At 49.5% G+C, this 140,881-nt stretch overlaps 4 protein-coding genes and 1 long non-coding RNA gene across 17 annotated transcripts in view; 2 read left to right on the top strand and 3 right to left on the bottom strand.

Moving 5' to 3' along the window:
• Positions 1-1,874, top strand: part of TCOF1 (treacle ribosome biogenesis factor 1) — a 34,827-nt gene extending 32,953 nt beyond the window's left edge. For 6 of the 7 annotated variants that reach the window (XM_057490736.1, XM_057490731.1, XM_057490733.1 and 3 more), the window contains 2 exons: positions 575-622; positions 1,453-1,874. In XM_057490736.1, coding sequence (XP_057346719.1) covers positions 575-601 — 27 coding nt within the window. In that variant the 3' untranslated portion in view covers positions 602-622; positions 1,453-1,874. The remainder of the gene's footprint in view (positions 1-574; positions 623-1,452) is intronic. The other variant, XM_036881481.2, reaches the window with a different exon arrangement.
• RPS14 (ribosomal protein S14) overlaps positions 1-45,556 on the bottom strand; it is a 51,178-nt gene extending 5,622 nt beyond the window's left edge. Inside the window, exons 1-5 of one of the 3 annotated variants that reach the window (XM_036881525.2) lie at positions 45,357-45,556; positions 42,808-42,958; positions 42,016-42,177; positions 40,899-40,975; positions 39,786-39,904 (exon numbers count right to left, since the gene is read on the bottom strand). In XM_036881525.2, coding sequence (XP_036737420.1) covers positions 39,837-39,904; positions 40,899-40,975; positions 42,016-42,177; positions 42,808-42,956 — 456 coding nt within the window. In that variant the 5' untranslated portion in view covers positions 42,957-42,958; positions 45,357-45,556 and the 3' untranslated portion in view covers positions 39,786-39,836. The other 2 variants (XM_036881524.2, XM_057490752.1) reach the window with 2 other exon arrangements.
• Positions 3,196-12,948, bottom strand: CD74 (CD74 molecule). Of its 2 annotated transcripts, XM_036881490.2 has the most exons (9): positions 12,709-12,948; positions 9,174-9,346; positions 8,893-8,972; positions 8,421-8,483; positions 6,169-6,264; positions 5,758-5,845; positions 4,581-4,772; positions 4,067-4,129; positions 3,196-3,795 (listed from the first exon to the last, which is right to left on the bottom strand). In XM_036881490.2, the coding sequence occupies exons 1-9, from the start codon at positions 12,783-12,785 to the stop codon at positions 3,788-3,790; spliced, it is 840 nt and encodes a 279-aa protein (XP_036737385.2). In that variant the 5' UTR covers positions 12,786-12,948; the 3' UTR covers positions 3,196-3,787. The 2 variants fall into 2 exon arrangements, with proteins under 2 accessions (XP_036737385.2, XP_036737386.1); XM_036881491.2 differs by lacking the exon at positions 4,581-4,772 and having other exon boundaries at positions 12,709-12,932.
• Positions 45,557-61,968: 16,412 nt separating the features above from the next.
• Positions 61,969-66,510, bottom strand: LOC118910417 (uncharacterized). The gene is made up of 3 exons (XR_005023953.2): positions 64,407-66,510; positions 62,796-63,123; positions 61,969-62,105 (listed from the first exon to the last, which is right to left on the bottom strand). It is a non-coding gene; the product is annotated as an uncharacterized LOC118910417 (long non-coding RNA).
• Positions 66,511-68,303: 1,793 nt separating this feature from the next.
• Positions 68,304-125,431, top strand: NDST1 (N-deacetylase and N-sulfotransferase 1). 4 transcript variants are annotated; one of them, XM_036881536.2, is made up of 16 exons: positions 68,306-68,544; positions 94,112-94,196; positions 96,274-97,172; positions 102,364-102,858; positions 105,734-105,821; positions 106,946-107,100; positions 108,016-108,201; positions 109,830-109,958; positions 110,700-110,882; positions 111,772-111,868; positions 113,049-113,172; positions 114,844-115,018; positions 117,050-117,220; positions 117,826-117,935; positions 119,666-119,768; positions 120,554-125,431. In XM_036881536.2, exons 3-16 carry the CDS (start codon positions 96,660-96,662, stop codon positions 120,671-120,673), a joined length of 2,649 nt encoding a protein of 882 aa, XP_036737431.2. In that variant the 5' UTR covers positions 68,306-68,544; positions 94,112-94,196; positions 96,274-96,659; the 3' UTR covers positions 120,674-125,431. The 4 variants fall into 4 exon arrangements, with proteins under 4 accessions (XP_036737433.2, XP_036737431.2, XP_036737430.2 ...); XM_036881538.2 differs by lacking the exon at positions 94,112-94,196 and having other exon boundaries at positions 68,304-68,544; positions 120,360-120,569; XM_036881535.2 differs by lacking the exon at positions 94,112-94,196.
• The last annotated feature ends 15,450 nt before the right edge of the window (positions 125,432-140,881 follow it).

Below are 140,881 nucleotides of genomic sequence, written 5' to 3'. Positions count from 1 at the left end.
TGCTGTGATTGGCCCCAGTCCCAGGGTGCAGAGGAGCGGGGGTGGCTTGTGATGCTCCGCACTAGAGGGGAGCAGGGGGTGCAGTGCCACCCGGAGGAGGGGCAGGCCTGTGCATGCAGGGGCTCTGGAAGTGCCTGCCATGACCTGTGAGGCGGATGGATGTTCCTGGGGTCGGTAGAGGTGGGACACCGGGTCTGGGGGCTGGGCACGCTGTTGCAGGCTTCCAGACAGAGGAAACATCCCCTGGGAGCGCTGCACCCCTGCCTGCTCTGTGGGTGGCAGAGACCGATGACCCGGGCAGGGGGTCTTCGGCGCCTCGCACACACGGGGTTCTCACCTGGCCAGCAGGGTCTCAGCTCTGCTCAGAGAAGCTGCGTGTCTGTCGCTACAGACTCCTCCTCTCGGGACACACAGGGCACTTGTCCCTGCCCTCAGGGATTCCCTGTGGGCGTGGTGTGTTCTAGGGGAGCCTCACATTCTCTGGAGGGAGTCATCGCATCCCTTCCTGGTTGGGAGCAGCACAGGTTGGGAGGTGCTTCAGGCACAAGAGCCTCTCACGCTTCTCTCTCCACAGAAGAAGATAGCAGAACCAGCTCTCTGAGGGGCACAAGGCCAAAGAAAGGTGGGTATGCTGTCTGGCCCAGGAACCCCTGGTGAGGGCAGTTGGGCAGCTCGCCTCTGCCATGGTCCCCAGGAGCCAGGCAGGCCTGGTGGGGGGCCCCGGGGGCGAGGGTCTCTGGAGAAAGTGGTTCTGTCCCTCAAGGTCGGTGGGGTGATGCTAGGAGCCAGAGCTGCGGAATCAGAAGGATCCAGAGCTGTAATGACAGCGGCTGACCCCGCGCACTGAGCACCCCTCCCCCCCAACCCGTCCCGCTGGGCGCAGGCACTTTGAGTGCCTCGAGGAAGAATGGGACAGTGCCTCTTTGTGGCCGAGGCTGAGGCTTGAGGTCAGATACAGCTCAGTCTCTCCCTCGCTGCTGTCCGGTTCCTTTTCCTTACGAGTTTGTGACAAGGGCATTTCCTCATGGGAAGCATGATAGTTTGCTCTGGATAAGCCATTCAGACGGATGTGTGCCTCCTGGGTGGTGGTGATGGGGTTTAAGTGCTCGACCTGGCTGGGCTGGCCCCAGCTGGCCGCCCACACACACCCCTGCCTTACCTGCCTGGGCCAGCGGGGATGAGTAAATGCAGGTAAGCAGTAAAGCACAGCCTGACTGCGCACATGCTCAGCGCTGAAAAGTATCTGCTGTGGCCACTTAAAGTGCTCCTGTCCAGCATCAGAGATGCCAGGTTCTAATTTTATTCTATTCTTTTTGGTGGAGGAATAGATCAGGAAATCTTCCCTCTTGATGTGTTTCCTTTCCTCAGGGACTTAGCCAAGTGGCAGCCAGCCCGTTGCCTCTGTCCACAATGGGCTGGAATTGAATTCTTTAACTTCCCCTCCCTTCCCAGAAGACAGCCAGCCACAGTGCAGTGCTGGCCGAGCCAGGAAGCCCTGCAGAGGCTGGTCCGTGGAGGAGGATGTGCGCCCAGCTCCTGTGGCTCCACTCACTGACCCCGCGCTGACTCGGCCCCAGCAGACGCGTAACATAGATGTGTACAGTATATATATATTTTTTTAAGTGACCTGCGCCTCCCCTCTCCAACCACCATGCCCAGAGGCCTCAGGACTTCACGCCTCTACCCTGCAGACCCAGTGAGGCCCAGCCTGTGGGTCCTTCCATACCCCTAGTCTCCAGCTGATGCTGAGACTTTGTCCTCCTTTGATCAGTTTTTCCCTGTTCTGTTGTGGGGTGGGGGGGCGGTGTTGGGTTTCTTGGTTTGTTTGTGGTTTTTTTGTAAGAACTCAGAAAATAAAAAACTTAAAGGTACAAGTTCCCAGTGCATCTGGGGCAAATGTTTTGCAATTGACTTATTCTCAGAAGGAAGTCTGGCTGACAGTTGGAGGTGAACAAACCATCACTCAGGATTTGTTCTTGACTGTGCATGTAATAACATGCTGGGATACTGCGGTGAGTGGGACAGATGATTTTCCAGAGAAACTATGAGGTGCCCTGTGTGCTGAATTGGGGTGGGGAAGACTTCCTGGAGGAGGTGGTATCTAGGCTAAGGGGGACATCAAGCATGGTTATGGTTGGTTTCCAGATGCTTGGGTAGGCCAGGCAAATACCAGAGGCAAGAAATGGAAGGGGGGCCTTCTGAGCCACCTTTGGAAAGGACCTGAGGTCAGGGCAGACCCTCTTGAAGTCCCTAGGAGAGCATAGCTGTGGCTGCACAGTAGGAGCAGGAAAACCAGTTGGGACTGAGTTGCCTTCCTGTCCTGCTAACAAAGGCTCTGTGGTGATGAAGGCAAGAAGTGGATGGACTTGAAAGAGATGTCAGGGTGACGTCTATGGGACTTGATAGTCAGCAATAAGTGTGGAGTGCCAGAGGTTGTGGACGTTTCTCTCCAAGGTGTTCAGTGTTTTGCTAGAGACAGCAAGAGGCCATGCAGGAAATGTGCAGGGCTGGAGGCCTTGGAGACCCCCGTTGGCATCCAGCTATACCCTTAACTCGGGGACCTTAGGCAAGGTCCTGGGTAGCCCCTACTGAGTGTGTCGGTCTGGAACCAAGGCCATGGAGTAGTGCTCTGGTGGGCTTCATCAGCCCACAGCAAGTCGTTAACACTTAAAATGGAGAGATTTCGCTGAACTTCTTGACTTTAGACCCCTCTTGGAAAGTCAAGAAATCTGGCACCAGGGGCTTCCACTCCTTGACGGGAACCAGCTGGGGCTGAGCAGCAGCTGCCCCTCAGGTAATGCATGAGCCCCCAGTTCCCCACAGCCCTCCTCCCTGGTGGTCCCAACACCAGGGCCTTGTGTCTGTGCCATCTGTCATCGCACTTAAACTGTCTTTAGGATAGAAATGAGAATGGGAACACAGAAAAATGGTGGTGGACCGAGAAGAGCTTGTGCTTAAAGAACTGTGGGCAAGAGCTTCTTTATTTTTGGAAGTGAAGAGTATTCCTGTGTCTTAACATGGAAACCAAGTGTGTCTGTGTCCAAAGACCACAAGCCCCACAGTGCATCTCAGCCCCATGGGCCCCTGTGTTTTGGTTCACGAGGCTGTGTCCTCCCACCTAGGCCAGATCAAAGGGCTCAGTTACCTCCGTGGGGTGAACAAACCAGATCCCAAAGAACAGGCAGGAGCCAGAAATGTTCTACTTACTACCTCTTATTCTCACAGGAGCCTTGGCCCTGAGGGCTGGTAACAAGCATGGCTGCGCACAGGGAACAGGGAGTTGGCAGAAAGGAGGGGCTCTGGGCGCAGAAGTGGGTTCTTCCTCCGGGAGTGGTGCTGGGGAGCGGGAAAGGGCAGCCCATCCCCCCAGTTAGGTGGGAAAGCTGAGGCCAAAGCTAGAAGGGGAGGCGGGGACAACAAATGTGTCCAGCCTGGGGAAGCATCATCCCTCTGCCTGCACCTTCCGCCTTGTCCATGGACCTGGTTCCATGCTGGAGACTGAAATGGGGCTTCAGCCCAGCTCTGGGCCCATTACCTAGGCCTTACATCCCTGCCGGTGGCAGAGGGCTAGGCAGCAGGGCCCTCCTGCATCATGTGTGCTGTTCTGGTGGGATTTGGTGTGTCCCAGGATGATGGAGCCAGCAGCAGTCGCGGAATGAGGTGCAGGGTGGAAGAGGCAGGGAGAGGAGGGGTGTGTGAGGGAAGGAGAGGCTGGGGCTCAGGGAGGGGCAGCAAGGAAGCAGGCCGTGCAGGGCTGGCTGCATGCTGGCACTGGCGTCTGCTGTTCTCACATGGCTGCAGAGAGAGTCAGCAGCTTAGGGCTGGGGCACCTGCTGTCCCTGCCCTTTATATCATTCTGGGGCCTCAGAGCAGTCAAGGACTCAATTCTCCACTGCCCTCTTCTCAGGTACAAGTATTTACCGTCATCTAGCACCGCCCCCTCCACCCCCCACCGCAATCCCCAAGCTGGTCTTCATCTGTGGAAGGGACGGTCCCAGGTCATGCTGTGCTGGCATCCTCCCCGCCGGGTCCCCGGGGGATTGGGCGCCCCTGCAGGGGCCCTCACCTTGGCCCAGATCCTGCTTGGCCATGCCCAGCCCGGACGGCAGGTCCTCCATCTCCAGTGGCTCTGCAAAGAAGTAGCCAGTCCCTTAGTTACCTGCAGTCCAGCCTTCCGCGCCCATTGGTGAGGGGCCTGGGGCTAGTTCCCCACCTGGACACAGGCCAAGGGCCCCGGGGAGCAGGTGCCACACGGAAGGCGGCAGTGAGGTGGGGCCAAGGGACTGAGTGAGCAAGGCCCAGGAGGGGTGAGGAAGTGGGACTCCTGGATGCATACACAGGTGGGTGGAGGTGGATGGATGGAAGTGAGAACTGGAGGATAGTGAGTAGAGGAGTGTGGATGGAAGGAGAGGGTGAAAGATGGACCAGCAGATAGGGACAGGAAGTCATAGGTGCATGGCTGAGTGGCTGCCCCCCGGGAGCTGCCACCTCAAGTGTCCTGGCCCCCTGTGTGTCAGGAGGGACCTTGCACCCTCAGCCTTCCTGATCCTTCACTCCATGGCACGGTGGCCCCTGCTTACCGCTGCAGTCATGGCGCCCACGGCTCCTGGTGTGGGGGACCTCGGTGCCGTTGGGGAAAACACACCAGCAGTAGCCGGTGCTCCCGTAGCACTGGAGCGGCATATAGTTGCCGTCCTCGTCGCATTTGGGCCTGAACATGCCAGGGTGGATGGCAGGGATGCGGCTGACCTCCTCCTGGCACTTGGTCAGTACTGAAGCGACAGGCATGGTGAAGACAGTGAGTATGTGGGCTCTGGGCCAGGGCTGCAGCCGAGCCAGAGATCTGCAAAGTTCTGCTGAGGGCCTAATGCCTTCTGCCCAAGTGGCTGTACCACTCACCCACTGCACAGTGGGAAACTGAGGCCTGGACCAACATGGTCCAAGGACAAGCAAGTGGCTGTGTGGCTAATTCATCCCAGAACTTGATTTCTTCTGACACTTCATGCCTATTAAAGTTTGTAATTGCACCTATGCTTCTGGTTTCTAGGGAGAGGCAATGGACACCTTAGTAAGTCAGAGCTGTTTCTGGGAGTATGTAAGTAGACATGGAGGTTTGTTTAAGGAATCAAACGTCAGCTGGGTTGAGGTAGCATCTGAGGTGTCTTCTGTGAATCTATGATGGAAAAATTGGAGGCCCACCGTGGGGTGGACCAGTGGCCCACTTCCAAAACTGAAGCCCAGGAGACTTGCCCAAAGATGCATGTAAATTAGCACCAGGATGAGAACCCTGCACTCTTAAAATCTTCAGAGTTGAAAATATCTGTTGTCCATGAGATGGAAGAACCCTAAGGCCCTCTTGTCAGGGAGGTCCCTTTGAGGGATGGGGACCCTAAGCCCCCAAGACCCCTCACTGGTAGGCAGTGCTGGGTGCAGAATGTCACTGACGATTCCTGGGATGTTTGGGGTGGTTTTGTTCCAGGCCCGCTTGTGCAGTGCCATGCTCCTCAAGGGAGGCCACCTCCCTAAGGGAGGCCCCTGTACCCTGTGGGCTCTCAGGACAGGAGCTGGGACGGGGGTGGGGGGCAGCCAAGCCCAGAAGGAACAGGCAAGAGAGACAGGAAGGAGAGTAGAGGGGCTGGGAGAGCCCCAGGGCTTGGTCAGGGAGCACCCTAGGCCCTAACCACTCTAGCATCCATCAGGAGAGCCCTGGAGGTGCTCCCACAATCCCTGGCTCCCTAAAGCTCCCATCCTCTGTACCTTTTGGTGGAGCCTCAGTGGGCTTCTCTGTCAGCGAGTTCTTGCTCATTTCAAACAAGAGCCACTGATGCATCCAGTTCTCAAAGATCTAATGGGGAGAGAGGCAGGGGGTCAGTCTCAATAGCCCTCTCCAACCCTGCCTGGTTTTGCTCCTGGGCACAGATGTGGGGGACCAGAGAGGGCCCCGACACCCCAGAGTTCAGCTGCAGCTTAGCTCCCCCATAGAGACCAAGGGGCTTGTTCAAGATGTTTCAACTCCAAGCCCTTTTCCGTGTTTGTAGCTTTGTAAGTGCTGATAAGCCCCCTCCAGCTTCCTGAGGATGGCTTCCCTGGCCAGCCCCTCACCCAACCTAATCCAAGCCCTGCCCTAGACATCAGGAGAGAGGGTACCGGTACAGGGAAACTGCTGACCTTCCAGTCCAGGCTCTGCATGCTGCTCTTAAGGTATTTGAGGTTCTCTGGGAAGCTCCCCTTCAGCTGCGGGTAGACCTTCAGGGGATCAGTCGCCTGCAGGACAGCAAGGCAGAAAGGAAGGTTTAAAAAGAGCTCCCTGAGCCATGGATATACAATGGGGAAATGACAGCCTCTTCAACAGCTGGTGTTGGCAAAACTGGACAGCTTCATGTAAGAGAATGAAAATGGATCACTGTCTAACCCCATACACAAAAGTAAACTCGAAATGGATCAAAGACCTGAATGTAAGTCATGAAACCATAAAACTCTTAGAAAAAAACATAGGTAAAAATCTCTTGGACATAAACGAGTGACTTTTTCATGAACATATCTCCCTGGGCAAGGGAAACAAAAGCAAAAATGAACAAGTGGGACTATATCAAGCTGAAAACCTTCTGTATAGCAAAGGACACCATCAATAGAACAAAAAGGCATCCTACAGTATGGGAGAATATATTCATAAATGACAGATCCAATAAAGCATTGACATCCAAATTATATAAAGAGCTCATGCACCTCAACAAACAAAAAGCAAATAATCCAATTAAGAAATGGGCAGAGGAGCTGAACAGACAGTTCTCCAAAGAAGAAATTCAGATGACCAATAGACACATGAAAAGATGCCCCACATTGCTAGTCATCAGAGAAATGCAAATTAGAACCACAATGAGATATCACCTCACACCAGTTAGAATGGCCACCATCCAAAAGACAAACAACAAATGTTGGCGAGGTTGTGGAGAAAGGGGAACCCTCCTACACTGCTGGTGGGAATGTAAACTAGTTCAACCATTGTGGAAAGCAATATGGAGGATCCTCAAAAAGCTTAAAATAGAAATACCATTTGACCCAGGAATTCCACTCCTAGGAATTTACCCTAAGAATGCAGCAGCCCAGTTTGAAAAAGACAGATGCACCCCTATGTTTATCACAGCACTATTTACACTAGCCAAGAAATGGAAGCAACCTAAGTGTCCATCAGTAGATGAATGGATAAAGAAGATGTGGTACATATACACAATGGAATATTATTCAGCCATGAGAGGAAAACAAATCCTACCATTTGCAACAACATGGATGGAGCTAGAGGGTATTATGCTCAGTGAAATAAGCCAGGCAGAGAAAGACAAGTACCAAATGATTTCACTCATATGTGAAGTATAAGGACAAAGATAAAACTGAAGGAACAAAACAGCAGCAGACTCACAGAACCCAAGAATGGACTAACAGTTACCAAAGGGAAAGGGACTGGGAAGGATGGGTGGGAAGGGAGGGAAAAGGGGAAAAAAGGGGCATTATGATTAGCAGACATAATGTAGGGGGGGGTGCTTGGGAAAGGCAGTGTAACAGAGAAGACAAGTAGTGACTCTCTTGCATCTTACTACGCTGATGGACAGTGACTAATGGGGTATGTAGGGGGGGTACTTGATAATAGGGGGAGTCTAGTAAACATAATGTTGCTCATGTAATTGTAGATTAATGATACCAAAACAAAAATAAATAAAGAGCTCCCTGGCTGGCAAGGTGCAATGCAGCCCATGTTCCCGTGGTCTTCCATTCTGGGGGGTAAGCCCAAGCTGCACCAAGTTAGATTCTGGAGCTCCACTGTGATAGAACCAGTGGGGAGAGGAGGTGGTGAGGGCAGTCCAGCTGAACAACTACAAGACCTCACGGCTGGGAATCAGGAGATGCAGGTTCCAGACCCAGTCCTACCAAAAATCCTGTCTAGTACTCCCTGCAGACACCTCATCTTTCAGGTCTCACCTCCTCCAGGAAGACTTCCTTGACCCTACCCCCACCCCATTAGGTTGGGTCCTCTGGCTCTCCTCACAAAGCCCCCTGCACATCCCTCATCGCCTGGTCACTCTGGGATCCCCACAGGATTGGGAGCTGGGTCTGATTGCTCCCCATTGTGGGCCCAGAGCAATGCACAATGCCTGGCACAAAGTGGACATGCAGTAACATTGGGGAAGGAAAAAATGGGTGTCTTGGCGAGTCACTTCTCGGCTTTTGGCCTCAGGTTCTCAATCTCAAATACTCAAAAAAGTGGGGAGTGGTGAGGCTAGACTACATACACTTGAGTTCCTTTGCTAATCTGGTGAGCCTGTATAGGACGTTTGCTGGGAGCCAGGCATGGTGCAGGCCTTGGAGCTCAGCCTTGCTGGAGGCCTGGATAGGCAGGTAGGGCCACCTGGCTGGTTCCCACTCACCAGGAGCAGGTGCATCACATGGTCCTGTGTCATGTTGCCATACTTGGTGGCACTCCGCATAGGCTGTGGAAGGAAGGAACGGGTTACCAGCACTGGCCTACGGACAAGGGGCCCTGGAGTAGAGCCATCTGCTGGGGTCTGGAGTCCCAGGTGTGCAACTGGCCCAACTCTGCCACCTTCAAATGTGAGAGCTTGAGCGGGTCACTTTACCTTCCTGCCTCAGCATACTTATTGGTCAAACCTGCATAGTCTTGTGGACAGAAACATTACCCATATATAATGTCAAAGGCTTGGAGAAGGGAGGGGACAGTGAGACACTCTGCGTGCTGTGTAAACTGTGGGGGGCTGGGCCCTCCCCCCTTCCTGGGAGAAATTCTTCCACTGAAGTGGGCCCTGTCCTCCCCTGTACCTTGTCACCTACCCTCCCTCCAGGCTAGATAGCACTCTCCCACCACCCTGGGGTTCTCCTTACCCCCTGGGCCACACCGTCCAGGGGCAGCGCCTGCATCAGCATGGGGGTGGCCATCCGCATCTTGCTGAAAGGTTTGGCAGCTGTGGGGGCAGGAGGGACAGCATGAGTGTGGCCCCAGCGCCCAGGGAAGAAAGTACTCGGATCCAAGACAAATCTCAGACCCAGATGAGCCTGGCATTTCAGACCACAGGGAGAGGACAATGGGCCTAGCTGGGGGCAAGGGGGGGTCTCCGAAGTGAGGGACTGTGGGCTAGGGGATGCTAGGACAGGTGGGCACATACACTTGGGGAGCTTCATGCGCAGGCTCTCCAGCTGCAGGCTCTGTGAGGTGACCGTCAGCTTGTCCAGTCGCCCCTGCTGCTGGTACAAGAAGTAGGCAGTGGTGGCCTGGCCGGCCAGGAGCAGAGCCACCAGGACAGAAAAGCCTGTGTACAGGGCCCCACGGCTGCACTTGCTGTTGGGGGAAGGGGGAGGTCAGAGGAGAGTCCACAGAGGTGTCTACCCCAAAGACCAGCTGGGAGCAGGGGAATGTGCCCCCATGTCCAACAGCCAGCCACCCCTAACCAACACGCCTTACGCACAGACAAGTGCCTGTGGACATGTAACTTGAAGACATTCCCCCAGCCCCCTACTTCCAACCACTGCCGTTCCCACAGTCCCCTCGGGAAGAAATCCTGGTGCTGCCCTGGGCATAGGCTGAGTGGGGAAGAGCCAGGGACACGTGCCTTGCCCTCTCTGGGCTTTAGCTCCACCTGTGCAATGAGGGGTTGATGAGGAGGGTCTCCCTCTGCTCCCCCCTCCTCCCCCCACCTAACTCCCACAGCAACAGAAGGGGAGGAAATGGGTCCAGGGCAGCAGGGCATGCAGCCCACCTGAGGGAGAAGTGAGGCCTTGATTATTGCAGGGATGGGTTGGGGACTGGACAAAGTCAGGCTGCAGCGGGACTAGGCACCACCCCCTCTGAAGGCGCAAGCTCTGCCCCAGACCCCATGTGTCTCTGAGCAAGTCTCTGCCAATCTCGGAGCCTGACCCATGGTACCTCAAACTTCAGCAGTTCTAGGATTTGGTGGTTTTCTTCTTGAAATAAGATCTGACTGTGACCACCGAAGTATTTCAAAAGGTAATATCCACCCAGGGGGATTTTGATGGGGGTATGGTGCATGAGTTTGTGTGACCTGGAAGAACTTTTCATGCTCTCCTGACTAGCTAGCTGCACAGGAAGGGGTGGCCAGAACTCAGACCTCAGGAGGCCCTTGCAGCTCTTGGCCTAAGATGCAGTTTTAGGGAGACATGCACACGTTACAGTCTGGAGGGTGTAAGGATCACGCCTCAGGACCGGAGAGTTCCGGTTCTTTTTCTCCCAGTTCATCCCAGGGGCAGCGCTGCTAGAACCCAACTGGAAATCGGCAGGATGAGAGGGCACCCTGCCTACTCCAGCAACCTGCGAGGGCGGTTTAGGAAACTCCCAAAGACCCTCCTGCCTAGATACTCAGGACATCACAGACACGGCTCGTTCTCATTGGCTCTCTACCTGCCAATCCTCCAAGATTTCTGGGCCGAGACCCCAGCCCAAGGGATTATTATTCTGGAAGGAGAAAGCAAGCAAAACCCTGTGTACGGAAAAAGAGGAAACCAAACATGAGGGGAAAACAAATCCCACTTCTCGGCCTTCCCAGGAGGAGCCTGGCCTTTATAGGTGGCAAAAAGTCCTCAGAAGCCTGGCTCTTGTGTCGGCTCAAGCTCTCTAGCTCATTATCCGCACGTTCACCCGCCGAAGCTCCACACCCAGCCTGGTTTCAGCTCTACCCCCACCATCCCTTCTCTGGAACACTTTCTCGCAAGCTCTAAGAAGCTAGAGGGCCGTACTGAGGATAAAATCACCCAGCCTGAACTGGAATCCTGGCTCCGCGCCTCCCTTAGCGCGGGAGGTTGGCAGAGCACTTGACCTCCCTGAGTAACTTAAGAACATCTACTCAAACCACTGTTATATAAAATAAGATCGCAAGAGTAAATCTCGTGGCTCCATACCTAGCCCATAATTAGCACTCTATAAGTAACACTGACTGCTATTCTCAGGGGAATTAATAGTGAACTTGAACATCTGATTTCCTTCCTCTTTATGCATCTTCACTGTCTGTCCCCTGGTTCTGGATGAGTGCCAACTTCATTTCCTCCTTTCCACGGCCTCCTTCTTGAATAAAAAAATAATAATTGGCCAAAGTCAGGAGCCAATCACAACCAGCAGGAGTCATGATACAAATGTTGCCAGGGAGAAATATTCAGGAAAGGGTACAAAACAGGCTCAAGTCTAGAATGGCATGAACACGCAGGGCGGGCCAGTTTTAGAAGGAGTAACTTCATTAAAAGGAAAACCAGACAACCCTCTCTATACGCTAAGCCCCCAAGGGGTCTTGCAATTCACTGGGTGGCCTGAGCTGGAGGGGTCTCCCCTCCCCTCCCTGCAAATTGTGCCTCTAGAAGCAAGCCAGATGGTAAAGTGAGCTCAAACTTTGAAATCAGCCTCGTCCTGAGTTCAGATTCAGTCTCCAAAATTCACTAGCTGTGAGAACATAGCTAAGTCACTTGTAAACATGAGCCTCACTTTTCTCTTAAGTAAAAATGGAGAAAATAAAACTGCCCATCTCATAGGGTTTACTGGGAGAATTAGGATTGAGTTTAGTACATAACTAGTATTAGTAATTAATAACTGACTAAGGACTGGCAACAGGTAAATAGTGAATAGGAACTACTATCCTGGCTACTGTCATTGTTTATTAACTGTCCAGAGAGAGGCAGCTATGTATCCAAGTCACACATGACAATAGCAAAGTGGACCGGATTCCAGCTCTCACAAGAGGGTCAGCCCTCCTAGCCATGGGATGCCCTGGATTTTCAGTCATGCTCCAGTGACCTATATCTGATTACCTGTCCTCTAGAACACAGTTCCTCATGACACCTAGAAGTGTCTCTCTCAAATCCCTGTCTGCCTGGCAACTGCTGACATCACAGCTGAAAGTCCCTGTAATTTGCAAAGTTCTTTTTTGAGATTAGGGAGAGTGGGGACATTGAGGTAGCTGCATTTTAACCCCTCTCCCCTTTTTTTTTTCAGGGAAACACATGATGAGATCACCCTGGGTCTGGAAGAAGAGATAGAGTCCTCTGGATGGCTGTGCTGGCCCCTTTGCTGCAAGGGAGAGGGGCACAGGCAGAAAGCAACACACATCAAACTTCAGCCCCTCCTAGAAATTCACCAGAGCCCCCTCGCCCTCCCATGACTCCCTTCCAACATCTCTCAATCCCTCCTGTGGTGGCTGATCTCTACTCTGCAGAGCTCTGCAACTTTAAGTCCCTGATACCAACGCAGTAACCATCCGTGGTGGTCAGGGAAAGCTGGTCCTTGATGAGCTGCTTGTATTGTTCTCTTTTAGAAACTCTTTCTCCATCTAGGATGCATAACATTTTCAAACTCTGGTGCAAGGTTTCTAACATAGGGTTCATGGCCCACCTTTATGGAAGCCTATGAAGCCCTTGATATTGTGTGACATTCTAGGGATAGTCCAGGGCTCTCTCATGATTTTCAGAAGGAAAGAGCCTGATGCAAGAAAAGTTAAAACCCCTGCCCTAGAAGGGCCTTATTTTACCCAAAGGAGAACTGAACCCCAGAGGGGGCCAGAGACTTGCTCAAAATCGCCCAGTTACTGTGAGTCAGAGCCTGACTCCCTCTCCCGTGTGACTCCTGTCTAGGCTCCCTCTGCAGCACAGGGGCCCGTCTGGTGGTCCAGGATTTGGGTGCTCTCTCCTGCTGTTCACACGTACCTCTCTGGGGCTGCAGGGCGCTGGCCCAGCATGGGCAGCTGCTCGTGGTTGGAGATGAGGTCACGCTGGTCTTCCATGGTTCTGGCCTCTGGTCTTCCCCACGCCTCCTGCTGCCGCTGCTCCTTGTGTATCTGGGACCCTGAACCCCTGGTTCTCCTCTTGAAGTTGGGGTTGAGGAGGAATCTGATTAGTCCACAGGAGGCTACTCCACCCACCTGCTAAAAGTGGAAGTGAAAGCCACAAAGCTGGAAATACCCCCCACTTGGGCAAAGCGGCCTTTAATGGAGCAGGAGGAGGGGAGGGGAGCTCCCCAGGTAGGCGGAAAGGCTAGCAAGCTTCCATTGGCTGCCGAGGGCCCTCATCACTTGTCTCTGGGCAGACCTTTGGATTCATAAGGCACTTTGGATGTTTCAAGAAACAAGCAAGTGTTCACTCCTTAGGCAGGAAATCGCTTTGAAGCAGAAAATACGTTTGTTTGTCTCCCCTTCTCACCCAGAGGAGAATGAGGGCAGAAAGGGGTGCTTACCCTCTGAGCTTAGACAAATGCCTCTCCTTCTTCCTGGCCTCAGTATGTCAACTCAAAAATGAAAGAGGAACATTGGATTCAGTGTTCCCCCTATTCTCTTCTAACCTGATCCTTGGTACTAATATTTGACACCACTTACTAAGCCTTCCTTTGTGCCAGGCATTGTGCTAATCATTTTATATGCTTTGTTTCATTTAATCCTTACAGTAACCCTTTGAGGATGTTTTATTATTTTCATTTACACTGAGGCTTTGAAAGGCTGTGTGCTTGCCCAGGTTCACACATCCGGGAAGTGCAGAGCCCATGTTTTTACCCACTCTACTCTTCTGCCTTCTGAAGCTCAGATTACATCTTCAGATTCAAGAGAGCAGGGGGGCCTCTGCAAGGAAGGGAGAAGGAGGGCCTGGGAAAGAATTACCAGAGGAGATTTAACTGTGTGGGCAAGGTTTTATTTCTTATTATCTGTAGATTGTATTGTTAATCTTTATGTCTTTTGTGTGTGTTTAAATTTGCATTAATAAATTTTTTAGAAATTTAAAGACTTTGTGGTTCTAAGATTTCAAGAGTCAGTCAGGGAAGATTAGTATATTAATTTTATGGGGAGAGAGAACAGCAGACATAGCCTTTGAAGCAGCCAGACCTGAGTTCAAATCCCAAACTGGAAATATTCTAGCTGTATGACATGAACCAGTCTCTCAACCCTTTGGAACTGGTTTTCTCTTTTGTAAAGTAAGGGCAGTAATACTAAACTTGAAGAACTGTTAGATCAAATAAGCATTTAGCACAGAGCCTGGTATAATAGCAAAAGCTCAAGAAATGAAACTGATTATTCAAATATTTACTAGTAAGATATTTTCTGGATAATCAAGACAAATGAAATCATATATGCTCATAGACTTGAGCACCAATGTTCACAGCAGCCTTATGTGTAATAGCCAAAGACTGGAAAGAACCCAAATGTCCATCAAAAGGTGATTGGATAAACAAAATGTGGTTCATCTATACAATGAAATACTACTCAGTAATTAAAAGGAGTGAATTATTGATACCCACACAACCTGAATGAATCTCAAAATAATTATGCTGTATGAAAAAAGCCAGAGCAAAATAATATACACTGTATGATTCCATTTAGGTAAAATTCTAGAAATGCAAACTAATTTACAGTGATAGAAACCAATGAGTAGTTGCCTGAGGATTGAGAGGTATGGTGCAGGAAGGGACAAAAGGAAAGGATGACAAAGGGGCACACAGAAACTTCTGGGTGTTATAGTAATGCTCATTATCTTGATTGTGTGGCTGTTTTCAAAATTCATGCATATGTCAAAGCTTACCAAATTATAATATGTAAAGATTATTATGTGTCAATTATGCCTCAACAAAGATGTCTTAAAAGATTTCTTAAAACACAAGCAACAAGATGGCCAACAGACACATGAAAAGATGCTCCACATCACTAGTTATCAGAGAAATGCAAATTAAAACCACAATGAGATACCACCTCACACCAGTAAGGATGGCTACCATCCAAAAGACAAACAACAAGTGTTGGCAAGGTTGTGGAGAAAGGGAAACCCTCCTACACTGCTGGTGGGAATGTAAATTAGTTCAACCATTGTGGAAAGCAATATGGAGGTCCCTCAAAATACTCAAAATAGACTTACCATTTGACGCAGGAATTCCACTTCTAGGAATTTACCCTAAGGATGCAGCACTCCAGTATGAAAAAGACAGATGCACCCCTATGTTTATCGCAGCACTGTTTACAGTAGCCAAGAAATGGAAGCAACCTAAGTGTCCATCAGTAGATGAATGGATAAAGAAGATGTGGTACATATACACAATGGAATGTTGTTCAGCCATAAGAAGAAAACCAGTCCTACCATTTGCAACAACATGGATGGAGCTAGAGGGTATTATGCTCAGTGAAATAAGCCAAGCGGAGAAAGACAAATACCAAATGATTTCACTCATCTATGGAGTATAAGAACAAAAGAAAAACTGAAGGAACAAAACAGCAGCAGAATCACAGAACCCAAGAAGGGACTAACAGTTACCAAAGGGAAAGAGACGGGGGAGAATGGGAGGGCAGGGAGGGATAAGGGTGGGGAAGAAGACAGGGGGTATTATAATTAGCATGTATAATGTGGGGGGTGGGGGAAAGGGGAGGGCTGTGCAACACAGAGAAGACAAGTAGTGATTCTACAACATCTTACTATGCTGATGGACAGTGACTGTAATGGGGTTTGTGGGGGGGACTTGGGGTAGGGGAGAGCCTAGTAAGCATAATGTTCTTCATGTAATTGTAGATTAATGATAACAAAATTTAAAAAAACATGAGAAAATAACCAAAAAAAAAAAACACAACAAAGAAACATACTAAGTTGTGCTTCAGAGGACACTATCAAGAGAATGAAGCCCACTAAAAAGGAGAAAATATTTACAAATTATATATCTGATAGAGGTCTAATGTCTACAATATATAAAGAGTTATTACAGCTCAATAACAAAAATACAACCCAATTTCAAGCGGGCAAAGAATATGAATAGATTTTTCTTCAGATAAGATAAGCAAATGGCCAATAAGCACATGAAAAGATGCTCCACATCATTACTCATTAAGTAAATGCAAATCAGAGCCACAATGAGGTACTACTTCATACCCACTAAATCTTTAATCTGTAGATTTGTCTATAATAAAAAAGATAGACAATAGCAAGTGTTGACAAGGATGTGGAACCCTCACATATTGTTGATAGGATTGTAAAATAGTGCAGCTGCTTTGGAAAACAATTTGGCAGTTCTTCAAAAAGTTAAGCAACAGAGTTATGTGACCCAGTATTCCACACCTAGTTATCTATCCAAGAGAAATGAAAACATACCTCTACACAAAAACTTGTACACAAATGTTCATAGCACCATTATTTATAATAGCCCAAAAATGAAAACAAGCCAAATATTCATCAGCTGATAAGTGGGTAAACACAAGTGGTATATCCATACAATGGAATATTATTTAGCCATAAGGAGTAATTAATATATCAATGAAATAGTTATTTTTTTAAGGAATGAAGTACATTCATGCCACAAAATGGATGAATTTTGAAGATATTATACTAAATGAAATAAGGCAGACACAAAAGGATATTCCATTTATATGAGATGTCTAGCATAGGCAAACCCACAGAGCAGAAAGTGGATTAGTGGTTGGAGGAAGCTGGGGGGTAAAGAAATGAAGGATGATTGCTAACGGGTATGGGATTTCCTTATAAGGTGATGAAATATTCTGGAATCAGATGATGGCAGTTACACTACTTTGTGAATACAAAAAAACACAATTATACTGTTTAAAAGCTTGAATATTATGGTACATGAATTCTAGCTTAACTTTCAAAAAAGATTTCTTGATAATGATGGCTAGAACACACATATATCTTTGCTTCCTCTCTCACTTTGCTTATGTCACTAAATGACAACGAAGTGTGTGTGTGTGTGTGTGTGTGTGTGTGTGTGTATGCTTAAGTATAATTCTATAAGGACAAAGACAACAGGAGAGAAAACAGCAGCAAAATTTGGGAAGCTGGAAAGCAAGTAGACTAGAAATCTCCCTCAGCAAGCTCCAGAAATATGAATCCTAAACCTACAGTTAGAAAAACCAAAAAGCCACCTATTTATATAGCAGAATAGGCTCAGGAATTGGGGTATTGGGCACCTGGGTGGGTGGGAGTAAATGTGGGGCTAAAAAGAGGAGGACTGGTTGGAAGTTGATTATGGAACAGTTGGATTCCCACATTTTCTCTCTCCCCAAGTACCCTCTCCCTCCCTGAGAGAAGACTAGAAGTTATCCCCAGGCACAGTGCAGGGCACACAGGCCTGGTACTGAAGCTGAGAGGCCCATCTTCTCCCCTTCCCAGTTCCCAGAATGCCAGAAATCAGGCCTTCTCCCTCCAGGTAATAAATAGGAGGATCATTCTCTAGGAAGCATGACCATTCTAGGAGAAATGACCTAAAGACTCACACTGAGGGTTCCCTAGTGAAACAACCCAGCCATGTAACCCTATAGGGAAGTCCTCAGTGGATAAGTCTTATTCATGGGTCACAGCTTCCACTGAGTTTTTTTGAGAATCAAGGACCAGAGGACATCTGAAGAAAGTCTCTAACATAAAAGAGAATGAACACAACAAATAACCAAACCCCAAAAAGCACCATGAAGGAAACAAATGGTTGTTAATAGCCTTAGGGAGATAAAGGATGATATTGACCCATGAAACAAGAATAGGATGCTATACAGGCATAAATACCATTAAAAGCACAAAAATACAGCTATTGAAGAAAGCCCTAAAGACTCCACCAAATAACTAGTAGAATTAATAAATGAATTCAGTAAAGTTGCAGGATACAAAATCAATATACAGAAATCCATTGTGTTTCTATATACAAATAACAAATTAGCAGAAAGAGAAATCAAGAAAACAATCCCATTTACAACTGCATCAAAAAGAGCACACTACCGATGCACTCATCCCACCAGCTCCTGGACTTGCCATGGGAATGAAGGAGATATCTAAGCTGGCCTGTGCATACAGTAAAACAACAAATTTGACTGGGTCTATACTGTTGGAACTCAACCAAGAATTAGGAGAAGTGCAAATTGTAGCGCTCCAAAATCTTACAACTACAGACTATTTACTGTTAAAAGAACATAAGGGATGTGAACAGTCCCCAGGAATGGGTTGTTTTAATTTGTCTGATTTCTCTCAGACTGTTCAAGTTCAGTTGGACAATATCCACCATATCATAGATAAGTTTTCACAAATGCCTAAGGTGCCTAACTGGTTTTCTTGGTTTCACTGGAGATGGCTGGTAATTACAGGTATGCTTTGGTTATGTAACTGTACTCCTATTATGTTAATGTGTGCGCAATTTAAGTAGTAGCTTAAAACCTATACATGCTGAAGTTACTCTACAAGAAGATATGTCAAAGAAATAATCAATCTTCCCAGGTTTTCTTCTGCCTGTTACTTCTATAGCTTTTCTTCTTCCTTCCTAATTACAACCCTTAAATAGAATTCGTGCCTCATATCAAATTTACCGAGTATCATAATTCTTCCAAGTGGTAAAGATACCTCAAGACAAATGCTGGGCATAGAAGCCACAGGGCATAAATATGCAAAGAAGTAAAAAGCTAACCATTTCAAACAATAAGGCTTCTCTCTCACTTACCAACTTTACATTTCCCTGTATGGCCCCGGAAGATGACTGGTTAGCCAGAGACGGGTAAGATTCCTCAAGGGAGGAACAACCTAAGACAGGCACAGTCGCAGGGGGGCCATCAGGTGAGAAATTGGGGATCAACAGAGGTGAGGCTTAGAACCTCACCCCCCCGTTCTGAGAGAAATCTTCTGCATATGTGGATGTTTTATTGCCCTTGTCTAGCTTGGATTAACACATAGTCTACAGGCACACACCTGATCATCTACATTTGCTCTCTTACAACACTAAACTATGTTTTCTACCTTTATCTTGTATCTACCTACCACTTCAGCATTTTATTAAAAATAATAATAATAAAGAGAGAAATGTGGTATCCACATATAAATCAAGTATAAAAACCAAATGAGTATTCATATTTGAACTGACTGTTTATAGTTCATAACGCATGAGCAAAACCGAAAGTTTCTGTGATGACTGCCCTTGTACTGTTTACTATGTAACTTATTCACTATGTAAGAATTTGTCCTACATGTAAGAACTTGTTTGTTATGCCTCAGAAGATTGGAGACTGACGAAAATTAGGCTTGGGGTGTATTAATGATTGTGCATTGAGCATTGACTCCCCTATACAGAATTTTATTGTCGTTAACAACCATTTGATCAATAAATATGAGAGATGCCCTCACAAAAAAAAAAAAAAAAAAAAAGGACAGACTTCCAATGGTAAAATAAATAAGTAACCGGGATGTAATGTATAGCATAAGGAATATAGTCAAGATATTGTAACAGCTTGGTAGGGTGATAGCTGGAACCTAGAATTATGTATATAAATGTTTTATCACTGTGTTGTACACTTGAAACTAATGTAATGTAATACTGTGTGTCAACTACCCTTCAATAAAAAATAATTATAAAAAAAAAAAAAGAATACAATACCTAGGGATATACCTAACCAAGGAGGTGAAAGACCTATACTTACTCTGCAAACTGTAAGACACTGAAGAAATTGAAGATGACACAAATAAATGGAAAACCATTCCATGCTCATGGATATGAAGAATGAATATTGTTAAAATGGCCATAATGCCCAAGAACTATACAGATTCAATGAAATCCCTATTTAAATACCAGTGGCATTTTCCACAGAACTAGAGCAAGTAATCCTAATATTTGTATGGAACCGCAGAAGACCTAAGCAATCTTGGGAAGGAATAACAAAGCTGGAGGTATCATGCCCCCTGATTTCAAACTTCCTAGAAAACTGTAGTAACCAAAACAGTATGATGCTGGCACCAAAATAGACACACAGATCAAAGAAACAGGATATAGAACCTAGAAATAAACCCACATTTGTAGGTCAGATAGCATATGACAAAGGAGACAAGAATATACAATGGGGAAAAGACAGTCCCTTCAATAACCGGTGATGGGAAAACTGCCCAACTACCTGCAAAAGAATGAGACTGCATCACTGCCCTACACAGCACACAAAATAAACTTGAAATGGATTTGAGACCTAAATATAAGATCTGAAACCATAAACTTCTAGAGGAAAACATAGGCGGTGAACTCTTGAACAATGACATTAGTAATTTTTTCTGGATATGTCTTCCCAGGCAAGGGAAACAAAAGCAAAAATAAACAAACGGGACCACATCAAACTAAAAGGCTCCTGTACAGCAAAGGAAACCATTAATGAAAAGGCAACCTGCTGTATGGGAGAAGATATTTGCAAATGACACACCTAATATGGGGCTAATATCCAAAATGTATAAGGAATTCATAAAACTCAAACAAAAAAAAAAACTCAAACAATCTGATTTAAAAATGGGCAGAGGTCCTAAACAGACATTTTTTTCCAAAGACATGCAGATGGCCAAGAGACAGATGAAAAGATACTTAACATTGCTAATCATCAGGGAAATGAAAATCAATACCACAATGAAATATCACCACATGCCGGTCAGAATGCTAGCATCAAAAAGACAAAAAATAACAAGTGTTGGTGAGGATGTGGAGAAAATGGAACACTTGTAAACTGCTTGTGGGATTGCAGATTGGTGCAGCCACTATGGAAAGTGGTATGGAGTTTTCTCAAACAACTAAAAATAGAAATATCATACAACCCAGTAATTCCACTTTGGGGAATTTACCCGAAGAAAACAAAAATCACTAATTCAAAAAGATATATGCACTCTTATGTTTACTGGACCATTACATACAGTAGCCAAGATAGGGAAGCAACCTAAGCATCCACCAATAGATGAATGGATAATGAAGACATGGTACATATATACAATGGAATATTACTCAGCCATAAAAAATAATGAAATCTTGCCACTTGAGACAGCATGGGTGGACCTAGAGGGTATTATGCTAAGTGAACTAAGCCAGGCAGAGAAAGACAAATACCATATGATTTCACTTACATATGAAATATAAAAAACAAAATGAATGAACAAACGAACAAAAAAACTAGAAATAGATTCATAAGCACAGAGAACAGACCAGTAGTTGCCATAGGAAAGGGAAATAAGGGAGTGGGGAAAATAGGCGAATGAGATAAAGAGTATACTTGTTATAATTTTTAAAAAATAGCTATTGAAGATTTAGAGTCTGAGGGCACATATTAAACAATCAGTAGGTGGAAGATACAAGCTCTTTGGTTTTGTTTTTAATCGCCCAGAAAGTAGACCAAAAGATAAAAAGAAAAAAATCAGAAAAGAGAATTAAAGACCAGTCCAGGAGGTCCAAAACCAAATGCCAGAGTTCCAGAAATAGAAAAATGGAGAAAATCAAGGGGAAAAATATCATCAGTGAAATAATTCACTACAGTTTCCAGATCTCAGTATAAATTTCCAAACTGAAAGGGTCCAGTCAGTACTGAGGACAGAGAATGAAAATAATTCCACTCAAGTCATATCATCGTGAAGTTTCAGAAAAATAAAGACAGAGAAGATTCCACAAATTTCCAGAAAGGAGAAAACAAAAAACAGATAAAAAGGACCAGAATTACTTTGGATTCTTAAAAGCAACCCTGGAAACCAGAAGATAATAAAGCAATGCTTTCAAAATTCTATGGGAAAATGATTTCCACTCTAGAATCTTTACTGAGCTAAATTATCATATAGGTGAGAATGCCATTAACATATTTTCAGACATTCAATATCTCAAAAACTGTCCCTACTCAGAAAGCTTCAAGAAGATATGCTCCACCAAAATGAAGGAGTCCATTAAAAATAAAGGAACGGGGAACACAGGAAAGTGAAATTCAATTCGTGAGAAGGAATGGGGATCCTCAGGATGGCAGCACAGAGAAATCCCAGAAGTAAAACAACAGATCCACATTGGACCATGCCTGAAGGCCCTGAAAGACATTTCCTCAATGAAAATTGATAGATACCTGGTATACCTGGATGTACTGAAAGACAGTTTAGATCATTTTTGGAGAGTATGAAGTTGGATTATGATTATTTCATAGAAAATTAAGCAAATAAAAATCCAAGACAACTATTAACTCTGAGGAAAACGAGTTATATAGGAAGTGAATAGTAATCCAAGTACACTTGGTAGCTCAGCTATGAATGGCATTTACACTGTCATAATATGGGAAACACTGAATATTGATCTAACCAACCATACAATAGAGGCATACAGGAAGATGGAAGGATGGGAAGAGTGACAGGACAGAGGATGAAAATAATTCCACTCAAGTCATCTTCCTTAGTGAAAAGCCAACCAACCTGATAATGTTTAAAAATGGAAAGGTCAGGAAATAATCCTAGAAGCTGCTCAGAGATATGGAGATACATACCAAAAGAATTTCAAACTAAAAATGTTTGAAAATTGTGTTGAGATAGTTAGAAAAAAATGGAAAGGCCAATCCAACCCCACATACCTATGTCCTTACAAAAATGCCCTGTGACTCGGACCACTGGCTCTGCAAGGCTCCAACACTTCTTGTTTTTCATGTCAATCTATTGTTTTAACAAGTTTTATAGCCACCATGTTTAGAGTTTAGAGACCCCTTGGTCAGATAATCAATGGACCAAGATACAAACAACGTGTGATGTGCACATAAGGAAAATCTGGTGTCTGATAGCTGCCTTTTCCTCATTATAACACTAAATTTCCCATCTCTGGGTGGAAATGTTATATGCTAATGCTACATGAGATGACATTACAACATACACATATATATGTAATCCAGCTGTGCATGTGCTAATTGAAACCCTCCCAACTCATGCTAGGTGACCTAATAACTAATGAATAAACATTTTTGCTCCTCATAGTAGGAGCCACCCTAATTCTTCTCAGGGCTTACTCTTTCTTAAGCAGCCCACCTTGGTCTGTCAAGGTGTTTCTTTCTCCATTCTCTAATAAAGTGCACAGCTTGCTTGCATACTCCTAAGTCTCAGTGTTCAATTCTTTTAATAAGCAAAGAAGACAAGGACCAAGAACCCTGTGCTAGTGTCTGCCAGATAACAGTGTGAAGAGGAAGGTAAGGAACTGCTGTTTTTCATATCAAGCCTTATACAATTATTTGATCCTTTTAATATGCAGATTTATAACTTTTGATACAAAGTTAGGCTAAATTTAAAGTGAAGAAAAAAATGTCTCAAAGACAATTCTAAACTGACTGTGATAATAAAATGGCAGTCCAAAGGCTTTTCCTTATGAAGTAACTTTAGGTCAAGGCTGACATGACCCCAGAGGTCATCCTGTCCTTGCCCCCAGTAGACTAGAGACTAATTCCAGCCTGGCAGGTGGGCACCAAGATTGAGTTTCTAAGGGTGGGCTGCCTGAGGGCTCCCTCCATCTCTCCTCACTGAGTAAGAGGTAAGTAAGAGGCCCCAGTGGTCACACAAGTCCCACTGCCTGCGGAGGAGCCCCATCCTACCCGCGCTCCCAGTATGGGAGAGGAGGTAGAGGCCAGGAAGCCTGAAAGCCTGGTGTCTGACACCCGTAAGCGACACAGGGATAAGGCAGGTTTCAGCTCCCCCACTGTTCATATGAAGAATCTGGCTCAGAGAGGGGAGAGGAACTGGCTCGAGTATACGCAGAAAGGTCACACAGAGCTGGGACTGGCCCCTGCAGTATGACATGAGTGTCAAACAAAAGCACTGGGGCAGACTTCCTGTATTTACGTTCCAGCTCCAAAATGTCAGATGGCCAGGCTGAGGAAGGGAAAATACAGGTGATTCAGGGACATCTTTTTTTCCAGAAAGCAAAGAAGTGCTCAGAGACTACTGAGGTTTGTCAGAAGGACCCAGGAACCAACCTGAAGGGGCACCTGCCATCCAAATATGGAACAACTCCAGCATCAGTTAGAATAATTTACCCTGCCTCTTTAGAAGTAACTATAGTTCAATCCCAGGTGACAAGGAAAAACTCTTCTTTATAGAATACTAGTTAATTAAAATAGAATAAAAGATAGAGTTAGAAAATCACCTTTTTGTAACCTGAGTGTAATTATTGATTCAGGCAAGGACCACCAATGGATGCCTGAACCATGAGATGAAAGGTTGAAGGAGAATAGGATATCTGCACACCAGAGTATCACCCTAAAGGTCCTTGCTGGTTGCAAAGGGAAAGGCACTTGACAGTGGTGTGGTTCTGCCATCACCAAGTGTTAGCATCACCAGGAGTGGGACACCGTGACGTCATGTGTTTGCTAATGGGGTATAATACTCAGCGTCAGCTGGGAAGTATCTTTGCTAAAAAATAATTAACCTGAATCTGCCTTTAGATCTAAATTCCAGTTTATAGCAAACACAGGAGTAGAAGAACAAGTTAAATAACACCACGAGGAAACAGACAAATCCAGGACAGTCCTCAAGACAATGACTATTATTCATCAAAGAGTCAATGTCATGAACAAAATGTGTGTGTGTGGAAAGGGTTCTATATTTAAAAATGTTAAAGAAATGTAATAACCCAATGCCATTTGTAAATCTTGACAAGATTCTGGTTTGAAAAAGAACTATAAAAGATATTTTTAAGAAGCTGAGGAAATTTGAATATAGCCTGAATATGAGATAATATTTAGGAATTATTATTGCTTTTCTTAGGTGTGATCATGGAATTTGAGTCTATACGTTTTTCTTTTTAGGAGTTGAAGGCTGACTAAAGTACTTGGAGGCAGTATGACACGATGTTTACAACTTATTTTCATATGATTCAGAAAAAAAGATAGATGATAGATAAAATTAACAATAGTTAAATCTAGATGGTAGGTACATGAATGATCGACTTTATGTATATTTGAAATTTTTCATAATAAGTGGTCAGAAAAAAATTAAAGGCAATCCAGCTTCCTCCTACACAAGAATTGGGCTAGCTGCTAAGGTAACATATTCCCATCAGTGTCACGCTGACACTTGTGGGGACCACGGGCTTTTTCACAGCTTAGGCACATATTCTGTGTTATGATTTTTGTTGAACTTTCTCAATAACTATCAGAAGTCTAGCTCCACCACTTGCTAGAAGTGTGATTTTTAGCAAATTACTTAACTCCTATGTGCCTCAGTTTCCTCACCTGTAAAATAAGCATACTAATAGAATCTACCTCGTTGAGTTATTGGGAGAATTGGATGAATTAATGCATGCATGCCTGATATAGAGACTAACTGTGCAATAAATGTTGGGTAGTTCAGTGATATAATTCTTTTTTGCAAACTTGCTAAATCTGAATTAGGGATCCTGCCTGTGTGTGTGGAGATTTGGACGTGTTCAACAGAAAGGAGCTGCAAGCATGTTTGTTCAAGCATGTTTATCCTCCCACTCTGGACCTTTCCTGGAGTCTCCTCCTGTGACATCCCCCTTGAGCTAGTCTAGGTTGAGATATCTGCCCTCCCTAGGTCTAAGCACTCCAGGCCCCAGAGGTGTGAGTTTCTGTGTTCAATAGGCTGAGCCAGGAGGTAGAGTCTCCTGGGACCTCAGTCCAACTTTTTCTTGTCCTTAGTCCCCAAGCCCCTAAAAGGGAAGAACCACCCCTGCCAGCCCTGTCCACCCCCTGACATGGCCCAGCCATCTTTTCTGCACTTGGCCTCCATGGACCCTAGTAAACTTCGGCTGTGAACACAGGGCTGGAAAGGGACTTCTTTGTGGAGAAGGAACAGGGCTGGGCTCCAGTTCTACATCTGTTATACCTGCCCCAGGTACTTACTTTACTTTTTTCATTTAGTCATCCATTCATTCAACGATTATTTACTGCACATCTGCTTTGAGCAAGGCCCCATCCTAGGTGACCAGCCTGCCCTGATGAACAAAGCAGACAGGTATTCCTGCCCTCATGGAGCTTACGCTGTAGGAAAGTACCTTGTGTGTTAGAGAGCAGCGAGTGAGATGGGAGGAAAGAAAGGTGCTGCTGGGCTGGCAGGACAGAGGCAGGTTATAGGTTATGGGGATAAACATCGAAGACAAGGTGAGATTTGAGCACAGGCTTGAAGAAGGCGAGGTAGTTTACCGAGCCCAAGTCTCGGGGAAGCGTGTTCTGGGCAGAAGAACAGCAGCAGCAGAGGTCCCTTCTTGGATGTGCCTGATATGGCTGAGGAAAAGCCAGGCAGCCAGTATGGCTGGAGAAGAGCCACTGAGGTGGAGAGTGATCAGACATGAAGTCAGAGAGGCATGGGGCCAGATTTTGCAGCCATTGTCACAATTTGGGCTTTTACTCTGAGTGAGACTGGGAGCCCTGGGAAGGCTCTACGCAGAGGAGTGCTGCTTTCCAACTGAGTTTTAAAAGGGTGGCTTGGTCTGTTATATTGCGAATCTGTACTATGGGGCAGATAATCCCCACTGCCTCATGGAACTACTAGGAAGGTCCAAGGAGAACATGGGTGGGGATATACTTTGTAACAAAAGGCTGTGAATATAGTACAGTTTCTGGGAAAAAGAGACCAGGTGCTCTGTTCCTCATCTTATTGAAGGGGCAGTTGAGCAAGGAGAGGATCTGATTTGGCCAAGGTCAGATGTTCTACAACCAATTCAGGATCTGGAACTCCTGGACTCTTCTTCCATGTGCCATGGGCAGGTTGATAAATCGCATGGCCTTTGGACATGTGATCTCAACTAGCACAGCAAACAGGACTGACTGACTTTTCTCCTATGATTATTCATCCAACAAATAGAATTTGTGCACCAGTTCTATGCCAGGTACTAGGATACAGGGGCATTTGGAAATACCTGGCGAGGGCTGAGACCCATTCTCTGGTGGGGTAGGAGTCAGCTATCTACCAGAGACCAGACTACCAATGGCTGGGGTTAAGTTTAAGGGTTAGGGCTTAAGGGTCTGTGGCTCACAGCATGAGGCTAAAGGGAGAGAGACCAATCAGGAGGCTATGACAAAAAGTCAAGCTGGAGAGGCAAGGCCTGAAGAGAGGCTGTGCTGGGAGCATGGAGGACAGAGGACAAAGTGTAAATGTTACAAGGAAAGCCCATAGGATTTGGGCCAGAGTGGATATGGAGATAGGTAGGACCAAGATGCCATCAAGCTTTCCCACTTGGTGATGCAGATGATGATGTCATTCATAGAAACAGGAAGTCCTTGCCACATTTGAGGAACAGAAAGGAGGGCAGTACATCTGAGCATAGTGAGCAGGGCAGACAGTGGTTTTGGATGTTGTTGAAGGGCAGGTCAGGCTGCATCATACAGGCCTTGCTGCTGCTTGGGTAAGATCTCACTGTGGTATTGATTTTCATTTCCCTGATGAATAGCGATGTTGAGCATCTTTTTGTCTGTCTGTTGGCTAGCTGCATGTCTTCTTGGGAAAAAATGTGTATTCAGGTCCTCTGACCATTTCTTAATTGGATTATTTGTTTTTATCTTTGTTTTTTAGTTTTATGAGTTCCTTATAGATTTTGGCTATGAACCCCTTATTGGATATGTCATTTGCAAATACCTTCTCCCATACAGCAGGTTGCCTTTTCATTTTGTTGATGGTGTCCTTTGCTGTGCATGAGCCTTTTAGTTTGATGTAGTATCACTTGTCTGTTTTTGCTTGTGTTTCCCTTGCCTGGGGATACATATCCAGAAAAAATTACTAATGCCAGTGTTCAAGAGTTCACTGCCTATGTTTTCTTCTATAAGTTTTATGGTTTCAGGTCTTATATTTAGGTCTCAAATCAATTTTAAGTTTGTTTTTGTGTACACTGTAGGGCAGTGATCCAGTTTCATTCTTTTGCAGGTAGTTGTACAGTTTTCCCATCACCAGTTATTGAAGGGACTGTCTTTTCTGCATTGTATATACTTGTCTCCTTTGTCATATGTTTACTGACCTACAAACGCGGGTCTATTTCTAGGCTCTCTAACCTGTTCCATTAATCTATATGTCTATATTTGTGCCAGTATGACACAGCTTTGAATACTGCAGCTTTGTAGTATAGTTTTAAATCCTCCTCACACATCATTTAAAAACATGAACCAGACCCAGCACCCCTCCCTGCCTGACACCTTCTGCCATCTTCCCATTGTTCTTGACCCCACTTCCCAATAAAGGAGTGAAAGAGGGAGTGTTAATTGGCCAAATACCATGGACAGGACAAGTCAGATGAGGACTGAGAAATGCCCATTGGACTTGGTCAGTAGCATCAGTAGCATGGAGGCCATGAGAGACCTAGACAAGAGCAGGTCTGCACTCTGGGTTGGGAGGTGGCTAGGAGGGAAAGAATTGGTGCCAGTGTGGTAGGAGGAGCAGAGGGGTAGAGCAGCAGCTGGAAGAGGCCACGGGGGGTGTTCAAGCAAGTCTGTCTGCAGACAGGAATGACTTTGGAGGAAAGAAGGAAGAGGACCGGCCCCCCTCAGGAAGGAAGAACAACCCCATATGAACACTCTCAACTCACAGTTAATGAAACTAGAAAATGAAGAACAAATGAGGCCCAATGTCAGTAGAAGGAGGGACATAATAAAGATTAGAGCATAAATAAGTAAAATTGAGAAGAATAAAACAATAGAGAGAATCAATGAAAGAAAGAACTGGTTCTTTGAGAAAATAAACAAAATAGACAAACCCCTAGCCAGATTTATCAAGAAAAAAAGAGAGTCTACACACATAAACAGAGAAAAAGGAAAAATCACTATGGACACCACAGAAATACAAAGAATTATGAGAAAATACTATGAAAAATTATATGGTAACAAACTGGGTAACCTAGAAGAAATGGACAACTTTCTAGAAAAATACAACCTTCCAAGGCTGACCCAGGAAGAAACAGAAAATCTGAACAGACCAATTACCAGCAACGAAATTGAACTGGTAATCAAAAACCTACCTAAGAACAAAATCTCTGGACCAGATGGTTTCACTGCTGAATTTTATCAAACATTTAGTGAAGACCTATTACCCATTCTCCTTAAACTTTTCCAAAAAGTAGAAGAGGAGGGAATACTTCCAAACTCATTCTACGAGGCCAGCATCACTCTAATTCCAAAACTATGCAAAGACTCCACACAAAAAATAAAATTACAGACCAATATCCCTGATTAACATAGATGCAAAGATACTCAACAAAATATTAGCAAACCAAATTTAAAAATATATTTTAAAAAATCATCCACCATGATCAAGTAGGATTTATTCCAGGGATGCAAGGATGGTACAACATTCAAAAATCCATCAACATTAAAGAAGATGTGGTACATATACACAATGGAATATTATTCAGCCATAAGAAGAAAACAAATCCTACCATTTGCAACAACATGGATGGAGCTAGAGGGTATTATGCTCAGTGAAATAAGCCAGGTGGAGAAAGATAAGTACCAAATTATTTCACTCACTGTGGAATATAAGAACAAAAGAAAAACTGAAGGAACAAAACAGCAGCAGAATCACAGAAACCAAGAATGGACTAACAGTTACCAAAGGGAAAGGGACTGGGGAGGATGGGTGGGAAGGGAGGGAGAAGGTGGGGAAGAAGAAAGGGGGCCTTACGATTAGCATGTATAGTGTGGGGGGGCATGGGGAGGGCTGTACAACACAGAGAAGACAAGTAGTGATTTTACAGCATCTTACTACGCTGATGGACAGTGACTAATGGGGTATGTGGGGGGGACTTGGTGAAGGGGGGAGTCTAGTAAACATAATGTTCCTCATGTAATTGTAGATTAATGATACAAAAAAAAAATCCATCAACATCATCCACCACATCAACAAAAAGAAGGACAAAAACCACATGATCATTTCCATAGATGCCAAAACAGCATTTGACAAGATTCAACATCCATTCATGATAAAAACTCTCAACAAAATGGGTATAGAGGGCAATTACCTCAACATAATAAAGGCCATATATGATAAACACACAGCCAACATCATACCTAACAGCAAGAAGCTGAAAGCCTTTCCTTTAAGACTGGGAACAAGACAAGGATGCCCACTCTCTCCACTTTTATTCAACATAGTTCTGGAGGCCCTCACCACAGCAATTAGACAACACAAAGAAATAAAGGGCATCCAGATTGGTAAGGAAGGAGTTAAACTGTCACTGTTTACAGATGACATGATATTGTACATAAAAAACCCTAAAGACTCCAATCTAAAACTACTAGATCTAGTATCTGAATTCAGCAAAGTTGCAGGATACAAAATTAATACACAGAAATCTGTTGCATTCTATTACACTAATGATGAACTAGCAGAGGGAGAAATCAGAAAAACAATTCCATTCACAATTGCATCAAAAAGAATAAAATACCTAGGAATAAACCTAACCAAGGAAGTGAAAGAGCTATACCCTGAAAACTACAAGACACTCATGAGAGAAATTAAAGAACATACCAATAAATGGAAACACATCCCATGCTCATGGATAGGAAGAATTAATATTATCAAAATGGCCATCCTGCCTAAAGCAATCTACAGATTCAATGCAATTACTATCAAAATACCAACAGCATTCTTCAATGAACTACAGGAAATCATTCTAAAATTCATATGGAACCACAAAAGACCCCTAATACCCAAAGAATCCTGAGAAGGAAGAATAAAGTTGGGGGGATTATGCTCCCCAACTTCAAGCTCTACTACAAAGCCACAGTAATCAAGACAATTTGGTACTGGCACAAGAACAGAACAATAGACCAATGGAACAGACTAGAGAGCCCAGATATAAACCCAACCATATATGGTCAATTAATATACGATAAAGGAGCCATGGACAGACAATGGGGAAATGACAGCCTCTTTAACAGCTGTGTTGGCAAAACTGGACAGCTACATGCAAGAGAATGAAACTGGATTATTGTTTAACCCCATACACAAAAGTAAACTCAAATGGATCAAAGACCTGAATGTAAGTCATGAAACCATAAAACTCTTAGAAGACAACATAGGCAAAAATTTCCTGAATATAAATATGAGCAACTTCTTCTGAACGCAACTCCTCGAGCAAGGGAAATAAAAGCAAAATTGAACACAAGGGACTACATAAAAAGATTCTGTACAGCAAAGGACAACATCAACAGAACAAAAAGGCATCCTACAGTACGGGAGAATATATTTGTAAACGACATATCCAACAAAGGGTTAACATCCTAATTATATAAAGAGCTCACACGCCTCAACACCCAAAAAGCAAATAACCCAATTAAAAAATGTGTGGAGGATATGAAGAGACAATTCTCCAAAGAAGAAATTCAGATGGCCAACAGGCACATGAAAAGATGCTCCACATCACTAATCATCAGGGAAATGCAAATTAAAACCACAATGAGATATCACCTCACACCAGTAAGAATGGCCAGCATGAAAAAGACTAATAACAACAAATGCTGGCGAAGATGCAGAGAAAGGGGAGCCCTCCTACACTGCTGGTGGGAATGCAAGCTAGTTCAACCATTGTGGAAAGCAATATGGAGGTTCCTCAAAAAACTCAAAATAGAAATACCATTTGACCTGGGAATACCAGTCCTTGGAATTTGCCCAAAGAATACAAGTTCTCAGACTCAAAAAGACATATGCACCCCTATGTTTATTGCAGCACTATTTACAATAGCCAAGATATGGAAGCAACCTAAGTGTCCATCAGTAGATGAATGGATAAAGAAGATGTGGTACATATACACAATGGAATATCATTCAGCCATAAGAAGAAAACAAATCCTACCATTTGCAACAACATGGATGGAACTAGAGGGTATTATGCTCAGTGAAATAAGCCAGGCGAAGAAAGACAAGTGCCAAATGATTTCCCTTATTTGTGCAGTATAACAATGAAGCAAATCTGAAGGAACAAAATGGCAGCAGACTCAGAGACTCCAAGAAGGAAATAGTGGTTACCAAAGGGGAGGAGTGAGGGAGGGCGGGTGGGTGGGGAGGGAGGGAGAGTGGGATGGAGGAGTATTATGTTTAGTACACATGGTGTGAGAGGTCATGGGGAGCACAGTGGAGCACAGATAAGGCACATAGTGGATCTGTGGCATCTTACTACACTGATGGACAGTGACTGCAGGGGTATGGGTGGGGACTTGATAATATGGTTCAATGTAGTAACCACATTGTTTTTTCATGTGAAACCTTCATATGAGTGTGTATCAATCATACCTTAATAAAAATTTTAACACAAAAAAAAAGAAGCAAGCAGGTAGAGGACTGATGATGCTGAGGCGGGGTCCTGCCCATCTCCAGCACAGTAAACGCCACGGTGCGTCTGCAGGAAGCTGCCCCTCCGCAGCGAGGTCACTTGATGTCCCGCCTCCTACCCAGGCAGGGTGGAGCCAGGACAAAAAGGCCTCCTTAGTGCCTCTCTTCCAAGGCAGCCAAACCAGCCCCCTGACCCCTCTCTTTTCCTGCTCCCCAGACTTCCTGCCTCAGTCTAGCAGCTCATTTCCCAAACACTGCCACCAACAGCACCATCCACTGGGTCTGAAAAATAGTGAAACTTCCCAAATTACACTAAGGTCTTAGCTCCTGACTTTCATACCCTCTTGGTGGAGCTCTCTCTCACCTGTTTGAGTATAAATTAGTCCCATGTGCTTTCTCAATTTGGTTGAGTCTCTGCTACCTACTAGCATCCCATACCTCAGTTTCCTCATCTGTAAAATGGTAATGACAGTAGTATCTACTTCCTGGTGTGATTATGAGGATTAAATAAGATGCTACAGTTACATTGTTTGGTAAGTGCATAACAAATCTGAGCTATTAACAGCATCAGCATCATCATTTTCTTAAGGCAGAGCCACTACTTGCCTCCAGGTAACCTGCACACCTTAGACAAAGCCCAATGCCTGGGAATTCTACCCTTTTCTGCACTCACCTGCTGTTCTGCAATTCTCAGTTTTCACTTTCTCACACCAGTTTTTTTTGCAAGCTTATTCATCACACAAACATGATTTTCCCAAGATCATGATTTCTTCTTGACAGAATCACTGGTTGTTTGCCCGGGTTGACCTCGCCAAATACAAAACTGGGGTGGGAGATGGTAGTTTAAGGTCTTGCCTCCTACCCTCACTGGCCTGCGTATTGGCTGCTAGACTTTTGCATTCCCAGAATTTGGAATCCCCCATCAGTGGGCTCTGTTTTGACTGCATATCCTGAACATCTACGATCAGGGTAGAATTATGTCATGACAAAGAGCCCAGACCCTGGAGCCAAACATTGCCAAGTTCAATTCTAGATTCTTCTGCTCCTTGCCATGTGTGATCTTGGCCAAAACAGTCTCCCTGTTCCGTCATCTATAAAATGAGACTGGTAACAATCTTGCCTACTTCATGGGGTTTGTGAGAATCGAGATCATGTATGTAAAACACTCAGCACAGCGCCTACATCAATAAACATTTGCCATTAGTATTCCAGAGCTATGCTGTCTAACAGGGCAGCTACTAGCTGCATGTGGCAGCCAAAGCCTTGAAACATGGCCAGTCCAAATTGAGATGTGCTCTAAGTGTAAAATACCCACTGGATTTCAAAGACTTAGCACAGAAAAGAACGTGAAATACCTTGATAATTTTTATATTGATAATTATCTTGAAATGAGAATATTTTGGATATATTGGGTTAAATGAAATATGTTACCATTAATGTCATTTTGTCATGTACTTATTAATATGACTACTAGAAAATTTGAATGCCTGTTTTGTGGCTTGTATGGCTGTTTTGTGGCTTGTATATCATATTTATTTTGGACAGTGCTATTATACTGTGTGTGTGTGTGTGTGTGTGTGTGTGTGTGTGTGTGTGTGTGTGTGTGTGTGTGTGTGTGTGTGTGTGGTGGCAGTGGTTTTTTTTCAGTGGGGTAGAGAAGAAAACAGCACATTGGGTTTTGGGGGCATTTGAATTTTAGTAGCTGTACCTGCCTTGTTATAGATGGTTTTTCAGCTGCAAGGGCTCTTTGGAGATTACTGAGATCCAATCTCCAGTCTGTAAAGATTGGGAAACTGAGGCCCATAAGAACTGGGATATGCCCAGGGCCCCAGAACTAACGGTGGCAGAACCCAAATCCGAATTTAGACACCTCCCAGTCCCAACAGACAGCTGCCTGTTGGAATGATGTCGCCACCTGGTGGTCATCTATATATGACTACTGCAAGCTCCGCAGCTGCTGGGCTCCCCTCGGAAGCTGACTCTGCTGCCATCTATTTGCCAACCATCTGCAGAGGCTGGGACAGGGAGGATCCTTCTCAACTTCCTGGCCAGTCCCACTGTGCTAAGTCCCAGCCTGCCAGGGGGTGACAGGGTAGTAGTTAAGGGCAAAATTGGTGGTTACAGAAGACAAGCACAGGTTTGAATCCTGGCTTTGCCCCGTTCTACATGCACCTAGACAGGTCACTTCTCTGGCCCTCAGTTTGTCCCCAGTTGTAAAATATGGCTAATAACAGAACTTAAGTCAAAGTGATTGAATGAGATAATATCAATAATTTGAATCAACAAACATCTACAGAGCACCACAACTTATGTACTGTTCCCGTTTGCCAGGACACAGCGCAGTGGTCTAAGAGGACTAGTCCAGTGGCTCTTAGAAGATGGTCTGAGACCACTGACATCAACACCACCTGGGAACTTTTTAGAAATGTATATCCTCAGGTCTCCACCCCAGAGCTACTGAATGTGAATCATGCTCAAGGTTGAGAACCACTGGACTTGGAGACATAGATGTACACATCAGGTGGGGTTAAGTGCTATGGGTATGGCAGGATAGATAGGTAAATAGCTTGAGAATAATGGCCAGAGGTGGCAGTGGTGGTAGGGGCTGGGGGATGCTAAATTGATGTGGTGGTCAGGGAGGGCCTATATGATAAGGGAACAAGTTCCAGAGAGATCTGAAAACAGTTATCTAGAGGAAAGGGGAAAAGGGCATGCCTTTACCCATTCAAGACACTTCCTGTATTTTTAAGACATATGTGTCCTGGAGATGTAATATACAGCATGTTAGTAACCAAGGTTAATTAAAAAAGAATTTCAAAAGACACTTCCTATAAATTGCATATACAACTTCTGCTACATCTCACTGGCCACAGCTTACTCATACGGCCACACCTAGCTATGTGGGGGAGGCTGGGAACTGTAGTCTTTATGCTGATCAACCATATATCCAGCTAAAAATTGAGACTCTTATTTACAATAGAAGATGAAGAAAAAGCATATTGGGGAAAAACTGCCTCAGCCATACCAAGCCTTTGAGGGTCTAGTTTATACCTGTATGCCTCCAAGATGGGGAGATCACTATTTCACAAAGCAATTTTATTCCCTCTGGAACAGCTCTTTTAGAGTACTCCTTCGATACTCAAGTCTATCTCTCTACAACTTCTACCTACTGGCCAAGTTATTTAACCCACCTAAGTCAATAATGCTCCCCTGAAGTCATTTCTTGGGAAAGGATTTTCCTGATCCTGCATTAGAGACTGAGAATGGCCTTGACAGCACCCTCCTGGGTGGCAGGGAGCCACATCCCCACCTAGGTTAATGAAGGCTAACTGCAAGCAGCAACAGCTGCCAAGGGTAGTGCTCCACCTCAGGCAGAATGCGGAGGAAGCCATACAGGGATGTACCTCAGCTTCAATCTTCTTGGAATCTTATTTTGTAATTTCTTCAGATTTATTTTGCAGTTCAGTAATTCTTCCGTTGACTAATCTGCCATCAAATCTATCCATGGAGTATGTAATTTTGATGATCATATGTATTTTATTTCCAATTTTCTTTGGTTCCTTTTCAAACTTTTGATTTTTACACTTTTGGCCTACTTTGTTCCACTGTGTATTTCTTTAAACATTTCATATGTAGTTATTTTATATCCTAACAATTCTATTATGATCTTAAGTCTTTGGGATATATAAATGCTGTTGTTTCTGCTCTCACTTGGGTGGCTTTTTTTCATGTTTTTTTTTTTTAGTCATATTTGGTTGAACGTAATCTCTGTGTAACCCAAGGGCCCCAGCTGTGGATGGATTTCTCCAGAAAGGATTTGCTTTTGCTTCTGCCAAAAGCCCAGGGACACTCCTACCTGGGATATTAGCCCAGGGGATTTCCGGCTTAATATGAAGGTCAAGTTCAGCTCTCTCATGTTGGGATAGCAAGAAAACCTCCTGCCACTGACTCCAGTATTTGCCTTGAGGGCTACCCCAACTTTTTTGCCTACAGTTCTCTGCTCCCTAATCCATTTCATCCTGATGCCCTTTTTCTTTCTCACTTCTGTAGCACCCTTGGGGACTTTACATCTTTTGGCCACAGAGTGACATAACCCAGTGACGCATGTCTAATTTATACAGGATCTAGAAAGGCCCTTCACGGTACCTAGTTGGCGGAACTACGGAAGATAGAAGCCCATTCATCTACTCTCTTCAGTGATTCATCAAACAAATCTTTATTGAGCCCCTACTTTTGCAGTCTGACTGGGGCAGGAGACATTAAACAAGATACACTCTCTGCCCTCTCAGAGCTCACAATTAATGGGGAAAATAGACAATTAGAATAGAGGGTGACCAGTGGTACCACAGAGGGAGGAGGGGTGGGTGCTGTAGAAATTCAGTGGAGTGCCTCACAGAGCATCCAGGAAGGTAATTTAGTGATAAAAACTGATCCAAACAGATGAGTATAAGGTGTAAGGCCTAGTGGGGGGAGAACTGACGCTTAAGAAGCCAAGCAGGGAAGGGGGACACATAAGCAAAACACTGAAGGCACGAAGAAATGGAGAAGTGAAAAGAACTAGGTTTGGCTTGGGCAGAGCAAGAGGGTTAAGGATATATGGCAAGGCCAGATAAAACACTGGAGATTCATGGAGGAAACTGGGTTCTTGACTGAAGGCAACAGGGTGAGGCAATGATAAAATGGCCAGTGACATAACCCAATTAGTTTTAGGTCTCACAGCTGCAGTGTGGTCTAGGAATAGGCAGGGGCCAGTGGGAAGACAAGGAGAGTTGTTAGAAGAGACTGTTGAAGGAGCTCAGATAAGAGAAAGGAGCCAGGAGAGAAGGGACCATCCCCAGGATCCTGGGTAGGCCTGCAGTTACAGCCAGCAGCTGCAGGCTCACCTTCCAAGGCCTGTAGTCTCAGGTGGGCAACAGCTCATCTAGTCCTGCTCTGCACACCTTGGTAGCCAATAGACTGCTATAGTCCAACCTGAGCTGCACAAATTGGCTTTCCTTGTGTAGCACCTTGCTAACAAAACCCTGTAAGAACTGCTTTCAAAGACCTGGCTGATTGTACCCCTGGTTACCAGGGAACACCAGGGCAAGCCCATCACAAGAAGTAAAAAGAATGCTCTAGCAACCATCACCATTTTTCCACCAGGATCCCTGCCAGTTGTCATATGTGCTGCTTGGCATAAGAACTGAACAGGCCTAAGAATAGTAGCAGCCTCTTTAGCAGCAGGAACTGTGCTCAATGCTTTAATCTTACTTCTTGCATTACCTTCTGAGGTAGCCATTATCACAGGAACTTTCACTAATGGCTGAGCAGTTAATTTGCCTTAAGTTACATAGTCTGATGCTCCCCCCTAAGATTTTCGTCCAGATCTGTGCACCACCTTCCTGCCTTGGAAACCAGGCTAATAGTAGGAAAGCACCCTCATTGTTTTCCTAATTTTATTTTGGAATAATTTTAAATTTACCATAAAGTTGCAGATTATGACTTTCCTGTATACCATTCACTCAGTTTTCCCTGTTAACATATTAGCATACTTGCCAAAACTAAGAAACTAACATCAGTACATTACCAACTGCACTCCAGGCTTTATTCAGATTGGACTGGTTTTTACACTAATGCCCTTTCTGGTCCAGGATCGAACACTGCATTTAGTTATGTCTCCTTAATCTCCTCTGGTCCTCTATCCCTGTTTCTCATGACTTTTGATCATCTAAGTACTGGTATTTTGTAGAATGTCCTCTGACGGGTTTTTAGAAAGCTATCAGAGGTTAAGTACTCTCCTGATCTCAAATCAAAGTACATGGTATCAACCTCAGAAATTTAGTTGAAATAGTGTTATGACAGGTTTCTCCAGAGCAGTTAGCATTTTCCCTCTTCCACTTTCTATTCTTTGGAATGTGAGTCATCAAGCCCAGCCCACACTCAAGCGAGGGGAAATTAAAATTCCACTTACTGGAAGGGGGAGTATGTATTTATATTTGGAATTCTTTTAAAGGAAAACTTGTACCTTCCTCATTTACTTACTGAAATCAATTATATCAGCATGGACTCATTCTATATTCTGGGTTGGTAAAGCAATAAGAGATTCAACAAAGTTTAACTAACACCACAGGGTAAGTAAATGGGGGCCCTGACTAACCCGGATCTCCAGTATTCCTCCAAAGGAAAAGTTGTGAAGACCGTGAACCATATATCCAGACTATGGATTATTTAGCAAAAAAAAAAAAAACACTTTAAGCACTGACACCTGCTACACAAACCCTGAAAACACTATGCTAACTTAAAGAATCTACACACAAAAGATTACATATCGTGGATTCCATTTCTATGAAATGTCCAGAATAGGCAAAACTAGACAGCAAGTAAATTAGCGGTTGTCTAGGGCAGGGAACAGTGACTGTTAATGGCTTGGGGAGGGGGAGAAAGTATTCTAAAATTGCAGTGCCTGTATAACTCTGAATATACTAAAACTTATTGGACTGTACATGTGGAATAGGTGAATTGTATGGTGCATGAATTGTAGCTCAATAAAGCTGTTATCAAAATAGAGCTCAATAGTCAGGTAGGCTTTTCCTTCTAAGCTGTGCCCTCTGGTAAGCTTTTTGTAGTGTCCTTACGTGTTATGGGGATGAGTAGCACCTTCCCATCGGGCTTAGGATTCAACAGGGTGATTAAAGTAACTTGGCTGGGTCTAGGGAGTTGACCAAAGCTGCTGCGTCACAGTAATCCACCAATACAATCCTCAGGACCAAAGGGCTCATTCCCTCTGCCCAGAACACAGCTTCTTTGCCAGTTACTGCTCAAAATCTGCCATCAGACATTTGCCCTAAAGTAACAGCATTCCTACAAACTTTACCTTCTTGTCTGTGATTTTTCCCTTTAGAATCCTTCACTTCTTTGTATTCTCAATACAGCCCAGGACACTTAAGGTCCTCTCCTCTCCACAGGGCCTGGGTAAAGCTGCTCACCCACCAGCCTTGTCTCTCCTAACCGTCCATCCATGCAGCAGTTACTATCACAGGGCCCTGCTATTTCTTGCAGAACTTGTACCATCTGGTGCCATTGGGTCCTTGGAGCTGAATGCAGGCATCCGGAAAACAAAAACCTTTTTTTAATTGCTGATGAAAATAGGGCTTGATATATATTTATGGATGACTGAATCTTTATGTACTTTATGTACTGATGTGGAACAATCTCCCAAGATCTGCCAAGTGAGAAAAATATGCAATAAAGCGCATTACCAATTTTGCACAGAAGGTGTGGGGGGCGAGTATACACCCACATGTGTTTATAAAAGGCTGAAGTCTGGAAAGCTCCTCTTCTGCTCAGGCTGTACGTGGTCAAAGTTTCCACTCCGCTCTGGCTCCTTGATTTGGTCCATGTTTGGAACTAATAACTCCACTTTCAAAATAAGGTCTTCAAGGCCTTGTTCTGTTTTAGATGACTGAGGTAACTTAACGCCACAAAGAGCAGCATGGAAAAACCCCACTTGACCACCACCATCTCACCTCTCCTTAGGTTCCTCCTCCTGGAAAGTCATTTCACAGAAGACAGGTTCACTCACCCTCTGTCCACGTCAGGGGCTGAATCAATCCCTCTGGTGTTCCTGTTCAGCAGTTTATCTACATTCTCTGAAGCAATCTATTAAATGCCTGCTGGTTTATCACTGCACCTCTGAGTCCCATGAATGCAGCTGGGAGGAAGGAGTCAAATATCCCTGAGGCACGATCCCTACATGAGAGACACAACTGGAGTCGAAATAGCTCACACAAAGACAATTTATTAACAGAAAGTAATCTGAGGACTCCTGTTCACAGACGGCGACCACGGCGACCCCCCTTCCTGCGGGTACTATCGGAGGGGATGGGGGTAACATCCTCTGTGGGGAGGAAGAAAAATCATCATTGATTAGAGCTGGATTGGAAGGAGTCCAGGCCTCCCTAGGCCAGTGGTCTAACAAATCGACACTGGGTTGCCCTGCTCCCCAAATGGGTCCTAAGGATAGGCAGAACTGCCCTATCTGCTTCCTCAACATTTCTGATGTCCTCTGAACTCCCTTTTCCGATGAGAAAAGTGAGGCTCAGCCAAGGTACACACCTTGCATTGGAAGTCAGAGGCAGGCAACATGCCCAGGTTTCTGAAACCTTGTCCACTGACTCTCAGGTGGAAAACCCCTCCAAAAAAGGGCAAGTGAGGACTATCTCCTTTCAATAGGTTGAAAAAACTCTGAAAAAAACTCGTAAAAGGGTTGGAGCTAGACCATTAAACTGAGGGATCAGTACATGTTGCCAATCTGTGCACAGAAATAACAGGGAAGGGCTAACACCTCCTTCCTAGGAGCTGCAAGGGGCCAGGAGATCACAGGCATGAAGGTACAGATGCTACACAAACGTAGACTTATTCAGACTACTGTGATTCTCAACCAAGTTCCTACTCCCTCCATTCATTTTTGGTTGTCACAGTGATTGGCATGCCCTACTCAAACTGGGCAGGCAAGGACCAAGGATACTTAAGGTCCTACAATGCAGCAGACAGGCCACACAAATTGCCAACAGTAACTTCTCTGAAAAACAGTGGAAAGGGAGGACAATTCATCTCCCATCAGTCATCAACCACTGCACCAGGAAGTGTGGGGCAGATTCAGAAATGAAAACTGTGCTGTCCCAATGCAGAAGAGAAGGTCACTGTTCACATCGAAGTGACATGAGTGTTCAGGAGAGATTTTGTCACATAGGACCTCTTGCAGCCTCCATTAAAACCCTAACTGCCTACAGTCCTCAGACCAGGCCCTGTATCCAGTGGGCACATCACATGCTTTCTGGGATTCATGCTTCAAAAGCAAACCCAAGTGCTAGCCAGAGGGGAGCACTTACCAATCCGTCCGATCTTCATTCCTGAGCGGGCAAGGGCTCTGAGGGCTGACTGGGCCCCAGGTCCAGGGGTCTTGGTCCTAGAATATGAAGTTTACCCTAAGGAAAGTCTTTAGCCAAGTCATTTGGGGTTCTAAGATCCCACAACCATCTAGTTTAGAGATCTGTAAACATTCCATGAAAGGCCAGACAGTAAATATTTTAAGAGTATCAGACGACTTAACAGTCCACTTACAGTTTTTGCTGCATGCTTTCTGGCCCATGGATCAGTTTGTAACCTGCCATGCCTGCAACCCACGTAAGGCACCATCCCTTCCTGCCACATGCTGTGATTCTACGTCTTTTTTTGGTGATCTGTCATTTATAACTGCTCCACCCACCCACCCAAGACCAAGATACTACTGTCTCTCTAGTGGACCACTTCAACAGTTATTTGGTTTGTTCCCTACATAGCAGTCATCTATAAAAAACCCCAATCTCAACAGGTCATTACTCTGGGAAGTTTTATGCTCTTCCACACTCCCTCTGACTCTAGTCCAAGTCCTTACTGCACCCTTCAAGACGGAGCAGGACCTTGCTCCTTTATCTCTCTGACCACCCCTCATGTTACTCCTTCCTGAAGATGTGCCAAGTTCAATTCCACAAGACTTTTTCCCTGTAGCTGTCTCTGGTGGGAATACTCTACCCTTGTCCTTCCTTCACTGGACCAACTCGTGGCAAATACTTAGATCTCAGTTTAAATTATACTTTAGCACTAACTCCATCTCTGACACCACACATTTGCTTTCTAGCACTTGCCAAAAATGGAATCACTTGCTCTCCTGCTCATTTTGTTTAAAGTCTGACTCTTCCACCAGCCTACGTACCACACAGGAGGATAGAAGCTACATAAACTTTTTTCCATCATTCTTTTCTAGTACCTAGAACACAGCACCTGGTATACAGTGAGTGCTCAATAAATTTGGAGAGGAGAGGCAGCAGCAGAACAGGAGCCAATTATTAAATAAGTATACATCTAAAATGTCTTGTGTAAAGTCACAAAAGAAAAACCAAGCCTTAAATCCAGGTGGTCTGGTGCCCAAGCCCGGTGACCTCCCCACCCAGCCCCTGCCTTCTGCACCTATTTCCTCCTGTGGCCCGGAGTTTGATGTGGAGGGCAGTGATGCCCAGCTCCTTGCACCTCTGGGCTACATCCTGGGCAGCCAACATGGCAGCGTATGGAGAGGACTCATCTCGATCAGCCTTCACCTTCATCCCACCAGTTACACGGCAGATAGTTTCCCTGAGAACAAAAGCACATGGTCACTTCTCTCTCATTCAACAAGATTCTCAGTGCTTATCAAATCCTAATGAGTGAAGAGTGCTGCAGCTCAAGTATGGCAGAGGATGATGGTCAACTTGAGCACACATCCTTTCTGACAAGACTGTCACGGTCTCTGCTTTCATGGAGTCTAAAGACTCAAAATAGCTAAGCCCTATATTAACATTTCATATTTACTTTCACATTTATTACTCAATTACTTAATGAGGTAGGCACTATTAGCCTTTTACATTCAAGGAAATAAAAACTTATAATTTCAGTGACTTCACCTAAGTCACAAAAACTTGCTACCAGCAGCCAGAACCTATACCCAGGGCTGACTTGCAGCCCACTATTGCCCTACAAAGTACCAAGAGATTAAAGATTCAGTGATCACCATACTGTAACGCAGAAGGGCACAGAATGTACCTTTTTCCTCAAAACTCCAGTGCCTGAAAAACCAACAGTACATGTGGACTAAACAACTAAGCACATTTCTCATCTAACCATTCTTTTCAATTCTTTCAAGAGAACCCCTTTAATTGCCACCCAGTTCCCCATTCCCCACCTCCTTACCAGTTTGGTCTCACGCCTCTATACCTAGGTACTCACTTGCCAGAAAGATCGGTGACATGGACGAAAGTGTCATTGAAGGATGCAAAAATGTGGCAGACACCAAATACATTTTCTCCTTCAGCTACCTGAGGTCCAAGGCTGATGACCTGTTCTTCCTTCTTTTCTTTCCCCTTGCGAGGTGCCATTTCTCAAAAGAAGGAAAAGAACTCCAATGTTAAGAACAGGTAAGAGATTTCCAGAACCCTCTTCCTGGCTATTAAAAGATACCCCAAGTTTTAGTATGTGTCCCTGTCTTCCTCCACCCACGACCGTGCTGTTGTCTAATCTCTGCCCCATTAAAACTCATTTCTCCCTGCACTTAGGGATTTCAACTGGTGGCTAAAAAGCAAAGTACCTTAAAGGCAGCCCTTCTGAACCTACCAAAAGCACAGCTTAGAGCACCTATAGAAGCTTAAGGTTCCAGCAGCAGAACACAAGCACCTCTCAGATGTCTACTAGTGAGTCTCAGAAACACACTGGCTTTGGTCTCTGGAAACCTCCAAGTTCAACTAACAGCTCTGCAAACCTGGTTAAATCAATTCTCTCTGGGCCTTATTGTCCTCAAAACATAAGCTAAGAATCTTGCTATGCTGATGGACAATGACTATAATGGGGTATGTGGGGGATACTTGATAATATGGGTGAATGCAATAGCCGCAAAATACTGCTCATGTGAAACCTTCATTAAGATTGTTTATCAATACCTTCATAAAAATAAAATGAGAAAATTTTGATTTGGTTAGGGTGACACAGATAATCAGTTGCAGAGCAGAGGTCAGAACAAAGTCAGAGGATCATAGTCGACGCCGCACAGTACCTCCAATGCTGAAAGTGTTGGGGTTTCCTGGCCCCCAAGCACCACTTACAGTTTAGGCTCAAAAAAGCCTGAAAGACCACATTCAAAAAAACTAGTGTAAGACCAAAGCTAATAACCTACCCATGTACTGGGAAGAGGTGAAGACCCTCTATGGGGGTGGGGGGGAACCCCACTACCTGCTGAATTCTGCACCAACTCTGCAGATTAGAAATTCAAGGCTCCCAAACCAACATACTCCTCTAGTTTCCCGTGCTCCACCATCCCTCTCAAAACAACAGTTTAAACACTATCTCCCATCCTCTGGCAATTCATCTCCTGACATCCTTCCACAACTGATCAAAACGAAATCCTTAAATTTTTACAAGAACCAAGTATTAAAGGCACTAAAACACGTTCTCTCAAAGGGTAACAGAAAAGACCCATCCTAGAAGAAATTCAATGTTTGTGAAACCAAATACCTCTAGCATTTAACCTAAATGCAATCACACTGTCAAGTGGGCTTAGGGAGGGAGACAAGTCAGGAGGAAAGTAGGTGAGGATGAGAATGTGAAAGGCTAGGCAAGAACTGCTTTCTGCCTAAAGCCGCAGGCCTTCTAACCCTCCTGAGACTCAAAATTCAAAGAATTTCTTAACACTTTCAGAAGACACTAGACTAAGAAGGGCTCAGATGAATTCGGGCTATATCCTTCCAGATAGAGAAAGCAAAGAAAGGAGGGCCTCACTTTAATTTCAGTGTCAAAACCATACCTAAAACTGAAGTGCACTGGCTCCCAGCCCAGCACTCTATCCTGTGCCAAGATGCCTCTATTCCATAAATCACCACCACCCCAGGACTTAAAAAAGCCATGTCTTACATATTCCTGGGTCTCCCCAGTGCCTTCTTTATACAATATTTAATCCGTGTCTGACCACAGTAGGCACCAAAAAGTGTAGGACGTGGGAGTACAAAGTTACCAGTTCCTATCCTCAAATTAGATCCAATGAGGTAAGAATTACAAGGAATGTGCCAAGAAAATTCATAGGAGAGCAGCTTTAAGTTCTGCCTGAAGAAGCCCAGGACCCCAGCATGTTTCAACTAAGGAAGCATGAATTTAAGTCCCGAAACAAATGCCAACGTGCCTTTTCCCTACCCCGTGTCATCCGGGAGTGTACAAACGCGTGGCAAGTGCTCAGCAAACACTGATACGCCGTCCCTACCCCCAAGTTCTGGCTTTGAGGAGCCTGTCTGGGCGCCAAGAACTTGCGAGGGGGCGCCCGCCTTAGCAATCACCCAACACAGGGACGTTTTTCCTGCATCCGTCCCCGAATACTTCCTACAACCGCATGGGACAGGTGAGACAATTACTCCTGTTTCCCAGTGGAGCAGACGCACTGGAAATGAGGCACCTGGCCTGCGGCTCACGGAGCAGAGGCGGGAGCCCACATCAAACTAGGCCTGATTCCGTGCTCCTTCCCAACAACGCCGCGCGGCCGCTTAAACGTAGCGGTCGGTGGTCATACAGGGAGCCGGGGACTTCAGGCCGGACCCCGCATCGCTCCACTCACAGGCTCCTCCCAGAAGCAAGACCGCCGCCTTCCGAGGAACAGCGCGAACTGGAGTGTGGGTCGGCCGGCCGCGGCCCTCTGGCCCGGCTCGGCTTCCTCAGAAAGACCCGGGTCCCGCGCCCCCGGCCCCGCGGGGCCCCCCAGCCGCAGGATGTCACCCGATGATCTTCGTCAGGACTCCTACCTGCGCGTCTTCTCCGAACTCGGCACCGGAAAGAGAGGGTGGAAGAAGGCGGGGCGACGGGTCACCTCCGTGCTCCGGAAGTGTACGCCTGAGGTCACGGAGTCCGGCTCCCGTAGGGCGCCGCCTTTAGCGTTTCCAAGGAGATTAGGACTCGCCTCGGAAAGACAGTTTACTTAAGGGAGCGCCAGGGAGGCGAGGCGCTCGGTATTGTTGCTAGCAGGTCGGCCTCTTACACTACACGAAGCAGCTATATCGGCTGGGTAAGGAGGACCTGTGTTCTAAGATGGCGGCGGTCGCGGGCTAGACGGACTTCTGCCCTCCGGTCCCCGGGTCTGGTCAGCTCGCAAGTGGCACCTCGTGGCGCGGAGGGGAGTAACACCACCACCGTGGTTATTACACACTTCGGTCTACGTCCTGGACTAAATAAAAAAGGATGACTCATTCAGTATTTATTATATATCAGCCTGCGCTAAGCGATCTTATGCATTGCTTGACTTAATCCTCACAACATTATCAAGTAGATACTTAGATACTGCGGGACTTCCCTTTTGCAGATAAGGGATGTTAACTGAGATCACACATGGGTGGCTGATTTGGAATTTTGACTTCAAAGCCTGTATGTTAATAGTAACTTTCATATGTCCCTCTACTACCAATATTGAAGGACCTTGAAGGATTGGGAGAATGTATAGATGGAGACATGGGGAAGGGCCAAGAACTAGGTCATATATATGCGTGTATATATGTATGTATATGTATGTGTGTAGATGTATACACACACATATAATACAGCCCATGTAATGGAATATGTATAGTGCATATATATATATAAATTTTTTTGAATAGATGAATGATTATGTAGAGTAGTATTAAGCCCTTTGTGCGCTGGAATGGATGCCACTGAACAGTTCAATTTAGGGAAAAATTTCATTTAAAAAAATGCAATGCCCCCTTTTACCTTCACAAAGGTAATTATCTACAGAAAACTCATAAACTAGAAACATGCAGAAAGGAAAACCAAAAGAAAAAAGAAATGGCAGCCTTACCACTATTACCTTGGTGTATGTCTTTCTCAAACATTATCTTTCCTATACATGCAGAAGAAAAGCTTCTTTTTTTAAGAAAATAAAATAACCTTACAATATTTTTCCTTGATGGTTACAAAAAAATCCATGCTCATTATAAACAATCTGCATAATATAGAAATGTAGAAAAAAGTAAAAATCATCTCTGAATTCTTTCTTCTAGAGATACTACCATTATCAAATTGGAGCATTATTCCAGAAATAACCTTCTGTATCCACCTGTATCTTTATAATATAGTCTTATGTAAATGAAATTGTATGCTATATGCCATTTGGTAATTTTTTTTTCACTCACTGTTGTGGACATCTTCCCATAACAACTCATAGAGATCCACAGCATTTTTTAAACAAATATTTTAAGTCTTGTTTATTATTTTGAATATTAAATTCATTCATAAAAATAAAAAATTAAAGTTACCAAAAATGATGCAAGAAAAAGCTCTCTTCCAACCTAAGTGCCCATCAGTAGATGAATGGATAAAGAAGGTGTGGTACACATGCACAATGGAATATTATTCAGCCATAAGAAGAAAACAAATCCTATCATTTGCAACAACATGGATGGAGCTAGAGGGTATTATGTTCAGTGAAATAAGCCAGGCAGAGAAAGACAAGTATCAAATGATTTCACTCATCTGTGGAGTATAAGAATAAAGAAAAAAACTGAAGGAACAAAACAGCAGCAGACTCACAGAACCCAAGAATGGACTAACAATTACCAAAAGGAAAGGGACTGGGGAGGTTGGGTGGGAAGGGAGGGATAAGGGGGGAAAAGGGGCATTACGATTAGCACACATAATGTAGGGGGGCACGGGGAAGGCAGTATAACACAGAGAAGACAAGCAGTGATTCTATATAATCTTACACTGCTGATGGACAGTGACTGTAATGGGGTTTGTGGTGGGGACTTGATAATGGGGGGAGTCTAGTAACTATAATGTTGCTCACGTAATTGTACATTAATGATACCAAAATAAAACAAAATAAAAAGAGAAAGCTCTCTTTCTCTCACCTCAGTTCCCAGCAACCCAATCCTCTTCTTTGCAAGCAACTAGGAATACCTGTATTGCATCATTTTTAACTACTACATGATATTCCTTTGCATATGTGTACCATTATTTATTTAACCAGTTCCCTATTGTTGGACATTTAGGTTATTTCCAGAATTTGCAAACAAAACTGTCAAGAACACACATGTGCTATTCTTTCCTCAGGGTAAATTGCCAGAAGTCAAAAGGAGTATGTATTTTAAATTTTGGTGTATGTTATTGAACTGCCCTCCAGAAAATTCTTATCAATTTTCACTTCTACTAAATGGATAAACTAAACACATTTCCTTTTTGTGTTGTATTTCTTCCATAATTAGTAAGGTCAGACATCTTTTTGTGGATTGTCTTGAGCATTTACATCTCTTCTAAGAATTGTCAGTTTATATCCTTTGATAGGGAGAGCTTTTTATTCTTGAGTAGTGAGTTCCCCAGTAGAGGAGGTATAGCTGAGACTGAAGTGCTGTGGAGTGACTTCTTATTTTGGATAAGAGTTGTATTAAACAGACCTCTCAACGTCATAAGGGGAAACTTAGTGAAGGGAGAACAGATTGATTTTATGGCTGAAGGCAGTACCTCTGATCACCTCAGCATAAAATTTTCCATAGGAAGTCTTATCTTCATCCCAGTGCTTTCAAACTCAACTTTGATTATTTTAGCAACATGTTTATTATTTCTACAAATAGTTATAAGCATTAGGCCTTTGGGCAAAAATTGCAGCCTCTCAGGGCTTTAGTTTTCTCACCTGTAAAATGAGGAAATAATAGTGTTTTTTTAAACGTATATTGGAACAGAAATCTGTAATGGGTACTTACTCTGTGCCAGGTCTGAGATTCAATAAAAATGTCATTTAAACTAAGACCTAAAAAACAGAGTAGGAATTAGCTAAGTGAGGGTTGGAAGAATGGTCTGGGCAGAGAGAACAGTTTATGCAGAAGTCCTGAGGTGGGAAGGTGCTTGGAGAGCCCAGGGAATTAAAAACACAGCCAGTAAGGCTGGGATATTGTGGGAATTGGGAGGAAGAGGGAAGGGAAATCAGGCTGAAGGAATGGCAGGAACTATTTTCTGCAGGGTCTTACCTCCCTGTTACTTTGCCTGTTTTCACCATCCCATCCACCCCACCCAATGCAGAGTCCACACTGTGAGCACAGGGAATGTGTTTACCATCATCTCTAATAGTGCATTCACTTGATCAATAGATACTTACTGAGCACCTAGCATGTGTCTGGCACTGTTCTAGGTACTTGAGATACATCAGTGACCACACAATGATCTCTACTCTCTTGCAGTTTACATTCTGACAGGAAGGGCAGACAGTATCTAAGCAAGTTTTCTATTACATTAGAAGGTGATAAGTACTATGGAAAGAAGAAAAAGTTAAGCAGGGTAAAGGGCATTGGGGGCCCGAGAAAAGACAGGGAGCAAGTGGCAGAATTAAATAGAGAGGACAGTTTAGACTTGTTGAAAGAGATGTGAGGGAGGAAAGGGAACAGGTATTGCCAATAGCTCTGGGATGATTATTACAGAGGGAGCAGGGCATGCGAAGGCCACAGGTGGGAGAGTCACGGGCATATTCCAGGAACAGCAAGGAGGCTGGTGTGGCCAGAGTGGAGTGAGCAAGGGGAAACGGGGGCGGCAAGGGGACGTAATGATCAGGGGTGATGTAGGCCTTTGGGTCATTGTGAGGACTTTGGCTTTTACTCTGAGAGGAGCCACTGGAAGGTTTTGATCAGAGGAGTGATAGAATCTGACTTACGGGTTAATAGGATCACTGCAGATGCTCTTTGGAGAACAGACTCTCAGTGGGGGTGTGAGCAAGGGGCTGATGTGGAAGCAGGGATCAAGGCAAAGTGCTGAAAAACACTGGCAGCTGAGACCAAGGTGGTGGCATCAGTGGGGGCAGAAAACGTCAAAATTTGATTGTATTTTGGAAGTAGATCCAAGGGGATTTCCTGATAGATTAGACATTGGTCATGAGAGAAAGGATCATCAAAGATGATTCCAGCATTTATGGCTGAAAGGACAGAGTTGCCATCAGCTGGGATGGAGAAGGCTGAGGGTGGAAGGCTTTGGGGTCATGATTAGATATTCAGCCTTAGGCCTGAGTTTGAGATGTTTATTACATATCCAAGTGGAGGTATTGAGGTTCTTAGGAAAAATGAGCCTGGAATTTAGGAGAGATCTGGGCTGGAGGTATACATTTGGGAATCTTTGGCATTGAGATGCTATTTAAAATCATGAGACTATGTAGGACCGTGGATGGGCTGAATATATATTGAGAAAAGATTGTGGACTAAGCATCAAAGCCTGGGGGTGGGAGAAGGGGACAGCCAGCAGAGAAGAAGCAGGGAGCAGGGAGATGTCCGAACACCAAGGCGGGCAGTCCAGGAAGCCGAGGGAAGGAGGAGAAGGGAGTGAGCAGCTGTGTCGGCACACTGGGGGTCCTCTTTCCACGATGGAGCTTGCCGCTGAAGCCGCTGCACCACGGAAATGAGAAAGGTGCAAGGGGCTGAGGGGCTGCATAGCGGTGATGGGAGCCGTGGGTCCAGGGTCCCTGGAGGGGAAGGGGTGGCTCAAGTCCAGGTAGGGGCTGATACTTGGAGCTGCTGGTCAGGGATGGGGGGAGCATGAGATTGAGATGTTGGTTTAGGAAGGGGCTGCAGGGATTGTAATGACCATGAAAATGAGTGGCCAAGAGGGGCTGGGGGACAAGATCAGTAGAGGAGAGCAGGTCGAGGGGACCAGAGGCCAAGGGGACGGCAGCACTGTCTATGTGACTATTGAGATGATCCACAACCAAAGCAGGAAGGAACTGTTGAGAGTGACATTGAGTCCAGGGTACATCCCTGCAGGATGGAAGGGTGTGACCCCAGGGTTGACAGATGTCTGCGCTGAGGTGAGGTAATGAATGTCCTTTAGGGAGGAGAGGGGGAGAATGGCCTGAAGGTGACCATGAGGAGCAACGAGCACACTCACCTGCTGGAGTCTCCCTCCCTCCTCTCACTTCTACAGGCTGTGGTGGAAAAAGGGGACATCCCTGGGAGGCCCGCAGGGAAACGCAGCCTCTGCAGGGGAACACCAAGCTTGCTAGGACAGGGTGGGCATGCTCAGAGGAGATGCTGGGATGGCGAGGCTCCCCGCAGATGTTTGGGGTTCCCGAGGGAAGCAAAGGCTCTGAGGAGTCGGAGTCGAGGAGAAACTCAAGGGAGGAACTGAGGAAGGGCTGCCCTGGCCCCATAGGGATCTGAGTGCCAAAGACAAGGGAGGCCTGGAGGGGTGGGCGGTGGATGAAGGTAAGAAGGGAAACGGGATGAGTGACTGGGCACTGTCCCTGCTCCATGAATTACAGTAGCCACAACAGTCCTGACCCTTACAACACACCAGACCAGAGACAAAGCAAGTTGCAGAGACCAGTTCATTGACTCCTCTCAATACTATGAGCTAGACATTTTTTTTCTCCTCATTTACTGCTGAGGAAACAAGTAAGTGGTCAACAGCCACAGGTGGTGGTGCCAGGACCTGAGCCCAGGCACTCTGACTCCAGAGCCCCAATGTCCAAAATCTCAGATGCAGGTGGTTTCTAAGTGGCCGTTGAGTGGATAAATGAAAAGCAGGGAATTGGCCTTAAGAAACATGAACTCAAGCCCTTTCTTGGACTCTTAAGCCCAGTCTGGAAGGCCCCAAATTTCCCTTTAGCAAAAGTTCAAACTTCAGTTTGTCTGTGAGCTCCATCCTCTGTTTCTGTTGAAGGGAAGTTCTGAAAACGGGGGCACTGGGAGACTGGGGAGAAGCCATGGCTCAGAGGGGGAAGGTCAGCCAACAATCAGGGATGACCTGTAGCCCACCGGACACTGGGCTTGGAGGTTGGGCCCAGCCTGAAGCAGCGCCCTGCATCTTTCCTGGAAACCCCCGGTTTCTGCGCTTCACAGGCTGCGCCCCGCACAGGATTCACCTGAGGGCCGAGTGAGTGGGCCTCAGACCCTCTCAGCACCTACAGAGGAGCATCCCAGGGCCTCAGCAGAGTCAAGTCCTTGCCCAGCGAGGAATACAGGCAAGAAACATGGAGACTGGGGAGCAGGTTAACAATGGTGGTGGGGAGCTCTGTGGGCTCCAGGCAGCAGATCTAGCTTGGTTGCAACTTCTGGGCAGGTGCTATTTCAATAAAGGCCTAAGTGGAAAGTAGGATTCATCCAGGTCAGGGAGAAGCTGGTGAGGGAGAATTCCTAAGCTGAGAAAACAGTTCTTAAGCCAAAGGAAAACTCAGACCATTTGTGGAGAAGTTCTGTGTGGCTGGGGGAGAGGGAATGGTGGGAGGTGAGTTCGAAGCTGAAGGGGTGAGAACACCAGAACGGGCAGCCCTCTGCTTGCTCCTAGGTCCAGCTCTGTCCAGCCAGGCCGGTGACTCCCCAGGGAGCTGCCTCACCACCCTGAGCCAAACAAGGGGCTGAATGCCTGCTGTCACCTAGGCCCCCCACTAGATGGTGCCTGATCTCCACACTGGGGGACCGACAAGCCTTGGCGGAGGCTGGGGTTCTGCTAGGGAGGGGCTTTGTGGTTCCGGAGCCCAGAAGGTGGTTGTGAAGTGTGTGAGTGTGTGCGTTTGCACTTCAGTCAGGAGGTCCACCTCGGACATGGTTGTGACATGGCCTTGGTGACCATTCTCCCATTGTGCCTTGGACCACACCCAGGAGCTCAGATTATTATCCTCATTGTCCAGACTGTGATGCTGAGGTAGGGGAAGGTCAGGGACCTGCCCAAGGTCACTCAGCTGGTTCCGAGTGGAGTAAGTAGGCAGAGATTGCCACCAGGCCTCCTAGATCCAGCTCCAGGCCTCTGTGCACTTTGCTACACAGCAGGACTGACTTGTGAAGGACCTGCTCTGAGTCACCCTAAAGGCGGAGCAGGCCCCAATGGGTTAGTAGTGCCAGGATATGGATTCTGAGTTAGTTATCCATTCAGCACATTTGTTGAGCACTTACTATGTACCAGCCACTGTGCTAGGCATTGGTGAGCAATTAAGCAAGGGATGGCATAGACATGAAGGTACTATCTAGTGGAGAAGCTAGCCAGCTGTTATACAAGTAAGCCAGCTGACAAGTTTATTATTGCAGAGTGCAGTAAGTGCTGTGACGGAAAAAGGCAGACCCAAGGTTATGCTGGTGGGCTCACTCCCTGGGAGGGGGTGGGGACCGACTTTGAGGGAGAGACCTGAAGGGAGAGAAGGCACAGCCATGTGGAGGGCTGGAGAAACAGCGTCAGGGCAGAGGGAGTACCTGGCACAGAAGCTGCCTGGGCAGAAAACAGCCCAAGAGACTGCTTGAAGAAAGGGGGCAGGCAAGCAAGGGAAAGAGGTGAGATTGTCCAGGAGCCAGAGCGCGGGGGTCCCTGGTGGGGGTGTGCTGTGGAAGGGCAGTAAAGAGCTTTAAGAAGGGTGTCAAACTCCACTCTGGCTTTGGAGAATCAGGTGAAGATGGTCATGCAGGTGAAAGATGATGGTGGCTCAGAGCATGAGGGTAGCTGTGAAGACAGAAGACAATATCCAGATTTGAGAGATACTTTGCAAGTAGAATCTGAAGGATTTTCAGAATGATTGCTGCAGGAGTGAGGATAATGCCAGATTCTAGGATTGAGCAATGGGTGGAAGGTGGGACCATTTTTCAAGATGGGAGAGCCTGGGGAGCTCATGACTTGGGTGGAGGGAGGGAAGCTCAGGCAGTCTTATTTTTAAGGCCATCCGTGTGATGTCCTACTAGAAAGATTGGAGGGGAGTGTGTGTGGCTGTAGGTAGTTGGGGCTCACTGGAAAGGTTAGGGCTGCTGATGTAACTTTAGGAGCCTCTAGATTGTACTTAATGTCAAGGGTTTGGATGAACTCATGCAGCCCCAGTCCAGTCCTCAGTCAACAAGGGGAGGTAGTGAGGGCACCACTGTTGCTGGGCAGCTGCAGCTGGGGAGGTCTCACCCTGCTCACTAGGTGAAACCTCAGCCTGGACTGGGGAGGGTTCTTAACTCTGATAGAGAAAGAATTCTTGAACAGGTTGCACAGTACAAGTAAGGAAGGAATTCATTAAAGTGAGAGTAGCAGTGAATGGCAGCAGCCATGCAGGCAGCAGAGAGCAAGGAAGAGCTGTGGGAGGAAAGGGAAGCTCACTGAACTCCTGCTCAGCACAGGGCAGAAGCCAGGATCACCTGACATCCAAATGTCCACTTGAATCTGCACAGCATGGGAACTAAGTCCCTACCACCCCAGGACCTGGGGGAGCCACAGAGCACTGGATGGAGTGAGATGATGTGCTGAGTGCTTCCCAAAGCAAACAGATTTCAGGCAGACTACTAGAGAGCATGATCGCACAGCTGCCGTCCTGTCTTGGTCACCCAGGTGACAGGAGCTTTCAAGCCCAAGTCAGAGATCTCAGTAGCCCTTCCCTACTTGGACTAGGACTGAGAGAGAGAGAAGACTAATGCTTAAGTCTAGAAAAATCTAATGAAATAGCAAAGTAACAAAGACACTTAACCACTGAACGAGTGCAGAGACAAAATACAGTAAGTTGAGCAGTGAGAAGGCTTTATTTAAGGCAAAATACACACTTGAAGAAAGGTGAGTATGGGCCACAAAGAGGAGGCGTGCTTAAGGGCTTAGGATTCTGTCTTTTAAGACTTTCAAGAATTAGGCAAAGGGTGGTAGGGGGTGGGGGGGTGAGTGTAGGTTTGACATGTGGTCTCATGATGTCTACCTCCAGTGAAAGACATTATGTCATTATCCATAGTCCTCTAGATAGTCTGTCAGATAAACCTAACACAAGGAATTTCTTGATCCTGTTCTTCTCCAAGATACTGGTTACCCTCAAATAGTGGGGACATATCATTTAGGACTGCCTGGTCTACCTTAAGATAGGATCAATTACTGTCTAATTACCATAAAATGTTAGGAGTCTTACCTCCTAACTCCCTGGTTTTTGAAATGGAATCTTAGTCTTAAGATGGAGTCCCTCTTGCTTTCACTATACTATTCATATCTCAGCATTTTTCATCATAGGCAGGAAAAATTAATCATGACACTCATCCCTTGTCCCTATTCTACCTCACCATCACAGCAGGTGTGCAGGAAATCCTGGCTGAGATCATTCATGGTTACTAGAAAGGGGCGCCCTCTTTGAGGGAGGTGGAACGAATGGGGATGCCAGAGACCAGGACCCTGGCTGGCCCTGGGGCTCTGAGGAGGAGATGGACGTGCTGACTCTCTCTTTGACTAGATCCTCCTTCGCATCTGGCAGGGCCCAGAGACACAGACCCGGGGTGGGGGTGGGGGAACAGTCTCAGGGACGGAGCTGTAATCTCAGCTGGGGGCAGGGCTCCTGAGTTGCAGTGCAGCCTGGTGTGAAGTTCCTCTTCCTGGCACCTCCCTCATGGCTATCTCTGCCGACAGCCCCACCTCCCCAGCTGCGGCTACTCAGCATCTCTGGGAGGAGGGCCCAGCCCGGAGAGCAGCGAGCAGCGGTGTTCCCACCTGGGAAGGCATCAAGTCAGGTGGCACGCATCCCGGGTGGGGGGTAATTGGAAGGCTGCCAAGTTTAATTAGTGGTTGTGAAGCCCTGGAACCTGCATCTGAGAGGCCCCCTCCCACCCACCCCCAGACTTTCATCTTCAAAACTTCCCCACTAAATGGGATAAAAGGGCCAAGGAGGGGCCAGGCATTAATAGTAATTATTAGTTTCGCTAATAAAGAGAAGAAATGGGATTATCACCAAGCCCAACCTGTTCTTCCCTCTTTGCCTATCTCTTCTCTCTTCCCTTCTGCTGTCCCCTTTTGCTGTCCTCTCTCCCTCCTTGCCGCTTTCTCTTTCCCGTTTCCTCCAGGCCTTGCCACTTCCATCTGCCCTTGTTCCAAGGCTTCAGGATCCACCTGCCCCTCTGGGTCTCATCTGCTCTCTGTAGTGGCATGTCTGGGGCACCAGGATACTCAGGGAGCACCCCTGTGCTTGTCTGGGTTTCAGAGGAAGGGTGGGAGGAGACGGGGTGGGGTAGGGTGTCTGTGTCCATTCATTCATTCATCCATTCATTCATTCAGTGATTTATAAAGTTACTGAGCACTTACTATGTGCCAAGCACTGGGTTGGACCCCAGGGATTCAGTGATGAACAGGACAGACAAGGGTTCTGTCTTTGGGGGCCAACCTTCAAGGCAGGGAAGAGGGACAATAAACAGTGAACTGACAAGTACATGTGAGGTCACAAATCTTGATGCACACCAGGAAGGCGTAAGCAGCAGATATGATGGAGAGCTGTCGGAACAGGGCTGTGTGTGTATGTGTGGATGGGGGGCACTTTAGACTGGGAACTTGGGAGGCCTCCTTGGGGAGGTGGCTTTAGGCTGAGACTTGAATGAAGAGAAGGACCTAGTTTTGAGAGAAGATTGGGGAAAGGGCTCACAGCAGGAAGAACAGGCTTTGTAAAAGCCCTGAGATGGAAGAAAGCCTGGTTTTGCACAAGGATTTCAAAGGAGGCTAGGTGGCAGGACGGGAGAGCTAGAGGGACAAGGGTTCAGGTGGCATGGCACAGAGACGAGCTGGGGCAGGGCTGGTTCATGGGCTTGCCCCCTGTGCATGCACACTGAACCCTATACTTGGTTGAATGCTCTGCTGTCAGTGTGTTGAAATTCTTAACTTTTGAATAATGGGTTCTGCATATTCATTTTGCACTGGGCCCCATAAGTTACATAGTTATCCCTGGTTGGGGAGGCTGGCAAATGAAGTGAATGTCTATGAGGAGAAATATGAGGGCTGCTTGGCTAGTGTTTGAAGAATGAATAAAGTAAGGAAGGAAAAAAAGAATCTGTGTGCAACATATGTGAGCTCATCTGTGCGGTTCATAGGGCCACATTAGCCTAGACCAGGGGCTGCTGCTATGTGTAGGAGGCTCACACACTGACGTGGCCCCAACATGCCCCAAAGTTCTGCAGCACCTGCTACATTCCCAGGGCCTGTTGCCTGGGTGGCTCCCAGGAGCTGTGTGCACCAGGTCTAAAGCAGCACCATGAACAGGAGTGAGGCCAGGTCAGTCCTATGCTCAGCTTTGAGGAACAGGATGCCTCTCCATCCTAGGTGGAGGTGGCTCTGTCTTACCAATAAGACCTGAGATTTTGGTGCCAGACTTTGATGCTCTCTGGCTCGCAGATGTGAATAACCAGACTTTGGGCAATGATGTGCTTCTCTGAGCTTCAGTTTCCTCACCTGGAGAATGGGGAATTATTGAGAGGATTAAATGAGTGATGAGAGGAAAGCTCTTAGCAGAGGCAAATCTGGGTAAATATTTGCAGTAATAACAGTTTGCTATCATATAATCTCTGGAGACTTGGGTAAACATTTGTTTCTGCCTCTAAATGTCTGCATAATCATGACCTTAATCCTCCTGGGCCTCAGTTTCCTCTTCTGTTAAATCAGGGTGATAACAATCTAACCCGTCTCTAACAGGGTGGTCAGGATGATCCCACTCGGTCACCATGGAGCTTCTCAGTAAAATGACATGCCCATGTAAACTGTTGGCACATTCCCAACTGCCATCTCTGCCATTTGGGGACAGGTTTTCTCCAGATCTGCCAGTCCAGAGAGAAAAGCACCCCTGGGGTGCTGGCAGCACATAGAATCCAGTCTCTGACTTCCCAGCCCAGGGTTACTGCCCTCACACTCGAAGCTTTGCCTGGGAGTGAAGCTCAAGTTGAAGGTCTGCAGTTGGGCAAGGAAGAGGAAGGTCCTGGAGCTGGAGCAGGGAAAGGGGAGGATGAGCCAAGGGAGGACAAGGGAGCTGGGACCAAGATCCCCCATGGCCTTGCTTCCTGCCTCCCTCTGGTCAGGAAACAGCTGGAAGGCTGTGAGAATCAGTCCCTGACAAAGGCCCTAATGGCAGTCTTGGAGTGGGCAGAGCCCCAACTTCGTCTCCCACATACACCCCCAAAAGCTGACTTGTAGGGGCCTCCAAAACTCATGGGAATCTGTGGGTAGTGCCAGCAGCAGTCTGGGAATGGCAGGGCCTGTTCCGGGGGAATCCCAGCCAAGGGAAGCTGGCAGGGAGAGCTGGAGGGCCTCAGCCATCCCCGAGTGAAGACCGTGAACTAGGGCAGCGAGCAATGTCACCTCTGGGCTAGGTAGCATCTCTGTGCCTCAATTTCTCCATCTAGAACATAGGGACAATAGTCACACCTTCTCAGAGTGCTGGTTGGAGAGCTAAGTGCTCTGAGGTTCTTAGCAAAGTCTGGTATGCTGAGTGCTTTAGAAAGGTTAGTTATTATGTTCTTTAAAAAATGGAGCCACCCAACGAGTTGTGACAGTCTGTCAGATCTCCTGATAGACCAGTTCAAAGCCTTCCCCTGTACTTTGCTGTGTTTTTGGCTGGCAACGATCATTCATTCATTTGTTTATTCAATAAATATTTACAGAGCATACTGCACAAAGGGTGGCAGATTGTGTGTAGGGGGGGCGGTTTGCCCAAGGACTGATTGGTTGCTGGAAGGCCATGGGTGAGAATAACATTTATTCAGCACTAACTATGGGCTTGGTTTATGTACCCTCAGATGCCCAGTGCACTGGGGAAGCCAGCTAACAGATGAGGGAGCCCAGGTGAAGTCAAGGACACAAGATCACACAGGTATGAAGAAGCAGTGCTGGGACTCCAACCCAGGTCCACCTCACTGTAAAGTTTGTGCTTTTCCAAATCTGTATTACAGATCTACCCTCCTGCTGCTGCCCCCAACACTCACTCCCTGCCCCTACTTTGGCAGAGTCCGCTCCCTAGAAGTCAAAGGTCAGGCTGTTTTCTGTTGCCCTCTGTAGCAGGACCACTGTCATTTCCTCCCTGGTTCTCCTGACTATGCGGAACAACCCTGGGGCTTTCCCCAGAGGGGAAACCCAGCCTGGAAGCAGCCCATGGAAAATGTGGCTGCAGGTGACGCCTGATGTTTGTGTCCCTGGCTGCAGAGTGTTTGGGTGCCTGGGAGTGGAGCAAGGTGGGGAGGCTCTCTGGATGGGTACTGAGCCCATGATTCCCCAGGACCTAGACCTGGCCTCCCTCTGATTCTGTTGCTTGAGACTGCTCATATCTCCACTCTGGGCCTCAGTTTTCCTCCTGTAAGAAGTGGAACAGCAACAATGCTCCAGCACCAGGCCCTTTGTGTGGCATCTGCACTGGGAATTAATGTGCTGATGGTAGGTCCTCCTGCCCACCTTTCTGTCTATACAGAATAAAATGGGACTGTGGCTACAAAAGACTTTGAAATGCAATACAGAGATGAATCTGTCCTGCAGCAGATGCAGAAGCTGATCTTTGTCACCTGGTACCTCCCCACCCAGCTTTAGCTTCTACCTCACCCAGACTATTGCCTGTGCTCAAACCCCAATCCCCTAGACCCTTTCTGTAGGCCTGGGGCAAGGCTGCCCCTGGCCATGGAGTCCCTCAGCTAGGTAAAACACCTGCGGGGCCTTCCCACATCCTCCCTGCCATGCTGCCATGCCAGATCCGTGCCTTGACTTTGCCCACAGGTGGAGGTAGCAGAGGAAGCTTGCGAGCAGGAAAAGGAGACCCCTGGCTAACCAGGGAGCGTCTTCTAGCTGAGCTCAACATTCCCCTTATGCCTAGTTGGAAACCCCACTCTCTTGGCCCTCAGTTTCCCCATCTGCACCATTCAAGGCATATGTCACATGATCTCAGAGAGCCCTTCTGGCTTTCCCCAGGCCAGATGGTTGGTCTCTTGATATCTGCCCTTTCCAGGCCTCCAGGCTCCAGCCTTGAGCAAAAGGAGGCCAGTTTCACCCTCCGGGGATTCCATCTGAGGTTTTAGCCACACTTCCCAGCTCCATCTGCTGCAGCAGCCCCCAGATGCTCTCCAGGATGGACAGGAGCTAAGCCAGGCATCAGAGGCACACTCCCTCCTCCCAGGAGGCTCAGTTCTAGGCTTGTGCACATGGATGGAAAGATGACAACCTGGAGGGATGGTGGGCGAAGTGGCTTCATGTGGAGAGGCCAGCACCCTGGGTTCATGGGCATGTCCACCCCTTCTGCCACAGCCAGATGGCAGGGGTAGTCCAGGGGCTCAGCAAGGGCCTGGATTTCTTTCCATGCAAAAGACATGTGGGAGAAGCCTTATCCATGAGCAGACTTGTGGAAAACATTTTAATCTGGTGGAATCACAGTTGTAACATCATAGAACCTTAGTATGCTGCAGAATTCTAGAATCTCAGGGATGCACCATCCTAGAATTTTAGAAAAGTGAGTCATAGATTTCAGGTTCCTAAACTGTGCTGTCCAACATGGTAGCCACTAGCCGCACATGGCTACTGAGCACTTAAAATGTGACTAGAGGGAATTGAGATGTGCTATAAGCATAAAATGAACAATGAATTTTAAAGACAGTAATAAAGAAAGAACTTAAACATCTTATTAATAGTTTCTTTACATTAATTACATGTCAAAATGCTAATTTGGGGTATGTTGGGGTAAATACAATGTATTACTAAAAATTAAGTTCACTTATTTGTTTTTTTTTTTTTAATGTGGCTGCTATAAAATTTAACATTTGGTGTGTGGCTTGCATTATACTTCCAAGGGACAGAGCTGTTCCAGAACCTAAGAATCACAATATGTTTAAATCTCAGAATCATGAAATTGTAGCATTTCAGCACCTGAAAGTAACAGAATTTTAGAACCAGACTTCCAAGTTTTTATATCACCAACTTTGAATCTTAGACATTGACTATCAGATGCTGGAAGAATCTGGGAAGAATCCTGGTCCGTCTTCCACGCAAAGTAAGGATCTTTCTATGCGACCTTGATCAACGCGGACCAGCCTCTGCCTACCCCCTCCCTTCACCTAGTGGAGAGCTAACTGCATCCAAGTCTGCTTGGCTTTTTGAGTGTTTAGTTTCCCCAGGTTGAATGGGATATGCTTCCCACAGCATCTTCCGCTCTCACAGTTGGGTCCCAAAGCACCTTCCAGGGCTTTTCAGAACAAGTGTGCATCCTCCTCCCCTTGCCATAGGTTGTAGTACGAAAGTCAGGAGTTTGGGTCCTGACCCTCCTACTTCCAGGCTGCTGTCCTACAGGTTTTAGGCCCTACCTCAACACCTGCTCCTACAGATGGGCTTCAGGAGCCCTCCACCCCCACCCCCACCCCCAGCAGGGACCCTCAGCTCCAGATGACCCATCCTCTCTGCTTCCTCATCCCTCAACAGAACTATTCCTGGAACACCGCAAAATGGAGTGAGGGTTCTTCCCGCCTCTCCCAACTTACAAATGATCCTGTCTGTCCATCTGGGTAACTGGCCCACACTTCATGGTCTGCAGGACTTACCCTGTTCCCATCTCCAGGAAGGTGAGTGATGGGTCACTACAGGCACAGGGAGTGGGGTAGCACAGGAACGAGGAGGTTGATTTAGGGTGCCCCAAAAGCCTTATAAAGTGCTTTTTTCAATTTGAAGAGACTCTGGGGAGGAAGAAGGAGAGGTTGTGTCACGGATGGTAGGGAATCCCACAGCAGTGCTGAGTGGCCATGACCCACTCAGAGAGCCTCAGCAGCTCAGAGAAGGTGGGCCAGAGGTCTCCAGGGAAGTCTTCCTGGAAGAGGTGGGCCTGGAGTTGGGGCATGAAGGAAGGGGTGAGTTGGGGGTTGTGAAGAAGTGGTGGTGAGAGCATTTGGGGCAGAAGGGAAGGTGGGGACACATGGCTGTGCCTGGGCCTTAGGACTCCTAGGCCGCCTGGAGTAGAGGGGTCAGAGTGTGTGCAGTAGGCTGTGCGGATGGGTGAGCTGCCTGAGGGAAGCCTGTGAGTTGGCCTCTGGGAGGGGCCGTGGGTACAGTAGAGGTGGGAGCTATAGAGGAGTGCTGGATAAAATAACAGTAACGATTGCTACTATAGGCAGGGCATGGTACTAAGTGGCTTCCTAATATCTCATTTAATCTTCTCAATAACCCTATAAGGTAAGTGCTATTATCCTCAGTCTACGAATAAACAATTGAAGCTGAGTTAAGTGACAGTAAGTGGAGGCTGGCTTTGGACTCCATCATCGGACAGTCTGGCTCCAAAGTTCTTACGCACTGGATGGAGGGCAGGCTGGGGGAGAAAGGAGGTGGCTGGGGACTGCGTGGGTGCAGTCTGGGGGCATGAGTGGGGCTGTGTGCTGTGCTGCATGTGGCAGCGTATCCCTGCTGTGTTCCCCACTCTTCCCTCCCTCAGCCCCACTCCATCTCAGGACAGAACTGACCCTGACAGTGAGGTGTGAGGAGCAGGCCAAATGAGGAATGATAAGAATATCCGTGCCTGTCAGAGCAGATAGCCCCAGACAAGAGTCTGGCCACTATGCCAGTCCCAGAGCCACAGGCCCACCAGAGTCAACACTGACTCCTCCCCATACTGACACATCTCCAAGGGCCCAGTAATGGTATCTAGACTGACCCTGGGAGTACTTGCGTGCCCATGCTTTTCTGAGCTTTCTCAGCTTTTCATGAACACCCAGTGGGGCAATGGAGACAGCTGATAGGCAGGCTCCTCCCCAGGTTGTTCTTGCTCTGCCCTGATGTCCATCACTGCTGATAGGGTGGGCCCTGCTCCTCCCTGGGACTCAGTTTCTCCATTTCTGTAAGGAAGCAGATTGAATTAGTTCAGGAATCATAAACTATGATACCAAGGGGGCCCAGGAATGATGCAAGCGAACAAAGTGGGCTGGGCATGTGTATGGAGTGGTGGGGGCTCGGGAGAATGGAGCCGCCCCCAGCCCAGGTGACTTGGGTCATCCCTCCCTGCTTCACTTGGGAGGGAGTGGTGCAAGGGACCCTGGGCCTCAACCTCTTTAACTAGACATGGGAGTTGTAATGCCTACCCCCACCCCATGCGAGCAGTGAGAATGAACTAGAATAATCAATGGGAATCTTTTGAAGAAATGCCTGCCCCCTTTTTTGATTAATGTGATCTTTTCATCCTTTTTTTAATTGAAGTACTGTTGACATTCAATCTTATATTGGTTTCAAATATACAACACAGTGGTTTTACAGTTACCCATATTATTAAAACGTCACCCCCACTAGTGTGGTTACTATCTGTCAACACAGGAAGATGTTACAGAATCATTGACTATATTCTCCATGATTAATGTAATCTTTTGACTTGAGTGATGTTAAAAATATTTAGCTCCAGGTGAACATGTGAAAAAAACTGAAGAATGAGGAGATGGGATAGTGGAGGAGTGGGTGAAATGGCCTGGGGGTGCAAGCAAGGCCAGAGCAGAGCCCTGGCCACAGTCGAGGGGTTTGGGAAGGAAGAGCCTTACCACTGTCCAGGGCACCTGCCGCTCTGCTTGCAGCTGAGCCTTCCACTCTGCCTGCCCGGCCTCAGCTGGGCCCGGGCCAGGCCACTTGGAGCCCCATAGCAGTAATGTCGTTTAGAGGCCACACTTGCATGTAAGTGTTTTTCTTTTGCTCGATTGTAATCGGTGCATCACCAGGAACACAGTAAAAAGGGAAATTAATTGATTTATATTTGTTTTCAGAAGCCGTTATCTTCTCTGTGTGAAGATCCTGAATATCTTTCACCCTTCCTCTCTGTTTTCTTGGTCAAGTTGAACCCTCCAGGGACTTGGAAGACTGTGGAAAGGTGGTCTGAAATCAGATTTAGACACAGCTCAGCTTTTTTGCCAAACCGTATTCTCATCTGTATGACGGGGGTGAAAAGTTTCCACAGTGTCTGCCTCTCAGGACTGCTGTGGGATCCCTGGGAGTTGGTTTACAAAATAGGAAAGTGCTTTATAAAAACAGGAAACACACTGCACATTAAGGGGCCTGGGCTAGTTGAGTCTTGGGCACAGTGGCAGATCCTGGGGGTAAGGGGTGGTCTGGGGACGGCATGACGCATGGCCTTAGGTTCTTCTGAAATAGGAAACCTGGCCCCAGAGATGGGACTGCTTTGGAAACCCCCTGCAAATGCTTTTCAAGCAGTAGCAGCATGGGTCAGAGTAGGAACACAATAGGGAGTGGTGGGAAGGGAGCCCCCAGAGGCAAGGGGAGAGGCAGAGAGAACCCAGGTGGTCTTGGACAGTTTTGGGGGGTGCTCTTGGCCCCTGGGCATCTGGAAGGTGGGATAACTAGTGACTAGAACTCAGTCTTTTAGTTAGGTGGGCCTGGATTTGAAACTCCTCTGCCACTCCTGTCTGGTGACCTTCGGGAAGTGGCCTCACCTATCTGAGCCTCATGATCTCTGGGTTGCTAAGTAACAAACGGAAAGCAGGTGGTATGCACCAGAGTAAGTAATTAATTGCCGTTAATTAACCCCCATCTCACAGAGTCTTTGGTTTTCCGAATATTTTATATCCATTTTCCATCTGAAGCATGGATAACCTTCCCATTTCACAGATTTTTCTCCATCATTTGCTTAACAGATATCAAGGACTACCAGGAAGCACATAGTCCCTGTCCTTGAAGAACTCACTGTGTGTGTGTAACTGAGAGAGGGAGAAGGAGGAAGGGAGAGGAAACTGTTACACCATGTGGTCAGTGCTGTAATTATGGTGACTATGTTCTCCAAACCACAGATCAGGTCACATGGGCTGACAGAGGATATTTTCTGCCTCCAGTGAAGTCTAAACATGAAATCACATGTAGTTACACATTTTTTGAATCACCTTTTATTTTTTTAAAGAAGTTAATGACATGAAATTTGGATTGTCCTTGAGAAGTCCCACTGTAGTTCCAGAAAATCACTACAGACATGACTGGAGTATATACAGAGTCCTGGTGGAAACAGGAAGGCTTCCTGGAGGAGGTGCTGCTTACGTGGGGCCTTGAAGGTTGAACAGGCAGTCTCCAGGTAGAGAAAGGGGGGCGAACAGGAGGTCTCCAGGTAGAGAAAGAGGGGGTGAATTGAATGTACTTGGGACAGAACCTACCTTTTCTGCTCTAAAGACACCTGGGCTAGGACCTGCAGGGGCCAGCTGAAGTCTGCAACAGTATCTGTTCCCTTTTCATTTTCATTATCCCAAAGACATCCTGGGACCAAAAGCATTGCAGGTCAGGGCCAACAATGTGGTTACATGACCCTGTATCTTCTGATGCATTTACATGTCTGTCTCTGTAGGAGACTATTCATTCCTCCAGAATAGGGGCCACATCTGTCTTGTTCATCTCTATGTTCCTTTACTTGCCCTCCTCCACCGGCAGTACGAGGAAGACTATTGGGAGGGGTACTTTCTGCCTCCACTGTCAAATGAATAATGAATGAAGTACCATTGATGAGCATTTTGTAAGTAGAGAAATTTTCTGTTTGGAGATGAATCAGCTGACTTTCATTTCATCTGTTTAGTCAGCAAATATGGGCTGGTTGCCTACCCTGTGCCTGGCAGTGTGTGGGGCACTGGGGCATAGCAGTGTCTGAGATGAATGAGGACATGCCCTCACATAGCTTATGCTCCAGAGGGAGAGACAGGCAGCTGGCCAGAATCTATATGTTGAAGATGTGACTTGTCGACCAGGAAGCCGGGTCTGGATTAGGGGCGTAGGGAAGCCCTAGGAGGAAATTAAATTGACCCTGAGACCTAAAGGATCACAATTAATCACTTAGCTAGCACTTACATAGTGCTTAGCATGTGACAGACACTGCATTGAGGACTTCAAATATTTAACTCACTTAATTCTCACAACAACCCTGTGAAGTGCATACTATTACTATCCCCACTTTAGAGATGAGGAAACTGAGCACAGAAAAGTTGAAAAACTGACCTAAGTTCACACAGCTTGTAAGTGGTAGAGCCAGTATTCAAACCTGGGCAGTCTGCCTCAAGTCCACACTCTCAATGAGGAATTTGTTAGGTAAAGGGGAAGATAGGGCACACCATTTAGGACAAGAGATCGGGCTGGACAAGGCAGGGACTTCATCCTGAGAGCAATGGGAAGCCATTGGTGGTTTTAAGTCAGAAATGGGCACAAGGAGGTTGCATTAGATGGGGCAAAGTGGGAGGGAGAGAGAGCAATTAATAGGCTGTAAGCAAGGGCCATTGCAGAGACAAGACAGTGGCTTGGACTAGGGTAGCAGTGATAAAGAAGAAGAAATGGTGCTGGGTTAGAGGTAAAAATGGAGGCAGAACCAATGGGACTGCCTTGTGGATGGGATGTGGGGACAAGGGGCTGCTGTCAGATTTCTGAACTGGATATGTGAACTGGGCACTAGGAGGAGGGAGAGCAGTGGGCTTGGATGGAAGATAATGAGTTTAGGCTTTGACTTGTGGAGGTGGATAAAGGTGACCTTGGTTCAGCCAAAGGACCCATTGAGTGGGCAGTGGTGAGGCCACACAGGGCTGAGGAGGGGATCAGGGCAGGAGGAGTTGTCAGCACAGAGAAGGTCCCCAACCCCCTGGAGATGTGGGTGGGTCCTGTGGAGATGGAGGTGCAGGGCATCGTCTTCCTCAGAACCTCCCTGGGTGTAATTAGAAATGAAAGTGCACAGTGTCACCTAGACCCACGGAGGTCAGTTCCTGGGGTGGTGGATCTGGGCCTTGCCTCCTTACAAGTTTTCTGAGTGACAGTGAGCTGGGAAGCTTTGGGCCTAGCTTGGTGAATAGCAACTCTGAAGACTTGAAATGAGTAGGAAAAGCTATCAGTGATCAGGAGCCCAGCTCACAGTTGCCCCCCAAAATGCTTTGGATCTGCTGCTCCATTGGTGGTGAGATGCTAGCTCTCACTCAGCTTGGGCAGTAAGATGGTTGCATGGCCTGAATGACCTCCCTTCCCTCGCCCCTCCCACAGCAGAGCCCTTATCACCTCCTTCACTTGCTTACAGCCTTCTCATTCCACCAGGCCCTCAGAAGAATGTCCAATTCATGGAGCCCTTATGCAAGGTCATCCATAAGCTGCTCCTGACCCACCTCTCCAGTTTTCTTGCTTGTTCTTTTCTTCCTGCTTCCTCCACCCTTTGCCCCCTGGCCCCTGTCTCCCAGCCATGCAACCCTTGGCTTTTCCTGAGTGCTTTCCATGTGGTCTTTGCGCTGGGTGTTCTTTGTGCTGGGTGTTCTTTGTGCTGAGAATGAGAATGTCCCTCTCCTCTCCCGATCTCACCCATTCCTCCAGATCCTGTTCAGAGGCTGCCTCTCTCAAAGGCTCTCTTATTCTTCTCCCCTCTCACTGTGAGCCATATTGCATGCCTTGGGCCTCCCCAGCAGGCCCTCAGCTCAGCCAGCCTCTGGACATAGGGAGCAACATGTAGATCATCTCTAAGCATGCGTGGACACTTCTTGAGAGCATAGACCCATGTCTCTTTCAACCCTGCATTGTCTTTAACAGGAGCACAACACCTGGCAGAGATGTTCACAGGACCTCATGTGGTTGGTAATGGTCTTCTAAAGCAGAGATTCACTTGAGTAAGATTCTAGGGGTTTATTTTGCCTGCCCAAGACCCAGACGATATTCAAGGACTTTAGATCATTGACCACAGGAACATATATTATAAAGAGGAATTTTCTGGTGGATGTAAACTAGTGGCATGGCTGGAGTATGCACTAGGAAGTCACAAGCCTATCTTTGAGCATGGTCTGCAGTTTGGGCCCATGGCTAACACTATTAGCCTCAGTTCTGTCTGACTACACACCATCCAAAGTTGTCACCTGGGCATATCTGGGAGTTAGGAGCCTTGTCCCATCTCCCTGCATTTCTCCTTGTGCAGGCCTCAGCATCTTTCTGCCTCTGAGCCATGAGCAGGCTAGTTGAAACCTCTTTCCACCCAATGCGAGGTTACCCTTTAGGGGAATCTTAATGAATTTATCCTATTCTTATACGTCAAGCTTGGCTTCTCTACCTCCCTTGGTTCTGCTCTGATTGCCCACTTTTTTTGAGCTTTGCTTCTACAGTAAGTAGATAACCTTGAACTTCTGAAGATACTTAGGAAATCACCAACCTACTGCTTTCCAAATTTGCCCAGCCTCTCCCCAGGCCCACAGAGCTGAATTCAGGGGAGGGGCCTGGCAATCTGGCAAGCTCCTTAAGGCTCACTATCACACCTCACCTCCATCCCTCATTTTACAGGATGGCTCATGGATGGCAATAAGCTCCCACATGGAGCAGTCAGACCTGAGTGTAGGTTCTGGCCCTCAGCTACCTATGAGACTCACAGAAATCAGCTCATCTGTCTGGGCCTGGTTGTCCCCACCTGTTTAATGAGGGTGACTACTATAATCTTGCCTAACTTGCAAGGTTGTTGAGATGGCTGAAATAACTAACACTGGGGTTGGTCAACTGCGGCTCAGTGGGAGAAGAGATTTGCACAAGGTCATCCACCTCTTCATCTGCCTGTTTTGTGTTCAGGCCCTGGGGATTCAGCTGGGAACAACTTGGGGGAGATGACATTCTAGGAAACAATGAAGCCAGTAAATGAATCAGATAATGACGAAAAAGGAAATAATGGGGTTTTGGAGAGTTAGGGCAAAGGAACTGGTGGGGCGTGGGGGACAGGAATGCCTCCTTAGGAGGGGGTCACTCCACTAGAGACCTGATTGTCGGGGAGCCTACCGAAGAGGCCCTGTTGGGTGGTCATAAACCCAGCGGCGGCGGAGCCGGCAGGGCCCCTGGAGGCGCGGAGGGCGCGGGTCTTTGTCTCCTCGTTCTCTCTGCAGCCTCTCCTACTCCCAGCGCTGTTCCCTCATTGACCCCGAATAACTTGTTGGTTTCCCCCGGGCTTTGTTTCCCCGCGGTCACCGCCTCTGGGACGCCCGGCAGCCTCCCCGGGCCCTCGTGGGTCCTGCGTCTGACAGCGCCCACCCCCCGGCCCCCGCCCCCTACCCGCTTGGAGACAGGGGTCAAAGGCAACTCGCGTCACGTGGTCGCCGAGCAGCACCGAATCGGCCGGGAGAGCCGAGGGAGAATCCGGGTGGAAGCCGAGAAATCCAGCCCCGATAGCAGCGCCTGGGCCCGCCCCGGCCCCCGCCCCGGGGCGCTCGCCGCACGCTGGCCGGCTGCACGGGCCCCGGGAGCCGATCTCCGGCCGGCACCCACGCCCCATCTCAGGATCGAACCCCGCTCCCACGGCCGCGACTCGGGGAGGTAGGCGCAGGGGCCGGAGGGTTTTAGGGGAGACGGGAGGGGGCCCTCAGCGCGCGGGGTCGCCCCTCTGCGCTCCGCCGCCTCGCGGGGCCCGAGGTATTGCGCCTCAACTTCCAGTTTCTGGGAGAGCCTGCTCACGTCCCCGCCGCGGGATGAGGGGACAGGCTTCGAGCTGCCCCAGCGCGGTGCCGAGGCCGGGACTGGGGGCTGGGCGCGGGGAGCGCGGGGAGCGAGGGGGATGGGGGACGAGAGCGAGCGGGAGGCGGGGAGAGGGGCGGCGGTGGCTGCGGCGTGGAGCGGGGTGTGGGAGCGGCGGGAGGCGGCCGGGAAGGGGTTAGCCCCCGCCGGGGCCGGCGCCCGGAGGCGCACACCCCGCCGGGGGCCCAGGCGTCCGGCGGCTCGCCGGGAGCGCCCCATTCCTCGGTAGCACTCCAGCCGTGTTAGGTAAGAGGCCGGGAGGGCCGGCCGGCCAGTCCCCTGTCGCCGAGTCGGCGGGGCCCGAGCCCGGCGTGCAGGCCGCGCGGGGCCCAAGAGGCCGCCCGCGCAAGTTTAGTGCGGGCGGGCGCCGGGCGGGCGAGTAGAGCCTGCCGGGCCCCGCGCGAGGGATGGGAAGACAAAGGGGTGGGGGACCGCACGGGGGCCGGGGGCAGGCCAGGGTGCGGCGAGGGCAGAGCGGCAGCTGTAGGTCACGGATAATGTCGCTCACGAAGAATGCCCCCTCCCCCCCTGCTCCCGAACAGGGGAAACTTTTGTCTAGCGAGGAAGGGGGGTTAGAGTCTGGACCCCCGCTTCGGGAAGGGTAAGGCGGCCGGACCGGTTTTCGCCGGGCTGTGAGCGGCCTGGTCTCAACCCCCCTCCTCCCTCAGGTTTCTGGGAGCCTCGAGCCCCTGCTTTGAACGCCCCTCTTTAACACTCTGGGACGAGGAAGAAGGGGAGCCCGGGGGCGCATGGGCTATGGGACAGGCTGGGAATCTGGGGCACCAGCCTCCTAGCCCTTTCCCAAGATTGAGCACCGGCCCAGCCAGGAGCCGTGCCAGGCCCAGGGGATAACAGAACCGGCCCCGCCGCCCCAAGCATTCAGAACGGCCCGGCGCAGCATTGCCTCTTGGTCTGAGGTTCACACTGACCTGGGTATCTGCGGCTTACCAGCTCTGTAACCTTGGGCCAGATCCTTACCTTCTTCTAGTCTGTTTTCTCACCTGTAAAATGGGAAAAATACAGTATCTTCCGGCTTAAGGATGAAATGAGAACTTGTGGTACCTCATAAATGATGGCATGTTTACATTCAACAAGTATTTAATGCATGTTTACTATGTGTGCTAGGCATTGGACTAATTGCTTTACATACATTATTTCATGTAATTCTCTCAGGTTATTATAACCACATTTTACTGGGGGGGAAACTGAGGCACGGAATGGTAAAAATCAGACAGGTGGGAAGTAGGTGGAGCTTGGATTTGACCCCCCTCCTCCAGCCTTAGTCTCAGCTACAGGGCTCTAAGAAGTCCTGTTGTGACTGAGTTCTCAGTGTCATTTTCAGTTGCAGTTATGAGGACACCTGCCCCCTCTCCCCATTACCCTTACCCCCGAGTGATGCTCCTTCTGCCTGGTACTGGTGCAGGCTGAGCTCTTGTTACTGTGGGCAGCTGGAGCAGAGGGAAAGTCCATTGGAGCCTGGGCTTGGAGCTCATGATGGTCATAGTTCTGTTGCTGGCTGGGTCTGTGGCAGGAACGTTCTCCCACTGCGGGTGGTGCAGGGAGGAGCCCATCTCCCTGGCTCTGGCTGGGGACAGCTGGTGGCTTTGTCAACAGGCCCCTCCCCAGCACCCAGGGGAGGCAGAGCCTTTCATCTCTATTCAGACCAGGTCACTTTCAGATCAGCAGGGTGCAGAGGTAGGGCCAAGAATGGGAGCCCCTGGGGCCATGAGAGACATAAGGCCACAGGGTTTATATCCCAGGTGTCCGGCTGGAAGAAGCCAGCAAGCAAAAAGGATGGATAGTGATCCTCCTGTCAGGGTCCTCGTTGCTAAACTGATGGGCTGCTCTAGGTCCCCCAGCCTCAAGTCTTTGAGGGTAGTAATGGGGGAGTGGAGGTGGACTTTGAGCCATCAGCATTGCAAAATCTTAATGGAAAATGCATTTGTATATGGTTTTTGAGCCTAGAGCCCACCATAAACCCTCATAAATACCACATGAGTGAATGTGTGGGGTGGCCCAGACTTCCATTGGCTTTAGTGTGCTGGCCCATCTTTTGGTGTCAGTGCCATCTCATGGCTGCTGATCAGGCTCTGATTGGGCGCCTTGAGGAATCTATTTAAAAATGGAAACAAATTGGTAGTTAATAAATGACATTTTTAAACAATGGAGTAGGAGTAGGTACTGAAAGAAATTTTGGGGACATGAAAGTTTGTGTGTCACTGTTCTAAATGCTCTGATGGCTGTTCCAGCACTGCATCTGGGATTTGCAGGGCCTGTAGGCTGCTGGGGATAGGGTACCCTTCTGGGCTGACAGTTCACTGTCAGCTTGTAGGAACAAGAATGGAAATTCCACTATTAGCTGGACTTTGAGGGGTCTCAGACATGCAGGGGGGAATGAGTGGAGGGGCTGGGAGGCTGAAAGTACTGAGGGTTGGGGATGACCCTTGGCATATGGTTGGATTTTCCTTGCCATACCTGTCAGAGCAGGAGGAGAGGCCTCTGGGAGAATCAACAGGTGAAGGGAGGAAGCCAGCAAGCAAAAAAGCTGAATAGTGATCCTCCTGTCACAAAGGGTATACAAGGAACAGTTTTACAATTACAAGATGAGAATGTGGTCAGAAATATGATATCAGGCTGGGGGTTGGTCCGGGGGCCAACTGAGAAACTCTGTATCTGAGAAACTTAGGGCTTTGGCCTCCGCAGCCCAGAGTTGTCTCTGCCCTGGGCTTGGGACCTGCTTGATCCATCTTCCCTACTTTGGGACCAAAGCCAGGCCTACAAGTCCCTAGAGACTTCTGTTGCCTTGGAATTTGGTTTTGAGTATGGCTTGAAATCTGGACTGTTTGGAGGACTTGGGACATTCTTTACTTGAAATGGAATGTTAGGGTAATTTATTAAACATGTATGGAAACTGTCTGTGGATGGGGTGGTGGGGAAACAAAATGGGGTGAGGTGCTGCTGGTTTCTGACTGAGAGGCTGCCAATCTGGTGGGGGAGGGAAGACGAGGATTGAGTGGTAGCGAAAAGGCAGGGTGTGATCAGTGATAGATGGGCTTTGGAAAGTCAGTGGAGGGGAAAAGCTGTTCTGGTTGTCAGTGTCGTCAGGGCTTCCTGGAGGAGGAAGTGTTTGTGAGGATGCAGGCTCTGGGAAGAGGGGCAGTGGGAGACAAGATCGGGCCACAGGGGAGACTGCAGTATCCTGCTCAGGAGCTTGGATTTCGTGCTGTAGTGGAGAGGACAGAGTTGTAAGCAGCTCGTTGAGTTGATACCTGTTGTGTGTTGTGCCAGGCTCCTTACACCCATCCTCTTGAAATTTCATATACCCCTGCAAAGTGGCTGTTGCTAACCCCCACTCCAGACTGTTTTCAGATGGGGAAGTGGAGGCTCGAGGGATCAAGGCACTTAGCTATATTTGAATGCAGGCCAAATGGTTTCTGCCCTATTGTGCTGCCCTCTCAGGGGTCATTTGATCAAAGATGGTGAAAGACTGGCAGGGTTACCAGCTCAGAGACATGCTAATCATAGTTCAGCTGGTAGCTGACCAAAGTCTGATTGAGGCCTGGGACTAAGAGGGGAGGAGGGGAGGCTGCAGGACTTTGTAGTTGCATTGGGGCTGGGGATCATGGGATCATCACAGTTGGTCTGAGGTTTGGGGAAGTGGCAGTGTCATGATATTCAAGTCCCTGCAGGACTCTGTGGGCACAGGGCATAGTCTTGTACTGTGGCTCCCAAGGGCAGAGACAGTACCGTGGGTGACAGGAGAGCTAATGGGAACAAGCTACCTGTAGAGGAGGTGAGGTCCCCATCACTAAAGATATGCAAAGAGGCTGGAGTGTTGGATAGGGTGCAGAGGCATATACCAGGAGGGTCAGGCCTGGGTGACCTCCTTCAGTTCCTTTTCACCCTAGAATCTGAGCATTTAGGGTGGTGCTTGGTCCATTGCCATCTGCTGTTTTTCTCACAGCTTTTCACAGCTGCCCCTTCCTGTGCTTCTTGAGAAGTTCCCCCTATGTGCCTGGCCTGCGGTGCGCCACCTGGGAGAATCCTTACCCTGTGGAAGACACTCAGCCCAGCTGACCTTCAGGGACCTGTGGGGATGTCTGGATCAGGAGCCAGAGCCTGAGCTGCTGTTGTGGTTCCAGAGCCTGGAACCTTCTGCTTCCACTTCCAGTCTGTGAAATGGGTTCAGGTTCTCTTGCCTCAGATATGAGGAGATATGGCGGAACCATGAATCAGAGTGAATCAGTAGGGGCTAGGGAAAGGGCTGAAGATCACCAAAGTGAGGAGTGGGGGAAGCGGGGTGGGGGCAGGGCTGTCCCTCTCCCTCCCCACAGGAGAAGTTAAAGCAACATCTTCTGGTCTCGGGTGGGGGGCTCTCTCTTGCCTGTGGTGCTGTTATATCTGCCCTTCAGTATGAGCTTGGAGGTTTAGAGCTTGGTGGAAGGGGTGGACATGGATGGCTTGGACCGTGTGGCCTCAGAGCTAGAACCAAGAGTTTGGTAAGGTGCCTCCTGGCCTTTTGATTCTTAACCTGTTGATACATACTAGATCGATCTAATTTTAAAATGTGCATTGCAAATGAGCAGTTATTTATTTGAAGGCAAGGTGTGGATGTGGCCCGCTATGTCACCCCAGTGCCCCCATCTGTCATTCCCCCTCAAACATCAAGCAGAATCTGCCTCTTTTCCCTCCCTGTGTGCGCCCCGTCTCTTGCTGCCTCTACATCTTTGCTCATAGCGAGGATGCTGCACCTCAGTCACTTGCCCTCATCCACCCCCACAGGTCCTCCCTGCCAGTGCTACCTCTTCCGTGTAGTCATTTCTGAGTCTGCAGAGCTGGCCTCACCAGCTCCCTGTTTTACATGTGCACGGCCTGTTATCTGGCGCCCTTGCGGGTACCCTTACACACCTGCCCTTGACTTCTGGTTCCTTAAAGATGCGTCTCATCTCTAGGCTCTGTGCTGTGGAGGCAGGGGCTGCACTGTGGCCCATTTCTGCACCGGTGGTGGCAGGGAGCAGCATTGCCAAGTAGAGTAAAAGTTCCAATCCCAGTTCTGCCACCATTAGCAGTGGGATGTAGAGCAAATTAACATAAATTTCTCTGGGCCCCAATTTCCCACAAAATGAAGATAGTGATAGTCTTGTTTTGTTAGGGAAGTTGAGCAAATCAGTGTCTGACCCATAGTAAAAGCCCAGTAAGTGGGAGCTCTTCAAAGATAACAATGGCTTTTACCATTATTTATACCTGGGAGGTGATCAGTCCTTTCAGAGGTGGAGGGAAGAATTCCCAGAATTTGAATTTCTGAACTTTCTGTCTAATGGCCTGGAAGGCTTGTTCAGATGAGGACTGAGGCCCAGAGAGATAGGGCAAATTTGCCGGTGGTATGGAAGCTTCCAGTCTCATCCAGGAAACCTGACAGGATTTCCTCTCCTTGTTACACCTGTTTTTCTTCTCTCCTTCATCAAGGTTCAGGTGTTCAGGTTCTGCAGGCCCAGCTTCCTCCCTCATGCCCATGCTGAGCAGTATCTGAAACTTGTGCCAGATACATTGGTCTGGCTGGCAGCCCTTTGGCCGCCCTCAAGGCCAGGGACCCATACTCCAGATTGTACACTGTGGGCCAGAGTCTCCAGGGGCAACCTGCCCAGCCTCCCTGTGTCTGGGAGGCTGGAGAGGATGATGGCAGGCTGAGGGGACCTGGGCTAGGTCTTGGGGCAGGTGACTAGGACACAGAGCAGAGGTTGGGACCTAGGTTCTGGAGCCAGAAGGTCTGGGTTCAGATCCCTCTGGGTCACTTCCTGATTGTGGGACCTTGGGTAAGTTGTTTATTTTCTTCATCTGTACAAAGGAGATAATAATTGTCCCCATCTCACAGCATTTGATAATGGAGATGGATAAAAGGGGAGGTGTTTAACTATAAGGTCAGTCCATGTTAGTTATGGTTGTTTTTGTAGTTGATAATGTTACTGGACCGAGGAGCTCATTTAATCCTCCTGACAACAGTAGGAAGTAGGCACTATTATCACCCTTTTAGCAGATATAGCAGCTAAGGCCCAGGAGGTGGGCGTCTCAGCCCAGGGAGGTCAGACTCAGGGGATTACCCACAGGGTCTGCTGGTTTCTGAGGGCCTGCTCTGGCCACATGAAACCGACTTGTTCCATGAGGCAGCAGAAATGTGGAAACCCAATCAGAGCAAGCCAGGATGGAAGGGGCTGTGTTTGGAGGTGTGGGGCAGGATCCTGGTGCTCACGTGGTGGCCTCGTCTAGACCTGACGTCACGTGGATTCTCATCACCCCCAGGCCCGCCAAAGATTGGCCTGTCTGGGCAGGTCCAGGGTGGCGGTCGGCGAGGGCTTGCTGTAGTCATTGTGCAGCAGCGGCCACCTCGAGTTAATGCTACCTGTCCAGGCAGAGGCCAGGTGAGAGGAAATGAATGTCGTCATCGCAGGGCCTTCACTCCTGCTGCACCTTTGCCTAGATTCCCTTTCTCCAGTCTTTATACCTGGCTCCTGTTTCTGCTTTTAGAGGAGTGTTAGCATTACCTGTTCACGGAAGCTCGTCCTGATTCACCTGGCACTTAAGGTAGTGGTTCTCAAAGCTGGTCTTCTACCAGGAGCACAGGCATTATCTGGGAACTTGTTAGAAATGCAAATTATCTAGCCCCACCCAAGATCTACTGTGTCAGAAACCGGGGTTGGGGAGAAGTGGGGAGTAGCAGTCTGAAGAAGCCTTCCAGGTGATTCCAGTGCATGCTAAAGTTAAAGAAACACGTGACTTAAGTAATTTTAAAAAATGATACTTCCCCTCTTGGACTGTCAGCATTTTCAGACACCAGCAAATATGGGGGACCCAGAAGAAAGCCCAGTTTCTTTCTATTCTGTCTTCAAGGAGCCACCATCTCTAACAGCTTCCTGTCCCCAGGAAACTGTCCTGTGATGCAATGATGGGGTTCAACAGAACCCCAGCATGATTATAGGAGGCAGTGCTCAGGCCACTTGAGGAAGGCAGGACTGGGGGGACTTGAAGGTTTGGGGAGTTTTGTGGGTGGCAAAGATGGGTGCCTGGAACCGGGCTGTGTTCTGGGGCTGTGGCCAGGAAGAGAATATAGGTCCTATTCCAGAGAAGGGGGTGTGATTACAGTGGCCAGATGTGGTCTGAGAGGGATAAGGGGTCTTAGCTGTTAGCAATCCAGTGGTTTTAAGCATCTCGATAATTTTGATGATCACATAATTGTTGTTCATATTTACTGAGAGCTTATCCATGCTTGCTATAAGCACTTCCAGGTGATCTTATCTGGAGAGATTCCCAGAATAATTCTCTTAAGACAGGTACTATTATTGTCCCCATTTTAGAGATGAAAATACCGAGGCCACGTAGCCATAAGGTGGTAGATCTAGGAATTCTATAGGGGTGCTTAGAAGCACGATGTCATTGGAAGGCAGGCAGTGGGGGATTGTCTTGGAGTGTTTATGTAACAGACACAACTTAGACTGGTTTTCTGAAGATGCAAAATTGTATGAAATGAGTGAATCAGACTTTGGGAGGGTGGTTAGGGCTCAAGCCGCTACTGCCCTCTCCTGTTTCATGGATTGGCCATTTGAGGGGAAGAGAATGAGTGCTGAGTTCAAGGTCCCACAGCTAGGACAGGAAATGAAATCAGAGGAAAGTGGGTCTCTTCTGGTTTAACCGGAGGGGTGGGGAGAGGTCAAGATCAGAACCTGCTGTCCATCTGCTGTTCTTCCCTGCCTCAGTATCCCCAGTGTACTGCCCAGGAGCCTAGGGGCTTTCCCAACAGTGTGGGGACCCTTCAGTTCTCAGTGGAAAACCGAGACCCAGAGGGGAGCCGGACTCACCCGCACAGGGCCATGCAGTGTCAAGATTGGGACCCCAACCAGAGCTATCTGTGTTCTGACCAGGGAAGGGTTTGTTTCATAAAACTGCCCCTGTCCCCACGCCCATCTTTGGGCAGCCACAGCCCTCAGGGTGGCCCAGAGCAATGCTGGGGTCAGAGGTGGGTGTGTTCTGGGGGAGAGCGCTGCCAAGGGGGGGTGGGGCGACTTCTGAGAGGAAGAACACCCAGAAGCCCATGCCCCAGGCGGAAACCAAGTGTATTTTCTAGGTTCTGAAAGGATATTTGGAACAATAGAAGGATGATGAGGGAAGTTGACTATAAAAAGGGCTTCTTGAAAGCCTTAAAAAAAGTCATCTTTAGGTTTGACTTTTGTTTCTCTGAAGGATGTTTATGTAACTTCCTGAAAGCAGGACCCCAGGGCTCCGTGAAGCTTGACAGGGGCTGTTTTAGACCCACGGCCCTGGGGCAGGGAAGGACTTGATGGGGTTGTCTCCCCATTTTACAGTTGTTGGGACCGAGGCTGTGCGAGGTCTTGCAGTGGGGCAGCAGAAGACTTGTCCCCAAAGCTTGGGTCTCCGGTCCTTGCGAGGGGTTGTAGTCTAGGCCTACTACCCCAGAGCCCTGCTGGCATGGAGGCTGGGCAGGGGCTGTGGAGGTGTCCTTGAAACACTCAGCTGTGGGGTGGGGGCAAAGCCAGGTCTGGCCTTCAGTAAGGTGGGCCTCCTGGGTGGTGACGTGCATGGTGGGGAGAAGGCTGAGGTGCTGCACCTGGTGATGCCACCCCCGTCCAGATGCTGGGGCCCAGCTGTGTGCCGTCTGCCCAGCAGCTGAGAGCTGTGAGTCACACCCAGCGGGTGCAGAGGCGAGGACTATTGTGCATGGTGATTCACTCTGTTCTCCCAGTCCTGAAGGGATGGCTAGGCCCTGTGCCCTGATTCGTGCCCATGCCTGTGAACTTAAGTGGCTGTGAATTTGGGCTATGAGTTTGCAGATATGATGGGATGCAGAGGGCTTGGAGGAGTCCCTGCCTCTGCCACCACCTATCTTTTGATCTTAGTATGTATTTATGGTCTTGACCTGACCATTCTCATCAGTGCAGGAGTCTGTGAGCCCCTGAAATCATGTGCAACATTGTGTAGGCCTTTCTATGCATTCTTTTTCTGCAGAGAGAATCTGTAGGTTTCATCAGGCTGTCAGAGGACTCGGTGTCCTGGGAAGTGCTGACAAGAGGGCAGGGGGCATGCCTCATGCATGCTCTGCAGGCTTAAGAGCAGGTTTGCTGAAGAGGCAATGTGGTTCTAGTAGAAAGTAGCCTAGTGGCAGTGTAGTATCATAGTTCAGAGTGTGGTTTCAGAGGATGCTGTTGGTTTTTTGAGCCAATTCCTTAATATATGAGCTGGGTGACCTTGGCTAAGATACTCTGCTTCAGTTTCCCTATCTGCAAAATGGGAATAAGAAGAAAAGTTTTCTCATGGTGTTACAGACTTTACATAACAAAATGTGTGTAAAGGACTTACCTCAGTGGCTGGTGCAAAGTAATCCGTTAAGTTTGCTATTATTATTAGTTCCAGCTATGCTGCTAATTTGCTGTACAGTCCCAGTAAGTGCCTGGTCTTGGGGGTCTTAAATCTCCACCTCTAGCTTTGCACTCTTTGTTGGGCTTTCCAGGAGCTGCAGGGCAATGCTGGAAAGAGGAGTCACCAGAGGAGGGAGGAGCATCCCTCTCTGCATTCGGAGACACTCCAGCCGAGGCCCTCCGTGGTGCCTTGAACGTGGTTTTGTCTTGAGGCAGGGTTATGTAACCAGTGGGCCTGGCCAGGCAGGACACAATTCCCAATCTCGTTTTGTCCCCACTGTCTCTTCCTCCCCCTCCCCCAGTGGAGCTGTTGCATTAACTGAGCTGTTCCTCAAGCTCCAGGGATGAAATCAAACCTGTGCTGTTCTGCCACGGATTGATTTAGTCTGGAGGTTTGCTGGGCAGGTGGCCCCTCTTCTTGCCACCTGGGGACAGACAGAGCTGATGCCTCTCTGCCTGCTTTGTGAATGAAAACTCCTTTTTAGGGGGAAAAAAATGGGCCATAGGCTGGGGGGCCCTTGACCTCTGGCCCCTGTGGTTCCAAGGGGCATGCCACCCCCTGCCCATGATTCCCTCCCCAGGAATACTCTTCCAAGGCATTCAGCTGCAGGGAAGGCAGCCTCCACTGAGCTCGACAGTGTGTTCTCTGTCCTTTTAAAGATAACAGAGGCCACAGACTGACAGGCCGCATCTGCCCCATGGGCAGATTTTGTTCCACTCATGCCAAAAATTGAGCTAGTTGTCAATAGGAGATTTTATGTAAAAATCCTAATTTCTGGCTTTACTTCCCAAATGGGAAGATCAGAAAACTGTTCTCCAGCGGCTGCTACTGGAGGTGAGGCACATGTACTCCCCTTCGCCTCATCCGTGACTAAGCCACTTTGCATACTTGCCCATCTTTCTGGCACCTGGATTTGCAATCCTGTCTGTCCTGAAGGCATGGGCTTGCTCTCTCTCGTCACTGTAGTACCTCATGTGGCTGCTCCGTGGGCACTTTGAGGGTGGTGGAGGGTGGGGCTGGCTCATCTCTGCGTCCCTCCAAGTATTGGGCTCTGGCTTAGGACTGTGTACACAACAAGTGCATTAGAAGTGCTTCCTCCATGAATTAGGTGTGGCTGTGTGTCCCCGCCAGCTGTGAAGGGTCCATTTGATGGAGGCCTCTGGATCGGCCTGTGCCATGGTCCCGAATCCTCCTCCCAGATAAGCTGTGGCTGCTCAGCCACTGGCCCAGGCAGCTTCTTAGGCTGTGGGTAAAGTCACGGAAAGTGCTGTGTCCATGCTGCAGTGTGACCCAGAAGAGGGACATCTCACCTGTGAAGGCCCCCGCATTTCACTCTCCCAGGGAGCTTGGAGGAGTTTTGTGGGAGCGAGCTGGGGTATGCAGCCTTCAGAGGGCGTCAAGCCCAGACCTCTGTATCCTGGGGAGCGGGGAGAGGCAGTCAGTGCAGGTGTTCACTGCACTGGGCTTGCCCTCCTTCGAGCCTCTCTCTGTGTATTTTCTTCCTAGAGTAACTGCTTCATCCATTGGTTCCTTTGTCCAGCTGTCTGTCTGTCCAAGGTTTATTTTGCTCTTTTAATTGAAATCTTAACTGTCTCTCCAGGCCAGCTGAGATGTCTCCTTCTGGAAGAGGTCTTAGTTGAGAGGTCACAATTGATCCGGTTGCAAGAAAAACCTGGGTAGCTTTTAAACAGTACATGCAGATTTCTGTCCCCCACCTTTGAGTCCTTCAGTTTAGGGTACAGCCTCCTACCGTCCAGCAGATTCAGACAGGGGTCTGTAGACATGCTTGGAGGACCCTGTCTTAACCCATGGAGTGCAAGGCTGGTGGGGAAGACCCTTGGGTGGCAGTTGTGCTGTGTGACATCACCACGTCCCCTTCCCTCTTTGAGCTTCTCTTTTGCCCTCTGAGCACTAACATGCTGGGCTCCTTCTGGTGGTTGTTGCTGAAAGTGCCTTGGAGAGGATGACAAGAGGGTGTTGGGGCAGGTGCCAGTGTCTCATTCTTCAGGTTGTAGCCCTGCTGTCAGGAGAGAAGGCGAACTGGAAGCACAAATCAGAGTGAGCAGTGGCTGTACCTGTGGTTTTAAGCCCTGAGCCCAGAGAGGTTGGAGGACTAGCGTTGGCAGCCCAGTAACCTGGCCACAGGCTGTGGGCATCCTACTGTGGCCAGCAGGCTAAGACTTCAAGTGTAGGCGTGGACAAACCATTTACAGTTTAGTAAACTGAAGGGCGTAGAGGGAGGGACGATCCCAGTGTCACACACTTCCATGAAAAGCCAGGCCTGGACCCTAGGTTTTCAGACTCCCAGGCCACGCCGCACTCTTCTGTCCCCACCTCCCTCTGCAGGGTCAGTGCCCGATCACCCAGCTGGGACCATCGTTTCATTGTCTGTGACATCTTTGAGGCTAGGGCCTGGGAAAGTGAAGCCACCAGCGTCATAGCCACCCTGGAGGCATGAAACCGGTTGGGTGTGCAGATTATCCCTCAAACGTCCTCCATCCCATTTTTTTGTTTTTCCTTAAACTGTCTCTGATGGTCCAGCTGCCTCTGTGCCTGTTTCTGACTGGCACTGGGCTTCATGTTCTTTATTTCGAGAACAAAGCTTCCTTCTGATGGTCCTCCTGCTGACAACAGGAAAAGGGCAGGCGTGGCACCAGGCCTCCCTCCGCCACCTCCTCCTGCTGGGGGCACCGGGCAGCCTTTGTCAGCTCTGGACCCCAGCCGCACTTGTAGGGAGAGAAGCAGCACCCCGTCCGTGTTCCTGCTCGCAGCTGCAGCCCCACTCTGGGCCGGCGGTCAGACCCAGAACGTCTCCCTCAGTGGCCAGAAGGGTGGGCAGAGGTGTCAGACAGGGACCAGGGTACACTCTGTTCTGGTCCAAGCGGTCACTAGTCACGGGACAGGGCTGGGTTTGACTGGGGCTCTTCATGCACCCACTCTCAGGGTTGCGGCTGCCACAGGTGGAGTATCAGATCAGCCTCCAGGCTGCAGAAAACAAAAGGTGTGTTCAGGGGAGGGGGACAGTAGTCCCTCATTCAACAATTTTTAAGCATCTGATTTGTTCCAGGCCTTGGGCTTACAGCAGTGAAGAAACAGTTTGCGTTCTTGTTTTGGACTTCGGGCTGACATTCTAATGATGGGCTATATCAGCAGACCAAGGAACACAGTTCAATGCCAGCTATTTGCCAGGAGGCAAGAAATGCCTGGAAGAGAAGTTAAAGCTGGGTTGGGGGTAGAAAGTGGGACTTGAGCGAGTGGCTCTGCTGTGTTGGGTGGTCCTGGAAAGTCTTTGGTGAGAAGACAGCCGCCTCTGGTGTGGAGGGGAAACCACTGGGTATATGGGGAAGAGCATTGCAGGCAGAGTGCACAGCAACACAAATGCTTTGAGACAAGGGTGTGGGGTGCATCTGAGGGGCAGCAAGGAGGTGGGTGTGGCTGGGGCAGAAAGAATAAGAGTGATCCTGGTAGGGGGTGGGGGCCAGAGGGAGAGTGGAGGACAAATCGCATAGGACCTCCTGGCCCGTTGAGAGGACTTCATGTTTCATCTGAGTAAAGGGGAAACTGCTGAGGAGCTGGGGCCAAGGTCTGAATTGTTTCGAGGTACATTTACAAGAGATGGAGGGGGCTACCGGGTGGAGAGACGGGAGGGTGGAAGCTAGGTGTCTGGTCAGGAGGCTGTTACAGTCACCCAGGTGAGGGAAGATGGCTCAATGCAAGGATGGTCGGGGAGGCAACCAGTGGTCGGATTCTGGACTGACTTTGCAGGATGAGCTGACAGGTCATGAGAGGAGGGGGATGTTGACGGCAAGGCTTCTGGCCTGAGAGGTTGGAAGGACACTGTTGCCTGTCTCAGTAGACAGGGACCCTGCAGGCCAAGCAGGCTTGGGGAGAGAGATGGAGATTTCAGGTCAGGCATGTTAGCTTGGAGCATATGCTGGGGTGGGGAACCATGGGTAGAGATCAGTCCTGGGCCTGCGTGTGTCTGTTGTTAAGGGATGCTTCCCACTGGGGGTGCAAGAGGTGCCCTGTAGGATCTCCCCCAACTCTGAGGACCTGCTACGTGAGAACAGATATTTCCCGAGCCCTTCATGATCTTTTCTTTCTTCACAAGCCTCCTGCTTTTTCCTTCCTTCTGGACAGAGGGGAAAAGGCTGATTCTAAGGACTCAGTATCATGGTGGTGGTCCCAGCCTTTCCGCCTGGCATGCCTCTTGGGGAGGAGCTCCTTCTGGGGTGTGGGCAGGGAGAGCCCTGGAAGGGGGGCTGGAGGCCTCAGGCCTTGCACTGGCTCTGCTACCAACAGAATGAGCTTTCCCTCTGTGCCTTGGTTTCCCCAAACATACATAGAGTGTTGAGCTGACCCCAGGGTCCTGAGGGTGGCAAGGGAGCACTTGAGGGGGCCCCATGGCACAGTGACTAAGAACCCAGGCTGGGTGTCCAGGCTTGGGTGCAAAGTGTTGCTCGGCTGCTTGGCTGTGAGACTCTGGGCTGGTGCTATAACCCCTCCGAACTTCACTAGTCTCATCTGTGAAAATAGGCCAATCATGGTTCAACCTCTGTGCAATCACCATGTTGCTATGAGGCTTAAGTGAGCAATGAATACTAGGTGCTTGGCAAATGCCCAGGCATATCCCATGTGCAGTGACAGGAGCAATTAGTACCAGGGACCTGGGTCACTGGTCAGGTTAAGGGGTTTTGCCTGGTGGGTCGTGGGAGCCATGGAGGGAGGTATTGACTAAGGAGCCTATTACACGTATGGTTTGAAGGGAGCTGCTGTGATTTGGAGACTTAGCCTGAGTCCTCTTGGCAAGTCCCTCAGCCCCTTCCACTTGCCAGAGTGAGAACCAAGGGCTGGCCCTCATGGACCTTCCTGCCTGTCCGCAGCTGAGGGTCTTCACTGACTTGGTGTGGGTAGCCTCCACTTTGCACAGGTCCCTTGGGGATGGGGGTAGTCATTTTCCCTCAGGTGTCCTACGGGATCCCTTGTCTCTACATCCCAGTGGCTAACCTTAGGGAATGTGAGTATGGGGCTTTGAGGGGTGGGTGATGTTGAGGGGACTTGAGTCGCATGTAGGGCTCTGGAAAGGGCCAGCTGGGGCAGGGCGAGCCTGGAGTGGCATTCCACTGGGCACTTGGACGTGACGCCGGTTCCTGGTCTGGGTTCAGGCTGGGAGGTGCTTATTCCAGTGGAGCCATGGAGAGGTCGACAACAGACAGAATGTGGCCCTCTCAGGACCTACACTCCAGTGGTGCCCAGGCATGCCAACCAAGCCCTGTGCTTTCGCAGGCCTATTTCCCAGCAATTGAGCATGCCAGGACAGCCAAGGACATTTCCGAGTTCCCTGGGGCTCACAGCCAGGCTGTCACCAGGCATTGCTTGTTTTCCCAGGGTCTGAGGGTTTTAAGGGATGGAGAGAGCTCTGGAGATAGTCCAGGGACTTTCTTAACAGCTGGGTAAGAGCACAAGGCACTTGACCAAGGTCTCATAAGGCTGCCTCCCTCCTATCTGTCACCTCCTTCTGTTCCGTGTCCCTTGCTCAGACATCTGGCCTCCTGCCCAGACATTTGTAACAACCTCTGTCGTGTGGGCTCTCCAGGAGCTTTGTTTGTCCTCCTATTATCATAATCTTGCCATAACCTGCCAGGCGCACTCACTATTTGGGTGGGTCTGGTCTTTGTACCCTCTAGTGCCAGACAGAGCAGTGCCGCATGGAGGTTCTGATCTGGGGCCAGACAGCCAGACCGACTTGTTTGCATTTCAGCTCTGCTGCTTGTTAGCCCTTGACCTGGGCAAGGTACTCCACGTTTCTGAGCCTCAGTGGCTCCATCTGTGAAATGTAAATGGTAGCAGCACTTAATTTTCGAGGATGTCATAATGGTGAAGTGAGATGACACATGAGGTGCTGGTGTAATGCCTGCAAGGTGAGCTCTGAGAATTGGTATTGCCCGAAAGGCCCGTCAGCGCCTGTTGAACTGAGAAGTCAAGGGCATGAAGGAGTAGACAAAACTCTGGCCTGGGAGGCAGTCAATGGGAGTGCCAAGTTCACTCTTAAACACTGCCTCCCTGTGTGCTTTCTGGGAAGTCACTGCTCCTCTGGGAACCCCACTTTCCTCATTTGCGAAAAGCAGAAGAAATCCCTGCTATGTTCTTACAGGGTTGTCACATGACCAAAGTGATGTCTGTGAAAAGGATTTGCTTCTGCATAATGATTAAAAGCTGGCACAGCCATGGCTCTGATGTACTGATGGCGATGAGGACATTATAGCCACAGTGGTGGACAGCTGGCTGGGCTGGAGGCTGGTTGACCTGCAGATGCTCAGCATCCATGCGGCTTTCCATCCCTGCCCACTTGCTCTTGGCCTCCACCAGCCTGCCGTTCACGTCAGCTTCAGCATTGTGCACCCGAAGATGTGGGAGGTGCAAAGACCTGATGGCGTCTTCCAGGCCCTAGTGGGTTTTAGGTTATCTGGGCTGATGCCATGGACTGTAGGATTAAAGCCAGACACTGGTTCAAATCTCAGCTAAGCACTTACCAACTGGAAGCCTTAGCAAGTTGCTTAACTACCATGAGCCTCAGTTTCCTCATTGGTAAGATGAGGCCCTGATGAAGTGGAGGCCAAGCATTTAGCAAAGGGTCCGGCACACATTTATGTAGACTCGTTGTATAATGTGTTTTCTGCCTGAAGAATGGTAACTGATGGGTTGATGGATGGCAGTGAGTGGGAGCCGTGGTGCCCATTCCTGGGGATGGGCTGTGGCATCGTCTGGTGCTACTCCATTTTACTGGTAAACAAAACAAGGCCCAGGAAAGGGGTGAGGTGAAGGAGCAGTGGAGGGGAGTGGTTTGACTGGGTCACTGGCAGGTTAGTGCAAGGCTGGGCCTAGGTGAGGCCCCCAGAGGCAGACATCAGGCAGCACTCCTTCCCTGGGGCCGCGGGGCACAGCGCCTGCTCTGTGGGGCAGGTGCCCAGCAGTGCTGAGACTGGCGCTTGTGCAGCACTCACCCCGCCCTGCCCTGGTCTGGGACTAGTGCTCCCGTCTCTGAGCCTGGGGGAGCAGGGTCCCCCGTGAGCTCCTTCTGGAGTCTCACTGCGGTCTCTTGGGCCCCTGTGTAAGTAGGTCACCCAGCGCTCTTCACTCTTGTTTCTGCTCTCTAGCTGTCTGTGTGCCAGAGGCGGCGAGACATTCCCCTCCGCCTCCCCCACCTCCAGCCCTTTCCCCTGCCAGCTGTGCCGCCACATAAGCATGCTGAGCCCCTCACACCCGAGGCATGTTGGCAGCGGCTCCTGTCGTGGTGACAAGCCCAGCGAGTCGGGAGGGATGAGACCACTTTCATGTGTGCCCTGAGTAAGCCTGCCTGGTCTCAGCAGGCCCCATGTCATGCCCACCAGTCTCCAGGAGATCAGGGGGCTTCTGCTCCTAGTGCCTCAGAGCTTTCCCTTCCCCTTTGTTGCCCGCCATGCCCCTGGCTTCCCTTGAGGTCACAAGGCCTGGAGCCTTTTCAACTTCCCCAAGGCTTTTGTGTCTTGTGGGCAGCCTGGTCTCGGGGCGGCCATCTGGGCTACCCTCCTGATCACCACTGCAGGGCCTGCCAGCTGGGCTGCAGATAACTTGTTAAGAGGTGGCCCAGGCCGCTGATTCCCGCAGGGATTCCTAGGGTTTACCTGGGACTGGCCAGATCCTTGACCACCCTTAAGGTGTGACAGGAGGGGACCTTGGACAGTCAGCCAGTCTATCCCCAAGCTCCACATGTGTAAACATACCATCCTTCTTTTTTTCTACTGCTGTTCTAGGGGCCTGAAATCCTGCCATTAGCAAGTCTCCCGTGCTCTTTCCTTAGTGTCCTTTAAATAGGCATTTTTTTTGCAGGTGAGCACTCTTATGCGTTTGCTGCTGAAGAGCAAATCTAGGCTAGCCTGGCCCTTCTCCAGCTGCCTGTGTGACCATTGCCAAGGTGCTTCTCCTCCCTGGGCTTCCTAAAGCCCTTTCCCAGCACCTCAACTCTCCAGCACAGGGTGCTCACCGCTCTTACTCCTCTGCAGGGTGCGGCAGGGCCTGGCAGGTGAGTGGGGGTGGAGGTGATGGCCAGAAGCCAGCATCACAGACACTGTGACCACCAGCAGGCCTTCTTCCTCTTCTCGGGACAGGTGGGGAACCAGCTCTGGAGGTTGGAAGGGCCTTGCTTCGGTCACATAGGAAGTCAAGCAGAGCTGCAGCTAGAGCCCAGGTGTTCTTGCTGCTGGGGAGACGCCTCCATTGCTGGCTGTCACCTTTCTTGAGAGGAACCAGGAGGCCTGTTGGCATGAGGGTTGGGGACGTGCTTTCCCCTCTTCTCTAGAAGGCACTTCCAGGTGGGAGGCATCCTTTGCTGCAGGGTCCTTGGATGTGGGGCACAATCGGGCAGGACATCCTATAGGAGGTAGGGGCTGGTGGCCTTTGGCAAGGGACAGTGTGTGTGTGTGTGTGTGTGTGTGTGTATGTGTGTGGCAGGGGGAGTGGGGAGGGGGCTGGAGGCTTCCAGGAGTGTGGTTAGTGGCTCAGGGAGCCTTAGGACCACCTTCTCCCTCCCTCTCAGGGGACTGGGCTGACAGTAATGCCATTTGTCCTGGCTCTGGAATTAGATGCACAAGTGTTAAGTGAGGAGCGTAGAGCCAGTAAGAGGCCACGGTGAAGTGAAGTGGAGCTGAGGGGCTGCTGCCTGGAGCTTTGGTGGATCTTGTCCTTCTCTCCCTGGCCTCCCTGTATCCTCTGACCATATTCCCTAATCCCCTTCCTCCTGTCTAGTCCTCCCAGGTCTGTCTGGATCTATGTGTACCTGGATCTATGTGTACCTGCAGTGTGAGCATTTCTCCCCCAGGCAGGAGGGGCCCAGGAGTGCAGGGGTTGAGACAGGCTAGTGCCTGACACTGGGTCCTATCTGCAGGTCTGTCAAGTGTCCCAGCTCCCAGGGCTGCTCCAGGGAGAAGGCAACAGCAGCTGAGTGATGGGAAGGAAGGGCTCAGCCTCTTATGTGGCTTCTCTTGATAGCTCGGCAAGCCTGCAAACTTACTGAAGCCAACAGGTCGGAGAGTAGGTTTACCACATGGCCATGGAGGGAGCTGGAGTGGTGAGGTCCAGATGTTTAGACATTCATGGCCTCTGTCCTGTCCTCAGCTTATCAAAGCCAGAGGGACCCCTAGAGAGTTTCCATGGTCTTGCTTTCGGTGGGGGCTGGTCACAGCCACCCTGAATTTGTGTGGAATGTGGTAACTGTCTGGGGAGAGCCCACTACCAGCCTTCATTAGGTTCTCAAAGGGTTCCATAACCCAGGTGGTCTTCAGATCTAGTCCACACCTGCACTTGCCGACTGAGGAAGGAGGCTCAGAGAAGGGAAGGGTCTCCCCCAGAGGCACCCAGGGAGCAAGTGGAGGCACTGGGATTGCTGATGTGACTCCAGGCTACATGGATTTTGCCTTCTGCATCCACGAGATGGAGACCCTCCAAGTACACTTCCTTCTCAGAACCTTTTGGGAGGCATCTGACAACCTGGGGTGGGCATGCAGGAGGTCAGGGGCTGGGGCTGACCAGCATTCCCTGGCTTCTCTGCAGTGCTTGTACTTGGGAGAAGTTCAAGGCATGATAAACTTGTTTTTACCTTATTGGAAGGAAATGATGAATCAATGAAGTCATGAGCAGACATGTCAGGCATGCCAGTCGCCACTGTGCTTCACTTTGTCCCTGTTAGTGGAGATCTCCTGCTCTGGACCCCCACTCCAGCCTCTCCTCTTTCTTAGCGTGAAGCCTCTGTCTGGGGCATGGAGATAGCCCCTCTTTCTCATGGGGGTCCCTGCCTGTATGGCATGACAGAAGCTCCCAGGGCAGGGGAAGATGAGGACCCTCTGGCTGAGGTCCTGCCTTTCTGGGGACCTGTGGTACCCCTCTCTGCTGGTGGAGGCTTTTGTGTTGCTGGAGAAGCTGGGACAGCCTGCAGTTAGGCAGCCGGATCTGATCACCTGCAGCAAGCCTCTCTGGGTGTGCTCTGGACTGTAGACCTTGCTCAAGAATGGTGTGGAATGCTGGGCAGCAGGACTCTATAGAGGTTACAAGCAGGGGCTCCAAGGTGGGCTGGCTTGGGGCAATCCTAGCTCCACCTTTGCCCATCTGTGTGATCTTAAGTCTGTTGCTTACCCTCTGAGCTTAGGTTTCCTCATCTGTAAAATGCATATATCATTGATACCACTTGTCAAGGTGCGAGGACTGGAGGTGGTAAATCAGGGACCCTTCTCAGTGCAGCCCTTATGGCCTGGTGTGTTAACAGGTGCTCAGTCACTGCTGGCTGCTGTCAGCGAGGGAGGTTATGTGATATTTGCAAGGAAATAAGGTCTTTTGAGTGTCTATGATATGAGCCTAAAAAAAATAGTTAGGAATAGATTTGACTGTTGTAAATGGATTTGGAGTTGGGTGGAGAAAGCCCTATTTGGGGAAGCTCATGGGCTAACAGAGAGCATACTTTGTGAGGGGCCTGCCCACCTTGTCTGCGTTAGGAGCTTCTGTGGGACTGTAGAGCACTTTGTTCTTGCGACAGGAGGGCATCTGGTCCTGACCTGTCGTGCTCCCCACTCTGCCCCTCTCTGCAAACTGTCTCGTTTGTTTGCTCCGTTAAACTCTTTCTTCAGAGCTGGTACAAAGGTTACCTCTCAGCTCAAGCCTTGTTGGAAGAAAGACAAATTCTCAGCCAATGGGGTCTAAGTTCCTGAGTCTTTTTGTAGGGCATTCCCTGCTGGGGAACCCAGAGCAAAGCCAGGGTGAGAACCTGGACCGAACCAGTGCTTTCTGCTTTGCTTGATGATTTGTGGGTCTGCTTCTTAGAAGGATCATTAGGAGCTGCTTTGATGTTTACATACACATAAAATGGATGAAAACAAAAACAGAAAGAGTACCATTCAGAGGTAGCCAAGAAGGGAATGTGGGGTGTGCTAGCCATCCCCGGTGGGCACAGAGGGCCCATGTGGCTGTGGGATGATGAGCCCAGGCTGTGAAGCCCAGCGGCTCTGTGCTGGATCCCGTTGCCCACTCATTAGCTTGTGGGCTGGAGCAAGGCACGGGTTCCCTCTGGACCTCAGTTTCCTCATCTGTAAAATGAGGGGAATGTATGTAGGTCATGGTGCTACTGTAAGGGTTAAATACTGGCGTTGTAGTACAGGCATGTCGTGTCTAATACGTGAGTGGTCATATGATTAGTATATTTAGCTTGGAGAGTCTTCATAGGAGATTCAAAAGAGGGAAGATAAATGACAAGGGCACATTGCTCTTGAGCATCTCCCATGGTAGGAGGCTGCTTTTCCTTCGAAAGCGTTCGGTGAAGTTGGGAGACTAATGTCCTAGACATGACATCTGAGACTGTGCCCCAGAGCAGCTGGTGTCTCACAGCGTAAATCTGGCACTGTGTGTGTGGTGGGTTGCAGAGGGGAACTTACCTAGGACTTGGATACCCACACTCGGCTGAGGCTGGCCTTGGGGGAGGATGGGCAGGATTTCAGTGGACAGGAAAATGGTTCTAATGTAGGTCGGGGTTGGGTAGGCCTGGCTGGTACAACCCAGGGGGTCCTTTTCTCTCTCTGGGCCTCAGTGTCCCCATGCGCTCACTGCAGGGTGGACTGCACATGCTGTGACCCTGAGGCCTGAGCCAAACAGCCGACAGTCCCTTGGTGGTGGCCCTGGGCTCTGAGCTGGTGACAGGCAGCAGCTTGGCTCCCAGCCAGGCAACACTGCTGGGCTGTGGGGGATGGGATGTGCAGCGAATTCCAGCAGAGGAGGATTTGCTTCTGGTCTCAGCCTCGTAGGGGTGTAATTGCACTGGAGACATACCTGCACAGCTGGGAAGCAACTGTGGAGGATTTTCTCTGCTACACTGTGCATGGTGGGTGGGGCAGGCTGGGGCAGGGTGCCTGGTGGAGGCTATGGGGTGTGGCTGGATAGTGGGTGGTGGTGTGACTGTGTTGTGGGGCTGACAAGCTGCAAGGAGCTGGGTCAGCTGTGGGGAGTGCCCTTGGCATCTCAGGGAAGCTACCATGGCTGGGGCTGCAGCCACCTCTCCTCTCCCAAACTCAGGCACCCATTCAGAGACTTTGGAGCCTGCCTGCACCTCCTCTTAGCCTCCCATCCCATGCCTGTGCCTGTGGCCCACATACCTGGGATGACACCATTGAACATGTCAACACTATGTGCATTTGCCTGGGTGTTTGTGTGCATGGAAATGTGGGGGACTTAGGAGGCACAGTCAGGAATGACCTAGGCAGGAAATACAGTCTGGGCTGGGGGACCACGTGGGACTATGGGACATTCACCTGCACAGTAGCACACTGGAGACGTAAAACCTTGGGGCCATGGCCTACCTTATCCCTGCCTGGCGCCATGCTGGGTATACGGTGGTGCTTGGTAAGTACAGACTGAGAGGACAGGGAATGGATCATCTGCCTGCCCCTGACTTCCAGTGTGCTCCCAAACCTGACCTCGCTTCCTCTTTCTGGATTTACTATTAATTTGTTATGTGGCCTTGGGCCAGTTTCTTCCTAAGCCTCAGTTTCCAAATCTGTTAAATGAATAATTATTTTATTAGCCTGTATCACTGTGTGCCGGGCACTGAACTGTTTCACACACATGTTCTCTCTTGGTCTTGGCAACAGTTCTGCAAGATAGATAAACCATTTCTTTACACTTGGGGAAACCAAGGCTCAGGTTGAGAGATTTGCTCAAAGGTTACAAGACTAGTAAATAATGGAAGCAAGATTTAAATAGGTAGGCTGGCCCCCGCCTGAGTCCTTAATGTGGTACTAGCAGCCCCTGCACTGCTACCTGCCAGGTTGTTGGGATGAAGCAGGGTGGTGCATCTAGCCCTTCACAGGAGGCCTGCTGCACATAGTTGGGAACAAGTACATGGGAGTTGGGTCACTCGGTGCATGTCGCTGTGGAAGGCACAGGAAACTCGGCCTCTGGAAACTCTTGGTTTCACCCCTGGAGCCCACTGATCCATCCTGGACCCCTTCCCCAGCCCTAATCTCCAGACAGCTTGGTCTTGAGAAGGTCCTTGTACCTCTGGGGCCTAGAGAGGATTGTGGGGAAACCAGAACGGTCTGGTGGTAGAGGGCAGGGTAGAGAGTGACTTACGACTCCAGAGCAGAGGCCGCCGTTACCGTGGCATTTCTGAAAGTGTGGTGTTGTCATGGTGTCTCCTTGACTACCAGAGCATCTCATTCATTATCCCCTGCACCTTGGCAGGGAGAGCTGGGCTTGGGGTTGGGAGAGCACAGAGGGAGCCTGGCTGAGGGCTGGAGGCCTCAGTGGCTGACCCCTCCTCATGCGCTCCCCCATCTCAGCCAAGGTTCCTCTCCAACTTTGGAGCCATCTCATCCTCATGGGGGTCCAGGGTCAGATTTCAGCTCTGCCACTGACTAGCTGTGTGACTTTGTCCGAGTGACTTAACCTCTCTGAACCTGATTTTCCTCAATTGTAAATGTGAATAATGACAGTATTAGTTGTAAGGATTAGATAAGATAAGGTATATAAAAGTGCATAGCACAGTGCCAGGCTCATGGTAAATGCTCAATACATGGTAGCGGGGAAAATAAAATGATAATTGTAATGGTATTATGTTGTTATTTTTTTACAGAAATCCCTGAGTTTCATGGAGGAATTAAAGGCCAGATTTGAAGTCAGAAAGGAAACCTGGTTGAGCCAAGATTTAACAGTTTCCTATGTCACTGTGGCAGGTCACTTCACCTTGGAACCTTAGCCTCCATGCCTATATAATCAGGACTAGTAACAGCAGCTCATTCATTCATACTCTGAGTCCTCAGTTAGGACCTATGCCTGGGGAAAGTGGTGGGAGCTTCCATGATGAATCAGGCTTGTCCCTGCCCTTTGAGGCCCCCAGACATGTGGGAACGGGGAAGGAAGGAAATTGGTATTTGTGGAGGGCCACTGTGTGCCAGGCTCCAGGCACGGCGGGGTCAGTGGGTCCTGGTCCTGCTCCTGCTCCAGCATCTGCAGGCCACAGAGTGCAAAGCCGCAGGTGGAAGCCTCTGAGCCTGCTTCGCACGGACCCTGTGCTCACGTGCACCCAGGGGCTGTGCAGGAAGCCAAGGAGGGAAGTAAGTTGGCTGTGGGCTGTGTTAGTGGAAAACACCTGGCTGGCCTGTGAGAGGCCTGTGCTGTAAGTGCCTCAGCCGAGGGCCAGTGGGCATGTATGCCCAGTGCTGCCCGTAAGGCTCTTTTTATAGAAAAGTTAGATGTTCTGACTTTTATGTGAACTCTCCTGATTTTAGAATGTTGGTAACTAATGTCAAATTAAAGAGAAAATGCTGTGCAAGCCAAAGGACACACATCTGTGCCCTCTCTTGGCCTGAGGGTCCTGGTTTTCATCCTCCTACCATGGAGTGGTGATAAGGTGGGAGCCTGAGGAATGGGACATGGGGCAGGAAGGGGGTGGAGTGGGGAGAGAAGACTTCAGAGAGGTGATGACATTGGAGCTGGGGTCTTGAAGGATGAATAAGCGTCCCAAGGGGCAGGGGAGGTATTCCAGGCAATGGGAACTTGATTAGCAAAGGCCTAAATGCATGACCAAGATTGGTGACTGGTTGGGTGAGGCTGGAGTTGAGGAAAATGGCTGGTGATGTGGGCAAGGCCCAGACAGGCCCAGGGTGGTAGGAAGGCTCTGAGGCCTCGGCCACCAGCTGTCTTTGAGACCTGGGTAGCTCCTGCGAGTAGAAGCCCTGCAGTTCTCCATCTCTTGAGCCACAGGGGCTCTGGAATGCAGGTGGGCATGGAGGGTGTGGAGGGCCTTGAGTGGGTGGCACCAGGCCTTTGAGAGGGTTGCCGTGGGGTCAGTGCTGGAGGCCCCCTTGCCAGCATGCTTGTAGCTAGCACTTTGTTTACAAAGCAACTGCCCCCCATGTGTGTATGCCCACCCTCAGGTATTTGGCCTTCTCTGGGGACAGAGGCTAGTTGGCTCGCTGTCTCCTCCCTTAACCCCTCCTCTGGCCCCGGCCTTGCCATGGCCTTGGCCTCCTGGCCTCTGACCATCTGGTCCCTGCCCAGTCACCCAGCCCCTGGGAAAGGCCGCAGCCCCTAAAACCTGAGGGTTTGGGATTCCAAAGGCTTGCAGGGACTTAAGAGAGACAAAGAACTGAGCTGACTTGCCAGTGCGTTGTGGGCCCAGTTGTTACCCACATGGCGAGTATGTTACATAAGAAACAAGAGTGCGTGATAATACTGCTGACTGTATTCAGTGCTGTATGCCAGGCATGATTCTGAGCTCTTCATACGTGTCAGCCATGTAATGTTCACCACTTTGGGAAGTATGTCAAGTTTTCTTGTTTTATAGATTAAGAAACTGGGGGCACCGAGAAATTAAATAAATTGCTGAAGATTACATATCTACTGGGTGGTGGGGCTTGGGTTTGAATGGAGCCACTGTGTAACCCCTGCAAGCCACAGTCTGCACGTGTAACCTTTAGGCTCTATTAACCTAGGGGCTTTGGGTCCATGGATGGGCTTGATGGCGTGGGGTCTGGACTCCTTGAAATTGTCACAACAGTTTCCAGCATAGATGCCTATTTTTTATGGGAAAATGTCAGATTCCTATAGGGGTCCATGACCTCCAGACACCTGATACTCTGCTGGTTGCATCATTAATACATATGCTGCAAGGCTGTTCATACAGTTGACTGAGGACCAGTGACCACAGTGCCCAGGCCTGCAGGGGAAGTGGGTTGGGTGGCCAGAGTGGGCAGGTGCCCCCAAGCAGATTTACCTCCCCACTCACTGTGCTTCCGTCCTGCTCAACTGAGGGGTAGAGATCCCTGTGGCCCAGGGCAGAGGGCTGCCCTTATTAGTGGGAATGGGTCATGGTGGCAACCTGGGAATAAACAGAACCAATGACCCCAGCCTTCCTGCCTCCACCCAGGAAACCTGCCCCTTCTTGCCCTGCTCCCAACTGGGATTGCAGAGTCCCTGGAAAGTTCTAGACACTCCCTTATCTCCAAACTGTGGTATGTGCTTCTCCCTCTTCCTACCCCTGGTCAACCTTTCCTTGTTCTTCTGGTCAGTTCAGGTGGTGTTTCCCACTTCCTCCGGGAAGCCTTCCGCGCCCCTGCCCGCCCCCCTCCCCAGTGGAGTTAAGTGCCCCTGCTGCTCTCGGATACCCTCCCTCTCCCCCTGTCACGTTCCCACTGAATTGTAAATGCCTGTTCTCGTAACTGCCTTGGGGTTCTCCATTGGTGCTGGCACGAAGTAGGGACTGAATTACAGAATATCAGAAGGAAGAACCCCCAGAGATCATCTGATCCAAGCCCCTCTTTAATGGGCTGCAAGCCAAGAGAGGGGCAGAGTGTGCCCTGGGTACAACAGCATGTCAGGGCAGAACTGGGAGCAGACCTGGGTGGGTCCAAGGTATGTCCTCATTTCACACCCCTGCCTCTTGCTTCTGAGCACATCTTTTAAAAACTTTTCTCTTATTTTCACAAAAATAATGATTTTGTGGAAATTTTAGAAAAAAAAGGAAAGTAAAATCACTCAGAGGTAATCTTTGTTAGTGGTTATTTTTTGGTTTAGCACCAGTTTCTGGCCTATGCATAAAAATTTTTAACAGAAATATGGCTATGCCTATTGTTTTATAAGTGTTTTACACTTTAACAATATATATGGTAATTCTGTTTCTGTTTCAGTAAATGTCCTTCTTCCACGTATTGTGAATGGCTGCCTGAGATTCTAGCACATGTTTGCATTATAATTACCGAAGATAATGCCCTATTGTTGAGCATTTGCTATTATAAACAGCACTGGGATTGAAATTCTCAGTGGGGGCACTCTACACACTTCTGCAGTTACCACCTCTAGGCTGAGTTCCTGGAAGTGCAGTTGGGTCTCTTGTGCTCTGCCCGAGCCAGCGCACCGTATAGCCTTGGGGCTGGGAGGGATCTGATCTTCATCCCCAAGGCTGGGTCTTGGGCTTACATTCCCACCCTGGCCCCACGGCCCAGGAAAGCCCACCTCCTGCTGGCTTCCAGCATCTGCCTCCCCTCCTGTTGGAGGGAGACTGGCGGGCTGTGGTGGGGGGTGATGTTTCGGGTGAGGAAATAATGGGGGCCTTTGTTTCAGGGGTGTAGGTGTGAAGTCCTCATTAACTGTCCAGTGACACCATTGCAGGCAGCATGTCCTGGGGGCATCAGGCTGAGGGGGAAGCGGGAGCCCAGCCTCCGGCTGCCTGGGTGGACAAATCCAGTTAGGGACATGGTTTCCTGCTGGTGCTTCAGTAAGCTCAGGATCCTCAGAGTAGGGAGTTTCATCACCCGCTGTCCCGGCCGGCGGGCACGGACCCCCGAGGAGGAGAGGTCCTGTTGCATTAGGGGCAAATAGTAACAGCTGCTGGTGAAGTGTTGCTCTGCCAAGCTCCTTGAGCACGTTTACTCAGTTACAATCCACAGATGAGGTCACTGCTGCTGGAGAGGGGCATCTCTATCTTCTCAGTTCTGGTACAGCCAAGCCACTGGTGGGTCACAGCCCTGGGTTGGAGTCCTGGCTTGGCTGTGCCGCCCGAGCCTCACACCTTTCTCTGTTGGGTGGGGCTGCTGGGCCCATTCAGAAGGAGAAATGATTGGGGATGCCCTGCAGGTAAGTCAGAGGGGGCCGTGAGGATGTGATGTTTGGTCATGATTTAGAATTCCACCTCCAGCTCCCAAGCCTTGCCGATGTGTATTGTATCACTTCTGCCTTCCTGCTTCCGAAGTTTTTCTTGGTCTGGTCTTGGTCTCTGATAATTATAATAAATAGCAACTACTATTGTAGACAACCATATGCTAGGTAGGTACTATGCTAAGTGATTTATACACGTATTGGGCTTGCTCCCCCAGCCTTGCGTGAGGTGGGTATTATTGGCAGCTTCGTTTCACAGATGGGGCAGCTGAGGCTCAGAGAGGTCAAGGAGCTTGCCCCAAGTCATGTGACCAGGCTGGGCAACAGGGCTTAAACCCCGGGCCCACCTAGGTCAGGTCCTATGTGCCCACAGTCAGTGGGCCACCAGGTATCACTCTCTGACTTTCTACCTTCTGATGCTCCTGTTCTCCACAGCCTTGGCCCCAGAGACCCCACCGAATGAGTGGCATGCGGCACCCCCACACCTGCCTGGTGTCCTTCGGCCCACTGTCCAGCCCTCCCAGGAGGCCCTGACGCCCTGGGGGCACTTCTGCTGTGCACAGGACCACGTTGGGGTTTGCCATGGTGACATAAAGGGGCGCAGAGGAAGGAAGGAGCGCAACCAGTCTGTGGACTGTGCCCCTGGCTGGGAGGAAGGGCCAGGGGCCCGGATCCCCACTCCTGCTGCCCACCAAGGGCCTCACTTGTTAAATCTCTGTGAATCTGTTGGTCAGTGACAACTGTAGTGTCTCCTCCTGCGTGGGGCCTTGGGGTGGCCAGGGCAGGCCGGGCCTCTGGTGGCTGAGGTCTTGGGGGCCAGCATGCCCGCCCTGGCGCGCCTCCGCAGGCTGTGTCGGCACGTGTCCCCACAGGCTGTCCTTTTCCTGCTGTTCATCTTCTGCCTGTTCAGCGTTTTTGTCTCGGCCTACTACCTATATGGCTGGAAGCGGGACCTGGAGCCCTCGGCGGACGCCCCTGAGCCTGACTGTGGGGACCCACCCCCTGTGGCCCCCAGCCGCCTGCTGCCGCTCAAGCCCATGCAAGCGGCCATCCCTTCCCGCACAGACCCATTGGTGCTGGTGTTTGTGGAGAGCCTCTACTCACAGCTGGGCCAGGAGGTGGTGGCCATCCTCGAGTCCAGCCGCTTCAAGTACCGTACAGAGATCGCACCAGGCAAGGGTGATATGCCTACGCTCACTGACAAGGGCCGTGGCCGCTTTGCCCTCATCATCTATGAGAACATCCTCAAGTACGTCAACCTGGATGCCTGGAACCGGGAGCTGCTGGACAAGTACTGTGTGGCCTATGGCGTGGGCATCATTGGCTTCTTCAAGGTATGCGGGGAGTGGGGTCCACCAGCAATTAAGGCTTCCAGCTGAGTTTGAATGCCATCTCTACCCTTGTTAGCTTGAATGCCTGACTTTCCTCATAAAGTGGGTGCCGGGGCAGTGCCTACCTCCTGGGGTTGTCACAAAGTTAATGGGTAAGTATATGTAAAGCACAGGAGTGCACAGTGCCTGGTGCATAGTAAATGCTTTTCAAGTGTTAGCTTTTTTTAGGTCTGCTGGGCAGAAATGGCTCCTGGCGCACAGCAGGCACTTACCTAGAGGAGACTCCAGGGATAGGTGCAGGTTAGGAGAGGATATGCTCTGCTAGGTCCCTCAAAACCTCTCATGGCAATCCTCCCAAGGGATAGGTGTGTCTCCATTTTGCAGATGGGCAAACCATGGCTCAGGAAGGTTATCTGTCTGAGGCTAATGCAGCCTGTAAGTGGGAGAGCAGAATTTGAACTCAGACTTAGATAGATTGGGCTCTGGATACTGGGCTCTTTCCTTTTGGCTGTGGTGGGATGTGGAGTTTATGCACCTCGTGGACCAGAGCCATTTTGCACTGGAAGAGAGGAGAAAGAAGTCCCAGTGGGTAGGTGAACTATTCTGGTCTCTGTGGGGCTCCTAGAATGATGCCTGGGATCAGAGTCCTTGCTTAAAGTGGCATGGAGAAGCTCTTCTTGGGGAGGAAGTTGGAAACAGCTGGATGGGCGACCCAGAGACTCTGGCCAGAGAACTCTGACCTGCACGATGGGTGGTTGGGACTCTAGTTGGGTGCTTGGGGGCATCTGTTTCTTCATTCAGTAAATATTTACTGAGCACTTACTATGTTCCAGGTCCTTTGCTAGACACTGGGGACATAGTGGTGATCAGAGTGTACAAAGTCCCTGCTGTCATGGAGCTGCCATTTCAGTGCAGCAGGGTGGGGTGGGTGAAAGATAGTGAGCAAACAAACACACCACGTAGCAGGTGGTGGTAAGTACAAAAAGAAATAAAGCAGGGGATGGGCACAGGGTGATGGGTATGGGTGGTTGATGCAGTTTTTGATAGAACAGCCAGGGAAGTCATCTTTGATAAAACGACTGGAAGGAAGTGAGAGAAGGACCGCGTGGCTGTCTGTGTGCAGGGCCTTCCAGGGAGAGGGGAAGGTCAGCATGCAGGTCCTGAAGAAGGATTTTGCTTGGCATGAGTGGGGTAAGAAGTGGCCCATGTCCACTGATAGGTGTGCAGGCATCCCCAGGATTGCTGTGCGCTGGGCCCTGTGCTGTGTGCCGGGGGGGAGCCTGGTCTAGCTGAGGGCTCCCACAGCGTGTTCCTTCATGCACTGGCGCAGCAGGGTGCTCTGTCACCGAGAAAGGCTTCATCGGCCAAGGTACTGAAGGCCCTCAGATGTCCCGCTGCAGAGCACCCTGCGGAGATTTGCTTCCCAACTTGCTTGATCACAAAGCCCTTTTTTCAGAGCACCTCTGAGAAAGGCTGGCCTGGTTTATGGCTTTCCAGTGGCATAACGTCAGATGGTCTTCATTGTCTGGCTTTTCTTTTATCCTGGACTCTGTTCCATTTACTGCCATGAACTTCATTAAGTTTGACTCAGAGCCCCAGGTCTGAGAAGCATCACAATGGCTGACATTTATTGAGTGCTCACCGAGCGCTATGCACTGTCCTCTGCCGTATGCACATTAACTCATTTAACACTCATAAACCATCCTCCATGGCAGGTGGATATCATCCTGACTTTAGAGAGAAGGAAACTGAGGCAAAGAGGAGTGAAGTCACACTTCTAACAAGTACAGACCTAGGATTTGAATCCAGGTAGTCTGGCTGCAGAGGCTTTAGTCTTAACCACTGTAGGAGCCTCAAATACTGTTTATTCAGGAGAATTGCATTGCCATATCCAGCAAACAGAGCTCCCCCAGTCTCCAGGGACCAGGCCGTGAGCTGCAGTAGTCATTGGGTCACTGGGCCCAGTTGGTTCAACAGAGCTTAGATCACACCTGGCCCCAGTTCCTTGCTCTACAGAAGGTGAACACGGGATGCAGGGAGAGGCAGGGATGTGCTCAGAGTGGCAATTCCAGGTCCTGCTCTTCCTACCTTATTGCTAAAGGTAAGACGACTCCTGGGTTTTGAGCAGAGGCCTGTGACTTTCTGCTCAAATGAGAGCCCTCTGGTGGTCAAGTTGCATCTTTCGACTCTTTTTGCAAGGCTTGCTTCAGGGCTGTGCCTTGGGCTTGCCAAATCCAGAGGGGTTGTGGACTCCAGGGGGCTGGAGATTATTACTTTCCAATTCACCCTGGTGCTGGATTTCCAGGTCAGTGTGAAAGCAGGGGCTGCAAAGTCCAGGCCCTTGTTCAGATCTTTCTGAACAGGTGACTTTGGGCAGGATGCTCGGTGCATCTGTGAAGTGGGCTGATCACAGCACTTGCCTTGCTGGGCCATGTTGAAGATAAAACCAGACAGTAGGTGGGAAGCACTAGTACAGTGCCTGGGACCCAGAGCCCCTCTGAAAATGGGCAGGTACTGTGCTTTGTCCTCTCCATGGTCAGTGGACACAGCTGGCGGGAGCACTTGGTCCTGTGGCTCTGACCAACATGTGCCCCTTTGAGGTCCTTGAGGGTGGGAGCAGAGCTTCATGGGTAGGCTGGGTTCCTGGCATTGCAACTCCATGTGGCCTGGGGCTGCGCACATCTGGCAGAAGGCTGATAAGGGCTCCTGACTTCTTTATTATGCACTTACTATGTGCCAGATGTTGAGCTCATTGCTTTGCAGGCCTTATGTTGTGAATTTTCACAACTACCCTGTGAAGCAGGCACTTTATTTTCAGGTAAGAAACTGAGGCTGGAAATGTTAAATGGCTGTCTAGAGTGACACAGCTAGTAAGCCAGAGGCAAGATCCGACAACAGCACTCAAGCCTTCTAGCCCAGCCATAGGTGGGCATGTCAGGACTTACTCCAGTAGTGGGGGGCCTGAGCACAGCGAGGAGCAGTTCCCAAGGTCATCCAGTTGGTTACTCTGAGTCCCTGCCAGGCCTCCCAGTCCTGGGTCCGGGCTCTTCCTTCCTCTGCCTGCATGATCCCACTGGAAGACTTAGCGTCTCTGGAGTGGGTCCTTGGTGCTGAGGGACGGGGGCACTCCCATCCCGTGGAGTGAGGCCCGCTGTGGCCCTCCGCCTCCCCACTCCCTTCCCCAGCTGCTTCCTGTCACTGCTGACCGGAGGGGGTCACCACAGCTTGCCTTTCTCCCTTCCTGACATCTCCCAGCTGTGCAGCCGCTTGGGCCGCCAGTGTCTGGCAGTTAGCTCAGGATCGGGGCTTTGAAACAGGATCCCCAGTGCCTGTGGTCCTGTGGCTTCCCAGGCCACAGCAGGTGATGGACAGCCTGAAATGTCACTGGCTCCACTGCCTTTGTCCCCACGCAGCCCAGGCCGTTCCCGTCCTTGGCCAGTGCTGGCTTAGCGGTTGTGGGGAGCCTGGGGCTGTGGAGGTGTCCTCTGGAGGGGGCTCTGCATTGGGTCTCACAGCCTGAGGCTGGCTGAGAACTGGGTGGAATGGGGCTTGGGAGGTGCTCCTGGTGTGTGGAGAATTGAATGTAGGCCCCTTACTGGGATTTACAAGGCTAGGACCCTGTGTAGCATTTGGGAGAATTAAAAAAAATACAAAACAAAACACCTCTCTATGTGGAGAATATTAGTAAAAGTCGCCCTTCTGGGCAGATGCAGCTCCAGGCTCAGCACTCAGCTGAGTGTCCTGGAACTGTGCTCACCACACCGGCTCTCCAGGATGGCTCTGCGCACCCCCTGGGCCCCCTGCCTCCCTCCCTAGCCTCGTTTGGTGCCCTTTGTCCACTCTTGCTTTGTACCACCCTGCTCATTCTCCTCACAGTGGCCAGATGGATCTTTTTAAAATGCAAATTAGAACCTGTCATTCCTCTGTTGAAAACCCTTTGATGGAGTCTTTGATGACTCCCCACTGCCACTTCAGGCCTCCAGGGGACCTGCAGGTCTGGAGTCAGCTGGCCCTTGCTGCCTCATCTCCTCCGCTGCCTCATCTCCTCCTCTCCCTCTTGATCACTCTGCTGGCCTCTTGCTATTCCTTGACTGTGCTGAGGCCTCTGCTTCCCCAGGGACTTTGCACTTGCTGGTCTTTGCACTTGGCCCCTTCCTCTCCCCTAGTTGATGCTTACTCATTCTTTCAAGTCTTCTCCAAGAAGCCTGTCCTGAGCCAGCAGACTGCCCACTTACCTGCTCTTCTAGAACTATGAACCTCCTCTGGTAGCAGGTGCCACATGGAAGTTTTTTGTTTATTTCTGCAGTTTTGATTGCTGTCTCTTGTCTCTGCTTGATTTTAAGGTTCAGGAGGGCAAGAGCCATGTCTGTTTTTTCTCACTATGTCTGGCTTACTATAGTGCCTGGCCCTGTTAGTAGCTGTGGACTGAACAAAGGAAACCTGTGTCGAACAGTTTGGAAACCCCAGGCAGTGGGGTCAGGTGTGTGGGCTCCAGGGCCAGACCTTCAGGGCTTGCACTGTGGCCCCTCTGGAACACTGTGCTCCCGAGGCAGCACGCCGTCCAGCCTCAGCTTCCTCACCTGTGGAGTGGACGCAAAGGAGCCTACCTCCTGCGGCTGGTGTGAGGACTGAATGAGCCATGGGTGATGCCGCTGGCCCCGTTCTAAGCACTCTGCCAGGATTAACACTCCATCCTCCACCACCCCGTGCGATGTTCGCTGTCCTTAGCCACATTTTACAGCAGAGGAAATTGAGGCACAGAGAGGCTGCATAACCTGCCCAACACCAGGCAGTTTGGTGGCAGAGTCCACGCTCTTAACTGCTCAACTTTCCTCTGTGATTTTGGCAAATTACATAGCCTCTCTGTACCTTCATCTCATCTGTAAAATGGGAGTGATAGTGATACCTCCATCATGGGGTCGTTGCAAGGATTAACAACATCCTTGCATGCAACGTTTATGAATCAGTCCCTGGCTTTGGTAAGCACCTCATGCATGTTGCTAGTATGTTACCATAATGGGTGGCACTGGGTTGGCCTGGCTAGGTTAGCACAGGGCCAGGGATGTAAGTCCTCCACGAATGTTACTGAATACTGTTGATGTTGCTGTTATGGGCCCACATCTGAGATTCCGTGGGCCCTCGGAGTTCTGCAGCTGATGGCTCCATTCCCCTCCCTGCCCTACCCTGGCTGCAGGCCAACGAGAACAGCCTCCTGAGTGCGCAGCTCAAAGGCTTCCCCCTGTTCCTGCATTCAAACCTGGGCCTGAAGGACTGCAGCATCAACCCCAAGTCCCCGCTGCTCTATGTGACCCGGCCCAGCGAGGTAGAAAAGGGCGTGCTGCCCGGCGAGGACTGGACTGTGTTCCAGTCGAACCACTCCACCTATGAGCCGGTGCTGCTGGCCAAGACGCGCTCCTCCGAGTCCATTCCGCACCTGGGCGTGGACACCAGCCTGCATGCCGCGCTCCACGCCACTGTGGTCCAGGACCTGGGCCTGCACGATGGCATCCAGCGCGTGCTGTTTGGCAACAACCTCAACTTCTGGCTGCACAAGCTCATCTTCGTCGATGCTGTGGCCTTCCTTACAGGCAAGCGCCTCTCGCTGCCTTTGGATCGTTACATCCTGGTGGACATCGATGACATTTTTGTGGGCAAGGAGGGCACACGCATGAAGGTGGAGGACGTGAAGGTATGGCTGGTGGGGTGGGGCGGGGTCTTGCCCCCAATCAAAGCTTGGTGTGTCCCATCATGACTTTGCTGTCTGCATCTCCTCCGTGCTCCGAGTCCCCCTCCCTCAGTCAGTTGGTTTGGTTAATTGTTGTATTAGAAACAAATGTCATTTAAAATTATATTGAAGTATTGAATATAGAGGAATTTTGTGTCTGGAGTGTGGAGCTCAAGAATTGTATCTGTGGAGGGAGAGACCCACTCACTGAAACCCAGAGGTGGGAGGTGTTGAGGGTTGTTTATCTGTCTTTTAATCCAGATACGATTTTTCACTCTCAAAAATGTTTATATTAGTACCAGAGCCCCTACAACACTCTTAAAACAAGAATTAGAGCTTGAACTGTACACAAGGCATATTTTAACTGAGGTCTGTATAGGTGGTGGAATGCATGTGTTTAGTTCAAAAAATGTTAACCAAATTAAACTGTACGTAAGACATTTGCATACCATGAAATTTTAGACACATGTATCACCCCTAAAAAGAAGCTTGCAAACCAAGACCATTAAGCAGTCATTAAAATACAGTTTTCATCTACTCACTATTTTACTCACTTTCTTGCAAAGGAACTGAGTTCACTAGTGTAAACGGAGAAATCAGTATCAGTTGCCATAAATAGAGGGCAACACAACAACAGAACCAGTGAAAACAAATGGGGGGATTAAAGTTTAGAGATACTGCTGTCTGCTGACCGCCTGTCCTTTTGTCTGAGACTAGCCAGTGTTAGAAACATTAGCACCAAACCAATACTTCTTTTTGATGTTAGGAGGAGGATTGATGGAGACTTCCAAGAGGAATGCTTTCCTCCCTGAGTGACTCAGCGAGTGCTGAGGTCTCGGTCTTGAGATCACTGTTGGAATTGGCCCTCGGGCCCAGAAGGGGCTCGTCCTCCCACCTCTGTCAGGAGTGAACTCTCCTCAATTCCTCACACCCCCAGAGAACAGAAGAACAGATGGCGTTGGGAAATAGGCACTGTCTGGGAGAGTAAAGACCTGGGTTCAATTCCCATTTGACCCTAACTGACTGGGTGACATGGGCAAGTCCCTCCCCATGTCTGAGCCTCAGGGGTGAAATTGCAAGAGGGGAGGATGGGAGGTTTTCTGGCTGTTTCCTGGCGCCCCAGGGGTTTCACAGAGGGGCCCAGAGAGCTGCAGAGAGGGGCATGTACAGACAGACCAGGCTCTGCACCCTTCAGGATTCTGCTTCCTGGGACAGGTGAGTGTGTTGCTTTGATCTGCTTTACACAGGGTATTTGGTCCTGAGATTTCACTTCTTTAAGGGTTCCTGTTGAAAGAAAGTTTAAAAATGATTCCTCTCGAGCCTTCCAGCTCCTCAGCTTCAGCGATACCATGACCTACCCTCTCAAAAAGTAGGTTGCTGTTTTCTACTTAAGACAGTCTCCTGGTGGCCCGCCTGTGCTCTCTCCTGCTGTAGCCTAGGTCTCTGCTGCCTGTCATGGTGAGGCCTTGAGACTGGTCCAGGGTTGGCCTCATGAGGAAAGCAGGCTGCCAGGCTCCCTGTGTCCCCTGTGAGCCCTGGGGTTGCCCTTCTCAGTTCTTTTCAGGGTGAGAGGGATGGCAGCAGTTTGGAGCCGTTTCTGTAGAGGAATACTAAGAGAGACCCTCCTCTGTGCACTTACCTCAGTGCAGGCTGCAAAGTGCTTTGCCAGCCAGGGTTCTAATTGCCTTAAACATCCTTGTGAATCAGGAAGGGCAGAGTTTTTTTTTTCCCTTTAATCCAAGTACAGGCTACAACTAAGCCTTTCTTTCAGAGACATGAATGTTGCTTCATTAACATGTACAGTACTGGCTGTACAGTGTGATTTAAATAATACCCAGAGCAGCTGCTAATTCAGGACTCAGTGAGTGCCAGGCTCTCTGCTTAGCCCTTTCTGTGCATTGCCTTATCTGATCCTCACAGCAGCCCTGTGAGGTGGGTATTGCTGTAAGTCCCATTTTACAAAGGGCACTGAGGCCCAGAGAGGTAAGGTAACCTGCCGAAGGCCACACAGCTGAAACAGACATATCCACCAGGTAGTGATGGCCTTGGTAAAATGTCAGGGTAGCCCCAGGAGGGCCAGGACTTTTGGTTTGCAAAGTGTTCTGATAATTGAGTCTTACAGATTTCTTAACAGTCTGTACATGATGCAGGATAGGGATTTTTTTGAATCCTGACCCCAGAGTACAACTGTATGTTTGTTTCATAGTGTCAGCATCCCTTCATTGACTTGCAGAGTATTGTGGGGGCCATGCATGGGAACATGGCGCTGCTAGGTGGACAGTACATCTTTGGAAAAATTATGGTCTTCCATATCAGCCTTGCATTTGCCAGTGAGGAGAAATCTTCTGCATTTGACAGATAAAGACCTGAGGCTCACAGTGGCAGTGATAGCAGACATAGCAATACCACCACTTACCAAATAACCAGCAGTTTTACATGTAGTATCTCATTTAATCCTCCCACGAGCCCCATGAGGAGGTATTATTGTCTTTATTTCACACTTGGCGAAACTGAGGCCTAGAGAAGTTACAAAGCTTTCCCAAGGACACAAGGCAGAGCCAGGCTGGGGTGGGGTATAAGTCTTCTCTTGCCAGAGGCCCAGTGCTACAGGGTCTGGAACTTGTGCAGTCTCACAGGGCCTCCTGTTCAGAAGGGGCCCCCACAGGGTCTAGTGCTCTGCTCTTGCCTTCTTGACAGTTTTAATAATTTTTGAGCAGGAGTCCCACATTTTAGTTTTTTACTAGGTTCCGCAAACTTTGTAAGTGTGGTCCCTCAGTGGCAAGAGCAGGGCGCTCCTGGACTCCTCCTCACCCCTGTCCTCCTCCTCTGCCCATTCTAGGCCCTGTTTGATACACAGAACGAGCTGCGCACACACATCCCAAACTTCACCTTCAACCTGGGCTACTCAGGGAAATTCTTCCACACAGGTGAGTGGGTTTGCTTCTGCCCTGGCTAGTGACCTCTAGAAGCCCTTCATGTCCAGGCCTCTGGAGCGCTGTGCCACGGGGGCAGCAGGTAGGCTGACAGGCCCACAGTCGGGCCGTGTTTGATCAGAGAGCCCACAGCGCAGTCGGAGCTCCAGGAGGAGGGTGTGTGGGGACAGCCCCGACACGACAGTGGCCCCCACTCACCCCTCTCTGGCCTGGAGGCTGTGATCTCCCAGGCAGCTTCTCCATTTTGTCTCCCCCTCCCAAACTTTTACAGTCTGCTTCGGCTTAAAAAAATAATTGGTTGAACTTTAAGAGCATTACAGAAATAGATAGCAAAGAAAGTGAAAATGCCCTATGATTGTACATTCCTAGAAATGGACTGTCCTGAGTTTATTCTCAAGTGTTAGGGCTGAAGGTTGAGGGCTGTAGGCTCCTTCCTCTCTTGGGTTCCCCCAAGCCCCTCACATGGTGCCCTTTGGTAACTGGGAAAGAGGGCATAACCCATGAACAATCACTGCCCTGAGCATTCGCTCTAGCCGCCTTCTGCTTGGGCCACAGTGAGGTCAGCCTAATGAACTCCGGGCAAGACCCTATCAATCTGCAATTCTGGCGTAAAGGGGTGCAACATAGCCTGAAAGCCAAATAAGAGGAACGTTGGCTTGTCTCTGTGCATTCATAGTCTCAACCCATGATGTATCAGAAGTAGTTGTGGTAATATACTGAGTCAGGATTGAACATCCTGTATATATACAAGGAGCTTTTACAAATCAATAAGTAAAAGACAGGTAGCCCAAAAGAAAAAAATAGTAAGATCAGAGCAGAGATGTCAGAGCTGGAAGAAACCCTTAGCCTCTGAGCCGTGCATCGTACAGATGGGGCCCAAGAGCCCAGAGAAGAGCAGGACTTGGCCAAAGTCACCCACTGAGTCAAGGCTCCACTCTAGACAGGAATCCAGGGCCCTGTAGTAGGGCCCTGTCTGCTCCCATGCTGTAGCCCAGGTAACTCTTATAAGCAGCTCTTAGGTTGGGGGTGGCCTTGCACACCCAACCCTGGGCACTGGCTCAGGCTGGAGGGCTTCATGGCAGATGGGCTGGACTGAGCTGCCTGTGCTCGGGCTGCAGGTACTGATGCTGAAGATGCCGGGGACGACCTGCTGCTGTCATATGTAAAGGAGTTCTGGTGGTTTCCTCACATGTGGAGCCACATGCAGCCCCACCTTTTCCACAACCAGTCTGTGCTGGCCGAGCAGATGGCCCTGAATAAGAAGTTCGCTGTCGTGAGTAAGATTCCCTACAGGGCAGAGCTGGGTGGGCTAGGGGCTGGGCTGGGGGACTGGACTGCCGGCCTCTCACTACTTTTGCAGTTCAGTCTGACAGCTTTTTAATACGTAGTGAATAAGTTCTTACATGGTGAACAGTACAAGGGCAGCCATCACAGAAACCTTCGGTTTTGCTCATGCATTATGAACTATAAACAGTCAGTTCAAATATGAATACTCATTTGATTTTTATACTTGATTTATATGTGGATAACACATTTCTCTCTTTATTATTATTATTTTTAATAAAATGCTGAAGTGGTAGGTAGATACAAGATAAAGGTAGAAAACATAGTTTAGTGTTGTAAGAGAGCAAATGTAGATGCTTTTGAATAACACCTTTATAGCCACAGTCTCACTGAAGCCTCACAGAGCTCTCCAGAGGTAAGTGTTGATAGCCTGACTTCTAGACAAGAAATCAAAGCTCAGGCCACACCAGCTAATAAGAGGCCTAGCCAGGACTAAACCCCAGGCCTGTTTGCTGCCGGAGCTCAGGCTCTTCTCATAGTCCGGCTAGAGCAGGAGGCTGCAGGGAGCTGGAGGGGGCGGCCAGCCAGCAGGGCCTGAAGCCCACCAGCCAGGTAGAGGGTCAAGAGCAGCAGGAAAGGCTCCCGTCCTTGTTCCTCTCTCCTGGGTGCTGGTGGACATGAGCACTGGGCCGAGAGTAGAGTCCCAACTCAGCCAGTCCCTCTCTCTGAGACTGGGCACGTCCTTTTCCCTTTCTGGGCCTCAGCTTCCCGTTTGCACCATGGAGGCTTGGACCTACGCCCTGCCGTTCTAGCCTCTGATTTCCCTCTCCTGTTCTACAAAGGGAAATAAGGCCCAGAGGGGAAGGAGCCCCACGCTCACCCTTCCCGGCCCTCCTCTCCCCAGGAGCATGGCATTCCCACGGACATGGGGTACGCAGTGGCGCCCCACCACTCGGGCGTATACCCTGTCCACGTGCAGCTGTACGAGGCCTGGAAGCAGGTGTGGGGCATCCGTGTGACCAGCACGGAGGAGTACCCTCACTTGAAGCCGGCCCGCTACCGCCGTGGCTTCATCCACAACGGGATCATGGTGAGTGGGCCCCTGGCAGCCTGGGGGGCGGGAGTGCATGTGCTGCCCTGCGAAGCGTGGCTTTGGTGAGCGGGTCAGGGGTTTCAGGCCAGTTTCTGCGGTCCCCTCTGGCACCTGAGGCTCTCTACCACAGGGAAGGTGGGCTGCCACAGTGCCCTTTCCTGAGCTACTTCTTAGCTTCCGAGACGGGGGTCAGAGGGATGAACATTCTCCAGAGGGGCCTCTGTCTCATTCATTTGCTCATTTACAAATTTTTCATGAGTTTTTACTGGGTGTCTGCCCCTTTTCTGGGTACTGGGGATACAGAAGTGCACAGAGTCAACAAAGGCCCCTGCCCATGTAGACCCGGCATCCTGGTGGCAAGAGACAGTGCGCCCATAAATGGTTGTGTATATGATGGTCAGATGGTGACAGGTACCCTGGAGAAAAATCAAGGAGGGAAGGGAGATAGGGAATGCAGAGAGGAGAAGCTATTTTAAATAAGACGGTGAGAGAGGTCCATCCTGGGGATGAGCCATGCTGCTGTGTGAGGAAGAGCCCTTAAGGCAGAGAAAACAGCATGTGACGAGGCCCTGGGGCAGTCTTGTGCTGGGTGTGTTTGAGGACCAACCAGGAGGCCAGTGTCGCTGGAGGGGAACAAGTCAAGCGGAGGCAGTTGGGGATGAGGGCAGAGGGGGCATGGGCCAAGTTGTGTAGGACCATGCAACGCCATTGGATGGACCTCAGCTTTTAGTCTGAGATGGGAAGATTTTGAATGGAGCACTATTATGATCTGACTATTTTAAAGTTGCAGAGACTGTAGGGAGACAAAGTGAGAAGTCGGAAGACCAATTAGGAGGCCACTGCAGGCTTCCAGATGAGAGATGGCAGCGGGTTGGAGAGATGGAAATGCAGTGTTGGGATGTGATCAGATTCTGGACTTAATTTAGAAGTTCTGCCGAGGAGCTGGCTGTAGGGTGTGGGAGGGAGAGATGAGTCAAGGATGATTCCATGGTTTCTGGCCAGCGCTCCTGGGAAGATTAGTTGTCACCAGCCAGATGGGGTAGCTGTCGGAAGGCCAGATTTGTGCCTTTGTCTGTCTGTTCTTCCATCTATCCGTCCATCCATCCACTAACCTTCTTGATACCAGCATTTGTACTTTCTCTGGGGATGAGGCGACCAGACAGGTGAGTTCCCTGCTCTCCTGGGGCCCACGGTTTCATGAGAGGAGACATAACAATGGTTAACCCAGTTAGTGACCCAGAGTGTTCCCAGGCAGGTCCTCCTGCTGAGCAGGGGTTGCAGAGCGTGCCTGGAAGAGCTGCTTTAAAGAGGACCGGGGACCCTCATGGGGCAAACAGTCCATGTTTCTAGAAATATTCTCACTTGCCTGTCTCTGTTACTTTTGGGTCTGCTCATTTGGTACAGAGAATAGCAGTGAAGTACGTGAAACGGCCAGGGCCTGTAGGCTCAATGGGAGAACATCACAGGCTGTGGTAAATCTTTGGCCTCCCAGAGTGGGGGCTGTGTGGTCACAGAAGAGGCTGCCTTTCTGAGGAGACACCCTGTCGGCTCTCCTGAAGAAGTGCTCTCCCATCACTGTCCGTGCCTGGAGATGCCATGGCTCCTCTCTCCCACCCCATCCCCAGGTCCTCCCTCGGCAGACCTGTGGCCTCTTCACCCATACCATCTTCTACAGTGAGTACCCTGGTGGCTCCAGCGAGCTGGACAAGATCATCAACGGGGGTGAACTCTTCCTCACCGTGCTCCTCAACCCCGTGAGTGTCCCACAGCCCCTGGCTGGTGGGAAGAGGGGCTGCCAGACAGCTTGTCTGCAGCCACGCAGGCCTTCCTGGGCCTGGCATGGAGGGGGTAGAAGAGATGTGAGGGCTGGGAGTTGTGAACCCACTCTCCAGCCCTGGCTCTGTCCCTTCTCTGCTGCATGACCTTGGGTGGAGAATCTGAGCTGTCTTTTTTTTTTCTTTCCATAGTCTTGAACTTCAATATAATAGTGTTAGCATTTTTGTTTGTATTCTCTTTCTAATCTCTGTGTGTATATAGATATGTAAATGTTATATATTAAAATATAATATATATACACTTAACCTATTCACTTGAACTTTCTGGGCCTCTCTGCCCTTATCTGTAAAGTGGAAATAATCATCCATGTTTTAATCATATCAAATAGATATCAAGTCCGTGGTGGTGTTCAGCTGTATGAGATAACTGAGTACTACTCATCTTCTACGCACCCCCTGCCAAAAAAACACAAAAGAACACCCAAGTACTGTGGGCCAGCTTCCCATTTCAGGGTTGAACCAGTTAGTGGCAGTTAGATCTGGATTCACCTGGCTGTGCCTAGCCCAAGGTTGCACAGAGAGTTTGTTGGCGGGCCCAGTGAACCTTGGACCGGTCATCCAGCGCCTCTGGAGCAGCAGCAAGATCAGAAGGGTCAGGGGGCTGGAGGCAGCTCAGATGCTGACCAACCCTGCCTCCCACCTCTCCCTCTCCTGGAGCAGATCAGCATCTTCATGACACACCTGTCCAACTATGGGAATGACCGACTGGGCCTGTACACCTTCAAGCACCTGGTGCGCTTCCTGCACTCCTGGACCAACCTCCGGTTACAGACGCTGCCTCCCATGCAGTTAGCACAGAAGTACTTCCAGATCTTCTCCGAGGAGAAGGACCCTCTCTGGCAGGTAGGTGAGGGGCGGCCGCCTGCGTGCCTTGCCCCAGGGATAGGATGCCTACCACTCACAGGCATGGGCTCCAGACATGGGTGCAAGGGCTTGGCCCTCACAGCCTCATACTCTTTCTCAAGGTGATACTCAAGCGCACACTTGCTCACCAGCATGGGCACACTTGCTTGTTCTTGTACACGTTTGTACACACCTCCCACACCGAGCTATGTGCATGCCCGCTTGTTCACAGTCCCTGAGAAAGCAGCACTGTGGGATTAGACGTGAACGTGGGGCAGGTGAAGTGTAGAAAGCACATGTCTGGCCTGCCTGGACTGCCTTTGCTCTGAGCCCTGGGAAAGGGGATTGATGGGAAGGTTTTGGGGGACAGTTCTTGGGGAAGTTGCCAGGACCAACCAGGAGTGGTCCCCGCCTGCCAGCAGCACTGGTGTCCTGAGGGGCTGTCAAAATGGAAGCAGAAGCTGGAATTGGCCGTCTCATAGTTCAGACCAGGGGTCCACAAGCCATGGCTTGTGGACCAAATCTGACCTGCAGAATGTTTTTGTAAATAAAGTTTTATTGGAACCCAGCCATGGTTGTTCTGGTGTGCACCATTTATGGCTGCTTTCATGCTGCAGCACCAGGGTTGAGTAGCTGCAACAGAGACCAGATGGTCCAGGCACAGCTCATCTCCTTAAAATCAAGCCAGTGCTCCTGAGCTCCTGCAAGCACCAACAACTGTGCTGGGCGTTTTGCCAGGACCAACCAGGAGTGGTCCCCGCCTGCCAGCAGCACCGGTGTCCTGTGTGGGGGGGTGCCAAGGCCACACGAAGTCAGCACTGTGAGAGCCATACGTCCATGTTCACTGTGTTCTCGGGCCCCACTGATATCCCTTCCATTGTTGTTCTAGGACCCCTGTGAGGACAAACGGCACAAAGATATCTGGTCTAAGGAGAAGACCTGTGACCGCTTCCCAAAGCTTCTCATCATTGGCCCCCAGAAAACAGGCAGGTCCTTCCACCTCCCCCCTTGCCTGCTGTCTCAGCCACCTGATTCTGGGAACCACTCCCCGGTAATCTGCCCCCTCTTTCCCAGGAAGTAGGGGTGCAGTTGGGGTGAACCTGAGTTGCCTGTCAGTTTAGAGGTGGGATGGGAGTGGAGGGTGGGTATGGAATTCCCCTGTCTGTCCTGAACCACACCTCCGTGTCCTCCTGTGAGTCTCCTAGTCTAAGCAGAGAAGCCCAGATCAGTTGTGTGGCAAGTTTGAGCAGGGCCAGGTAAAACCTGTCAGTGCATAGAGGACAGGCATCAATTTAGTCCTGTCTGCCAGAGGTGCAGGAGGAAGAAGAGGTGATACAGTTGCTAAGTGTTTGCCACCCCCACACACCCTCTAAGGCATGCATAAGTACTCCCACTTTATGGGTAAAAAACTTGAGGCTCAGAGAAGTTAAGTGACCCCCTAACATGTTCATTTAGGGAGTGGCAGATCCTGTTCTCAAACCCTGATCTCTGTGACCCTGGAGCTGATGCCCTTAATTACCAAACTCAACTGTCTCCTTCTCTCCAGGGACTTCTCATTGTGGCATCTGAACCAGAGACTCACACACAGGACAGGAATGAGCTCTCTAAAGGAGGGGAGAGGTCCTGTGCTGTCAAGGAGGGAAGGGGGCATGAGTAAGGGAAGGGCACCCAGAGGAAGAGGCCTCTGAGCCAGATTTCTTAGCCCTTCAAGGATTTCCTGTCAACAGTCTAGAGGGTCTGGAGCGCCCTTTTCTCTGAGCTCCTCCCAAGTGCCAGAGAGACTGAGGCCCAGAGCTGGAAGGGACCATCAGAAACCATCTAGCTCTGGGATTATGAGGAGACACTGATTGATTGCATGTGGCTGTTGGAGTTCAGTGGTGATGAGTCTAGGCCAAGTTCTTATTTAGGGATGAATGCTGTGATGGGTGATGATGTCTACAGTGGGTGGAGGAGTTGGGGTGCCCACATGCACGTCATGCATTTGGCCAGGGTCTAGTACAATTTCTGTATTGTATAGATGAGGAAACTAAGCCCCAGAGAAGGGAAGGGACTTTCCCAGGCTCTTCTAGTGAGTAGTGAAGAGCTAGGACCAGAACCCAGGATTTCAGACTCCATCTTTGTGGGGGGCGGCTGGGCCCTGGTCTCAGCTGCCTTCTGCCCCCTCAGGCACCACGGCCCTCTATCTTTTCCTGGGCATGCATCCAGACCTCAGCAGCAACTACCCCAGCTCAGAGACCTTTGAAGAGATCCAGTTTTTTAATGGCCACAACTATCACAAAGGCATCGACTGGTGAGTGGGCCTTTGTGTCTGCGGCAGGATGGGAAGGCCATCATGAGCTTGCCCGTGGGGAGGCCTGCTGTGGCTACAGCAGGGAGCAGCTGGCACTTGCTCACACATAGCTGAAGTTCCTGTAAACAGGGACAAAGTGCAGTGACCCTTGAGTCACGCTGTTGGAACCCTGTCACAGATGGGACACTTGATGAGGGAGTCCTTTGCCCCTTTGCGTTATCTCGTGGGGTCAGAGCCTGCTGGAAGGCGGAGCCAGCCCCTCCTTTGCTTGCACAGCAGCGTCCTGAGGCCTAGGGGAGAGGAGGGACTGTCCTGAGGTCCCAAGAGCTGGGGACAGAACAGAGGCTAAAGTCCACGTGTTCCGGCCTGAGAGCTGGCCTTTCCCACTGTTTGGAGTTGACCGTGGAGCAGGAGGTGTGGCAAGCCCTTCAGAGGCAGCTCGCTAGCCTCCAGGAAGTTGCCTGGAGAGGTGATTGAAACTGCAGCTCCCCACAGGAAACTGTCACCAGGGGTCACCTCAGGATATGGGGGCTGCATGGGGATGACTTCATGCTCTGAGTTTTTAAAACTTGAATCTTTCTCTACTCTTTGCCTTTTATGACCATATACATTTATTACCTTTATTATTTTTATGTCAGTGATTCACCTGGGTGGAGAGGTCATGGACATTCTTCTGCTTGGTTTTCAGTGTTTCTCTGCTGCTCTGTTTTGTCTGTCTACCTGCCTACTTACCCACCTACCTGTTTATCTGTCTATCTCTTTATAGGTCCACAGTCTCTTATCTAAAACCTATTGTAGGCAGAGGTATTATTGACGGTCACCCTTTTTTGGGATTTTAGAGAGTTAACATGCTCTTATGTCTTCAGCAGATACGTGAATATTTACATTAAGTAAGATTAATAGTAAGTCAGGTTTTGCTGCCAGATGGTTTTGCTACAAACTTCGGGGAAAAAGGCTTCTGTTTTCAAAGTTTCTCGATTTAGGTGTTATAAATAATGGATTGTGGACATACAAATGCTATTTTATAAGGGGAATTGAGAAAGATGAGAGAGCTAGCAATTCCTCAGCCTCCTTCCTAAGATGTTGGTTCTGTATGTAGGTGTAGGTGGAATACAGAAATCTGACAAGCCCCCAGGTGGTTCTAATAAAGGGGGTCCCAGGAGAAACCCTGTTTCACACCCTGTCCTGCTTTGTCTCCTGGTCCACAGTGACATCCTAGAAAGTACCATCCAGGTCAGCAAGGAAACCCTGCAATCTGGTAGCAGCAGCAGGTGTCCCCCTGGTCTGTGCAGGCCCTCGGGAGAGTTGGGGTGGTCATCGGCATCCCAGCTTGCTCCTTAGGCAGTGAGAATTAGGGCCCTGTCAATTTCATTCTGGGAGCACCTTGTATTGAATGGGAAGACACACCCCTTCCCATGCCCCACCACCCATATCTCCAGATCCCCCTGACCCCGAGGGCTCTCCTGAAAAAGAATCAGTTCAGAAAAGGGAGACTGCCAAGTGGCTGTTCCATCCGGAACCCCTGCCACAAGCGAGTCTTGTTCTGTCAGGAGCAATGCGGCCTGCTCGCTTTCTGAGGCTCTAGCCCCAGCGAGCCTCACCTCGTGCCACATTCTGCAGGCCTCTCCCTCATGAGTTTGCCTGTGAACCCCCTCTCTGGGCTTGCTGCAGGTACATGGAGTTCTTCCCTATCCCCTCCAACACCACCTCCGACTTCTACTTTGAGAAAAGTGCCAACTACTTTGATTCAGAAGTGGCACCCCGGCGGGCAGTGGCACTGTTGCCCAAGGCCAAGGTCCTGACCATCCTCATCAACCCAGCAGACCGGGCCTATTCCTGGTACCAGGTGAGCTGGGCCTGGGGCAGGGCTCTGGGTGTGGGGGCACAGTAAGTATTTACTCATTCGTTCAGTAAATACTAAGTACCTACTGTTGCCAGCCCTAAGCTAGGCTACTGGAATAGGTGGTGGGTAAGTCCCACTTCTGTGGAGCTCCTAGCCTAGCAGAAGACACAGGCAGAAATCCTAGAAAACCCAGAAAACTGTTGCCTCCTAGCCAGCAGTTACCTACCCACTCTCCTAGCTTTGTGGGGGTCCTGCCTCTGATTCTGACACCAAGAGGGGGAGGCTGGTTCCATGCTGATGAAGCTGAGATTTGGTGGACAGTGATCATGCTAACCGGCCTCTCCCTGGGCACTGGGTGGGGTGGGGGTGAGGACTTGGAGAAGAGCAGGACACAGGACCCCCCATTCTTAGTGGAGGATGCCAATGCCTGATCAGGTAAGGAAGTTCCCTGGACTATAGTCTGGAGTAGCTATGACTCCTAGTCCCTACTTGACTGTAAGAACATGTATAAGACATATATGTTTATATCATGTAATATTTTGTAAGAACCAGATTTAGAAATTGTTTAATTTCAATGAGCTGACTCAATTTCTTCTGCGCACCATTCCACTGGACGGAAAGTTCAGGCTGGGGCCTTGTAGGGTTCCTCCTGTTCACCAATCTTCCTGGGATTCTGCCCCAGTGCCAGAGTGTCAGAGGGTGCCTGGTCTACCAGCTGGTCCAGGAAGGCCTCCTCATGCCTGACCACTTCCTGCAGCAACCTGCCACCCTCTGAGCCTGCTCGCCTGGGGACTACAGAAGGTCATCTTGGGGATCCCATTGTGTCCCCAGGGCTGGCAGGGACCCTGGTACTGACCCTCTTTCTCTCTGGCCCCACAGACCTCTCCACTTCCTCTCACTCCCTACCCTGAAGCGTGTGATCCTCAGTGGAAGTGTGGGGACTAGTGAGGGTGACCCCTGTGGACAGGTTCCTGATACCGGCCTCAGAGAATTCTGCAGATGCCAATGGCCCATGGCCTTATTTTAGGTGGTTCAAACCTGGCATTTTCCCCTTTTCAATTCTTCCCCAGTTTTTCTGTCTTAGTCTGCTTGGGCTGCCATAATAAATACCATAGTTTGAGTAGCTTAAACAATAGAAATTTATTTCACAGTTCTGGGGGCCAGAAATCCAGGATCAAGGTGCCAGCTGCTTCCGGCCCTGGCAAGAACCCTCCCCGGCTTTTAGATGGCCTCCTCACTGTGCCCTCATGTGGTGGAGAGAGAGTGACCTCTGGTGTCTTTTCTTACAGGGGCATTAATTCCATCATGGGGGTTCCACCCTCGTGACCGCCTTTAAACCTGATCACCTCCCAAAGGCCCCATCCCTAAACAGTCGCACTGGGGGTTAAGGCTTTGACATGGGCTGTTGAGGAGGAGACATGAGCATTCTGTCCGGGATACCTTCTGTTTTCTATGAAGGAGAAATTCTCAATTTGGTGCAATATGGCTCCTAAGTCTTTTCGAACACTGCTAAGTTCTGTTTTCAACAAAGCACATGCAAGAAGGTTCAAGGCCCGTAAGCAGACGTTTGTATCTAGCTGGCATTTGAGAACGTTTCTTCATTTTTGTGTTTATGAATGATTACCTTCCACCTATGACAACTGATTTTGGTTTTCCATTTATGGAGGCAGTAGTTAGTTTCATTTTGGAATACCTATGTGAAAAAGAAAGATGAGTCAACATTAAGAAGTGTATTGACATTGACAAATAAAGGTGGTTCTGGGATGTGGCAGAAATCGCAGGCTGGTGGGCAGATGACCAGCATTTGAAAACTCTGAACAAGTCTAACCCCCATCTTGCAAAGATGGGAACATTAGGGTCCAAGGAGCCATGACTTCCTCTAGGTCAAAGGGCAACGAGAGGCAGAGCCAGAACTTGAACACAGGGCTTCTGGTTCCAGCCCAGAGTCCTCTGGCCACCTCAGGGCTGCTGCCCCACAAAAGCTCTTCCTTTATGCCTGCACATGACAGGCTGTGTCTCTCCTCTTGCCTGCAGCACCAGCGAGCCCATGATGACCCAGTGGCCCTGAAGTACACCTTCCATGAGGTGGTCACAGCTGGGCCTGATGCATCCTTGAAGCTGCGTGCCCTCCAGAGCCGCTGCCTGGTCCCTGGCTGGTACGCCACCCACATCGAGCGCTGGCTCAGTGCCTTTCATGCCAACCAGGTAGCTGCCTGGCCCTAACCCATGGGAGGGCAGTCATGGTACTGGCTGGTGGTGGAGAGCAGAGAGCTGCAAAGTTGCTTTCAGCAGTCACGGGGCCAGAAATGCCATCTCAGGCGAGTTAGACCTGTGGGGTCTTCAAAGGTTTTAGTCTTATTTATCTCAAGGTTGCTGTGTGAGAATTCCCTAAGCCCTTGTGCCATTACAACAGGCTCCACATCCCTAAGGGGACTCAGAAAGCCCTGCTAGACCTGGGATTGGGCGGGGTTGTGGGGGGGTTGCGATTGCCCCGCCTGGAGGGAGAACCAGATCTCACGCGGCCTCCTAGGGAATCCCTTGGAGGGTTTCAGGAGGGCTGGAAGCTTGGAAAGAGACAGAGCGGGATGTGGTAGGGGTCTAGGCAAGGAAGCCGCAGAGAGCAGGCAGTCGGGCCACAAAGGATTGAGGCATGGGGTCACCCGCCGTTCAGAGGTGGAGGAGGAAGCAGAGGCTGCAGAGGGCAGGGTCCCCAGTTTGTAACCATGGTTGCTGAACCAGAAGACTAGGGGCCTGTTTGCTACTGGAGTGAAAACAGGTTCAGATCACCTCCCCCCTTTTCTTTTTTCCAGATTCTGGTATTGGATGGCAAACTGCTGCGAACAGAACCTGCCAAAGTGATGGACACAGTACAAAAATTCCTTGGGGTGACCAATACCATTGACTACCACAAAACCTTGGCGTGAGTATTGCTGCCTTGGCCTTTCAACAGGGTGATTTCCTGAGCAGGCCCCTGAGCCAGAAAGCTAAAGACTTGAATGATTGTGGCAGAGGTGCAGATTAATTAGGGTCAGCAAGTGTGACAAAGTATGTATGTCCCTGATAACAGTTTAGCAGAAAAGCTAAAGTTAATATGACTTGAGTTATATTGGTAAAGGTATCAACCTGAGAAAGAGGGAGGTGATGAATCTGTTCTACTGTGGTCAGTCCCACCTCTGGGGTGTTGTTCTCAATCTGGGCTGAACATTTTTAGAGTGTTTTGTCTAAGTAAGCTAGACGCACAGTGAGCAGCCCCAATTCCCACAAGGGTTTCTTAACATTAGCTCATAACTTAAAAATATAATTTCTGGAAGAAGGAGCTATAAATATTGTCAATGGCTAATAATCCCATTCACTCAGAACCTGGTGCAAATGCACTGAGAATGCACTCCCAAAATGAGTAAGTGCCAGTCTTACAGGAGTAAGTAACCAGTGTTACAGGAGCCTAGGGCTGAGAAGAGGCCGCCTCCTAGTACCGCGTCAGACAAGGGACACACTCAGTTGGATGAGGGGCCTGAAGAGAAGGAGGAATAAAGTCACCTTCTCTGGCTACCTTCTTGGGAAAGTCTTACAGCAAGCACATCCACTTCCCACTGTCTTGGAAGTTGAAGGTGGAGAAGGGTCATCCTCCACCTTGAGGTGGAAAGGAGCAGCAGCTAAGGGTGTGGGCCATGGCATCAGAGGGGCCCAGGCTAAAACCCAGATCCATTACTTCTTTGGCTGTGTGATCTTGGACAAGGGTCTTAGCTCATTCAAGCCTCACTTTTCCTCATATGTAAGTTGAGAATAAAGGTGACAGTTCTTAAACCCTGAGGGTCACTGTACTGAATGAGAGCGAGCATGTGGAGCTCCTAGCTCTGTGCTTGGCATGCACTAATGGCCAGGGAACGGCCACTGCTCGCATCGTCGTTGTTACCTGTGCCTACCCGGTGACGCATTCAGAAGTCCCTGTCTACCTCACCTGCCAGATGTGAATTCTGTTTTCTTGCTGTCCTCATGCCCAAGAATTTCTTAATGGTTCCTGATCTGGGGTTGAATTCTGATGCCAGTATGCCTCCCCTCCCTGTGACAGCTTCAGGTCTCCTCTTTCAAACCAAGTGTGACTTTGAGCCCCAAAGTCAATCTTGCTCTGTCATTTCTGAAATTTACGCCAAAAAGCAAAACTTTCCAGTGATGAACATGCTTAAGTGTAACTACAAATGTTGTGTTTCTTGAGAAAAGCACAGTTTACTACAAAACCGAAGAATTTCCACTAAATGTTTTCCTCCTATTGGATTCTTGGATTAAAGAATGCTGCTCCCCGCTGAGTTGGAGAATGCTCAGAAGGGGTTTCCCAGAATCAGAAAGGATGGGAAGTGTTCCTATTAGGGATTGCTGATGAGCTCCGGCGCCCAGCCGGAAGAGAAGGCTCAGAGCATGTGAGCTGCCCTCTGCTGGGAAGAAGTGGTAGGCGTGTATGGTGCAGCCAAGGGTCAAAGCTTGAGCCAACAATGAGCCAACAATATGGGCCCCACACAACCTGTGGGTTCCAGGAAGTGCGGAGGGGAGTGGATTCTGTGATCTTCTAGGCTGTGCTACTGTGAACATTGCCTTCAGGTGGGAGGAGGGTGGGCTGAGCCAGGTCCCATCCACAGGCTTTCCCCACCTCCACAGGTTTGACCCAAAGAAAGGATTTTGGTGCCAACTGCTTGAAGGAGGAAAAACCAAGTGTCTGGGCAAAAGCAAGGGCCGGAAATACCCAGAGATGGACTCAGATGTAAGTGCTAGACTCTGCCTGTGGCAGCCAGATGAATGAACGGGGTGCCTGTATTGGAGGGACTTTTCTCCCATTTACCCTATACTCAGCATGTTAATGGCCTTGGCATTTTTTGGATAGCGTCTTAAGAGGAGGAAATATGGGCTAGGATGTGGTGGGTTAGAATTGATTTGGTCAAATGAGTATTTATTACCTTCTACTAAGGGCTGACTGTTGCGGGGCTTAGAGGATGAATCAAACATGTTGTCTTCAAGGAACCCTTTTCTAGGAGGGGAATGATGGTCAACACACACCCCTAAACAGAATACAAGGCAGGAAGTACTTCTTGCAGTAAGAGGTGCGCACAAGTGCTATGGGATTTCAGAGCAAGGGGATGCCAGGAGCTGGGAGGGGTGAAGGAGGCTTCTCAAAGGAGGGGATGGGGCTCTGGAGCTAGGCCCAGAAGGAGGTGGCAGCATTTGGACCTGTGACTGCACGGGAGAATGATGCGGCAAAGGATGCAGGGAAAGGTTGCACGCTGGGACCTCTTGTTTCCTCTGCTTGTTTGCCCCTGGTTCTGATTGATTCTCTCTCTTTTGTCCCTCTCACAAGAATTTTGACCTTGTGTGCTGTATTTTGGTGCTCCTCCTACATAGGAGTGCTCTTTTGGAGGCTACCGTGTTGAGGAAGATTGTGCATGAATAATAGGTGTATGGGCCGATGCCAGCAGCATGGTGGCGGTAAAGAGGAGGGGCTACTCTTGAGTCAGCACATCACCAAGATCTGAACTCTCCTCCCTGTTACAGTCCCGCGCCTTCCTGAAGGACTATTACCGGGACCACAGCATTGAGCTTTCCAAGCTGCTGTACAAGATGGGCCAGACGCTGCCCACCTGGCTGCGGGAGGACCTCCAGAACACCAGGTAGCCATGGCCACCACAGCCAGAACGAATGTTCGTGACGGCAGGGATGTCCCCCCACACGCTGAGCCAGACTGACCTGCACAGTGGGGAGCTGGGCTCGGGCTGGCCAAGCACTTATGAGCAATATTCTGCCAAGGCCCAGGCAGGGCCAGGAGAAGAGCCCAGGCTGGGCCACGAGCACCTCAGAGCATCCACTGCGGGGTCTGTGGCCACTAGGACCTCCCTCGCCACCAGGGGTCCATTCCGTTCACAGCCTTCATGAAGAGGCCACTTTCTGTTGGTGGAAGGCCGCTTCCTGGGAGGGAGGGCATTCATGAGACTCTCCTGTCCCACGCTGTGTCCTGCCAACCACCCCATCTCCTCCGTCCCATCCCTCCCTGCCGCAGCAGGGTGTCACCTCAGTGTTAGCTGCCATATTTTCCCTGTTCTCCAGACAGTAAGGGACAGGAGCCCAGCTGGGCCTTTTGCCAGACCAGGGAGAAGGACTCGCCATTTCCCGGAGGCCCTTCAGAGGGTCAGCGGGGTACTCAGAGGCAGGCTGGACAGGAGGGCGGCCACCCCGAGAGAACTCTGAACCTCCACACACATTCTGGTTAATGCCTTCACATCTCACCTTCCGTTTTTGGAGAAAGAAGCACTGGTTCCTACAGTATCCACCCAGTCCTCAAGGCCTCTGTCGGCCCTGGGGCCCTGCCATGCTGTTAGGACCCAGAGACCTAGGCCGCCTGCTCCCCGTTCTTCACCCTGGGATCACATGTGTGGTGTCTCCTGTGGTACCAGACTGAGGCGGTTCGGGAGTCTGCCCGTATACATGTTCCAGTGTATAAACCTTGTCCCCGTGCCCACCCAATCCTGGCCCCTGGCAGCACTGGGCAGAGCTGGTAAGACCGCCATCCACGGCCACAGCCCAGCTAGCTGTGGCCGAGGGTCCCCAGAGACCCCCTTTAACCTCCCAAATAACTAAGAAGCTAAAGTATTTTGATATTTTGTTTTTTTTCTGGTGCCAGAGTTTATACCCTGGGTGCTGGGGTCGCACTGTGTTACATATATATATATAATGTGTATATATATATTATATATTTTTTGGTTGGGTTTGTTTTTAATTCAGTTGTATGAAACAGTGGCAAGCCCCATCCCCAAGAGGTGTCCTATCTCAGTGCTAGAGAATGAGAAGGAAGGGGGGGACATGTCTTCTTGTGCCCCAGGAGAGGTCTCATTCCCTCTCCAAGCGTTATGGCTGTCCTGGCTTCCCCTGCAAGCAGAGGTGGGGAGATGCACAGGGAAGACCTCCTCCCCCTGGAAACCTGGCTTTATGAAGCAGTGACCCTGGGGGAATTCAGGCCAAAAGAAACAGCTGGGCTGAGGTGGGAGACCTGCGGCCAAAGGCTGACCTCCCCTCCCCTTCACATGGTGCTAGGTTGGGAGCTGCCCTAGGAGCTGGGGTGCCCACTGGGACCCGCAGGACTGTCCCCAGGCCCTCTGCAGACCACAGGCTCTCTGAGCTCTTCTCCGGCTGGGGCCTGCTCCTGCCCCTCTTTAACAATGTGATGTGATTAAGGCCAGGGTGCCTCTCCCCACCCCTCCCAATGCGAGTTTAGTTTCAAACTGACACTGAGGGAATCCTTCTGGAGAATTGTCTTGCTCGGAAGACTAACATCTTGGGTCTGGAAGGGTCATTCAACAAGTAAGGAAACAGGTCCAGAAAGGGAGGTGGCCTTCCTGGCCAAGGTCAGGAGCTGGTTGGGAGCAGGGCCGCTAACTGAACTTGAGGCTCTCAGTTCTGAGTCCAGTGCCACACTGCCTCTGAGCTAACCCTCAGGACCCTGCTCTGTGCCAGCCGGTCCCCTGCCCCAGTCACACCCTTGGTCATACCAGGATACAGGACAAACCGCCCTTTCCCAGCCAGGGCCTTTGAGCCCTCTCCACTCCAGCCCTGCGTTTGCATCTGTCTTGCTCTACTTACCTGGGAAGGTCCCGGCCTTCGGGGCCTGGGTCTGTCTGGGCTCTGAACCAGTTCCTGTTTCTCACGTTCTCCACTGGGATGGAGCAGAGCTGGATACTGAACATGACCAGCTGCATATGGCTCATTGGCTCCTGGGAGAAACGTTGCCGTCGCACTTCTCACTGTGGCCTTGGAGCCTAGGATCTCAGGGCCTTGCCTGCACCCCAGGGGACGAGGAGCAGTGTCTGAGGACAGGGTGGCACACCTGCTTGTATGCCCATTGCCTGTGCTGTGGAACCAGAATCCCAAATGGGGCAGTGCCTTCCATAGTACGAATCCCGGGCCTTGCCTCCCATCTTCCAGTGGTGGCCTCAGGCCCCATGCCCTGTGAGGACCTTACAGCCCACCTTCTGACATCTACCCTCTGGGCCTGGATGCCGTCTCTTGAAGCTAGGAATGCCTGGTGGGAAGGCAGCTCTACTTCTTTCTGCCTCTGGCCTGAGGAAGGAGCAGGCAGGTGTGAAAACTTGAGGGAGCAGAGGACATATTGGGAACTTTTGCCCAGGCCCTTCTGGGAGTTCACGTGGGGACTTGACCTACTGCTACTTCCCTTTCCGTTAGTGAATTTTTCTTGAGTCCCCACTGCCAGGGCCTGTAGCCATTGGAGAGGGGAAGACTCAGTAACTGAGCACACAGACCCACGTCATGAGAAAACCAGAGGTCTGTGGGTGCGGCAGCATGGGCGTCTGTGGCGTTCTCTAATTCGCTGTAAGCATTTGGCTGAAAGAAAGAAGAGAGGGAAATAGCTTAAATCGTGTAGATGACTCCATCATCCATCCTGCCCGCCCCGCCACAAGCCTTTGCCCCAAGGTGGGTGCAGGTGGGATGTGTCGCCTGCGGCCGCCTCGCTCACTGGGAGCTCTAGCACTGTCCCTGGGGCAGGCATCTTGGTTTGGAGGACATGTCTCCAGTTTAGAGGCGGGCTGCTTCTGAGCCCCTAAGTAAGAGCAGCCAGTGCCTCTGGGCCCAGCTGAAGAAGCAGTGGTCTGTTTCAAGAAGAGGAAAACTGCTAGGCTGACCCACAGAGGTTGGTGGTTCCAATGTGGAGCTGACCCCACAGGTTTGTTAGTGGACAGAGCAAGTAAACAAATGTTTTCCCAGAATTTTTATTATGAATACCCACTACCCACCAGGTCGGTTTAAAATGAACCATTTTGCCACATTTGTTTCTCTATGTATTTTTTTTCTGAGCTAGTATAAAAGTAAGTTGCAAATATGAGACTTTGCCCCAGTGTGCTTCAGCCTGCATCTCCTGAGAGGTAGGACATTCTCCTACGTACTGGCCGTGTCACACTCAAGACAACAATAATTTCTTAACAACATCTGCTGTCCAATCTGTATTCAGATTTCCCCCAGTAACTTAAACCTGGGTTTGGAATCAAGATCCAATCAAGGTGCACACGTTACCTCTTTTAACTATGTTTCTAAAAAAATCTCTTTGAATGCTGACTAGTGCCCTCTCTGCTCACTTTGATTCTTTAAGTGACATTTTTTTCTGAGGCTAGCAGGCCTGCTGTCTTGTAGAAGTCCCACATTCTGGATTTGTGTGGTGGTTTTTTCATGGTGTCATAGAAAAGTTCCTCCAGCCCCTGTATTGTCAAGGTAACTTAAGCTATGTGGGTTTTTGCCGTTTTTGCTGACTTGATTACTTCACTCCAGCCAAAGATGTCCTTCTACCGTCCCCTGTACCAAGTGCCAAACCAGCAGAGGGGCCGGCTGGAGCTTCGGGAGCTCCAGGGAGGGCCTGGGAGGGCCTGGGGTCACTCTAGAAAGAGGAGGCTGGCTCAAGCAGTGCTGTTGGTGGGAACGAGCCATCTCTCCAAAGAGCCTGTGCTACTGCCTTTGATCCTGATGATGGCCCACAGGGCGTCAAAGAGTCCTCTCTCTTTCTCTCCTGTGGGCTCCAGGTTCTCACTTCCTGGAGTCTTGTGGGCAATGTGCAGGGGAACAGAGCCAGGCCCCTGGGGTGCACCAGAGAAGGACCTAGCTGCGGAACTGCCTCCCCCGCGCTGTGGTGGGAGGCCAAGAGCACTGGGCTGGAGGCAGGAACGTGAAATGTGGTTTCAACTGGGTGCATTTAGTAGCTCCCTGACAGTATCCCCCCCAGGGCCTCAGTTTCCCCCATTTATAGAAGCTGACGAGGCTACAGCAGGGGTTTTCAGCCGTCAAAAAAGGAAGCGGGTCTAATCTAGTTGAAGTAAGGATGGAGGGCCCGGGCCCCTCCCTGCCTTGAGGCGAGCTGGGTTCTCCGTGGACTGACCCTGGGCTGGCAGCCCCCTGGGGCTTGCCCTCACCAGCTCAGAGAGCCAGAGGTTTGCAGCCCCCCCCCCCCCCCATGAGGGATGGGCCTGGGCTTTGTACGGGTCAGTGTCAAGGTCCTGGGGGAGATCCTGGCTGTGTTTTGTCCTAGTAAGTTCATCCCTCCTCCGTCCTTTCTCTGGCCCTCAAGGAGAAGGAGGGAGAAAGGGTTTTCTATGACTGTAGCTGTTAGTATCAGCAAGAGGGCTCCTTTTGTAATTTGTGCATGAAATTCATGTCATTTCCTGGGGAGAGGAGGGGGCTGATGGGAGAGGGTTGGGGCACATTAGGGGAGCAGGCGGAGATTTCCCTCCCTTGGGGTGGGGAGAGGGGATGCTACCCAGCTCACCAGATCAGGGCTCTCTCGAACCAGCCATTTTGGGTTGTGTTAAAAGTGGAAACCTTCCTCCGTTAAATGTACAATCTCGAACTAACTGCTAATAAAGTGGGGTTCTGTTTGTACACATTGGTCATGTCTGTCTGTCTGTCTGCCCTTTCGCAAGGCCTGCAAGAGAGGGTGGAGATAGGGATGTTTGCATGCATGGCCAGCCTGCCGTCCCACCCCCATGGTGACTTTGCCAAATCAAAGACCATTTCCATGGGGTTGGAAACTGAAGCTTTTTGACAGGGCAGCCACATGGGGTGTCTCAGATGACAAAGAGCCTTCAGACACAGACGGCTAGATCATTGAGAAGGGCTGGGGATTTGAGCCATGCAGGGAGAGGAGACGCAGCATCTAAAACTAGTTCTGCTACAGATGAGTGCTGTGACTGGGGATAAGTCACTTAACTTTTTGATCCTCAGTTCATCTCATCTTTTAGGGTCTGGAGGGAGTTGGACTCAGTCGCTGTTCTGGAGAACTTGTTAAAAGGCAGGTTACCAGGCTGCACTTCCAGAGATTCATCTGCAGCAGGTCGGGGGCGGGGGCCCAGGCGTCTGCACTTTAGCACCTGTCTAGTGTGCGGAGGCACCCCACTTGAGGAAAGCCTGGCTCGGACCCATGGGCCTGACCAGTTCTTACTAATTCAGAGTCCCACTGTCCAAGGAACTAAAACTGGGTAAAACGACTGACTTCTCATCCTCCCAGCCTGACTGAGGGCCAGGCTTGAGACTTGCAGGAGAGGAGCAGAGCCTGGGAGTCAGGAGGCCCTGGCCAACTTGCTGCAGGTATCTGGACCTGCTCCCTCCAAAAAAAACCGTACATTTTGGGCTTTCCCAAATCCACACAGTCAGAAGTGGGATGTGCATTTGAATGAATTTCTGATACACAGGAAGGTTTGGGAACACGGACTCAGGCCACAGGTCAGCACTGCGGAAACATCTTTGGAGTTTATCAGCTGGGGAGCTTCGTACAAGTGATTATCACCAGCACATGGCCGGAGGCTGTATTAACGGGAGCAGTTCAGGAAGCATGATGCTGAGGGGATGCCTGTGTCACATGAGGAGCTGGGCTGCATCAGTTTTAAATTTTAGAACAGCCAACAATCTTTTTTTTTTTTTTTTTTTTTTTAGAGTTGCAAACTTCAATTTATTAAATAATTTAGTCACAGGGATGAAAGTACAGCACAGGCAATAGAGCCAACAATATTGCAATATATTTATGGTGACATAACTACACTTAACCATGGTGAGGCTTTGGTACCATAAACAATTGATGGATCATTTTATTGTTCATCTGAAACCAACATCATCATGTTTTTAATCATCCATATTTCAACAAAAACGTTTTAAGAAATAAAGGAAGAATAAAATGGCTGATAGTTTCTAAAGGTGAAGAAACTAGAAAAATAGATTCACATCATATTCAGTTCTCATTCTCCTTAAAACAAACATTCCAACATGTGTCTAATTATTCAAGGAACTATGAGGTCACAAAACTTAATATAATTGAAGCTCTTGTTCATAGCAACTCCTTTAATTTTTAAATTGCATTTGTATGTATTTTTTTTTGGTATCATTAATCTACAATTACATGAAGAACATTATGTTTACTAGGCTTCCCCCTTCACCAAGTCCCCCCCACAAACCCCATTACAGTCACTGTCCATCAGCGTAGTAAGGTGCTATAGAGTCACTACTTGTCTTCTCTGTGTTGTACAGCCCTCCCCGTGCACTCCCCCACATTATACATGCTAATCATTACGCCCCCTTTCTTCCCTCTCCCTCCCTTCCCACGCATCAACAATCTTTTTTAAAAGAGACTTCATTGACAACCAGGTACTCCTACAGGCAGGGTGCTCTGGTTGGAGGTGGGGTGAGGGCTTGGACTCTGACCAGCCAACTCCTGCTCCCTGTCCCCCGTAATACCTTAGAACCTTGAGAGAACACATCATGAAAACCCAGCCCAGTTGCTCTCAGGTCTCAAGAGTCCTGCAGTTCTAATTGGTTAAGTGAATAAAGGCAGTTAGATTCTCCTTACCCCCTAAGTGAGGAGCCACTCAGGGAATCTGGTACCCCAGGAACAGTCCAGGTTCCCAGAGGGGGCATTTTCCTCTGAGAAGCCCTGGATTGTGTAGTAGGGCACTATGTTTCATAATAGCAAAATGCTGGAAACAACCTAGATGGCCATCCATAGGGGATCCGCTAAATAGCCTCTAGTGCAGCCACATGCTAGAACAGGATGATGCAGTTGAAAACAATCAGCTCAGTCTCCCAAGTCCTGCCAGGGAAATTTCAGTAAGAATGACCTGTAGTGTGGCCATTTGTGGAGAGAATGTCACATAGTGTGTATTTTCCCTGGGAGTATAGATACCTTACACCATACTGGTAAGTGGTTACTTCTAGAAGAGGAGAGAAACCTTGGAAGGGGGCATTTTCAAAGGGGACTTCAGTTTGGCTAAAACATTTTTTAAAAATTCATGTATCATTTGTGGAATGAAAAAGTCTTAATAAAATTTAACTAGAAATAGGGGAAGCAGAAAGGGGAGCTCCAGGCACTTTGACTGGTGTGATGGTCTTCCCTGCAGACCGTGACAGAAACACTGGTATCCTTAGTCCTTCTGCCAGCCCATAGGCTCCCATCAGAGTTCAGGGCCTGAAGAGGCCCCAGGCAATGGAGGGAAGTTCTTGCCTAGCCAGAGCTGTCCTGGGCACTTGTTAAGACCCTGAGCTGAGTATCCTGACTTGCTGTGTCTCAGCTCCTCTCTGGCCCTCAGAGCTCAGCTCCCACATGCTCATAGAAGGGGGAGTTGGAGTTCACATCACTGGTATTGGGACTAACTGACATGGTGTGAGGACACAGCTTGTGAAATTTCTGACAAAAACGTGTAACATGGATCTAGCCAAGAGGAAGCAGCGGACACGTCCATATTGAAGGGTGTATTGCAAAATAACTAGACTGAACTCTAAAAATGTCACAGTCATGAAAGATAAAGAAGGGTTGAGAAATGGTTCAGAATGAAAGGATACAAAAGACATCTGGCAATTGGATGTCACGTGTGACGCCTGGAGGAGTCCAGGACCAGGAGACAGCTGTAGAGGACACCACAGGGACCACTGGCAATATGTGAATATGGATTGTGGGGATTGGATAGTAGCATTATGTCAATGTCAAATTTTATAATTTTAATTACTGTACTATTGTGTAAGGATATATCATTGTTCTTAAGCTCATGCAGAACTATTTATGGGTAAAAGGGAAGAAATGGAACTGATTTTGACACCAGTGGGTCAGGCCTACCTGGTGCAGTCCAGACCATGTCCACCAGGGGGCACTATCATACCAGCTTCTCATGGTTAGAGTCAGGAGGAACCTCTCCACAAAAGACTGGGCTGGTGGTTAATGGTGGTGGGGTAACATTTCAAATAAAATATCAATAAATTAAATACTATGACTAAGAAGTAGTATTTCTTGCTCTGTGTCAGGGACAGGCCCTCTGCTTGTCAAGTGCTCTCTCTCTTAATCCTTGTAACAACTCTCTGAAGGAGGTATTGTCGTCATCCCCATTATCTAGATGAGGAATCTGAGGTTCAGAGAGGTTAAGTAACTCTGCCAGGATCACATAGCTGGGAGTCCTTGCTGTGTGGGACTCCACAGCCGGAAGCCCCCTGGGCTCTACTGTGTGGGTGTTTGGGCGCAGCGCAGGATGTGAGAATCATGAGTGACTCCCCGACCTCACATTCTATCCACACCCCCTGGGAACTCTGGGCCAAAGGTTCCCAGACACCCACCTGGGCCAGACACGGACGCTTCTGGCCTCAGAATCAACTAGGCAATTTCCAAAATTCCGATACCTAGTCCTGCTGCTCTGGGTTCTGATTCGAGAACTCTGGGAAGAGCCCAGGAATCTGTTTTACCAGGTTCCTTAGAGCTTGTGTTGTATAGCCAGGTTTGGGATCCTCTGGGGCTTGCACGTCTTGGTCATTTCAACCCAGTGTGCTTTCTCCTTGTCCTCTGCAATGGCGGGCTGTGTGTCTCGAGAGTGGAAGACAGACCTGGGTCCCTACCCCGAATGACCCATCAAGCAGCCCCTCTAAATGCCCTGGTCCTTCAGCTCTCTTCCTTCCCCTCCATTATGACATTTTTGGAGGCTAATTTTCTCTGCCTGTCAAATTCATAGCCCTTAAATCTATCTTCCTACAGGAAGTCTTCCTGGCTTGCCTCTACATACTCTGTAATCAGATATATCTGCAGATAGTAAAAAATATACTATTAAAGAGTATGATACAGTAATATATAATACAATGTATGGGTTATATTACAGAAAACTTTATAGCATATGTTTACATTATTACATAGTATATATTTTTATATTACAGAGTATATTATAGGCATTTAGTTCCAGTGTATAGATGATAGATGTATGAATTAAGCATGATGTGGTAGAGCGGAGAAGCCCATCTAGTCTTTAAGTTCCTCTTCCCCGCATTTTACAGATAGGTAAGTTAAGGCCCAGAGGCATAGGCAATGGGGCTCAGGTGACTTTGTCTCCATACTCCCTGCCCCCTTGGATGTAAGCCCACCCAGGATTGGCCCACCAGTTCTCTAACTACCTGGCACAGAGCAGCTTGTGGTCTCAGGAAGGGAGGCAGAGGCAAGTCCTCAGCGGCCCACCAACCCCCCCATCCAGCCCCCGCCCTCGCATGAATGAGGCCAGGGGCCATTTGCACAGCTGGAGTCAGTTACCCAGCTGTTTATGGGTCTTTGCCTCTGGTGTTTATAGTTCCGCCTTTGGGTCTGCTTTGTGTCCCCACTAATGAGAACAGTACTCCAGGAGGCAGCGTGGGATGGTAGGGGCCACTGGGCGGGGAGCAGAGGGCTGGGCCTGCGCCTTGGCTTCTGCTTTGCCTCATTCCAACAAGAATTTCAAGGCTTTTTCAAGGACACAGGAAGGACAGCAAGATGGCGCCAATTAAAAGCAGGTGAGAAAACAGGCCCATGGGGGTGGGGAGAAAGTGGAGGCAATAAAAAGGCTAAAAATGCAGGCTGCTGTGTCTTAGACACTTACTGCAGGCCAAATATTTCCTCTTAAGAAAGTATATTTTCTTATCACAAAAGTTACAGATGTCCATTGTGGAAAGTTGACAACATACAGACAAAAGAGAAGAAAATAAAAATGTCCGTATCCCACAATTCTGGTATAACCACTGTTCATATTTTAGGACTTCTCCTTTCTGTCTGGTGTATTAAGTTGTTTTTGTAGAAATGAGGATATACCAGCATTCTAGTTTGCAAACCTCTTTTGAATCATAATAAACTGTCAGCATCTTCATGTATTATTAAATATTTTCTACTACATCAAATTAGTAATTTCCAACTTTATTGTGATACAAGATTATTGTGAAAGTATTGCGATCGGCAGTGAAGAGTACAAAATCTAAAGCATACGAGTCCCTTTTGCCCCAGTTCTTGGGGTAACACCTCTAATTCTTTGGTGGGACTCCTTCACGTGCTCTCTTACGCACATTGTATAAACTGGGTCATAGTTTATTTACAATGTCCCCTTGCAGTGGACATCAAGGTTAGGTACCCCGCTGTGGCTTACAGCCCACAGGCAGCCAGTGTGATCCGGGAAACCTCCTGTTACCAAGAGCAGATCAGTTTCTCCCAGAAAAATCTCAGTGCATTGTGATGAGCCACATCCTCAGCAGCTTGCTGGCAGGAAACTTAGGAATGAGTTCCACTGGGCTGCTTATGTTTTAATTTTTAAAAGTAATACAAGTAATTCATATTCATAGCAGAAATGTTAAAAAATACACATAAGCAAATGTAAGAAAATTGAAATCACTGATAATCCAGTGATAGGCACTCTCCACACTCTGGTGTGTGTCATCGTAAAGGCTAATGTTTGCTGGGTGCTTGGTCTGTCCATGTCACGCTGTGCTGAGGGCCTGGCATGCGTCACTGGGGCAGCGTCTCCCCCACTGCCCTCCATTCCACAGGTGATGCGTCTCTAGCTTTTAGGTTCGGTGGCTTGTCAAGCGTCGCATCCTGGCTCCAGGGGAGCGGAGTCCCCCTGCGGGCCCAGGCGCTCTAGCTTCTGAGTCTGCACTTCTACGCTTTGTCCCTGTTTCTGTTAACATGTCTGCCTGGAGGTTTTCCTCTTCCTACATAACATTTTATAATCTGCTTATTTTTCTCTTAGAGATAAATTGTGGCCATCTTCTCTCATTACATATTCTTTATGTGAGTTCAGTTTATAATGTACGACACTTTAATAATTGAATATGTGGGTTATTTTAGATTTTCAATATTGTAAACAAAGCCATGCTGAATGAGCAGTTTTTTGGCTTAACCCTTGAGAATGTCCATAGTAATTTCCACAGGGCTTCTCTTCTAGCGACCCTCATCGACTCACCGCACCAAAGGGCAAAGGGTGACTGGGGGCCACCCAGTGAGATGTGTGCAGCCAGCTCTTGGCTGAGCAAGCTCACCTTGAGGGAGACAACCTCGTCTATGTAGAAGGTGGCAGGGACAGCTTGTTGGAACCATCCTCCAGAGGTGGTCTCTCAGGAGCTCAGAGGCCCACCAGGAGTCCAGGAGCTAGAAAGGACCTGCTCGGTGACTGAGTACAGCCTCCTTCCATCCACGGATGGTCGAGTGGGAAGAAGAGCAAGAGGAAACCAGTCTGAACAGTTGGGGTGCTGTGTCCAACAGGGGAGAGGAAGCGTTCCTCTCCACCAGAGAAAGATTCTGGATTTGGGGCAAGTCCCAGAGAAAGATCCGGGGCGCCTTAAGAATCTGCTCTGAGCCACACTCAGAAAGACGTTCTGGAGCCCAATGGGGCACATGGCTGTCCTGCTGCATGGGGTGTGTGGCTGAGTTTTGGAGGACCAGTTAGCCAGGGTGAAGGGGAGGGTCCCAGATAAGTGAAGTCATGAGCAAAGCCTAGAGATGCCGCACAAGAGGCAGGAGCTGCCATGAACCGGAAGGCCTCAGCCTGGAGAGGAGGTTGGGCCAGGGGTAAGGGAGGAGGGATGAGGAAGTCGGAGACTGGCAGGGTCCTTGGGGCATCGTCCAAGGGGTGGGGAGTCTGCACTCTACCCTGATGGCGACGGGACCACCCCTCCCGATCCAATACAGAGCATGGCACTCCCTCTCCCTCCTTGCTGTTCACAGCCGCCCAGAAGCCTCTTCTCTGCCTGCCTGGGCTTGGTGCTGGGAGGGAGGTGGGGCGGAGGACATGGGTGCTTGGGCCTTCTGGACTGGTTTTTGGGAAGCTCTGTGGGTGCGAAAGGTGACTGAGCCAGAACGCCAGGCAGGGCTGGCCCCAGCAGCCTCATCCACTGGAGACCCGCAGAGAAAGAGCTCTTAGGTCCCTCAGACTGGCTGCCCTGGGCTGGCCACCCATTCAGCAGGTGCTGCAGAGGCAAGAGCCTGGGCACCCCAGCTGTGCCTCTCCCCACCTGTGTGGCTGCAGCCTGGTTGCTTGCCCTTTCTGAGTCATAGTTGTGTTATGTGTAAAATGGAAACAGCAATACAAGGAGGCAGAAGATTAAATGAGGTCAAGCAAGTAATGCACAGAGAGTGGCCCCCAAAGTGCTCAATAAACATCAGTTATTACTGTTCTGGCTGCAGCTCTCCTGCTGTATTAGGGGTCGCAGGCCCTGTACCCTAACTGCTGTGCCGTCCCGCCCCGCAGCCCAGCCCCCACCAGACGCCCCCTCCTCCTGCCCCGAGGCTGCCCACCTGGCCCATCCTGTGTGGAGGTGAGCCCTGTGGCACTCTCACAAGGCACCGTGCGTCCAAGCAGGCTGCTGATGGAAACCATGTGCAGTGCAGTCGGCCAAGGTGGCGGTGGCTCCGGAAGCCAGGCCTGGCCTGCGGCCTGTGGGCCCTGGAAGGCCCTGGTGGGGGGGGGGCGTCCAGCTGACCCACAGGCCTGCTGGACTGGAGGGAGCTCCAGGGCAGGACCTACCTCCCCAGCTCGCACACATACCAGGGGAATCCTGAGCTGGGACCCTGACCTCTGGGCCTAGCTGGGAACTTGGGAGGCAGAGAGGCCCCTTCGGGTGAGGGGGGGAAACTGGGCCTGGGGCACCTCGGGACTCTTTCCAAGGCCGTCCTTGGCAGGGTTTGGCTACTAAGGAAGGTGTGCCCGTGTGTGACAGTGTGTGTGTACATGTGCAGGTGTGCTGACATCTGTGTGGGCATACTCTGCGCCCTGGGGTGGTCACCTAAGGGTTTTCAAAAACTAGTTTTGTGCAGTGGTTAAGACCGTGGGCTCTGGAGCTCACAGACCTGGGTCTGAGTTCTACCTCTGCTGTTTCCTGGCACTGTGACCAGAGACGGGCCGCCCAGCTTTCCGAGCCATTCTCCTCATTCATCAGATGAGGCTGAGGCCTCATTAGAAGTCCTGAGCAAAGATGGGGCCACCCCGGCTGGGCTGGAACTTGGGGGCTCATGGATGGCCCTGCTGAGGTGCCATCCCAGGGCCCCAAAGTCCTTTTGGTCCTGACTCCTGACCTCCAAGCTACGGCCTATCTGGGAGTTGGTGGTTTGCTAAGCATGGGGTATCTGGGTTTCCTCTGAGGCCTGAAGGTACCAGTTAGTGGGGGTGAGCAGGGGAGCCCGTGTGGAGTACAGTTGAATTAGCCACCCCCTCCCAGGCCAAGAACAGAGTGGGGCATTGTTCACAGGGCCGTCTCTCCAGCACTGAGGCCCCCACAGGAAGGAGTGGGCGGGTCAGGCTACAGCCAGCACTGACCACAGGCTTGGATGACCTGGGGCCCTTCAGGGGCCTGGTGTCTCAGAACGTACCCTGGTTTCCCAAGGAATGCACATTCTATTGGGCACCTCAGGCCTTGCCCAGCCTGAGGCTGGAGAGAGAGACATTTTGGGGGTGCCTGGTGCTGGCTGGGTGTCTCTTACAGTAAGAAGAGTAGCTCCCTGGAGCCAGGGGTTCCTGGGCTCTACCCCCTGTTCCATGGCCAGGCTTTCCAACCCCAAACCCAGAAGAGGCCTGCCACTCCTTACAGGGCAGTGCTGTGGCCAGGCACCGTGGGTGTCTGAGTCACACAGAATAGGCAGGTGCAGAAGCTCAGCCTTTTCCTTAGGGGTGGGCGGCTGAGGCAAAGGGGGCAGGCAGATGGCTGTTGTCAAGAGTGGAGCCTTAGCTAGTGTGGACTGAGAACTTGCTTCCAAGAGACATGGAGAACAGTTCCTAAACATTGCTCTAGAAGGCTGTTCTACATGTACACATTTCAGCTCCATGAGATAAGTGTGCTGTGGAAAGGCCTTTTGACTAGCTTCAGGGGAGGATGCAGAGCAAGTTGCTTTCAGCACAACAATGGAAGCAGGACAGATGGGTATTCACTTCAACTGAGTAAAAGGAGGTAGTGCAGGATGCCTCTTTCAAGTAACTTGTTCCTAAGGGATATTAGAGCTGACCTTCAAACCTGCCCCAGAAGGCAGTTAGTTCTCTGTGCATGCACTCTAACTCAGTGAACTGACATTGTACCAAATGGCACTCTTCTAATATCCCCTAGGAACAAGTTACTTGAAAGAGAAATAAAAGGCATCCATATTGGAAAGAAGAAGTAAAACTAATCTTTATTTGCAGATTACATGATCTTGTATGTAGAAAATCCCAAGGAATCCACTAAAAACTATGAGACCTAATAAATTAGTTCAGTAAGGCTGCCAGATACAACATCAATATACAAAAATCAACCGTTTCTATATATTTTCAATGAACAATCCAAAAATGAAATTAAGAACACAATTCCATCCACAAAAGCATCAGAAAGAATTAAATACATAGGAATAAACTTAACAAAGTGCAAAACTCTTCTCTGAGAACTACAAACTTTGTTGAAATAAAGAAGATCTAAATAAATGGAAAAGATCATACGTGCATGGACTGGAAGACCCCACTAACATTATTAAGATTGCAGTACTCTCCAAACTGATCTATAGATTCAATGCAATCCCTATCAAAAGCCTAGATGACTTTGTACAACTGACAAGCTGATTCTAAAGTTCATATGGAATTTCAAGGATCCAGAATAGCCAAACAACACTGAAAAATAAGAATAATATAGGAGGACTCACACTTCTCAATTTCAAAACTTACTACAGAGCAACAGTAATCAAAACAGTGTGGTACCAGCACAAAGGTAGACGTTTAGAGCAATAGAATGGAACTGAGAGTTGAGAAGTAAATCTATACCTCTGGGGCCAACTGATTTTCAACATGGGTGCCAAGACCATTCAATGGGGAAAGAATGGTATTTTCGGCAAAAAGAGAAGAGCAAGGAGAAAGCTTGGGTTTTGGAATCAGGCAGACTGTCATTGATTGCTGTGTGTCTTTGAGCAAGTGTGTAACTTCTCTCAGCCTGAGTTTCTTCATCTGTTAATATGAGGATAATGAGTGACCATTTCACAGGTATGGGCATACAAAATCCATTATATGAAGTGCTTAGCTCAGATCTGGCCCTGAGCGGACCCACAGACAGAGTGGGAGAGCAGAGTGGGGCATGCTAGTAAGGGTGAGGGTCTGGTGCCCCTCCCAGGTGCCTCCCATGGGGAACCTCTTTCCCCAGGAAAAGGTAGGGCGGGTGGGGTTTGAACCTGCAGCCTGGGCTTGGCAGAGCTCTGTGGGTTGGTAATAAATGGACAGGAAAGGAGACTCCATTACGCAGGAATGTCTGGAGAAGGGGTGGGGAAAGAGCCGCCCCTCCTCCCGCACAGCCAGTCCTGCAGACTGATGGATGTGCCTGCCCCACAGCAGCGGCCTCAGGGCCTGGCGGAAGGAGGCCCCTCTGCCGCTCACCCCTCCTGGAGTGAGGCCGGCAGCCAGATGTTCCCAGCCTCTGGGGGACCGGGATGGGGGCAGGGAAGGCCGGCAGTGGGCCAGAGGACAGTCACCCAGATGCTGAGCCTCTGTCTCCTCCTCATCAGCTGGCCTCAGGTGACTTTGGTTCTGCTGTTGACCTTTGGCTGGTGGCTGTGTCTTCCTGAGCCTTGAATCTTTTCAGAATTGGGAACAGTGGCTCTTACCCACGCTGTCCTGCTAGAGGGGCACCTAGGTGCCCAGAAGAAGGCTTTAAGCTGCAAAGAGGAACACGTCCCACTTGTCCAAGGCTCTAGTGTTAATGTGGCCAGAGCCACAGAGAGAAGTGTGACTGGGGCCTGAACCCTCCATGGGGTGGGGAGATCCAGGTGAAACCCTGGATTTGTGATTTGGGGAGTGGGTCCAAAGGCAGATTCTGGGCAAGAAGGCGATGCCCCACCAGCAGGAGCTAGGATCGACCTAAGGCTTATTGCCTCAGATGCTCCTCTCAAACACCAGGATATGGTAGCCAGGAGTTGTATTTCGGCCTTCTAATGATTTTAGTATTAAACACATAATAGAAGAAAACAGAAAAAAATCTCTGTATACATATAAGGAGCAACAGAAAAAAAGAGAACTGAACATCGCTCTGAGATTCACCATGTAGAGTGATTGACTGCTAACATGTTGGCATAATTCTTGTGTTATTTATACTCTTTGTGTATGTTTATGTATGCATGTTATTCCAAAAGGTGGGCTCATCATATATGTTAGACTTTGTAACCTGCCTTCCTCCTCACCACAGCACGTGTGAACATCTGCCAGCCGCAGGCTGCTGGCTCTTAGTGACTTTCAGAATTTCCCTGAAATGGATAACATGGCCCTGAATCTCTGTACCTACACCTTTCACACATGTGCATTCTTTCCTTAGGATAAATCCCAAGAAGTGAAATCAGTGAACCCAAGAGTATGTCATATGGGGCTCACCCCCCGGCAGGGGCTTCTGCAACTCACATGGGGATGTGGCGGGCATGAGTACAATGAGAACAGACGCCATTTGCCGAGCACTTACACAGGCACAGGTCTATGCAGGACGGGCCTGCTGGCTGCGGGGCAGACGCTCAAAGACCGCACCCCGAGAGCCTTAGGGGGCCCGCCCCCTGGGTCCTTGGGAGAAGGGTGTGTGACAATGCAGCATGAAAATCTGTGACCGCTCAGAGAAACCTTGGAAGAGGGGCATGGGCTCGGAGCTCACTTCTCAAGGGTTCCTGGAAGCCAAGGCACCACCCGGAATGGCACCTTTCATGACATTCACGTGCACACTCTCATTCAACTTCACACGCACACACTTTCACGTCAACTACTCCCAGCTGCGTCCTGGCCACCAGCATCCTCTTCTCCTCCCTTCACACACACACACACACACTGAAGCCTACAGTGCCTCATGCAGACTTTATCACACTCAGATACACAATAATAAGCATAGAATAATGATAAATGTAGTAACATGTTTATTGAGCATTTACTATGTACCAGGCACTCCACCACATTGTTTAATCCTCCCAGTAGTAGGCACTACCGTTAGCTCCATGGCATGGGTGAGGTAAAGTCACTGGCCTCAGGTCACAGAGGCGGGAAGCAGAGGAATCCTGCTCTCAGCATGCAGAGCCCCTCTCCCCGACCAGGCCCACTCTGGCCCAGCCTGCGTGGCTGAACGCTCACCACATAAATCGCTCTGTGCCTCACCCAGCCCTGGGTACACAGTTGAACAGACCAGGCTTGTCCAGACTCAGGCAGCTGGAGACACAGTAAATCCAGGCTGTAAACCACCTTCTTGGCTCTTGGAAACCCAGAGATTTTTCCAGACCTGCACTTCTGAATTAGATGGGAGCAGCACCCACCCCCACCCCTGTGTCCCTGAGTCCTTGGCCCTCCCGTCTTTCCCCCGCCTCCTCCTTCTGTCCTCTCCCCTCTTCATTTCTCCTGTGTCCTGTGAAGCCAACCGCGAGTACCTACTTACTGTGGGCCTGGCACTGAGGTCAACACGGGGCTATAGTGGGAGGATAGCCCCGGTTCCCACCCTAGAGGAACTGACAGCTCAGGGAGTCATTAGAGGCCCAGAGGACAGATTTGTTCCAGGTCACCCAAGGAGGGAGTGGCAGAGCCAGGCCTGATAACTAGATTCCTCGTGCCCAGGCCGGGGCTTTTCTCTGGGAGCACAAGCACAGGTCCGGGGAGAGCTCAGGCTTGCGCTGTGTCCAGTACTTGTGGCTCAGGCAGGGGACTCTGCAGGGGCTCAGAGTGGCCCTAGCACTGACTGGAGCTCTGAAGGGCGACAAGAAGCCTTCTCTTATTCACTCCTCCTGGTAACCCAGTAAGGTAGAGACTGTTATTACCCCATTTTACAGATAAGGAAACCAAGGTTCATGGCTAGTCAGGACCCACCCTGGGTCTGTTTCTCCAGATGCACTGCCTTGGTTGAGAGACTGTTACACCCAAAAGGGGAGGCTTTGCAAAGCTGGATTTAAGCAGGCTTTTAAAAGAATGGGCAAAAAGGATGGAAGGGGAGAAGGAAGCATTGTAGGAAGTCGGCACCACTTGAGCCAGTTATGGAGGCTGGAATGTGCCTGTGAGCCCCAGCACCGGCAAGGGGACAGGCCGCTCTGAGGGGAGGCTCATGGCTATGGAGCCATGTGAGCTCTTGGCATCCCTCGGAGTCCTTCTGGAAGGAGGAGCCAGCAGGTGCGCCTTGCCCTGATACCTTGGTCTGGGGTGCACCTGGGGACTCTGCCAGCATTGGCCTCAGAGGAGCCATAGGACGCCCTGAGCAGGGCAAAGTTCTCCCAGGCGGTACTAACCAGGCCCCACAGAAGGAGCAATCAAGAGGCCCTAGTGACTGTGCCACCCCCAGAGAGGGACACTGACAGGACAAGTGCAGGTGCCAGCTCTGAAGGGCCTCCAGACACATCGGCATCAAGCTCCCTGGCATATGGGGCAACTGCAGGCTGGTAAGCCAGGCTGGCAGAGGTGAGTGCCAGGCAGAAGCTAGAAGATGGATAAGGGGGGAAGGGGAGGCCCGCCTCTGCCAGTTGTCCCTGTCGAGGGTGGGGCAGCTGTCATGTACTCAGTCAAATCCCCAAATTACAGAAGTTAGAATCAATCATACTGTGAATGATTAGGTCAAGAACCTCCTAAACCACAGCCTGCAGGTTTGCGTTCCGCCTTGATTTCCTACCTCCTAGTTAACCCCTCCTCCCCAGTCCGACTGAGCCCTGAGCCCTCCTCCAGGAAGCCCACTGGAGGTGCAACCCAACTCCTCTGGAATAGCGCTTACAGAACTGGGGCATCTCCTAGCATAGTTTGTAATTATATAGGCATATCTTGTTTTGTTGTGCTTCCCTTTATTGAGCTTCACAGATAAGGCATTTTTTACAAATTGAAGGTTTGTGGCAACCCTGCATTGGGCAAGTCTATCAGCACCATTTTTCCAAAAGCATTTGCTCACTTTGTGTCTCTGTCACATTCTGGTAATTCTCATGATATTTTCAGCTTTGTTAATATCATTGTATTTGTTGGGGGGATCTATGATCAGTGATTATGACTTGCTGAGAGCTCAGATGATTCTTCACATTGTTTAGCAATCAAGTATTAGTTAAAGTATGGACAATTTTTCTGACATAATGCTATTGCACACTTACTAGACTACAGTGTAGTACAAACATAAGTTATATATGTTCTGGGGAACCAAAAAACTCACTTGACTCACTTTATTGTGGTACTCACTCTACTGCAGTGGTCAGGAACAGAACCTGCAGTATCTCGGAGGTTGGCCTGCACTCTTATTTGTGGGATTATCTGATTGCTATTGCACCCCTTCTAGCTGCCAGCTCTGAGAGGGCAGGAGATGTGTCCCTCAGGCTCTGGCATAGAGTAAAAGCACAACTGATATTTGTTGAACAAATGGGCAGGTAGATGGGTAGATGTACATATATGTATGAATGCATGTAGGGATTTATGGTGGACACAGCAGAAGGATGAATATGTGGAAGGATTGACAGATGATGGAGTGAAAGGATATGTGGATGAATGGGTGCTGGATGGATGGGTAGGTAGATGAATGGGCGGGTAGATGGACAGATGCATCAGTGAAAGGATGGATGGGTGGAATTTTTGGAATGTTAGACTGTAAGGATAGTGATAATCATGAAATCAGATTGCTAAAGTTAAATACTTAAAAAAATGTTACTATATTGTTAGAATAAAACAGCTTAGCATCATAATTAAAAGGGACAACTACAATCATCTCCCTCTTATAAGAGATGAACAGACAGACTCCAAAAGTTGAAGTAGATTTGTCCAAGATCACACGGCAAATGAGGTGACCCCAAAGCCATTCCCCAAAGCCATTTTCTAGCCATTGGCCAAAACAGCCTCTGGGAGAGGTTTCAAAATCCCTTGTTCCAGTCCTGTCCCTTCTGTGTTTTCTGTGTGACCTGGGAAAGTCACTGGATCTGTTTTCTCTTTAAAATAAAAATTTGGAAAATCTAGGGTTTTCCTTGCTTTCTTGGGAAGGCCAGCCTCACTGGGTCACTCTGTCAGGCCTAGGTACGGATACTCTCCTCACACCTTTACCAAAGCCCAGAAGAGCTGTCAGGCTGGGTGCCAGGCATCTGGGGTGGGGGCCGGGTGAGGCCCCAGG

This window comes from Manis pentadactyla, chromosome 2 (assembly GCF_030020395.1).
Source record: "Manis pentadactyla isolate mManPen7 chromosome 2, mManPen7.hap1, whole genome shotgun sequence".
NCBI classification, from domain to species: domain Eukaryota; kingdom Metazoa; phylum Chordata; class Mammalia; order Pholidota; family Manidae; genus Manis; species Manis pentadactyla.
The sequence above is the reverse complement of the archived record's forward strand: the minus strand, read 5'-3'. Positions and strand labels throughout refer to the sequence as shown.

What these genes read in the sequence shown, in the direction of transcription:
- NDST1 (XM_036881535.2), top strand. Translation starts at nt 96,660, where the DNA reads ATGCCCGCCCTGGCGCGCCTCCGCAGGCTGTGTCGGCACGTGTCCCCA. An exon ending in AGGGAAATTCTTCCACACAG is followed by an intron (nt 105,822 to 106,945) that starts GTGAGTGGGTTT and finishes CTCGGGCTGCAG; the next exon opens with GTACTGATGCTGAAGATGCC. An exon ending in ACCCAGAGATGGACTCAGAT is followed by an intron (nt 119,769 to 120,553) that starts GTAAGTGCTAGA and finishes TCCCTGTTACAG; the next exon opens with TCCCGCGCCTTCCTGAAGGA.
- CD74 (XM_036881490.2), bottom strand. Translation starts at nt 12,785, where the DNA reads ATGGAAGACCAGCGTGACCTCATCTCCAACCACGAGCAGCTGCCCATG. An exon ending in TGCAGAGCCTGGACTGGAAG is followed by an intron (nt 5,846 to 6,168) that starts GTCAGCAGTTTC and finishes TCTCCCCATTAG; the next exon opens with ATCTTTGAGAACTGGATGCA. An exon ending in CACTGAGGCTCCACCAAAAG is followed by an intron (nt 4,773 to 5,757) that starts GTACAGAGGATG and finishes CTGTCGCTTCAG; the next exon opens with TACTGACCAAGTGCCAGGAG.